The sequence below is a fragment of the Brachypodium distachyon genome, chromosome 5 (genome assembly GCF_000005505.3).
Source record: "Brachypodium distachyon strain Bd21 chromosome 5, Brachypodium_distachyon_v3.0, whole genome shotgun sequence".
Lineage (NCBI taxonomy): Eukaryota > Viridiplantae > Streptophyta > Magnoliopsida > Poales > Poaceae > Brachypodium > Brachypodium distachyon.
In genome coordinates, this window is record NC_016135.3 from 21,766,973 (window position 1) to 21,909,204 (window position 142,232).

The 142,232-nt window shown below is 47.7% G+C and overlaps 8 protein-coding genes, 1 long non-coding RNA gene and 1 other non-coding gene across 12 annotated transcripts; 5 read left to right on the plus strand and 5 right to left on the minus strand.

The window, feature by feature from the left end:
• Window positions 1-17,036: 17,036 nt before the first annotated feature.
• LOC104581413 lies at window positions 17,037-18,297 on the minus strand. Its single transcript, XM_010228924.1, has 2 exons — window positions 18,290-18,297; window positions 17,037-17,898 (listed from the first exon to the last, which is right to left on the minus strand). Exons 1-2 carry the CDS (start codon window positions 18,295-18,297, stop codon window positions 17,037-17,039), a joined length of 870 nt encoding a protein of 289 aa, XP_010227226.1.
• A 25,481-nt stretch (window positions 18,298-43,778) lies between these two features.
• On the plus strand, window positions 43,779-47,423 carry LOC100827236. The gene is made up of 6 exons (XM_010241970.3): window positions 43,779-44,295; window positions 44,701-44,777; window positions 44,900-44,942; window positions 45,425-45,509; window positions 45,624-45,849; window positions 46,825-47,423. The coding sequence occupies exons 1-6, from the start codon at window positions 44,172-44,174 to the stop codon at window positions 47,143-47,145; spliced, it is 876 nt and encodes a 291-aa protein (XP_010240272.1). The 5' UTR covers window positions 43,779-44,171; the 3' UTR covers window positions 47,146-47,423.
• A 4,115-nt stretch (window positions 47,424-51,538) lies between these two features.
• LOC100835079 (mitochondrial import inner membrane translocase subunit TIM23-2) lies at window positions 51,539-52,523 on the minus strand. The gene has a single exon (XM_003581488.4). The coding sequence runs from the start codon at window positions 52,429-52,431 to the stop codon at window positions 51,838-51,840; it is 594 nt and encodes a 197-aa protein (XP_003581536.1). The 5' UTR covers window positions 52,432-52,523; the 3' UTR covers window positions 51,539-51,837.
• Window positions 52,524-56,115: 3,592 nt separating this feature from the next.
• MIR171F (microRNA MIR171f) lies at window positions 56,116-56,206 on the plus strand. Its single transcript, NR_127114.1, has one exon. It is a non-coding gene; the product is annotated as a microRNA MIR171f (primary transcript).
• A 2,518-nt stretch (window positions 56,207-58,724) lies between these two features.
• On the minus strand, window positions 58,725-68,469 carry LOC100827543. Of its 2 annotated transcripts, XM_003580293.4 has the most exons (14): window positions 68,309-68,469; window positions 67,299-67,982; window positions 66,155-66,358; window positions 65,656-65,967; window positions 65,384-65,502; window positions 64,201-65,235; window positions 63,687-63,828; window positions 63,436-63,595; window positions 63,172-63,335; window positions 62,775-62,854; window positions 61,754-61,853; window positions 61,294-61,355; window positions 60,460-60,616; window positions 58,725-59,708 (listed from the first exon to the last, which is right to left on the minus strand). In XM_003580293.4, the coding sequence occupies exons 1-14, from the start codon at window positions 68,327-68,329 to the stop codon at window positions 59,535-59,537; spliced, it is 3,414 nt and encodes a 1,137-aa protein (XP_003580341.2). In that variant the 5' UTR covers window positions 68,330-68,469; the 3' UTR covers window positions 58,725-59,534. The 2 variants fall into 2 exon arrangements, 1 of the variants encoding a protein (XP_003580341.2); XR_002960961.1 differs by lacking the exon at window positions 58,725-59,708 and having other exon boundaries at window positions 60,536-60,616; window positions 62,779-62,854.
• Window positions 68,470-78,946: 10,477 nt separating this feature from the next.
• On the minus strand, window positions 78,947-81,150 carry LOC100827845 (aluminum-activated malate transporter 10). Its single transcript, XM_003580294.3, has 3 exons — window positions 80,603-81,150; window positions 80,338-80,478; window positions 78,947-80,207 (listed from the first exon to the last, which is right to left on the minus strand). Exons 1-3 carry the CDS (start codon window positions 80,946-80,948, stop codon window positions 79,225-79,227), a joined length of 1,470 nt encoding a protein of 489 aa, XP_003580342.1. The 5' UTR covers window positions 80,949-81,150; the 3' UTR covers window positions 78,947-79,224.
• A 7,678-nt stretch (window positions 81,151-88,828) lies between these two features.
• Window positions 88,829-93,064, plus strand: LOC100828453 (ORM1-like protein 2). The gene is made up of 3 exons (XM_003580296.4): window positions 88,829-89,345; window positions 90,668-90,816; window positions 92,653-93,064. Exons 1-3 carry the CDS (start codon window positions 89,160-89,162, stop codon window positions 92,789-92,791), a joined length of 474 nt encoding a protein of 157 aa, XP_003580344.1. The 5' UTR covers window positions 88,829-89,159; the 3' UTR covers window positions 92,792-93,064.
• An 8,664-nt stretch (window positions 93,065-101,728) lies between these two features.
• Window positions 101,729-104,773, minus strand: LOC100828153 (dof zinc finger protein 1). The gene is made up of 2 exons (XM_003580295.4): window positions 104,417-104,773; window positions 101,729-103,543 (listed from the first exon to the last, which is right to left on the minus strand). The coding sequence occupies exons 1-2, from the start codon at window positions 104,438-104,440 to the stop codon at window positions 102,428-102,430; spliced, it is 1,140 nt and encodes a 379-aa protein (XP_003580343.1). The 5' UTR covers window positions 104,441-104,773; the 3' UTR covers window positions 101,729-102,427.
• LOC104585403 lies at window positions 103,519-105,237 on the plus strand. The gene is made up of 2 exons (XR_733206.3): window positions 103,519-104,546; window positions 104,773-105,237. It is a non-coding gene; the product is annotated as an uncharacterized LOC104585403 (long non-coding RNA).
• A 30,824-nt stretch (window positions 105,238-136,061) lies between these two features.
• On the plus strand, window positions 136,062-139,965 carry LOC100828955 (WD repeat-containing protein 44). Of its 2 annotated transcripts, none has more exons than XM_014903417.2 (8): window positions 136,062-136,258; window positions 136,733-137,805; window positions 137,905-137,995; window positions 138,086-138,243; window positions 138,371-138,422; window positions 138,543-138,622; window positions 138,725-138,818; window positions 138,929-139,965. In XM_014903417.2, exons 2-8 carry the CDS (start codon window positions 136,771-136,773, stop codon window positions 139,546-139,548), a joined length of 2,130 nt encoding a protein of 709 aa, XP_014758903.1. In that variant the 5' UTR covers window positions 136,062-136,258; window positions 136,733-136,770; the 3' UTR covers window positions 139,549-139,965. The 2 variants fall into 2 exon arrangements, with proteins under 2 accessions (XP_014758903.1, XP_003580346.1); XM_003580298.4 differs by having other exon boundaries at window positions 136,748-137,805.
• Window positions 139,966-142,232: the final 2,267 nt, after the last annotated feature.

A 142,232-nucleotide genomic window follows, 5' to 3' on the forward strand; every position in this document is an offset into this window, starting at 1 on the left:
CTCGCCGGCGTCATCTCCGGTGACGCCCGACGCCTGCAGAAGGTAGGGGAGGCCGCCCGTTCGGTCCCCATCATACGAAGGAAGAAGACGGCTAGGGGCCGTCCGATCTAGGGCGTCCTCTCGCCCGTGGCCGTCGGATCCGGTCACTTGATCCCGAACCGGCATCGGGTCCTGTTGGGCCGCGGCCCAACTATGGCCCAAGAAATCGGCCTACAAAAAAAAGGGGGTCGGGAGGCAGCCTGGGCGCCGGCCCAGCTATCGGGCCACCTCGCGCGTCGGCGACCCAGTTGGCCCACGCGGCCGGCGGGATTCGTTTCTTTTGCAGGAAAGCCCAAGATTTTGGGAAAATTTTCAATAAGACCTCGGAAATTTCGGGGAGACCCTCAGGGTCCCTGATTTTTGCAAATAGTCCTTCGGGACATCGGTTTTCTCGCAGAGAGACCCCTAGGGTCCTGGTTTTTTGCTAAAATACTCCCCGAAGTCCGATTTCTCGCAAAGAAGACCGCCGAAGGCATGGAATTACTCCAAAAACGCCACCACGGCTCCTTTTTTGCAGGAAAGCCACCAAAATATCTCTTCCTCTCGCGAAAGGAAAATCTCAGAAGTCTTGCATCGAAGATTGACCCAAAGGCATTCTCAATGCCTCCAACTCAAGGGGGCTACTGTTGTAGTAAAATAAAACCCCTATATGGGCCGGGCCGTAAATCCTACGTGGCGACGACTGGGTCAACATTTCCCAAGCACGAGTCAAGACGCCCACATGGCATGGTCAATTCTACGTGGCAAAGGAAGACAAGTCAACAAGTCAAGCCTCTCATGCCATGGTCAAAGGGTCAAATGAGCTAAATTAGGGGGCAAGAAAGGTGTGAGGAGGGGGCTCTTAGTCCATGATGGACCATGGACCAAGCCCACTTTTCCCACATGGTGCACACAAAAGCTATGGACCAAGGAACCACTTTTACCATTTTGCCCCCACTTTTCTCTCTCCCCCAAGGGTAGCCATGGTCTTTTGTCATGGAACCCTAGGCTATAAATACCCCCCCATGGGGGCATGTACCATTCACTCTCACTTGAATAAACTCAAGGGGAGAGGGCTAGAGAGCCTCTTTGAGAGGAGCTCTAGTTTCGGGATCTCGGGAAGCCTCGTTCGGCCCGAGCCCGAAGGAGAGGGAATCGGGTTAGAGTCTTAAGGGTATCTCGACCTCGCTACTTGGAAAGCCTCGTTCGGCCCAAGTACGAGGTGGCCCCTTTCGACCTCTCGCTAAGTGATTCGGGGAGCTTCGATCGACCCGAACGCTTTGGCTAACGACCCCCTCGAAGCCTCTCCTAACATAGGACTAAGTCGCACCCGCAGGGTCGACCGAACCTATTCAAAAATATCGACGTGTCAACTTGTCCAAGTGTACGGTGACCTTCGCTATAAGGCCGGCGTACACGCCCTACTTTTATACTTGTACTTGTGCCACCGAGATTTGGCACCCCTTACTCTAATTGTTGTCGAGAACAACAACAGTTCCTTTGCACTATATTGATTTTATGGATAGGGGCAATACTCATTGCTGAGGTCATATGCAAACCTACACTACTACTTAAGATATCACACTTAGTAAGAGAGAATTCAAATCTTTATTCACTATCACAATTTTGATACAACACTCATCTTACTGTGGCCACCCTACAACTATCATATCTCTAATTTTTCTCATGGTAACTTACTCTACTCTTGGTGCGGTGATAGTTGTACTCCTCATGCTCATGGGGCGATCACACCTATTTATACTTGTATATGACCATGAAATGTATGACATGTGTCATCATCATAAACATCCTAGTACAAATATTTATTCTCTAAAATACTCCACACGCGTATCTTATTTCTAGAGAACTCTTGCTTACTCATGAAGCTTTCCCTAGGAGTTTCCATGGTAAATTTCTTTTCCAAGCATACTTCAAATATATTTACAATATTTCTATCTTTGTCATGGTTTTCTTGCTCTAGGAGCTTGAATGAAAAATATAGGATTTTCATGAAGCTTTCCTTAGGATTTTCCATGGTGAATTTCTTTTTCCAAGCATACTCCAATTTTTTTTAGAATATTTCTATCTTTGCCATGGTTGTCTTGCTCTAGGAGCTTAAATGACAAATATATCAAACTTTTATGCAACTTCTTAAGTCTTCTAAAATATGTCAATCTTCTCATATTCACTAGCAGGCTTACTTTCCAATTATCCAAAGTATTTTCGAATCTTTTCAAGTACACATTGCTAATTCTTAACATGCGTGTAACTTATGCTCAATTGTTAACATACACGTGTACATTTCCATAGTACTCGCAAGTTAAAAATAAATATCATAGATAGAAACATATGTGTCATGTAATTGTTTTTCACGAGAAACAAATCGTTATGTATCAATTTTTCCATATACGTCTTTAGCACATCACTCAAGGTACGACGGTTTATATGGACATCGAGTAAAGAACAATTATGGCTGAAAATATTGATTATACTACACATTTTCGATGACAAATTAATGTAACAAAATATGATGTTGCTAACAAACCGAGCCCATTGGCCAACAAGTGGCATCACACAATGCTAGCTCATTTCTTTTCGTGTCTGTATCTTATTCGTTCAATCTTTTGCTTCAGACCTTTACGAAATGCTGGATGCAGATCAACCTTGGCACGCTAGTTTCGGCACACACGCTTGAGACGCGTGAGGTCACGACACGGCGACATGATTGCAAGGGCTACGCGCAGGGCCTTCATGGAGGCCGAGAAGAAAATGATATCATCGTGCGGTCATCCCGGGGAGGCGATGATATCCTCATAGAGAGTGGCTCGATGCTGACCAAAGGCGTTGTCATGGACATGGTGGGGAGCCGGCAAGCAATTGCCAGTGGGGCGAAACTCCACTCGCCTGGTCGTTGCCGTGCACAGAGAGGACGCCCCTGCCACCGCAACCTGGCGTGAACAAGATGCGCTGACCTTTATCGGTGGTGGCAACCAGAATTGCACAACACATGGATCGAACGACCTCCCGTGGTGCAGTGCATAGGTCGATGCGGCAATGCAAGTCCCACGTCCCCGACTCGTGCTCCTACAGCAACCATACGTCATGGTATCGCCGGTTGTTGACCTCCACAATGTGAGTGTAGAGGCAGAGGTGCCCATCGAGCTCCGTCAGCCGGTACGCTCCGAGGTGGTCGACGCGAGGCGGCAAACGGCACGACACCGAACGTCTCGTCAGCGAGGGAGAAGGAGACGATGAGCCCTTTCCACGTCACCCTCCAGGGCGGGCTCTTCTTGGGCTCCCGCTTCTGCGCCATCCAGTGCACGTGGCCCATCGCGTAGACGCTCGGCTTGTACGAGCTCACCCACCCCGCCAGAACCTTTGCTCCCGCTCCCCCGCGCACCGCGGGTGCCCGCTAGAACCCGGCGTGTTGTCATTCACGACGTAGACCTCGCAGATGATCGAGACGAGCATTTGCATTTGGTTACCGCCTGCGAACATTCCGGAGGGAACCTGCGGTAATAACGCGAACCACCTTGTGCTTCTGGCTGCGACCGTCGTAGCCGAGCCCGAAGGCCTCGTAGACCGTGGTGCGGTAGCCCTCTGTCCAGGGACGGAGCCAGGAATTAGACATGAGGGGGGCGAGTTGGGATTAGGGGGGGTGAAATTAAAGACTTTACCTATTTTAAGTGATTTTTAATGAAATGATTAGTAAGTACCAAGTAAAATATAATTTATTGGGGGGGGGGGGGGAAAAGCCCCCCGGCGCCCCCCTGTCTCCGTCCCTGCCTCCGTCCACGACTTTGACCAGCAGCGCGCCGTTAAGTGGTGGCACGGTAGCGGCGCCAGCTGCCAGGTGGAGGGGTTATACACGCAGGAGGACTTGCTACCGTCCCGGATCTCAATGAGGACGAGCCCGTGGCATGGCTGGGAGCGTTATGGTCCGTTCTTGAGTAACACACTGAGCAGAGGCTCCTCCTCGTTGTTGTTGGGATGACTGAGAGAACACTTGTACACTGTGCACGTGGCAGTGCAAGTGGCCCAGATGTTGAGGAAGAAGAAGCTGTCACACCCGTGGCACCCGGGGTACTACCGCTGCATGACACGTGGACCGCATCGCTGGGTTCCCGGAAGGATCTCACCCCGGGCGGCAGCATGCAGGCCGCCTGGCAAGCTCCCAGCCCGACAGGGCTAGCGGGGCTTCGGGGAATAGTCCTTCCCGGGCACCTCCCGGAAAGGCGCTTGCCGGGAAGAGACGTTTCCGGGCACAGGTTTCCGCCGCGAGGGCAGGGCCGAGCGAACAGGGCAGCGGCGCCACGTGGGGGCGCGACAGGCGCCCGGGGCGCGACAGGCGCCCGGTGTGCAGGATCGTCAGGACAAGGAGTGAGGCGCACGGCGCATTTAATGAGCCGACAAGAGGGGCGTTATCCGTCTAGTCGGACGAACAATGGCTGCCCAGGGTTAGTCTTTAGGCCTTAGACCCCTAGCCGTGGGGTTGGCGCTCGTGCATGCAGGCCAGCGCACCGAGGAGGAGCTGCCCAAGCTCCTTGCTCGCCACTTGTAAACCATGCACCGTGGCACCTGTGGTATCCCCTTGGCTATAAAAGAAGGACCCCGCCGACGGTCAAAGGGTTGGTCCCTTTTCGGTTGCTTCTTTTTCGGTTGGTTTTCTATTTAGCTCAATCTCTGCTCGGTTCATTCAACCAACAAGCAGTTCACCACTAGCAGTAGCTAAAAGTAGCAAGGAGCACTTAGCCGAAAAGAGGTTCCCTGGGGATCCTTCCCCGGCAACTTGTAAACGCTCGATCTTACGATAATACAAGCTCAGACAAGCAGGACGTAGGGTTTTACACCGCAAGGTGGCCCGAACCTGGATAAAAAGCATGTGCATGCGTTCTTGGTGCAGTCTTACGCTTCGCATTGGCCCCGCCGGCGATCGCTGGAGCGATCCCCGTAGCCCACTGCCGAACCTAAAAAGGGGGTGCCCGCGCATCCCCGGTGTCGGAGCCCCGTGCGACGACATCTGGCACCAGGTAGGGGCCGCGTGAGGAGAGCTCGCCGGTGACCGCCGGCGGTAGCGTCTACACCAACATTGGCCTCGTCTTCCTCGACGACGGAGCCAACCGCCATGCCTCCCAAGCGGGCTGGTGACCCTCGGATCGACCCACGTGAAGCCCCAGCGGCACACACGCAGTCCCACAACACGCAACCCGCGTCGCGGGGTCAGGAAAATTCTGAACCCTCACGAGCGCAGCAATTGCAGCTTCCGCCCCCACATCCTCGGCCGTCGGCGGATAACCGGCTGAGGGGGCCGGCGGCCCCCAGTGCTGGGGCCAGCCGTGCGAGCAGACATGGTGCCGCCCGCGCCGTCCAGCGAGTGGAATCGCGGGCTACAGGCGTGCAACGTCAACTGCGCCACGAGCATACTGCGTCACGAGCGACGCCGGCGGGGTCGCACCCCGTGCACCAGGGTGCATCTAGGGATAGAGCGGAGGGCAACCGCTCGGGAAACCGGCTGCCTCCCGCGCGAACCCTGGCGGAGGCCATCATCGCGGCGCGGGTCATGGTGCGGTACGAGCCGCAGCAGGGCACGTCGGCGCACAAGACATGGGGCGAGGAGTTTGACGCACTCCTCGCGCTCGCCGCCCAATGGCCGCGGGCAGAACCCGGAGCTCGGAGACGCGCCCCGCGCCTCACGACAAGGAGAAAACCCTCTCCCGAAGGGAGGCCAGGGAGACGGGGACCTGGAGGGGTCCTCGGACTCGTCACCCACCGCCGCGCAAGGTGACGCACGTGGCATTTTGAATTCCCGCCAGCAAGAGGATCTGCGTTAGCGCCAAGAGAGCCGGCGTCGGCGCGAGGTAGAGCGCCAACGCCCGCACGAGCAAGAAGATGCTCCTATGGGCCCCGAGGACGGCTACACTGCATTCACACGCGAGCTGCGGCGGGTGACATGGCCCTGCAAGTTCTGAGCGCCCGCGCTCGGTGCGTACGATGGGACCGTGAATCCGAAGGATTTCCTCCTGATCAACACGTTAAGGATGCATGCCATCGGCGCCGCCGGCAACGTCAGAGCCAACTGGTTCCCGATGGTGCTGAAAGGATCAGCGAGAACCTGGTTGCTCAACCTGGCCGCTGGGTCCATCGCCACTTGGGCGGACCTGCGCGAGCAGTTTGTGAGCACATTCCAGGTTGTTAGAAGCGCCCGGAGACCATGGCGGAGCTGCACACTGTCGTGCAGAAGCCGGGAGAGACGATGTGGAGCTTCGTCAACCGCTTCTCCAGTCTCTCCTACTTCATCCCGGAGGCGGTGGCAGCCGCCATCGTCAACACCTTCGCCATCAACGTCCGCGACCCCAAGATGCGCGAGAAGTTGAGCACGCATCGGATCCGGACGATGCAGGATCTGTACGCCCAAACTTGCAGCTAAAGCTGCTGCGAGCCCAGGAGAGGGTTCGCAGAAGAAGGCTTCCCGCAAGCGCAGCGGGAAGCAAGTCCTCGCTGCGGAGTCGGGGGCTGCTGCTGCGAGGCCTACAAAGAAGGCCTTGCCCAGTGGCGGGTCTGGTGGCAAGCAGAGCGACGCACCCCGCTGCCCCATCCACGCCAATTCCACCCACGACGTGCAGGACTGCCGCATCCTACAGGGAATCAAGCAGCGGCGTGAACAGCGCCACAAGGAGCGCCGAGCAACCGGTGCCTGCTTCAACTGCGGTGACATTGGGCATATCTCCCGAGATTGCCCGAACGACCCCGGAACGGGGCCAAGGCCTGCCGGCGGCGGCGTCGGCAGGGAGGAAGCCCAGGGAGGACGCGGCCAGGCCCGCACTGCCAGGGAGCGCCCTCCCCGGGGACGGGACAGGGCTCGTGCTGAGGAGCAGCACAAGTTTGACTGCACTGGCGGCGATGAGCCGGGCTTCCAGGAGCCCCGCGACGTCGCCTGCATCCATGGGGGAGCTTACGCTCTCCCATATCATGCCGCGGTGAAGCGCCTCACCCGCGACGTGTGCGCGCTGGTACCGGACGCGGAGCCGCAGCAGCCACTGAGGTGGTCGCACGTGCCGATCACCTTCAGCGCCGACGATCACCCAGCACAGCAGCTGGGTTCGGGGGTCATACCCTTCGTGGTCTCACCGATCATTAGAAACATGACAGTGACCAAGGTGCTGGTGGACAACGGAGCGGGGCTAAACCTCCTGTCCGCCAGGTTGGTGGAGAAACTCCAGTTGCCGATGGAGTAGCTGAAACCCACTGACCCGTTCCGGGGAGTAAACCTCGGGATCGTGCGCTCCCTGGGGCGCATCACGTTGCCGGTGACCTTCGGGTCCCGGGAAGCGTTCAGGATCGAGCACATAGTGTTCGACGCGGCACACACCCCGTTGCTTTACAACGGGATCCTTGGTCGGCCGGCGCAGATCAAGTTCATGGCGGCGACACATTGCGCCTACGGCGTGATGAAGATGCCGTCCGTGTACGGAGTCTTCTCCATCAGGTGCGACCTCATGGACGCGGCTTGGTGCGTGGGCGAGGTCGTCAGGGCCGCCGCCGGAGCCGATGCCGGTGACGAGGACGTTGCCGGAGACGAAGGCTCGCCGGGTGATGGCCCGGCAACGAAGAAGGCCTGCGCTGCCCCGCAAGGGCTTGCCGGGGGAAGCGCAGGCTCGAGCTCGTGCCCCGGCAAGGCCAGAAGCTCCGGGAGGAGGCCACCAAGGTGAAGAAGCTGCCCCTCCAAGTCGGCAACAAGGAGCGCACCGTCACCATCGGTGCAAACTTTACTGCCGAATAGGAAAGCACCCTCGTCACTTTCCTTCGGGAGAATGCCGATGTGTTCGCTTGGGAGCCGTTGGAGCTTCCCGGAGTCCCTAGGGAGGTGATTGAGCATCGACTCGCGGTGCGCCCAGGCGCCCGCCCCGTCAAGCAGAAGATTCGACGGCAAGCGGAGGAGCGCAAAGATTTCATCGAGCAAGAGGTGGACAAGCTCAAGGCTGCCGGGGCTATCAGGGAAGTTCTGTACCCCACTTGGTTAGCTAACCCTGTAGTAGTGCCCAAGGCGGGGAATAAGCTTCGCATGTGTGTAGATTTTACTGATCTAAACCGTGCATGTCCCAAGGATCCTTTCCCTGTACCCCGTATCGATCAAATAGTTGATTCCACTGCTGGTTGTGACTTGCTAAGCTTTCTAGACGCTTTTTCCGGCTACCATCAAATTAAGATGGCGGTCGAAGACGAGGAGAAAACGGCATTCATCACCCCGGTGGGCTGCTACTATTACAAGTGCATGCCTTTCGGGTTGAAGAACGCGGGCTCAACATTCCAGCGCGCGTTGCGCGAGTGTTTGGGACCCCAGCTAGGCCGGAACGTGGAGGCCTACATGGACAATATCGTCATAAGTCGCAGCGCGGGGACTCGGGTCAGCTTCTGGGTTTCTTGGTTTCGCACAGGGGGATACAAGCCAACCCACAGAAGATAGAAGCTATCGAGAAGATGGAGGCTCCCCGCAAGGTGAAGGATGTCTAGTGCCGCAACGGTTGCGTTGCCGCGCTGGGCCGCTTCATCTCAAGGTGGGGCGAACGCGCCCTGCCTTTCTTCAATGTGATGAAGAAGAAGGGCCCAATAGAGTGGACCGCCGAGGCCGAGGTGGCGTTCTAGGATCTCAAACAATACCTTAAGTCGCTGCCCGCCCTCGTCACCCCCAAGACAGGCGAGCCGCTGCTACTCTACCTAGCAGCGACTGACCAGGTGGTCAGCTCGGTGCTGGTTGCCGAGAGGGAGGAAGACGTTTCGGGGACTGAGGCTGCGGGGCAGGGGGCTGAACGGCCCCCGGCAACCACCTCGGACCTGGGGACCACCCCCGAGCTGGCAACTTCAACACCGCGCAAGCGGCTCGGGCAACACCCAGTGTACTTCGTCAACACGGTGCTACGCGACGCCCGTACGAGGTACCCGCAGGTGCAGAAGCTCCTCCTAGGGATTCTGCTCATGTCCCGCAAGCCGCGCCACTACTTCTAGGCGCACCGCGTCACGGTGGTATCGGGGTTCTGCCTCGAGCGAGCCCTCACCAACCATGAAGCCACCGGTAGGGTGGCCGAGTGGAGCATGGAGCTGTCAGAGTTCGATCTGTACTTCACCAAATCGAAGAGCATCAAGAGTGCGACCCTGGCGGACTTCGTCGCCGAGTGGACGTCGACGAGTGTAGAAGAGGAGGCGCCGGAGACCAGCATGCCAGGCAAGCTAGACGAAGGCCACTAGGTCCTCTACTTCGACGGCGCGTTCAGTCTCCAGGGAGCCGGCACTAGGGTCGTCATCGAGTCACCGACGGGGAATCAGTTGAGGTTCGCTGTCCAACTCGATTTCCCGAACTCCACCAACAACACGGCAGAGTACGAAGGTTTGCTCGCCGGGTTGTGGGCAGCAATTGCCCTGGACATCAAGCGCCTGGTCGTTCACGGGGACTCCCAGCTCGTGATCAACCAGGTTAACAAGGAGTACGACTGCTCGCAGATGGCACCGTACGTGGAGGAAGTCCGTAAGGAGGCGATGATGTCGTTCAGCCCTTGAACGCCGGCATGGAGGGAGATAACCCCCGGTGGGAACCCCGGAGCAGGAACGTCCTCGCCGAAGATCCCCTTCACCCACACCTGGAGAAATTCTCGGTCCACGCCCTCGCGATGGAGGCGTGTCTTGTCCCCGGACCCCGTGTACATCCACGCGGGCCGGGAGCGCAATTGGAGCGGCGCGACGCACCGGCTGATGAAGGTGCGCGCCACGTAAACATCGGTGAGCCCTGACAGCCGCGATGGGGAGGAGATCGGCGTCGCGGTGGTATCGGTCCCGCCAGCCGCCGTGGGGTTGCGGCAGCTCGGTGGGCGAGAGGATGAACTCCTCGGGGTCTTCTACCTAGACCCAGCACCAGTCGTCCTGCCATTCCTTCTCGATCTTCTTTTCCGACCGGACGATGAACTCGGACTTCATCCGGTCGCAGGCGCGAAACACCACCCCCGGCGACATCGCATTCGCGTTATCGATCCGGGGGTAGAAGTAGTGCCGGAACAGTGCCACCGACGGCATTACCCCGACGAACGCTTCACAGAGGAACTGGAAGGTGGCGAGGAGATAGAGGGACGTGGGGTGGAGCTATGCCACCCGCAGCTGGTACAACTCCATAAGCGCGTGGAGGAACAGGGAGAACGGCGGCACCAGTCCGGTGAGGATGAAGCGCCCGAACACCCGGAAGTCGTTGTCCTGGTGGTCGGCGCCGACGGGGAAGATCAGGGTCTCCCCATGCTCGTTGAACCTGGAGGCAACGGCGTGCTGGATCTTGGCCAGCGCCTCGCCGTTGTAGCCGGGCCGGTAGAAGGCGAGCGTGGCCCTCATCGCCCGCTTCTTCTGATTCTTGTCGGCGGCGGCCTTGGCGGCCGCCTCGCTTTTGCTGGCCGCTGATTTCTTTGGGGCCTTCCCTTCCTTTCCCTTCCTGGTGGTGGGGGGCGCCATGGGAGCGGCGGCTAGCAAAGCTCTTGAGCGCAAGATGCGAAAAAGTTGGAAGACGAAGGCTAGGGGGCTAAGTGTTTTCCCCTCAGTGCAGCAGTAAAAGCTTTATAACACCCCGCCGTTTGGTAACGGCCGATTCCGCACCCTACGCGTGTGCTGCGATAATTGCTAATCAAAAGGGATAATGCGAAGGGTGGCCTTAACTTCCCTGTTTAAGGGGGAGGTTACGGCGGGAATCACGCATCCACTACTCCGTCCATAACGGCGGAATACTTGGGACGGCGGGGAGACGCGAGCCCGAGGCGAGTCGGGAATGACGCGTCGGTTGGGGCGTACCTCGGCAACCGACCGAGGAAAGGTTCGTCCGGGAACAGGTGTTACCGGCCCACGCCCGGGGGCTACTGTTGCACCAGTGGCACCCAGGATACCACCGCTGCACGAGGCGTGGGTCGCATCATTGGGTTCCCAAAAGGATCTTACCCCGGGCGGCAGCGTGCAGGCAGTCCTTCCCGGGCACCTACCGGAAAGGCGCTTGCCGGGAAGAGACGTTCCCGGGCACATGTTTCCGCCGCGAGGGCAGGGCCGAGCGAACAGGGCAGTGGCGCCACGTGGGGGCACGACAGGCGCCCGGTGTGCAGGATCGTCAGGACAAGGAGTAAGGCGCATGGCGCATTTAATGAGCCGACAAGAGCGGCATTATCCGTCTAGTCGGACGAACAGTGGGTGCTCAGGGTTAGTCTTTAGGCCTTAGACCTCTAGTCGCGGGGTTGGCGCTCGTGCATGCATGCCAGCGCACCGAGGAGGAGCTGCCCAATCTCCTTGCTCGTCACTTGTAAACCATGCACCGTGACATCTGTGGTATCCCCTTGGTTATAAAAGGAGGACCCCGCCGACCGTCAAATGATTGGTCCCTTTTCGGTTGCTTCTTTTTTGGTTGGTTTTCTAGTTAGCTCAATCTCTGCTCGGTTCATTCAACCAACAAGCAGTTCACCACTAGCAGTAGCTAAAAGTAGCAAGGAGCACTTAGCCGAAAAGAGAGTCCCCGGGGATCCTTGCCCGGCAACTTGTAAACGCTCGATGTTACGATAATACAAGCTCAGACAAGCAGGACGTAGGATTTTACACTGCAAGGTGGCCCAAACCTGGGTAAAAAACGTGTGCATGCGTTCTTGGTGCATTCTTACGCTTCGCATTGGCCCCACCGACGATCGCCGGATCGATCCCCGTAGCCCACTGCCGAACCTAAAAAGAGGGTGCCCGCGCATCCCGGTATCAGAGCCCCGTGCGACGACAAGAAGCGGAGGTTGTTGTTGTTAGCGGCGGTGGTAGGAGAGAGGACGAAGTCGGCGGAGGCCCAGGTGCGGGAGAGGCAGCGGCAGCGGGCGGCCGACTTGGGCGGCAGCCGCGTGAAGATGTTCTCCAGGACGTTGTATATATATGCCCGACACGTTTGTTTGAGTTGGCCGGGTCTCAATTGTAATACGGAGTAGTATAAATAGGCAGAGAATCAGTACGTGGCGGCTACGAAAGCTAAGTCTGATCCAAACAAGTCCGATCCAAGATCGATTAGGATTTGATTGGTTGATTGATCCGTCGTCACGCTCGGCCATCTTCAATATACAACGCCGTATGTGTTCACCGTCTCGCTAATTAACGTGTCCTGCTCACCGTCAGGCACGATCCTCCACCGTTGATCGATCCTAGTTTACGATCGAGATTACTGGACCGCACGATAACTGACAAAACGTTAATTCTTTGTTGTAATGCTTTCTTCAGTTAACAAACTGCTCGATCGGATCCTGATGGTGCAGTGCAGAGGACCTTTGAGGTCGCATCGCCGCCATCCGGACGTAGGTACACGTACTGCACGTACGCATGCGCCTGCATGGATCTGCATGCATGCATGTGGGTCATCATTTTTTAGATCAATAATAATTCAGTATTGTAATTCAATCTAGGATTGTCATGCCAATAAAACTTTCACCATGAATTAATTAGACCCATGATTACCTCAGGAATTCCTCCTTTATTATTATTTCCGTGACTTAATGATTATTGCAGTAGTTTCTAGCATTGGAAGTGAAAGAGTGGTGCTTTTAATGTACTCCCTCCGTCCAACAAAAGATGTCTCAACTTAATTTGAATTCATCTATACATTAAGTTATGTCTAGATACATCCAAATTTTGACAAATTTGAGACATCCTTTGTTCGACGGAGAGAGTAACTTATTTTCCGTACATACAATTTTTTGTTCGAACATGTTAACTCCGTTGACCGGTTAATGTTTATGCAACATTATATATGATACGTAGTTTTGCTGGTAAACAATCTGCTACAAACAAGTATATTGTCAAAAAACCTCTTTTCTAATGCAAACAATTAAATCTATTTGTTCTGCTATAAGTTGATAGCGGAACCCGCCATATTTTGGTCGAATGGGAGAAAAAACGAAAAGGTAAACCTATTGCAAAAGATTGACACGTGGATAATGTTTGTCACCAAAATTGAAATTACATGGACAGTGCCGCTAAAATGTAATAGTGATTTTAGTCTAATTTGTTTTATCCATAGCAACGCATGTGTATTTAGCTAGTTTCTTTAAAATTGCAGAGTGCTCAAAATAATTTTCGGTGTTCCTACGTTAGTATCTCATTGAAATTTTCATATATATTTTTAATCGTATAGGAAATTTTTCATATATATTGGTCACCGATTGAAACAGTACTGCTTCGCTGATCGCCGGTTGAAACATCAATGTCTCACTGCAAATTTCAATGGAATTGGAGGAAAAATGTATGAACGATGTAGCAATGAAACTCATTGATAATAAAATTATATCGGGGACCATTAGTGTCTCAATGAAACTTTCATATATAGTTCAAATTCACCCAACACTTTTCAACATGACATGACACTTTGATTTAGATGCAGGCCTCAGCTATTTGATAAGATTTGACTTCTATGATATAGTCAGTAACACACTTAACCAGCTCTTCTTCAATGCATATGTGAGGGGTTTCTTTGCGCAACATGATATTGATCTCTCCGAGCAATCAATGAATCAATTGGCTACATCTATCTATGTTGATGTGGTTCTTTTATCTAATGCTGCATCTAGCAAGCTCAGCATCAGTATTGGTCCATCTACCTTGAACAATGCATTCCTTGATAGGATTCTGAATAGCCTTGAGGTTATTAAGCTGGGTATGCCTCAGGTTTTGCTTTTATTGTTGGATCATCTAGTTCAAAGAAAAACTTGTCTCTGATTATTGATCCAGTCCTTGCGGTTATTGCACTTTTGGTAACTATCCTTGTTCTAGTACAGCTTTGCTAGAGGAAAAAGACTGACAAGCAACACTCCAATTCTTACGGTACCACTCTCACATCAGGTCTGAATGAAGCTATGGATATCGCTTTGAAAATTATTGAAGCAGAGACCAATATAAAGGCTTCATTTCCGAATGAAAAAAAGTCTAAAATAAGAGGAGTAAGCGAAGAAGATAAATTTGATAAGGACTGTGGACACAAGAGCAAGCTACGGGCAGAAAAATCCCCATACTTGTAATCAATTAGAGAGAGAGGAGAGATTGAGAGTAACTGAATCGGGAAAATAAGGATAGGGGGCATTTGCCCCCCCTCTCTCCACACACACGGGGAAAATGCCCCCCCCCCATCTCCACACAAAGCTTAAATCCTGCCCAGCTTAATATAGTATGTTGCGTGTTAGGTCCAAGAGCCATACATATCCCCATGCTCCCGCTGTGATTTGAACGACCCGATATTTGAGGTAAAACACTCGCTTGCCTGAACTTTCGATTAATGGAAAAACACTCTAGCCTAAGAAGTTGATGGTTTTTACTTTTTTTTACTTGAATAGGCATGCCTGAGACATTGATTTATGGTTGGTGGTGCTCAATATTAATTAGCTATTTTTCATTCAGACTTGACTACGCGGCGGCGCACCCATGTTGCACGTGTTCGAGTTCAAGTTATTGGAAGAATCCGATCCGCTAGCTGTACCTAGCTCGCTCTGCGCAAACTCCCACTCGACCATCACTCGTTAGTCTCTGCTCCTCATCAGCGCTAGCTACCGAGATATATTCCTGTGATTATGACCTAGCTTAATTGAGGGGTAGACACGGTCATCTGAGACGCCCCATCGACGGCGAAGTTTCTCTCGCTGACCGTCATGCCCTTAGTAGAGCCACAGTCAACAAGGTAGCTGCCGGTGGGTCTGAATTGATCCAATTGTGCTTTGCAGATGATCCCAGCAGACGAGCAGCAACAGCAAATGAGTAAGGTTGCGACTTGCAACTTTCTTCAAGATGGCAATTGATACTCAGAAAGTGGATATCCATATATAAGTCGCCTGACAACTCGAAGTCGATTTCTCAGTCATTTAACATGGTTGGTGTTTTAAGATTCGGAACAAAAGATGAAAAGACAAAGTGAAATAGCATCCGGATACTAATATAACTGATTGGATACGTTGACCGAGATTTAAGCATTATTTTGCTTAAAATTAGCCGTCCAATATGTAGCCACACCTATCAATTATTGTAACAATAATGTAATCTAAATATACATATGTAATTTAGTGAAAGTATATTTTTAATTATGCAACATTTACCAATTTTAGGGCCACCTCTTACGTTTCGCACCATGGCCTCGGATTCGTAGATACGGTATTGCCTGGCTCCTTCTCTGAAGATCATATGCCGCCTGAAGATGTTCCCCAGGACGTCATAGGGGAGGACGACCGGCTCCACGTATATATGCCGGCAACGGCAAGGTTGCAGATCCAAGAGGCGGTACACGGCAGGATCGACACGTTTAATTTGTTCGAGTTGGGCATCAATTGTAATCGGTTCTGGTATAATACAGGCAGAGTCACAGAGAATCAGTGGCGCGGCTACGAAAGCTTCAGTCCGAGATCCAAGATCGATAGGATCGATTGTGATTGATCCGTCGCTTGGCTACTCCTGTTTACCGTCTTCAGGGCCGTACCTCGAATTTTGAGACCCCCGTGCAAAATCCAAAATGAGGCCCTAAAATTTGATTCTTGGAAGAAAATTGAACTTTTTTCACGAGATATCTATGAAGGGCACCCTTTTGAGCCTGAGGCTAGGCTTTGAGCGTGAGAGAAAAGACAAAGTGTGCTCGATTGTTGTCGACCATGCAATCGATCGAAGAATCAGACGTGGTTCGTACGGGCTTCTTTTCCTTCTGCTCGTACTTCATAGTAACATGGATGGTAATTAACAGGCGATTAGTTTTAATTAAGTAAATAAACTTTGGGGGGCCTGAAAAAATGGGGGGGAGGGGGGGGGGCTATTCCGTCGTCCACTGTACGGGCCTGCCGTCTTGTTGCAAATGTACGGCACGATCCTCCACCGTTCATCTTGGTTGTTGGTTCCTTGGGGCAGGGGTCACCAATTAGCTATTGGCATGTGTAGGCTTTGTTCTTGGTATCAAAACAACACCATTCAATTGGATATCCAAAAATAGAACTTGTGATAATGTTGTTCATGTGATTTTTACTAGTGCTATACTAGGATTCTTTCTTCTTAAAAAAATATAGTGAAAACCAACCCGGTACGTTTTTTTTGGTTAATTTTAAAAATCAAGTATCCAAGATATACCCGTACAAACATTGCTACCTGAAAAAAGAACATGCATAAATGACCGCATGCATGCATGCATGGTCCGTACAGAGATGCAGTACGTCCTGCTTGCTGCATGCATGCGCGTACGGACGGACGGCGGCGATGCGATGCGATGGTCATCTGGACCGTCCATCAGGATGCGATCAAGTAGTTTGTTAACTGAAACAAACCCTGATACTCATCTCTTGTCGTGTTTGTATCTTCTCCGCCCAATTTGTTGCTTCACAGATTCACGGAACGCTGGTTGCAGATCGACCATGGCACGCTAGCTTCGGCACACAAGCCTGAGACGAGCGAGGTCACGCGGCGATACCCTCGCAAGGGCTACCCGCAAGGCCTTCATGGACGCCGAAGAGAAGATGGTCTCGTTGTGCGGCCGTCCCGGGGAGGCGATGCTGTCCTCATAGAGCGTGCTCCAATCGTGAGCATTTGTGTTGTTGTTGTGGCTGTGGTAATAAGTGAGCAAGCCTTTGCAAGAGGGATGGTACTCCATGCTGCCGGTCGCCGGCGTGTACACACAGAGGAGGTGCTTGCCATCTCAGCCCGGCGTGAACAAGATGCGCCGGCCTCCGCCGACGGTGGCGAGGGGGTTGACACAACACATGGATCGAACTACCTCTCGTGGCAAACTGCATAGGTCGATGTGGCAACGCAGGTCCCACGTCCCCGCCTCGTGGTCCTTTAGCAACCATATGTCATGGTATCGCCGGTTGGTGATCTCCACGATGTGAGGGTAGAGGCAGAGGTGCCCCCTCGAGCGCCGTCAGCCGGTACGCGGCCAGGTGGCCGACTCGGGGCGGCAGCGGCACGACGCCGAACGCCTCGTCGGCGAGGGAGAAGGAGACGGTGAGCTCTTTCCGCGTCACCCTCTAGGGCGGGTGCCTCTTTGGCTTCTGCTTCTGAGCCGGCCAGTGCACGTGGCCCTGTGCGTAGACGCTCGGCTCGTAAGAGCTCACCCACCCTGCTGGAACCTTTGCCCCGGCTCCACCACGCGCTGCCGGTACCCGCCAGAACCCGGCCATGGAGTCGTTCACCATGTAGATTTCGCAGACGATCGGGAGCAAGCCTTTGCGTTCTTTCATCATCTCTGAATCCGGTGGCAACCCGCGGTAATGGACCCGCACCACCTCGTACTTTTGGCTGCGGGCATCGTAGCCGAGCCTGAGGGTCTCATAGATCGTGAAGCGATAGTTATCCGTCCATGAATTTGACCAACGGCGCCCCGTTAAGCAGCGGTCCGGGAGCGGCACCAGCTGGCAGGTAGAGGGGTTGTGCACGCAATAGTACACCTGGCGGTAATTCTCGTCCCGGATCTCGACGACGACGAGCCCGTGGCATGGACGGGTGACGCAGCCCCGTCCCGAGATGGCCCAGTTCTTGGGTAGGACCCCGAGCAGCGGCAACGCCTCGTCATCGCCGGGACGCCTGAAGGACCAAGCGTATGCCGTGCACGTGGTGGTCCAAACGGCCCTGCAGATTACTACTGTTCTGTTCGGGAGGAAGAAGAAGCAGGGCCCGCCGTCGTCATTGGCGAGGTGACGGTAGGCATGGACAAAGTCGGCGGAGGCCCACGAGCGGGAGAGGCAGCGGCAGTGGGCGGCCGACTTTACTGGCAGCCGCGTGAAGATGTTCTCCAGGACATCATAGGGTAGGTTGTCGACGAGGGTGTGTTGGAGGGCCGTCGATGGTACACACAGACATGTACGTTTGCCCGGGGCACAATGTTGGTTCCTGGTAATAGATTACCAGGCAGAGAATCAGTCAGTATCAGTGGCGGCTACGACCAGGGCAGCCTGCCAGCCATATCGATCGACCGAGCAGTTAGGGCTAATTTGGTTGCAAGGGATAGAAAATCCAGGGAAACTTTCCCCCTGGAGGGGATTTTTAGGTGCACATGGGATCCCCCTCCCACCATGGAGAATTTCCCCATCTGCAACGAGCAATTTGGCAGCAAGGCTAGAAATTTTTCAGAGGAGAAAGGATTCCATGGGAATTGGGATGCTGCTTGCTTCACCCAATCGATTCGTCCTTTGTGCTCATCTTCCTCGCACAAGCACCTACAAGCGGCTGATCTCAAATTTACGAGCAGAAATCGAGAAGGAACGATGGAAGAGAGAAAGACCTCGCCATGGCAGGGGTTTGGACTTGGAAGTTGAGTCACGACTTATAGTTAGAAAAAATAAAATATGAAAATGGTTATTTCTCAGTCGCCTGAAATTGAGCAATAAATCTTAAATCTGAGTTTGTTGACGTATCAAAGTCCATTCGATTAAGATATAGTGATCATCCTCACTTTCTTTTATCGTTTGAGATTAAGAGCCGACGACCAAACACGCCGACGGATCTATAACTAAAAAACAATCAAGTCGACTTGTTAATATCAAAGTCGATAATATAGTGGTGTTACATGTAGAAGGCCGGAAATGTATGGCTCTGGTTCTACCCGTAGAAAATATGATGTGGCACTAGACCAGACGGGGCGAGGTGCCGAGGATTGGCACAGTGCCTGGACCAGCGGTGCTAGAATTGCTACTCAAAAGGGCACCGAGCTTTTCTTGCTTCTAGTAGGAGGAGACAGCTCCTCTGACGTACGTTCCATGCCGTGAGGGTGGCTGACATGTGGGCCCGGACCCATGGGTCTGCCACAGCAGCCATACGTCAGGGAATCCTCTTCCCTAGTAAGAGCCTCGCAAGGCCATGGTGGGCACGCAGCAAAGTCGGAACGAGACGAAACGAAGAAGAAAACAGATGGGACACAATGATGAAGCGCGATCAGAAGATCAGGGCACTGATTTTGCACGGGAAGATGCACGGTGGAACAAAACGAATAACAAACCTCTCTCCTGCATGCTGAATGCCTCGTGCAAAATCAGTGCATTGTGCTCTTTGCATTGCCCTATATGTTTTGATGGTGACCAGAGTACCAGACTTCACCTTAATTACCAGATTTTTGGTCATTCATAAAGATTTGACACTTGTTTGCATGAAAGCACGAAATCTAGTTTATTTTTTGACCAAAATTAACCAACTCATAGGACAGCAAAACCCAAACCAATATTTTTGGCAACCAGATTTTTATCAGAACATTGTAGCATCAAACCAAACAGCCCCTAAATTATAATGGGCTCATCCATGCTTCTCGCCGGCAAATACTTTGACACCGTGACAACGCCCCACCTCCACAGGTACGGCAACTGATTGGGCCCGCTAACCTAGATTGCATGCTGGGCCTGAAGGTGTCCAAGTGCAATGATGGTGCACGATTTCGTGTTTGCGTGCACCGATACTGGTTTTCTTGATTTACTGGAGTGTGACGATACATAATTTCTAGACTTTATAGCAAAAGTACATGACGGGTCAATCAGACCCGTAGAAAATTCCTATAAAAAGAAAAATATCTGACCGTTAATTATGTGGACCCCCTTTGTTCGGTTAACTAGCTTAACTGTGGTAAAAAGAAAACATCTGACCGTTAACCGAACAAAACATCTGACCGTTAATTATTAATTATTTCTTTCGGTTTTGTTCGGTTAACTAGCTTAACTGTGGTAACAATTGTGTCCATTGAATCTAGTGGCACATCCTTTCGTCCCAAATGTTGACATGATCGTTCGAAAAAATCTCAATGATTTTGTCCAAATTGTTGACATGATCTGTAAAACAAAATCGTGATAATTAAATTGAAGTGAGTCTCATATTTGTCCTCTTGCTTGTACGTTGTATGAGAAAGATGAGAAAAGATGATGTAAGATGATGTATGCGACTACTCCATCCATTCTGGTTTATAGGTCAGATAGCACAATTCGCATAGTTTCAATTTGCCGGGCGATCTCCTCTTTCCCCCGGTTTTTGTTTTCCCAGATCTCCTCGTTTCCTGCCATAATTGCGGACAATTAATTATTCGTTCCCATAATCTCTAGGCTCGTGCCAAACAATCGGTCTCACACGCTAGCAACCAAGAAGCCGAATACTCATCATGCATCACTCCTCCTCTGAGCTAGCGATTTTGATTTCCCAACGAAGAAGCAAACCCAACCTCGGAAAGCCAGCATACACGCCGACATGGCCAACTAATAAAACCTACACCGCAACCTAAATTGTGCTCACAGCTGCCCACATTGCCACAAAAAGACGCCAAAAAAAACCACGCAGACACAACCTAAATTGTGCTCACAGCTGCCCACATTGCCACAAAAAGACGCCAACAAAAACCACGCAGACAGACTGCCCACAACCACTGGTCCCCCGGCCGGTCCCACTTCCGAAAGCGAACCCGGCGCACAAAACACACCATCACCACATCCAAGATCGGATCTGAGGTTTCCGCCGGATCTAGGCCGGCGAGGAGAGAGAGGAGAGGAAGAAATGGAACCATTACAGAGAAGCGCAGAAGAGACCGTCAAGAAGCCGAAGATCTTGCCGGTGGCCTCCCTCGGTGATGATCCCCTTGGTGAGATCCTTCTCCGCCTTCCTGACATGGCGTCACTCGCCAGCGCCGCCCTCGTCTGCAAGAGCTGGGGCCAATTGGCTTGCCTCCCAGCCATCTTTCGCCGCTTTCTCTCCTTGCGAAAGCCCCCACTCGTCGGTTTCATTCTCACCAACCGCAGCGACAAGCCCCACCACTGCCCCGACTACAGTTTCATCTCCGCCAAATCCGGTAACCCCAATCTGACCTCCGCCACCGCTGACGGCGATTTCTTGTTCCATGACCTAGATCTAGCTGACGCCGACGAGGGATACTACGACGACGGCTGGCGCTTGCGCGGCTGCAACGGCGGCCTACTCTTGCTCTCCCGTGGCAGTGACGCACTAGACCTCGCCGTCTACGACCCTATTGCGCGCACCGCCGTCTTCTTCCATGCCCCCCTGCGCTTGTTTTCCCACCTGGTCCGTTACGCCATCATCGTAGACGAGGCCGATGCCTCGTTCCGGGTCATCGCCATAGACACCTGGATGAACTCACCCTCTGCATTATTCTCCTCCCGCACCCACAAATGGGTCATAGTTTACTCCTATGTGCTTCATGCCTTTTATCCATGCCGGACTGATGGCATGGCCGCCGGCCGGTTTGTGTACTGGCGATCAGACACAAAGAAGTCCCCTTATGACAGTAAGGAAGAGAAAATCTTGATGCTCGACATGGAAACCACTGTATGGTCGGTTATCAAAGCACCAGTCCCTCCAGGTGAATCATATTGCATCGCAGATATGGCAGAGCACGGTGGGTTGTGCATCGTGTCCAGCAAGGAACAACGCATAAAGCTCTGGGTTCGTAACAACAACGACGAGTGGAGGATCAAGAAAGAGGTATTGTTGATGAGAGAGTTTGGGCACTTGAAGGATCTTCATCGTGACGAGTGGATGAAGAGAGTGCGCATCCTGGCAATGAAGGCTGGCTATGTTTACATGGAGTTTTGGTCCAAAAGGAAGCCTCATTCCTATTTTCTTGTGCTCAATCTGAACACCATGAAGCTGGAAATGTTTCACAATAGCTTGAGTAGGCCTTTTAGAGGCCCTAGGTTTCCATTCTTCATGCTATTGTCACCTCTCCCGGCTCCAGAGGATGACAAGGAACTTCAGACTGCCTGAAAGGATGGAGTAGGTAATCTCTTATTTGATATGTTCGTTATAGTTACTAGCTTAATGCTCGTGTGTTGCTATGGATAAATAAGTTAGATTGTCATAACATGTCTAGCATATTATTATTGTGCCTCATGCCTCATGTTTGAAATATATGCCAAACTTTTGATATGCATTCACATGCAAGGAACGGAGATGGTGGACACATCATCGCCACAGATTGATATTTCCATAATAGTAAGTTTTTTCATATTTTTCTATTTAATTACTGTCGCACCAGTGGCACCCGGGGTACCACCGTTGCCTAACGCGTGGGTCGCCTCACTTGCTCCCTGCAAGGACGGCACCCCGGGCAGCGCGGTGCGAGCTACCCGGGAAGCCACCAGCCCAGCAGGACTAGCCGGGCTGCGGGGGTTGCCCCGGATGGCAGCGTGAAGGTTCCCGTCAGGGCGCCCCCCGAGAATGCCACTTGCCGGGGAGGGTGTTCCCTGGCGCAGGCGCTTACAACAAGGCCGGCGCCCAATGCAAGCAGAGTATTGGCGCCACTTGGCCGCCCGGCAAGCTCCTCTTGTGCAGGGCTGGTCAGGGCGTGGAGTATGGCACAAGCAAGCATTAAATGTTCCCCGTCTAGTCAGCCCACAGTGAGTGGCTCGCGGTGAATCTAAGACACGTACCGCCCTAGCTACAGCACTTGGCACCATGCATGCATGCCAACGCAGCAAGGGCAAGCTGTCTAGGGTCTTTGCTCGACACTTGTCCCCCATGCACCAAGGCACCTGTGGTATCCCCTTGAGTATAACAAGAGGACCATCGCCATCGGTCTGGGGGTTGGGGGTTCTTTCTAGGTTACACTCCAGTAGAGTTGGAAGGGGAATCTTTAGCCCAGAAGTAGCAAGTAGCCACTTAGCAGAAAGGGAAGAGAACACCCGGGGGCTCCCCCGGCAACCTGTAAACACATGTTCATTGGCTAATATAAACTCAGAAGCAGGACGTAGGGTTTTACACCTCCGGGTGGCCCGAACCTGGGTAAACAGGCTTGTGCATTGTACGCTCGTCATTGGCCTCGCCGGCGATCGCCGGAGCGATCCCCAACGCCCACTGCCGAACCAAAAAGGGGGTGCCTCACATCCCTGCTGTCTAAGCCCCGGGCTACGACATATGGCACGGCAGGTAGGGGGCTGCGTGCGGAGAGCTCGCCGGTGACCGCCGGCGCCAACGTCTGTAGCTACATCAGCTTCGTCTCCTCCGACGGCAGAACCCATCGCTATGCTTCCCAAGCAGGCTGGCGACCCTTGGATCGACCCGCGTGGTGCCCCAGCGGCGCACAGGCGATCACACGACGTGCCGCCCACGTCGCAAGGCCAAGAGCACCCTGAGCCCTCCCGGGTGCAGCAACAGTCGCAGCTACCTCCTCTGCCTCCTCATCCGTTGGCGGACAACCAGCTGAGGGGGCCAGCGGCTCCCAGCACCGGAGCCAGTCGCGCGCGGCCACGACGCTGCCCGCACCGGCCAGCAACCACTCGCTGCCCAAGGACGCGCAGCGGCAGCTGCGCCACGAGCACACCGCGTCGCGTGCGACGCCGTCGGGATCCCGCCATACTCACCCGGGGGCACCGGGGGACAGGGCGGAGGGCAGCCGGTCAAAGAATCGGCAGCCTCCCGCCCAAAACCCCGGCGGAGGCTATCATAGCCACACATGTCATGGTGCGCTACGAGCCACCGCAAGGCACGCCGGCGCATGAGGCGTGGAGTGCGGAGCTGGACGCGCTCCTTGCACTCGCCACCCAGCAGCCGCAAGGCGAGGGCGCCCCTGCTGGTTCAGGCTGCGGGCAGAACCCGGGACGCGGAGACGCGCCCCGTGTCTCGGGGCAAGGAGAAAACCCTCCCCCGCAGGGAGGGCAAGGAGGCGAGGATCCTGAGGGGTCCTCGGATTCGTCACCGAGCGTTACACGGGGTGACGCGTGGGGTATCCTGAACGCCCGCCAGCAAGAAGACTTCCGCCAGTGCCTCGAGCGCCGGCGCCGGCGTGAGGTAGAACGCCAACACCCAGAGAAACAGGAGGATGCTCCCATGGGCGCCGAGGACGGCTACACCGCGTTCACCCGCGAGCTGTGCCAGGTGACATGGCCCTGCAAGTTCCGAGCACCGGCGCTTGGGACGTACGACGGGACCGTGAACCCCAAGGATTTCCTCCTGACCTACACGTTGGGGAATCATGCCATCGGTGTGATGACAAGGTCAGGGCCAACTGGTTCCCGATGATCCTCAAAGGATCGGTGAGGACCTGGTGGCTCAACCTGCCCGCCGGGTCCATAGCCTCTTGGGCTGACCTGCACGAGCAGTTTGGGAGCGCATTCCAGGGCGGCTACAAGCGCTCGGGAACCATGGAGGAGCTGCACACCATGGTGCAGAAGCCAGGGGAGACATTGCGGAGCTTCGTCAACCGCTTCTCCAATCTCTCCTACTCCATTCCAGAGGCGGAGGCTGTCGCCATCATCAACACCTTCGCCATCAACGTCCGTGACCCCAAGATGCGTGAGAAACTGAGCACGCACCGGATCCAGACAACGCAAGAGCTCTACGCCTGAACATGGCCGAGGAAGGACGTTTGGTGCCTGAACTTGCAGCTAAGGCTGCCGCGACTCCCGCTGAGGGCTCGCAGAAGAAGGGCTCCTGGAAGCGCAGCGGGAAGCAAGTCCTTGCCGCGGAACTGGGGGCTACCTCAAGGCCTACGAAAAAGGCCTCGTCCGCCGCGGGTCTGGTGGCAAGCCGGGCGACGCGCCCCGCTGCCCCATCCACGCCAACGCCACCCATGACGCGCAGGATTGCCGCATCCTGCAGGGCATCAAGCAGAGGCGCGAGCAGCACCACGAGGAGCGCCGAGCAGCCAGCTCCTGCTTCAACTGCGGAGACATCGGGCATCTCTCCCACGACAGCCCGAATGACCCCAGAGCTAGAGCGAAGCCGGCCGGCGGGGATGCCTGCAGAGTAGAAGCTCAGGGGGGTCGAGCCCAAGCTCGCGACGGCAGGGAGCGGCCTCCCCGGTGACGAGACAAGACTCGTGCTGAGGAGCAGCGCGGGTCCGACTACAGTGAGGGTGACGAGCATGGCTTCCAAGAGCCCCGTGGTGTCGCCTGCATCCATGGGGGAGCTTATGCTCTCTCATCCCATAGTGCGATGAAGCGCCTCACCCGGGAGGTGTGTGCGCTATTGCCAGACATGGAGCCGTAGCAGCCGTTGAAGTGGTCGCACGTGCCAATCACTTTCAACTCTGACGATCACCCAGCCCGGCAGCTGGGGTCAGGGGTTCTTCCCTTCGTGGTCTCACCGATCATCAACAACATGACGGTGACCAAGGTGCTGGTGGACAACGGAGCAGGGTTAAACCTCCTGTCCGCCAGGTTAGTGGAGAAGTTTCAGCTGCCGCTGGAGCAGATGAAGCCCACCAACCCGTTCCGGGGAGTAAACCCTGGGATCGTGCGCCCCCTGGGGCGCATCACACTGCCGGTTACCTTCGGGACCCGGGAAGCGTTCAGAACTGAGCACCTCGTGTTCGATGTGGCTCACACCCCGCTGCCGTACAACGGGATCCTTGGTCGGCCAGCGCTGATCAAGTTCGTCGCGGCAACCCATTGCGCCTATGGTGTGATGAAGATGCCGTCCACGTATGGAATCCTCTCCATCAAGTGCAATCTTAAGGACGCGTCTTGGTGTGTTGGCGAGGTCGTTAAGGCTGCCGCCGCAGCCGATTCCGGTGACGAAGGCGTCGCAAGAAGCGAAGGCTCGCTGCCGGGCGACTGCCCCACAGCGAAGATGGCTCGTGTTACCCCGCAGCAGCTCGCCGGGGGAAGCACAGGCTCGAGCTCGTGCCCCGGCAAGGGCCAGAAGCTCAAGGAGGAGGCCGCCAAGGTGAAGAAGCTACCCCTCCAGGCCGGCAACGAGGAGCGCACTGTCACCATCGGTGCGAACCTCGATGCCAAATAGGAAAACGCCCTCATCACCTTCCTCCGGAAGAATGCCAACGTGTTCGCTTGGTAACCATCGGATCTTCCCGGAGTCCCTAGGGAGGTGATCGAGCATCAACTTGAGGTGCATCCAGACGCCCGCCCCGTCAAGCAAAAGATCCGCCGGCAAGCACAGGAGTGCAAGAACTTCATCAAGCAAGAAGTGGACAAGCTGAAGGCTGCGGGGCTATCAGGAAAGTACTGTAGCTCACTTGGTTAGCGAATCCAGTTGTAGTACCCAAGGGGGAAAATAAATTACGCATGTGTGTAGACTTTACTGATCTTAATCATGCGTGTCCCGAAGACCCTTTCCCTGTACCCCGCATTGATTAGGTAGTAGATTCCACTGCCGGTTGCGATTTGTTGTGTTTTTTGAATGCTTTTTCCGGCTACCATCAAATCAAAATGGCAATCCAGGACGAGGAGAAAACGGCGTTCATCACCCCGGTTGGCTGCTACTTCTACACGTGCATGCCTTTCGGGTTGAAGAACGCGGGCTCAACATTCCAACGTGCACTGCACGAGTGTTTGGGACCCCAGCTAGGCCAAAACGTTGAGGCCTACATGGATGATATCGTCGTCAAGTCAAAGCGCGGGGACTCGCTTATTGATGACTTGCGGGAGACGTTTGATAACCTCCGCAGGATCAAGCTCAAGTTGAACCCTGAGAAATGCATTTTTGGTGTAGACTCGGGCAGCTTCTGGGCTTCTTGGTTTCACACAGGGGGATTCAGGCCAACCCAAAGAAGATAGAAGCTATCGAGAAGATGGAGGCTCCCCGCAAGGTGAAGGACGTCTAGCGCCTCAACGGCTGCATTGCCATGCTGGGCGCTTCATCTCAAGGCTGGACGAACGTGCCCTGCCTTTGTTCAAGGTAATGAAGAAAAAGGGCCCAATCGATTGGACCCTTAAGGCTGAGGCGGCGTTCCGGGACCTGAAGCGGTACCTGAAGTCGCCCCAATCCTCGTCGCCCCAAGCCGGGCGAGCCACTGATGCTCTACCTAGCGGCGACTAACCAAGTGGTCAGCTCGGTACTTGTTGCCGAGAGAGAAGGAGATCTCCCGGGGGCTGAGCCTGTGGTGCTGGGGGCTAAGTCAGCCCCGGCAACCACCTCGGACCCGGGAACAGCCATCGGGTCGGCGGCGTCGACGCCACGCAAGCGACTCGTGCAGCACCCTGTGTACTTCGTCAGCATGGTGTTGCGCGATGCCCGCGTACGGTACCCGCAAGTGCAGAAGCTCTTGCTGGGGATTCTGCTTGCATCACGCAAGCTGGTGTCAGGATTCTGCCTCGAACGGGCCCTCACCAACCATGAAGCCACCCGGAGAGTGGCCGAGTGGAGGATGGAGTTGTCGGAGTTTGATCTACACTTCACAAACACCAAGAGTATCAAGAGTGCCGCTCGGGCTGATTTCGTTGCAGAGTGGACCTCGACAAGCATAGAAGAAGAGGAGCCGGAGATCAGCCTGCGCGGCAAGCTAGACGAGGGCCACTGGATCATGTACTTCGACGGCGCGTTCAGCCTGCAGGGGGCTGGCGCAGGAGTCATCATCGAGTCACCTACGGGCGACCAGTTGAAATTCGCTATCCAACTCGACTTCCCCAACTCCACCAACAACACGGCTGAGTACGAGGGGTTGCTCGCCGGGTTGCGGGCGGCCATCGCCCTCGATATTAAACGCCTGGTTGTTCGCGGGGATTCCCAACTTGTGATCAACCAGGTTAACAAGGACTACGACTGCCCGCAGATGGCAGCGTACGTGGATGAAGTCCGCAAGCTGGAACGCAAGTTCAAGGGTTTGCGATTCGAGCACATCAAGCGCAAGGATAACTTCACGGCTGATGAACTGTCCAAGTGGGCAGCGGAGCGCCAGAAAGCCCCGGCGAGAGTGTCTAGCACAGGCAGATTGCACCTTCAGTCACTCCCAAGCCGGCTGCCGGGGAAGCCCCCCCCCCCCCCCCGCCCCCCAAAGGAAACCCCGCAACAGCGGAGGTCCATCCCGTCGATGTGGCGGCATGCATGAGTAGGGAAACCCCGCCTTGCGCAGTGGACATCGCCTGCTACCTCAAGGAGGGAGCCCTCCCTGAAGGCGACGTTGCCGCGGAGCGCGTAGTCTGGCAAGCCAAGATGTACGCTCTGGTAGACGGGGATCTCTACTGGAGACGTGCAAATGGAGTAAAGCTCCTCTGCATGCCCCAAGACGAAGGGCGCGCGCTTCTGGAAGACATACACCGAGGCACATGCTCGCACCATGTGGCCGCCCAGGCTTTGGCAGGCAAGGCTTTTCGGCACGGCTTCTACTGGCCAACAGCATTAGCTGATGCCGAGCGACTGGTCAAGACATGCGAGGCGTGCCAGTTCCATGCAAAGAATAGTAATCAGCCGGCACAAGCCCTGCAAGTCATTCCATCCTCCTGGCCGTTCGCGGTCTGAGGGCTGGACATCGTCGGCAAGTTGCCGAGAGCGGTTGGCGGTTACGAGTATTTGCTCGTGGCCATCGACAAGTTCTCCAAGTGGGTGGAGGTGGAACCAGTGCGGAAGGTGACCGCTCAGGCGGCCATCAAGTTCTTCAAGGGTATTGTGTGCCGGTTTGGTGTGCCTAACGGCATCATCACCGATAATGGCAAACAATTTACGAGCGCCGTGTTCCAAGCTTACTGCGAGAACATAGGCACCAAGATCCACTTCGCCTCTGTTGCTCACCCAAGGAGCAACGGACAGGCGGAGCGAGCCAACGCGGAGGTGCTGCGGGGGCTCAAGACGAGAACCTTTGACAAGCTCAAAGGCCACGGGAAGCACTGGGTTGAAGAACTCCAGCCCGTGCTGTGGTCGATCAGGACCACACCTAGCCGGGCAACGGGTGAAACTCCTTTCACCCTTGTCTACAGGGCAGAAGCGGTGCTGCCCCTCGAGCTCAAGCATGGATCCCCTCGAGTACGTGCGTACGGCAAGCATAGCCAACACGAGCAGAGGGTTGACGATCTTAACTTCATCGAAGAACTTTGATGCCGAGCTGCTGTGCGAGATGCGCGCTATCAGTAGGGACTCTGCCGTTATCATGACAGGCGGGTCCGTCCCCGGGAGCTCGAGGTCGGAGACCTTGTCCTGCGCCGGATACAAGGAACGAAGGCCGGGAACAAGTTGGCTCCGAAATGGGAGGGGCCCTTCCGGGTAGTGCAGATGATCAGGCCGGGGGCTGTCCGACTGGAAACCGAAGAAGGCTTGCCGGTGCAAAACAGTTGGAATCTTAAGCACTTGCGCAAGTTCTACCCGTGAAGCGGCGGAGCCTGGCCCACGGGTGATGCTGCTGCAGCATGCCTCTCGAACTAGTTTAGCCAGGCAACCCCCGATTGTAATCCGCTAGTTTTTATGAATAAAGATAAGTGATTTCCTCTGAATTTCAAGTTGACTCGATTGTTGCATGTGCTTTCTTCTATCTCCTGCTCTAGGTGCACAAAAGTCTCTTTCCATCCTTGGCTGTGAGCAGGGGCTGCCGGAGTCTCAAAAACAGAAATCCCGTTGCCAGATCACTCCGACACGGGGTCGTGTCGTTGCCGGGTCCCCAAGTTTGGTATCGACCCTTCTGTGCCCGGGGGCTAGGAGCCAGGAGGGCTGAGGGCTGTCTGTGCTATACCGTTTTTTGTGCATTTCGGAAAAAAAAAATTGCAGCATCTCGGGCTTGGTAAGAATCTGACATGCAGGATAAGGATAGGGATTGGACACACTGTGATGCTCGTGGAGTACTCACGGACCGTGTCGACTAGTGGGGAGCCACTGGTGCATGGCGACCGCTTCAAGGTTCTTACCGTAGGAGCGTGTCGCCACGTGTGCCGTGGTGGCTCGGCGCGCACAGTGGCATGATTCTTCACCGTGCCTACAAAAGGGCATGGCGGCCACGGAGCAACTCAGAGCAAAGCTAAGGAGATGGCTACAAAGGCGAGGGAGGCCGCAGAGACACGGTGGGGGTGCATGCCATCAGTGCTCAGTGCCGATGGGTGCACTGCCACCGTGCCCTTGCCGCATCCCTCTTGCAGGCGATGCCAAGGCGAGGGGTGCCGCGGAGACGCTGTGGTGGTGCATGCCATCAGTGCTCAGCGCCGATGGGTGCACTGCCACAACGTCCTTGCCGCGCCCCTCCAGCAGGCGTTCCAAGTGCAGAACTGATACGTTCGACATGAGAACGGACAGCTAAGTGCATTATCCTAGGCACCTAGCTTTCTAATACTCAACGCGGGCTCGTTGGTGTGGGTCGGGTCTGGCGTGTGGCTGGAGTGTTAGAAGGACGTTTGCGGGGGGAGTGCGCTCCTCATGCGGCTTGCGGGTCCGTCCCGTGGGCGCATGCTTGGGAGTAGCTAACCTGCAAGCGGAGTGGTTTGCCGCTATTGCTTGGCCCCAGGTTGGCACCGCGGGTCCGTCAGCGTGCGAGTCCCCGGCAAAACAAAGCGCAACACACGAGGACAGGAAGATCCACCCCACGAGTCAACTCCAGGAGCAAGTGCCAAATAGAATCAGAAAACAAGATTTCTAAAAGTAGCAAATGATTACATGGACTAATAAAACCATAATTGTTCAACGGCGCCAAGCGCCACTTGCAGGAAACAAAAGGAAAAACGGCGTGGTGTGGGAGGGCCGTCCTCGCTGTCCGACCACGCGTCCAGCAGCGTCTCGAAGGGGAAGTCGGGGTGGTGGTAGTGCAACCGGGGGAGGATCATCTCGGCGATCTCCCTGGTGCACGACGCTATCTTCCTGTCGCAGAACTTGGAGATCCACATGTCCAGCGCCCCGAGCTTCCCCACCATGTCGGAGAAGAATGGGATCAGGGTGCTGACGTCCGTGCCGTCCACCTTCGCGGCCTGCAGCTCGAACCTCGGCAGCAGCTCGCGTACGGCCTGGGCGATCTCGTGCAGCTTCTCGGTCTCCCTCCGCCGCTGCTCCGCTAACTTGTTGTGGTTGCCGCGCGCCATCGCCACCGCATGCTTGGCCTTGCGGAGGAGTTCCGTGACCCTCACGATCTCCTTGGCCTTCGCCACATTGTCCTCGCCCATCTTGACGAGTTAGCCCTGGGCGGTGGCCAATGTGGACTCGAGATGGGCGCTCATTTCCTTGGCGGAATTGAGCTCCTTCTCCCGCCGTGCCAACACCGCTGCCGCGTCCTCCGTGGCCTTGGCCTGCTTCTCCAGCTTCGTGCGCAACACCTGGAGCTGGGAGGAGTAGCTGCTGACCAGCTCGCTCTTCTCGTTGAGGCGAGCTTGGGTTGTTGCAAGCACCTCCTCGTGCTCCTTGTTGGCCTTCTCCCGCTCCGCGGCCAGAGAGTCCAGTACTTGCTGGTGCTCGGCGCATTGGGCCTCCAGCTGCCGGTGGAGCTCTGCCTCGAGGACGACCGGCGTTGCGGCCTCATCCCTGGCCTGCCGAGCCAGGTGGATCTCCTCTCTCAGCCGAGAGAGCTCCTACCGCTCCCTCTCGACATCCCGCCGCACTTCGCCCAACTGACCCTTCGCGAGCTCGTGGTGCTCCCTCACCTTGTTGAATGAGATGACGAACGCTAGTTGCTGCTCCTTGATGGCGTCGAGGAACTGGTGCCCCTGATCAAAGATACTTGGGTCCCAGGTGATTGGGTCCCAAGTCGCCCCGGCAAGGATGCCGAGGTCCGGGCTGGAAGTAGCGGCAGACAAGGGCGAGACCCCCGCTGCCCGGGTCTGGCTGGGGGGGCCATCGTCTCCTTGCAGGGGAGGCGCCTGCTGCTCCCCAACCACGTCTTCCTCCACACCGGCGCCAGCGGGTTGCCGGTCTGGTGGGGGGGCCACGCCCCCGACAGGAGTCGCCTCCTGCTGAGCAGCTGCGGGGTCCGTGCTGTCGAGCCCCACTCCGGTAGTGCTGGTGGGTGCCACCACCGTCGTATCTGGGGCGGCAGGGCTTGGCATGGGAGCCGCCTCCGGCTCGTCCCTCAGCTCTGCATCCTCGACGTCGGAGGTGAGGTCGATCACCGTATCGTCCGCCCCCGTGGCGGGCGCATTGGGATCTACGGCACGGGCAAAATAAGTACTTCAAATCAAATTGAGGTACCCGGCAACGAGCGCAAAGGAGTTCCGGGCAAGTACCTTGCGGAGCTGCCACGCTTGCGGGGGGAGATTTGTCCCCCTCTGTCCCAGCTTCTGCTGCTGGGCTGTCCGCTGCAGGCCGGGTTCCGCCTACAAGCCAAGGTAATTACACGATCACGGGTCAACGTGCAGGAGGAGCGCGCACAATGGAATCAGGAGAGGGGTCTGTACCTGCTGCGGGCTCCTCCTCCTCCTCTGGGACCGGGTCGGCGACAGGCGTAGTGGCGGCGCCGTTGGCCCACGTGCTGGACTGGCTGGCACTAACACTGGCCCGGGTGCGCGGCCTCTTGCTAGGCGCGGCGGGCATAGCGTCGGTTCTCTCCCTCTTGCCGGCTCTGGCCGTAGCACTGTCCCTGCAAGGCGTCAATGGAGAGGCGAAGGAATCAAGGCAAGCACAAATTTGTAAGTAAAGGGGGAGGAAAGACGTCAGCTTACCTTGGGGGGTTGAGCTTCAAAGAGTAGCCGGTGAAGATTCCCCGCTTGGGCGGGACCGCGGACCCTCGTCGAGTTGCCACAGCCCCGGTTGCTGCAGAAGCCATCGAGGCGCCTGCGGCCGTTGCAGAGGTGGCCGCTGCTACTGGCGTTCTTGGTCGCCGCACCAGCGGCACGTTGTCCTCGTCCTCACCCTCCGCCTCAAGAAGGACCGCCCGGGCTCCGGCAACGCCGCCAGCCTCGTCGCCGGGCCAGCTGGAATCAAATCCCCCCTCGCTTTCCCCAACCACTTGCTTCCCACGGGCTGCGGGTGGCGGAGGCTTCGGGGCTGGGACCGGGGGATCGGACATCAGCCCCCACTCGTTGCAGGGTGGGTAGCTGCTAATGATGTCGTGAAGGCCCTCGACGCCGGCGTGAAGGGATGGAGCCCACGGGGGCAGTTCCGTGAATGGAACGTCCTCGCAGGTGATTCCCTTCACCCACTCCTGGATCACCTCCGGTGTCACACCCACGCTTTGCAGGCACGTGGTGTCGCCGGGCCCCGTGTACATCCACGCGGGGTGGGATCGCAGCTGCAGCGGCGCGATGCGCCGGCTGATGTAGGTGCGTGCCACATGCATCCAGGTCGGTGAGCCCCGCTAGCCGCAGGGCCTTGATCTTCTGGATGATGGGAAGGAGTTCCGCGTCATGGCTGTAGCGGTCCCGCCAGCTGTCGTTACTCGCCGGCAGCTCGGTGGGCGCATGAATGAACTTGTCGGGCTCATCCACGCGAACCCAACACCAGCTCCCACGCCACTCCTTCTCGATCTTCTTCTCGCTCCGCATGATGAACTCCGACTTCATCTGGTCGCGGGCGCGAAATGAGACCCCCGACAACATCGCTCCCGACTGCTCGACGCGCGGGTAGAAGTAATGGCGGAACAACGCCACCGATGGCATCACCCCGACGAACCCCTCACAGAGGAATTGGAAGACGGCGAGAAGGAAGAGGGAAGTGGGGTGGAGCTGCGCAACCAAGGCACTTGTGGTATCCCCTTGAGTATAACAAGAGGACCATCGCCATCAGTCTGGGGGTTGGGGGTTCTTTCTAGGTTACACTCCAGTAGAGTTGGAAGGGGAATCTTTAGCCCAGAAGTAGCAAGTAGCCACTTAGCAGAAAGGGAAGAGAACACCCAGGGGCTCCCCCGGCAACCTGTAAACACATGTTCATTGGCTAATATAAACTCAGAAGCAGGACGTAGGGTTTTACACCTCCGGGTGGCCCGAACCTGGGTAAACAGGCTTGTGCATTGTACGCTCGTCATTGGCCTCGCCGGCGATCGCCGGAGCGATCCCCAACGCCCACTGCCGAACCAAAAAGGGGGTGCCTCGCATCCCTGGTGTCTAAGCCCCGGGCTACGACATCTGGACTCCGGGAAGATCCGATGGTTCCCAAGCGAACACGTCGGCATTCTCCCGGAATTACTGGTGTAGATTGCACCCAAATCATGATTTTGTGCCTAATGGAGCCAGTGTCCATTTCCTAAGAGTGCAACATAATATTTTGTTAGTTTTTTTTTTCTAAAAACACAGCTCCCTTGAATACCAACAAATTTTGGTAGAACTCTAGAACCACTTTCTTCGTTTGTGACTTGCTTACATAGATTTGATCAAGCTGTAGCTCTTGCTTGTTTAGTTGGATATTGGTATACAATTTGTAAGTTTAAAAAACAACGGCAACTAAGATTAGCTCTACTTTCTTCAATTTTAACTTGCTTGGCAAGATTTGAGCCACTAGTAATCACTGCAGTTTGGTGTGATACTACATACTGTCTCAACCACACCAAGAGAAAATGAGTACTTTTTAAATAGAAAATATTAGGAACTATGGCAACTGAGTGGTTTCTCTTCCTAGTTTTCACTTATTGTTTTAATAATCACTTGAAACTTCACTTTATGGTCTACAATTAGCAGCTAAGTTCTTGCACAATGTTGGTTGGCAAACTTAAATTCCATCATTTTTGCCAAACCAAATAATTTTGCAGAACACATAGAATATTTGATTACTTTTAAAAATGATGCATTTCTCTATGATTGTTATATTTTGCGGTGGCTTTTGGTTTGTACTTTCTAAAGGTATTTCAGTAATGCATAGAAATCTCTATGTTTTGAATGGTTGCCCTGTAAAATGTATCACTTCACATGATGTCACATATAATAAATTTAGTTTGCATTTCAGGTCAAGTTGTTACTTCCAGATTTGCTTAGAAGAAGACAGAAGTTATGTTAATTGCAGCATCAGATGAGAGCATCATCCACACAACTATTTGAATTGGAGTTGCAGAGGATGATTAGATCGCCATCTTTTTACTGTAATCTGAATTCAGTCATTGTCATGGCACTATTTGCTGTAAGTTTTAATCAACCTTCCTATGAGAACTGAATTGGTTAATTTTGCTTCAGTCGTGTTGTCATGTTGCACCCGCGTGTGACTGCTTAAATGATTACCGTAGTGGAGTAGGCTATGCCTTTTGTTACTTTCAGTAGCTTCCAAGGGTATTTGTTACAAGGAACTTCGGGACCATGCTCTATTTTTTGGTTGGATCTTGTAGTCCAAAAAATTCCATACCATGACGTATCCGGGATAGTAGTCATTAGTGGAAAAAAACTATAGTTATACAAATGAGTGAAGTGAACCCATCTCCAATAGTCCAATAATTCTTATATTTTGACCATTCTGAACCATTTACAAACATTATCCCTAGGGAAGATGATCAAGCTGGCCCTTGCGAATAACTTGATGCACTATCTCCCTTCAACCATTTGAGCGAAATGTAGCAAATCCATGGACCGACCCCATTGTCTCCACCCTGTAGGAACTACGAGATCACCCCAAGGACATTTCCTATTGTGATTGTGTGTATTGCCGTGCCCATCATTTCGAATAATGGAATGAAAAAAACGATGCAAATATAGAGACATGGAATGCAAAAGTTAACATTATATGAAGCAGTTATCTAATTGTTATAGTAATCCACTGGAAATTGTGGGATCCGAAAAATCCGGATCGAAACCACCTCGCCTGCTCGCACTTTCCTGCTCCCTCGCCGCCGCCGGATCACGCCGCCGGGCAAAGCCCGTGTGGCCGCGGCGGCAGGGCCCTGGTCCTGTGCGCGGCGGCTCCCGTGGCGGCGCGATCTCCCGACGGCGGCGCGGGCTAGGCCGTGATGGCAGCTCCTGGTCGGCCTACAATCCCTGGAAGCGGCGGAGGCGCCCATGGCCGCGTCTTGGCAGCGGCGCCGGGCTGCGCTAGCCACATCGGCGGCGGTGGCTGCCATGCCCGTGGTTGTCCTGGAAGCAGCGAAAGACGTCCTTGGCAGCGTCGGCTGCAGTGGCGGCTCTGCCCACGGCGGTCCTGGCGGCAGCGGCCGGCAGGCGCGATGCTCGTAACCCAGATATCGTCAGCGACGTTCGGACCCCACGCACACGCTCCCCTGTCCGTTATCCCATTGCTGCGAAGAAGGTGGCCACCGACCACTGCCTTGGACGCGCTCGGTCGCGGTGGCTTGGGAGCCCCGAATCTGCCATGGGCTTGCGAGATCCGGTGTGTGGCTACGGCGGACGGCCTGATCTGACGGTGTCGGCGCCTCTGAGATGGCCTGGTAATTGATGCGGGCATGGTTGGTCGCGCAAAGATGTCCAAGTCTGGATTGTGCTGATGATCATCAACCTCCCGCCACGACCGCCATGGATAGGATTGGACTTTCCTGATCCTTTGTTCATGGCTTGTACGTGTTCCTCTTGGGTGTTAGTGTTTTGCAATAGTGACTTCTTCTCCTGGTCTGTTCTTCGGATGTTCATATGGCTTCATCGACTCGACCTTTATTTGGCTTGGTGAACGGACCTTCGAACTTCAAATATCCCAATCACTCGCATGTGTCATGTGGATCTCGTGCATGGATCATTGCGAGTGGTTCCCGGAAAGACATGCTTGATAGAATTTGGGTTCTTCGTTCGTGTTCGACACTGTCAATGCCAGGTGCCATGGCTGCATTGAGCCTCCCATTGTCCAGCAGATGCATTGGTGGTGGTTGTAGTTGCTGTTGCGTGTCGTCGTTCGCTTCGGCCTTTCCTTTTCTTTTTTTCCTTTTTTTGGCTGTGTGCATCCTCGATGTCTCGATTGTTCTTGACATTGTGTTGTTGCAGAGGCTGGGTGTACTTGATATCTTCTTGATATTTATAATACTACCCTTTACCGAAAAATCTATTATATACTAAAAGCAATATGAGGGGTACCAAAGGGAGGCTCCACGTTGATCCACGTCACCCCAATTATTCTGGCCGTTAGATCTCATGTCTGATGGTTAAGATTTAATGTGTGGACTTATTCATCTAATGGGCTACGGAGTAAGTACTAAACGGTTTGAAGCCTGTGTAGGCCCAATCATAATTGATTAGTCTGTGGTTAACGTATCTTCCGTACTTCTGTTGGCTAGATAGAGTTTAATTTTTAGTTATCAAAAACTAATTAATGTCACATGTTTTGACGTGCCATGGTTTTTAGAGAATCGTTACTCCGTATGTTTTTTAGGGGAAACCGTGTGTCACGTTCAGACGAAGCCCAACATATACAGAATTGTGTCGACCGCATGCATGTATGTATTTGCGGTAGAGTAAAATACATCACAAGTTCTATAACTACGCTACGTGTGTGTCGGCTGGGTCCGAATTGTATTAAACTGGATATTTGGACCCTAATTCATTCATAGTTGTCCACCGGTGGTCCTAAGTGCGCCTGAGAAGGTGCTGGCTGTCCAGGAGACGCGTTGAATGACGCCACGTCAGCACGAGTCCTTAGCCAAGAGATTTCCCGCCGATCATGTGGTGTGAAAAATTGCAAATCAAACCCTTATAAAAACTGGAGCCTCTCACTCATGCTCTGCATCACATCTCGCTGCTGCCAATCGCCCCTAGCTTCTGCCGCCAATTTGTCGGCCGTGTCGCCTTTACTCAGTGTGGGGGAAATTAGGGGAAGGTCCATAGAATGAGCAATGTAACAATTTTGGGTCTATTTGCATATTCAAATGACCAGGCAGTCAGCCAACATGCCAGTCAACATATCATTTGGCCGGTCAGCACCTTCTCAGGAGCCGGCACATTTAGGACCACGCGTATACAACTTTAAAATAATCAGGATCCAAATATGCATTTTAATACAATAACATGACTCACATAATTGGACTCGCCGTGCATTTTACTCCATGCAGCACATGAGTAATTTTGCAACCAAAGTCATAGGATAAAAAACGCCCTTGCGTTCTCCAAATATTTAGAAAAAAGACACGTTGAAGCTTCTATTATGTGTTTGGTCAATTTGAATTATGTTGATTCATATTTACTGCGTGATCCACAGAGTATTTGGTGACAAAAATGCATCCAGTAGACATTTAGTGACCAATCTTATGACCTAATATGCGCTTGAATTCTTCAGAAGAAAATCAATAGGGAATCCTACGGTTCCTAAAAGTCCGATGTAAAAGTTTATCGACCAACCTACACGTGATCTAACCTTTGTTTTTGGACTTTGATATAAATCACATACAAAGAAAATATTATCTCATGTTTAAAACATGATTTGACTCAATATTCTTCATTTCGAAATATACTATGTTTGGTTAATTTTGTCTTGGTAACGACCTATATATTGTGTAAACAATGTCACAACACATATATATATCTACTATAAAATAAAAATAACTAAAATGTTTCCCGCGCAACACCATGCTAGTTGTTATAGTAATATAAGAGGTGAATGTGTTCATTTTGTGGCAGAGGTGAATATTTGTTAATAGCAGCGGATGTTTATTTAAATGTTCTGAAAATATTTTGAGCGTTGTCTGAGTACTGTGTGGGCTTTTCATGGACTAGATGGTGTGTGGGTCATATTTCATGCTTAGCTCAACAGCCGTGGGCAGCTCGCTAAATGGGTTTCAGGTTTTCCGTATGAGAATGGTCCAATCAACTGTAGCCACTGAATGTTTTACGGCCTAGCAAAGAGTATGGTGTTTAATGGATTTCAGGTTTCAAGTGGGAGAAATATCCAATCAACTTCCGTCTATTGAAATTTTTTTCGCAAAAAATAAATCAATCTATTGAATTTTCTGTGAGAACTAGTAAGTGCACACGTGCAAGCACCTTCCTAAATTTTAAAGGGAAAACATGTTTTTCAAATCTCATTTCTTTTTAAGTTTTTTATTATAGTTATCATTGTCTGTGAATCCCCATCAAGAAAAAAGCACCCGAGAACTTATCTTCTGATTGATTTGAACTTCCGAAGGTAGCATATGTATAGAAAAGACAACTTGTACAATCAACTATACTAAAACACTATCATGTGCATCCATGATCAAGATCCCGAAATAGAAAAGGTAATTAATATTGCACATTATGAATTTTGGAAGACAAATGCAGGCTTTGCCCCGGAGAAAGATTTTTGAGTCCTCGTAACACAAGATATTAAAAAATATGATCATGTTCTGCATAAGCCAGCCTATTGGAGAAAAATGAAAAGAAAGTTACAAGCCGAGGATTTCTTAGGTGACATTCAGAAGTCACCCTTCTGTATTATCAGTTTACCACCCAGCTCTTTCCTTAGCAGTTAGCACAGGGACGGCCTCTTGAACGAGAGTGGTAGCCACGCAATGTGTCAAATAAAACGGAGTTTAAGTCGTTTAATTACACAGTGGCGTACAATCAAACAAGCAATTCATTTTGCAACTCTGCGCAAGCTTCCTTTATAGCTACAAATGGAAGCCAGCTACGAGGCTGCAAATTCTCTCCTCTGGGCAGGCAGGCAGGCAGGCAGAGGCGAGGCATCATGGATGCACTCCAGACTCCAGAGACATCTGCAAGATGCCGGTGCCGGAGCCCGAGACGGTATACAGCAAGGTGAGAGGATCGCTGTGATCCAGCGAGTTGTTGCCGCTGCCATGCAGCACAAGCACACACGGCTACCATCGACATGCCTCGATCTCTACTGCAACATCAGCCTCTTAGGGTAGCCTGGTATACTGCTGCCACCAGTACTACTCGAACAAGACAGGGAAGCTGCTATAGCCGCAGCTGCAGCATGCAGTACTGCTATTCCGATCCTCTACGACTCTACGTACGCGCCTGTTGTGCATGCACAGGAAGTAAAGCGCTACGACTAGCTAGCTGCTTATCCATCCTATCCGAAAAGACGTGATATGCTGCGTATACTTAAAGGAGGGTATAGCTAGTTCCTGTACTACGTGCTGGATCCTAGCTAGCCTGCTACTCCTACATGGCCGGCTACGCAGGAGGACTACGAGTCTACGTTGCTTGCAAGTACGTACGCCGTGTTGGCGAGTTATGTTTCTGTATATTGTTGTGGGCATATATGTATGCACCGAGACAGGACAGGGGGCAAGAAGGGTGATGACGCAGAGCTTAGCTAGGGGCGGCCGCACAGAGAGCCATGTCATGTTTACATACATGCTTGAGACTTGCGAGCACTGCTTGCATCACGAGTTTAAAGGAAGAGTTATGAAGACAGCGATGCGCGGATACGATTCTGCAGGAGGAACCGAGTGGAGATACGCCCGTCAGAGTTTCTGCAGCCGCTGCTTGCTCACCCAGAGTCCACAGAGGTACAGACTACAGAGGGAGAGGGAGAGGGAGAGAATGAATGAGAGATAGAGAGAATTCTTTTTTTACTTTTGGTAAAAGAAAAGAGAGACTTTTTTTTTACTTTCTGCCTGATGAGTACACCACTTTTTACTACGTTCTACTTCACTGCACCTACTAGTTACTTCACTGGAGCTCGAGTACTACGAGTACTCTATCTGTATGCAGGTGAGGGTTAATCTAGCACGATTTGATGAAATCTCTGCAAGATTTGGACCTAGCTGACGGCAGATATACAGATAATTTTGTAAACATCAATGGTTGGAAGCTAGGGAGTGTACACCCAGACTGCAAGTACGATAATTTTCCCGCTGCATCATATTGAACCCCGTTTCACTTCTGATTGCAGGCATTCATACACTGAACCCAGTTACCTCGTTATCTAAATCTACATTCATAAAGTCATAATCCACAAATCTACGATATCTGCAGACGCAAAATGTATTGCTATATATAGATCGCTCGCAATTTTTCGTGGGAGTGTATTTGACACTGAATTGTTTTTCAGTTGACCAACAGTGGAAATTTATCAGCACTTAGCAATATACTCCAATAAAAAAACAATGCAAAAATTACAATAAAGAATATATGTCAGGAAGTTACAACCAAGACAGACAAAATCACTGCAACACATTACTGTAAGTTTCAAAATATATTTTATATGTATAAAATATCACAAACCTTTAAAGATATGTTCTATTGGTTGTTTTTCAAAACCTTGATTGTTGTCGAAATAAAAATATCGACTATACTCTGATTTTTTAAACATAGTCAGTTACATAGAAGGGTGTCGGGCATCAACGTGTCCCACGTCGTTAGCTACAAAGCAAAGGGACGAGACCTTGTCGGAGTGGTTAAGATCATGAGGCAGAGTCGTGGCCGCTGCGGAAGTGTGGAGCTGGGAGAGGATACCTCATCGGAGTCAGGGCTAGGGTTGATACTCCACACTTGGGGTGAGTGCGTCGTCGCGTGCTCGTTGATGATGGGAGGGAACCTTCATCTGATAGCCAAAAAATAGTTATAAAATATAACTCTATCTTCATTTTTACACATAAAATTTGAGTTGATGGTCGTCCGTTCACCTTATTGACGAGGGTCCTTTCTTGGTTACTAGGCGATCATTTGACTGCCACCTATTCAATATGGTATTTACATGTATTGTGATCTTTGGATAATGTAGTTGATTGGTTTACTTACATTTTTGTGATAATTGTTTTCTTAAATAAATATTTTAAAATAATTCTTATTTAGCATAAAATTGAAAAATATGAGCATATAAATATTTTAAAAATCCATGCAAGTAATATATATATTTTGATTCTGTATCCATGCGCGTGAATTTATCTAGTATACATACAATTAATATTTGAATTCGATCACACGAACTAACATTCAAATCTCTAACTCCAGTCCTTTTTTTACATCACTCTAACTCCAGTCCTAGTGTAAGCAGTAACAAAAAAAATGGAACTAAAAGTAAACAAGAAAGATCTTGATTACTCGGTGGGAGTCCAAGCATCACGCTACGGTGGCAGCCAACTTTTCTATTCTCGCTACACAACTTTAATGGCAACTTTGCTTGTGCTAGTAGGCAAACCAGGAAAGGGAGCAAGCAGAGGGCAGGGCAGGTAAGTAAAACTGAGCAGGCTAGCTAGCTAGGCTTCGGTGATCAGTGCCCCAGCTGCCTGCTTCTTTGAGTTCACACTGCTGCGCTCCTCCGGAGTCCAGAGGATGTATTCCGCTTCCTTGTTTAAAGTTTAGGCAGCCTGCCGGCCTGCTAGGCTGTCCTTCTGTGCCATGAAAGCCAATGCTAGGAGAATTTTGCAGCGGCAACGAAATCTTGCTGCTCAGAGCCTCGTGAATCTTGTGGTGGTAGTCCTTTTGGTCTTTTCTCCTTTTGAACTTCCTTTGGAGAACATAGAAAGTGGAACTTTTGAAAGTGTCACTGTTCTTTAGCCTGCTTCACATTTTACCGGAAGTAACCATAAAAAAGAAACGCATTGGCTGCCTTAAAATTCTTCTTCACATTCTGAAGGCGATGCGTGAAAAGGACGGTAGAAAATAACAGTTTTTGTTGTCATCTAATTAGACCCTTGCATGGGGAAAATTCCTTGTTCCCTGGATTGCAACGAAGACTCCAAAACCGCAAAATGAATTCCTTTTGTTTCCTTGTGCTTCCTGGTTGACAAAATGGGGACACAGACGTGAGGCCTTCATTCTAGCTTGCCCATCTGTGTGAGGATTGGTGTGAGGAGGCCATCTACTCTGCCAGCACTATTTTTTCTACTGGGTGCAAGAGATTTTATTCCCATTCTTCAACGGTAAATTTACTGCTACTAACACCGTCGACTGATTTGACGTGAGTATGACCAACCCATCCCTGTAGCCTAGCCTCTAGTCTAATCTACCCGATTTGGTCTGGGGTGGAGTAGTTTACACTGCTCCAAGGATAGAGCTCTGAGCTCTGCCGTAGCAGCGGCAGCGCTGCATGCAAAGCAACTGGGAGGCACTCGCGTTAAGTTGAGTTACGTGAGCCGTCAATGCTCACCTGCCTAGCCTCCATTTTTTTAGCTGTCTCGCGCCTGCAAAGTAATTCTCAGGAAAAAAAAATCCGATGGTTTCAATTCATGCAAATCAACCATACTCCTCTAAATTTCATAAGAATAGAATCCTCTGAATTTGTATGATTTTTTTGAATCGAACAAGCCCTTGATGGTTCTGCGCAGAGAGCACTGAATTGACCCGGCCACTCGCATATATAAATCCACCCGTTGCATCGGTAGTCCGCGTTGCGTACAGGCTAGCTGCTACTCGTACGTAGAGTCGTAGAGTACAGAGCGTCGCAGTCGGTCGGTAGCCAGCCATATATGCAGTGAAGGCCCTCTGCCTGCGTGCCCAAACAAGGAAAAGAAAAGGAGAGCTTGATCGAGGGGGGAGTAGGCGTGCGTGACATGATTTGGCAAGGGAATCCTGCGCTCCAGAGATACGTACTCCTCCTACCACTGTGGCCGGTTTCCTCACGCCCACTGCTCTCCCGTACGGTACGATGCGTGCGTACATACATGCTCCGTACATACTCTCGCACTGTTGCTGTCACTCCGATCCACGCACGTCGCTGTCTCCGGTGGCGGAGTCAAAGGCTTTCTTTGGCCGGAGGAGGGAAGGAGCTTGCTTGCTGCTGCTGCCGCGGCTTTGGACAGCGGAAAAGCCGGTGGAGAGGATGAGGATTTGGGATTTGCGGCCTGTGTGATCTGCCGCGGCTTTGTGATCTGGAGTACTGTGCTGTATTTATTTTTGGTTCAGGTGTCTCTCGTGGCGCGGCGGGGCATGGGTTGGATCGATCTGAGACTGAGAGAGGTGGCTGGACCAGTCCGTCCGGTTTGTCCCCTTCCATTTGTTCGCTCGCATGCATATATACTTGCAGCAGCAGCACTTCAGTGAACTGTTGTTCTCATCTCAAGGCGATTCGCCTCCTCCATGCTGGAACGAAAGAAAATACAACAACTCTTTGCGTGATTTTGCATAAGCAGAAAACAGCAATGTGCGATTAAACTGAGGTGTTCGCCTTAACAGAGATGCCTGAGGAGTCCGTAGAGTATGCTGCGTACTCCGTACAACTCCAGCTAGTAGTGAGAGCCTGGGGTATCGTCTTCTCGGTCGTAAAGAAACTGTGCAAAGCATGGCAGGGTCTTCCCTCTCTCATCTCTCTGTGGTACTCCTCTGAACTGCTTAAATCCAGGTAATGATGGCCGTATCTCGTGAGCCAAAGGTCACTCGACCAGTGCTCCTGGTAATCTTACATGGACCCAACGATATTTAGACAGCCCGTACGTACATCAGTCAGGCAGCCATACAAGAGAGACCCGAGGCGCAGCCTCGCAACGCAACCAAGAAACCAAGGGGAAACCAAGGGGTGGAGTAGAGCGGCTCCAAGACCAACAACACCAGGCAAGTTTCCCAAGTAGTATAAAACCTACAGCCTCTCTTGTCTTTTGTCATTCCAAGATCGAGACTTGAGAGCGGTCAGGCCAGCTTCTCGCGACAAGGTTTTGCATACGTCTTTCCGTGAGAGAGATTGCTTGGTGGCGTCGCTGTAGGCTTTACATAAGTCACAGAGGGAGGCGGAAGAGGAAGAGGAGAGGGCGAGAAAAAGTGATTGAAATTAAGGATCAAGCTGAAGCAGCGAGTTCCCTTGCTCCAGCGATGGGCGGGGGCAAGAAGGAAGCTGTGAGGCAGTACGTCAGATCCAAGGTGCCCAGGATGAAATGGACCGCCGAGCTCCATGGCCGCTTCCTGAAGGCCATCGAGTGGCTCGGTGGACAAGACTGTGCGTTTCTTCTTCTCCTTTCTTCCTTGCTTTCCCAAGTGTTTGTGTTCATGCATGTGGGTGTTCTATATATATGTCAATCAATTTGTTGTTAACTTTACATGTTTTTCCGCTTGACTACGCAATAGCTATCTGATTCCGGAGATTTCTCTTGTCGTTCTTCTTTTAGTCTCGTGTTTTACTAGCACAGACAACATACGCAGTTCCTTTTCTTCCTTTGCCACAAGTTGTCTGTGTGTTTGTAATCTGCTACTGTGCTACCTGTGCCATGATCAAGCTTGTTTCTTGGCATGCTTGTCCTGCTATTTCTTTTGTTCTTGCCTGAAGTTTTTTAACCTGATGGGTTGTTCATTTTCTTTCAATCTTTTCAAATCCTAAGTACATCCTTGTTGGTGTTAATTGCAGATGCTACCCCTAAGCTGGTTCTTCAGCTCATGGGTGTGAATGGGCTTACCATCTCTCACGTCAAGAGCCATCTCCAGGTTCTTTTCTTCAGTCACCTGCACCTATAGTCTACTAATTATGCAGTTTTTTCTTCTGCCGGAGTAGTTTGCAAATCAATACAAGACTTTGACTCCTCCCCCATTTGCTCTTTTTTGGACAGATGCTTAGACTTACTTGCGCGAGGACCGGCACGGGAATGAAAGGTGAGAGATGAGACAAGCACAAGCCCTCAGCATTTTATTTTCCCTGCATCAGTCTCTACTTCATCAACCTTGATCAGAAGTCATAGGTTTTGCCCGCTTGTTTCAATTATTTTATAACCTTGTCTTTTCAACGCCTTTTCTAGTTATTTACATTATTTATCATCTTCAGAAGCAAAGCTCACGTCGGCAGCAGTAGAATGGCATGCAAATAGTTGAGTTCCCATGAGTATTTGTTTTTTTTTTCATCAAACATTGCCTTGTAGTTTAAGGGAAGCATGATAAGCTAGCTACCTGCATCTGTCACATGCTTATCGCACTTGGCAACTAACCACTTATCCCTCCCCATGAATATCTCTTCATCATGCAAATGCTCTGTTCATAAAGCTAGGAAGAAAGTTAAATGCATGGGGGGAAAGATCTGCCCACACTTTACATGTTGCTAATGGAAAGCTAAACCCCTTTCTTTCATGGTACCATATCAGAGATCCAACCACAGCTGCAAAGGAAGCACTCATGTGGTGCTGATGAGAAAGGCCCCAAGGCGTTCATGTGCCCCCCTCTGGAAAGGTATTTGCTGCTACTTTTCTAACTTTGAACTGTGTTCAAGTTTAAAGACAAGCTTTTTGAGGCCTAATCTTGACAAGATAGTACCTTTTCCCATTGGGGTCTTTGAATAAACAGGACCAGGACGGGGACAGAAGCCACATCCAAAGGCATGCAAGGAAGCCAGGGAATCAGTGAGATGAGGACTCCTGGCACCCAGTACTGCATTGATGATTACATGCCTGCCTTGGCCATGGAGAGGAGAATAAAGGAGGAGGGCCTCAGGTGGCAGAGGGACACTGCGACGGCTGCTTCCAGCCTCCAAACCGTGGGATGTTTGGAGCAAGGATCTGGCGACTTTAAGGTACATCAGCTTAAAAAACTAAAAGTTAAATGAAACATCGGGAAGAGCTGATCTGAAGAAGAAATATCTTCTTTTGTCTTAAGTGGGTTCAGACCCTTGATCTTTCAACATCAGATTTTTTTTTACCATTCCTTATTAGTTGCGGAGAAATAAATTAATGTTTAATTGTTTTTCTAGTCCATTTCTCATTTGTCGATTTTCATACTGTATTTCCCACGTGGCACTCCTTGTGGGCGCCACTTCATATCCTTAGTACTACTAGTTTTTCATTTGGTTGCATGGTTCAATGTCATGACCATATCTGCTCCAAGTGTAGTAGGTTGTCTGGTTGTGTGAGGGAGATGAAATGTCCTATTTTTAAATTACATGATTCACCAATGCACAATCCTGATCATTCTGTAGGACTGCGGTGCTACTGTAGCATGTTCTGTAGAAAATACTTCATTTATTGATTTGATGGTACATATATGGATGCCCCCAGACAATAGGCTCATGAATACCCGTATTTTCAGAACGACAAGATAACAGCAGTGCCAAAATAGTTCTTGAGATTCCTGTTCTTAACATCAGAATGTTTCAGGCATTTGCCCCACCTTGCACTTGCACTAGTGATTTATAGTCGCAGCGTTTAATTGGTAGCGTCTACTCCTAAATATTTGCACGGTTTCTTCCACCAAATGACATTCATGAGGATAACAGTGCAAAGAATTAGTACTACCTCATTAAAGCTTTCTGGTGGTTTGCTCTGACTAGAAATTCAGAAAACTGGGCATGAAACACATAAATAGCCGTGTAGATGCCGCACCCAGTGTACGGATCCTTGTGACCTTGTGTTAGATTTCTAGCAGGGTGAAATATGATGGTAGTGTTGCATGACAAGGAAATAAATTTGAGAGTTACTCCAGGAGTACTTATCTCATTAGGCCGTAGTGGCTAGTTGCTTCTCTGACTGTAACCTGCACTTGTTTTGAGCAGATAATCAAACCAGAAGCACGTCATCCTGGTCCTCCTGTGGTGACGAAGCAAGGCCACAAGGCGAACAATGTCAACGGGTGCTTCCTCTTCAGCAGTGCAGCGTCGACGGACGATCAGGACGGAACTCCGGAGCAATGCTCGCTGTCACTGTCCCTTGGCCAGTACCCGAAATGCTTCCGCTCCGTCTCTTCGTCGCCGAGCGAAGGCAGCTGCATCATCTCATCATCGCCGAGGAGCTCCGGCGACTGCTACGGCCACTCTGCCTGTTCCAATGCTCCGGGCGTTAACTTGGAACTCTCCTTGTCTATCTGTGGATCTTAGATCAAATTTTGTAGTACATCGATCAGCCACTCGTTTGGTGAATGCTGATCTCCCTGCACCTTGTGGATACCCCTGGAATAATGTTAGTAAGTTAGCTGATGGCTCATGCTGTTAGGTTAGGGCCGTATGAAGTGCAGTGATCTTAGGATTGACATGTTTACGTACGTGTACAAGTGGCAAATTTATGTGGCTCCTTTCAAAGCATCACGGCCCTACTGCTGCTTTCAAGCTTCTGCACCAAAGAACAGGAAAAAGGCGAGATTCTTGCCTCAACTATCTGTTGCCTTTGCCTCCTATGGTTTGATCGTGTCAAAAGATAAAAACTTTCCGGAATAGGGATCAACAAATTGGCAGGACCAGTATTTTCTGTGGATCATGTAGGAGGCCTTTCCCTCCTGCTCCTAATGCTGTTCCGCCCTCCTACTACTGAGTACTGACTATGACAGCTCCTGCATGCCGATGCAAGAATACACCCAAAGAAAGGAGATTCTCTTTTCCCAAAAATTGCTACTGCATTTCTCCTCCCCAGGGAGCATCCAAAGAATTTAGGTGTATGGTTTTTGGGGAGGCTACAGGCTACAGCACCTCTGCTTGCTGCTGGCCAGCCGCAAACAGTAGGTGGAGAGCATGCTTCGTGCGAGCCGGTCTCCAACAGGAAATGCCATGATCACTCCTGCAACCAAACATGCACGGCAAAGGCATTAGGCACAGGTGCAGGAATGATGGACACAATTGGACCAGGCTTCACGGGACACCTCGGAGGACCCTTTTTTCTCAGATCGAAAGAGAAGGGAGGAAAACCAAATTATCTATAGTAGCAACATGGTTAAAGAACGAAACTCAAAAACATATACTTCCTCCGTTTCATAATTTTTGTCGAAATTTTACATATATCTAGACACTTTTTAGCAGTATATACATTCATTTTTGGGTAAATTGGAGACAAGAAATCATGGAACGGAGGGAGTACGTACCTTGGTTCGTTCAGTACTGAAGAATGACCGCGTGTGCAGTGTGGGTGACCGTAGAGAGAAAGATGTTCCAACAAACGCCGCTAGCTTGTCATATGGACCACCGATTATCTAGTCAAAAGAGTAGATAATGTTGACATATGGGTACATAGTGTAGACAAAAGATAGATGGACTATAAAGTTAAGGGTACTACCGAGTAGTTAATAGCATACTAATCATCATTTCGTCGAAGCTGAAAACCATTTCAACTTCTATAAGAGTGTGAAAAGGACAGCCCAAGTACGAATTATCGCCATGATGAAACCGGCCCCTGTACGCTGCATCGCAGATGAGGGGCGGAAGGAAGTACGATGGGCGAACCAAAAGCCACCACAGGCCTCTGCTGCCTCTCGAGCATCAGTATCATGGATGCTTTGTGAAACGGGTCATTATGAGATAAAGTTCTGGGTACAGTAGCAAGGCCATCATATCCCACAAGCTTTTTTCTGAGTTTTGACATTGAAGGGCACTGAAAAGGTGACAAGGAGCTAAACTCCAAGAACAGGGAAAATTCTGGGTTTTCGACACTGACCTTCGCAAAGGGATCTGTTTCATTGTCTGTCTGTGGGCATAATGGTCGAGCCATCATAACAGCTAGGAGTATTTGTCTTTCAGTTAATCATTCCTTGATAATAGAAGCCTCAGAGTTGATGAAAGAAGTCACCATATGCTCCCCAAAATATGCTCCCTAAACCCAAACTGTACAACACAAGAAAAATGTTATTTCGTACTCCTCCGTCCTATATTAAGTGACTTAAATTTGCTCAAATATGAATGTATCTATGTCTAAAAAAGTCTAGATGCATGTAATAATTCGATACTTAATATGGGATGGAGGGAGTAGTATATTGCAGGTAACTTTTGTACGCAGAATACAGCAGCAACAATTCACCTGGCTGTTGCTTCTGTATCTGACATAAAACTATGCAGTATTTTAGAAATCTGTATGCGGACATAAAACGTTCAATATGCTGAGAGCTGCAGTGTATGACAGAATGCACTAAGTGGTACCATCTGAATATCCGATCAAACTTCCATCAGTTGTCATCACGATGGAATGGAAAGACAGAGCCTCAACTCTGCACTTGGACATTGACGCAATTTGTTGTTTTGTCCCGTGGAGGTTTCTGCCTCCTCTGTCTGCCCTCACCACTCACTCAACCTGCAAAACGTTTCAACTCTTGAACGATCGATTGCAGAACTGAAGCAAGGCAGGCTTGTTGAAGTTTCTTACATGGCACGACTGAATTTCTCACTTGTATAGTAGTCAGACCAAGTGGCCAAGCCGAACAGCTGCAACAGCAGACATGGAAAGGCCGCTGAAGCACCAAATTTCGGCAGGGGCAACACATGAACGCCGAGTGTTGCTGCACATCCGCGCACCGAAACTGCGCCTCCTTCAGAATCACGTCCGTGTGCGCGGTGCGCTGGAAGCCTGGAAAGGGCTGCCGATGTTCCTTCCCTAATAACTCATGCAGCAGAGGATGCACCGGATAAAATCACTTGGGGTTGGGACGCGGTGAGATCAACTTGTTTTCCCTTTCTCTTCGAACGGAGCACGCACGCACCCGCTGATCAACCGATGGACGGGACGGGCTTGATGACGACGACGGGATTGAAGCGTGGGCCGTACGTAGCAGGCCGGGTCGCATCGCGCCGGGGCGTGCCGCGGCGGTGATGATCATGATATGTCGCCTGTAGGTTTTGGATCGCGCATGGCGAAACGGCCAAAGCGTATCTGGGAGGTGTCCGCCGTAGACCCGTAACCTGCTGCCAGTTGTTGCGCAAACCGACTTGCAAGACGGACACAAGACATACGTGCGCCGTCGGGTACGAAGGAACGCGCCCAGAACTCAGAAGAGGCAGGGAACAGGTGAACTACTAAAAAGTTTCCTGTTACCATGTCCACATAAAAAACAAACCACAAAGAGACACGACCTTGTTTACGATGCGTACTCGATCTCTGTTCGTCGGTAAGATGGCAGCTAAAGTGTTTTCCTAACTCACATGGTAGACCATGTACAGCAAGCTCAGTTCTGCATTAGCAAACACGTGGTCCAGGCATTCTCAATTGTTCGAACTTTTGCATGATAAGGAGGTCCATTGACGTGAAGCCTCGACGAATAGCACCGGAGGAACAATGGGCACTTGGGCAGCAGTGCAAGATGCTAGCCTTTCTGTTACTCTCAAAGATATCTTGCCCATACCATTCTAGAAATGCTACAGAATTTCAAAATGTCAATGACTGCTCAGATGAGCATGGGAAGGGGGTGCCAGTTTTTATAAGATTCTTAAAGGCAATAACAAGTGAGTTGACATCAAGTCATCAAGTGTTTTCCTGCATAGCCCAGAACGTAAAAAACCTACAACCAAGCTGTACTAGCTTGCTAGAATCACAGTCAAAACCGAGATGATGCATCATACCAGAAAATCTCCCTCTCCTAACTTTTAGAAAGGCCACTATTTCAGCCCTGCTCTATAGACATGGTCACATGGATGAGTTTCATGTTGGGAAAACCAGCTTAAAAAGTAGCAAAACCAAGCCACAAACTTGCTGGATACAACAAAAGCTACCAGTCCTTTATGGTTATATCTTTGAACAAAATGAGTCGGAGAGTGTGGGAGATGATTAGCAACATCGCTTCCGCCTAGAGAAAAATTAAGCCTAACATCTGCATCCAGAACTACTGATCTTCTAACAATCTTACTGACAAGGACAAGCAGGCCCCAGCAACTCACCACTTTTTGTAGAATATGTAACATTCGCTTCAAAATTTAAAGTTCTTGCTCTGATTCAGTATTGAAACATCATATGTCGTGTACTCTCTCCGTTCCATAATTCTTGTCGAAATATTACATGTATCTACACGCTTTTTAGGAATAGATACATCTATTTTTTGACAAATTTGAGACAAGAATTATGGAACGGAGGTAGTATATGTTAGTATCATGTTAACATGTCCATTGCTGTAAAATTATCAAAGTGCTAGATCTAACAGAAACCCATAATGCAGACTCAACATTCATGCTTGCCTACAAACTTTGAGATTGACTGCTAGTCCTAATACCGCAAAATTGGAGCATTTCGGTATGTCTCGCCTAGTCGCTTGGACATTGATGGTTTGATGAAGCTACTGCCCAATCAAAAGTAAATTTGGATTTGCAACATGCCACAAACAGTTCATGTTCAGACAACTTATCCACACAAGAAGGAATAATGGCACATATGTTTACTTGCAAAAGAAATATTGGACTGAAACAAATGTTACACCTTTACAATTATGCTCGCTTTCAATACTAATAATCGCACAAATCCAGCACTACCGAGGCAACCAAAATGCACCACATTTGAAGACAACAAACAATGGAGCAACAGCACATATTCCGCATCACAGACACCGCATTGCATTAACCCATGATATATATAGGAACATACCAAATAGCACTATCAATCACCATGACAACCTCGAGTTTGAAGATTTTTAAACAAAATGCAGGAACTTTATGTCATTCTTCATACGCATAAACCAGCATTTCCAAGATGAGCTAATTCGACAGATTGCGCTCCAGTACTCTTCCCACAAACAAAGTTGTTAATATACCCACATAGAGCTAATGTATGTACTTCACCGAACCCAGTAGATACATACTTGCATACTTACTAATGTTGCGCATTCCGATTTAGAAGGCCAGGTTAGGATGGCGTCTCTTCAGCACCTGCTTCCCTGCGACGGCAGCACCAGCCATGAGGCCCCCGACCGCGGCACCAACGACGGCAGATCGCGGACCCTTAGGTGAACGGTAGAGCAGGCCGGCTCCGAGCCCTGCGGCGACGGTGTTGCGCCAATCGTCAGCGTCGCGGCGCGCAGCAACGCCGCTCTCGACCCCCGCGAAGAGCATCCCGATCACGGCGAGCTGGTTGCCGTACCCGCGCCCCACGGAGCCGACGTTGTTGAGCACGCGGTTGGTGCGAAGCTTGAACGAGTCCCCGCGCTCCGCCTCCTCGACCCCACGTTTGAACCCCGTGGCCATCCCCGCCGCCCCGCCGACGAGGAAACCGCAGCCGGCGTAGAACGTGAGGTTCTCGCCCCAGGAGCGTCGGTCGAGGAGCTCCTCCGCGAAGAGGCACTCCGGCGAGGTTGGCAGGTCGTAGAGCGCGCGGAGCGAGGGGCGGTTTAGGTCGAAGCCCTCCAGATGGTATGGCGTGTAGATGCGCCGGGTGCCGCCCTGCGGCAGACGTTCGCCGTACTGGGACTGGTTGGCGGCGTCAGCCATGGCGGCGAGCGACGGCGGGTCGGGGTTTGGGGTTTTGGCGTGGAGGCGGCAGGCTTCGCTGATTCGCTCGGGGGATCAATTCCCCTTTGGCTTGATCGGGGGACAGGGAGGAAGTGGAGTATCGGAAGACTGAAAGGGTGAGATGGGCCTGTTTTAGTGTTTTTGGGCCCAGCGAGCCTTTTTGCATCCTATAAAATTCTCCAAAATAACAAAAGGAGAGTAGACGTATTTGGCCCTTTATTGTCATTTTGGGCCCAACAAAAAGAAACCTTTGCTCGTTTTTCTTTTCTAACGTAAAACCCGTTCATCTTTTTTTTCGTAGATTGGAAAGTAGTCAAAACATCTGATATGCTCAAGGGAAAGAAATGATAGCTCAGGCTCGGAGATTAACACACACGAACACAGTGAACACACAAAGCTTTCTCGGCAACACATCTCTGCCTTTATTCTCTTGTGTACTACTTCTCAGCTGGTTACAAGTGCTTTTATACTGAACAAGCGCACGCACACTACCGGCCAGGCCACACCTACCTGATCCGGTTTTCACTCATCCACTGCTAACCACTTCCTAGCATGCACATGCACACGGTCAAGCCACCAACGGCTTGGAGCCTCTAATCACTCAACTAGCTAATTACCGGTCACGCACTGACTCGGCCAAAGGCTATCCATGCACGCACTTATCTCCTTGACTAATTTTAGTGAATGCAAGTACTTAACTAATGGCTGCAGTCTGGCCTCTTGCACTGCACTCTATCTCTCTTAGTGCTGTGCTCTCTTGCCGATCATGCCTCTGTCATGTTTATGCATACAACTAGCTTAAGCTTAGCCGGCTACAACATCATGCAATTAGAAATAAACATGAGACTAAACCTAACCTATGCAACAAGGTTAGCTCCGACGAGAAACATTTCATATGCTCGATCGGACCCAAAAAAGAGGTTGCGGTGGCAATATTTTGTAAAGCGTCTCTATTCATTGTGATGGTTTCCCGGCCCGATGATGGATATCGGAGATTCGGTGGGGTTCTTTAATAAAAACAACGAAAAAGCTGTCTTATGTCGCAAAGCCAAAATAACAACAGTCTGGTACAGCGTCGAAGTCTTAGCTATATACAGTACAACAACTGTATCTAAGCTCTCCCTCTCTCTGTTTAAACATATGTTGTTAGGTCAGGTCTAGAATGCATATTAATTTTAAACCACGCCGGCCGGCCTAAGAAATCTCAACAGCAAAGACTTTAGCGCGTAGAGACTCCAATTATCAGCAGCGCTAACATTACACTAACCCAGAACCCGAAAAGTCTATACATGCACCATGAGGCCACTCCTCGTGCCGCATTCTTAATCCATCCTTGTGTACTATAATAACGCGACCAGATCACAGAAGAAACACAATTCGTTGGGAGGGATCTTAACAAACGCGGCAAGGATTTGTTGAGAGGACGACCTTTTGCCTGGCCATTGGCCCAAACAGAACCTCGCGTAGCCACCGTGCCGTATATGCGTGGGTATATACAAGCTTTTCTACTCGATCACTAGCTAGCAACAGCTAATGGTGTGTATATATTTTTGGTTGATTTTTAACTCGATTGGTCTACGCACGCAGGACGCAGCACTGCAGCCGTGTCTTTGCAAGTGAAGATCCGAGTACGCTTTGGGCGGATTGGGGTTCGGCTAATTGGCGAAGAAAGATTCGGTGACTGAAGCGCATCTCGCGCTGATAGCCTGGGAAGGTTGGTGAGGAGATATCGCAGATGGATTGGCCGTTGAAGTGTACAACGAGAGGAAACTCGGCGATACCTTATTAGGTACGTACTGCTCCTCACATATTCTCCCAAAATCTAACTATAAATAAAGTCATCATGGTACTAGTCCAATAGATCGATAAAAAATAGAAAATCATGGTACTATTATACTCATAAATGCGAACGAGGTTTTGGTGTAATGGTTAAGGAATGACTCTAGTAGCGCTCCTCATGTCTTGAGTACGACTCCCCGTGGGAGCGAATTTCAGGATAGGTTTAAAAAATCCTCTTGTCTGTCCCACGCCTTAAGCACGGACCTAACGCCCGCCCGCTCTCACACGGGTTTCGGTGACGCTGTGTATGGTGTGGGGCAGGAGTTCGGGGTTTTCTCAACCTGCGTGAGAATGTCTTCTTCTTAACAATGCAAATGTCTCGGGGTGGCTTACCCCTTTGCATGTCGAGTTTTTTTTTATTATACTCTTAAACAAACTGTGTGTATCGTCCCTGGATTTTTGCTGATTTTGCGTTCACATTGTCGTGTGCACATTGTCGCGTGGCACTCGTAAACAAATTGGCATGTACTCCTATCCTAGTGGTGCCAAAAGAGCCAAAAGATTGGCATATTATTTTGGCACTTGTTTGGTTTGTCCAAAATTTTGATTGTCAACCCACGTTCTTATCAAATACTCCGTAGTTGACAAAGTAATGGTTGAGTGTCCCTTGTTACAAAGTTCGCAAGCCAATTTTTACCCTCATTTGACAGGACTTCATGTGGCATGAAGGAAACACACCCTATATACTGGTATCAGCTAGAGCTCTTGTTTAATTGTTTTCATTAATGACTGCCAGAATATGCACGCAACTGGAGGACGCTACGTTTGCTAGCTGCGCATAGTGTAAGCTTCGATCCGACCGACTGCGGAAGGAAGCCCATGTGGACTTGCGGCATTGACCATTTGTCATATATCCATCTCAAAATCCTGATGTGTACCAGTAGTGCATATGAATATGTTAGAAGTTGTGAACACAAATCATCCAAGGTCTTGACGAAATGCAGAGAATCCTCCTTCTCATTGCTAGTACTATGTACGTGACAAGGAAAGAAATTTGACTTCTCATAACGAACAAGAAATAGCGACAGGAGTTGGTGTTGAGGCATGGAAACCCAATGTGAAATCAACCAAAGGAACTCAAATCGGCGTTGACCTGTGAAGTAACCTGCCACTAACCGAATCAATGGTAGTTGGTGTGGCCTACACGAACAATGATATGGGGCAATTTTGTTCGTAGAAGCAATCTTCAGGAACTAGACAGCATTGCGTGGCTCTATCCCGTTTGCCTGAAACCCAGGAGCTCTGTGACAGACAGGAGGGATATAACAGTAAGGCCAGAAAAACATATCCACAAAAACGGATCTCGAATCACGCTTTTGCAGATTTACTTATCAATAATATGCTCACCTAGTTAGTTAGGTCATTTTAAATTAGTGCCAGAAGGCTACTTGTATTCTGTATTGTAGATCTCTGTAAAGGCGGTGCACCTACGTACATAGGGCGACCACCCTAATTGTAGCCTAAAGGAATAAATATAGTCAAAGAACACAACACAATTGGAGAGTTGGATCACAGCGTCAGTAAACCAACCTTACCATTGGTCCATGGGGCGATTAGGTTAGCATATCCATGAGCAAGTTGCAATCTTGTACTACCAATATAGAAGCTCCAACGGAAAGGGTAGGCGGCTAAAACTTCTCATACGTGGCTCCCTCCACCATGGAATTAACTACCAAGCACCAGCACACTCTCTATTAAAGGGACATGCTATGGAAGCTTAGCCATGGGAAAACAAGACACAGTTTTGAGATGACGCAGAGCATGTAGCTGCTGCCTAGCTAGGCAACGAGAGACGGGGATTAAGATGGAGAAAGGTCGAAGAAGACGACATGGCATGGTATTGTTTCGGCTCATGTCCTTCTCGAGCTGATGGTCGGATGAGATGTGAGCCGAACCAATATCACCCATGTATTCTTCCTTCAGACAAGTCCTATCTGAAGATCTGTCTAGCAGAGGAAGAGGTAAACATTTTTAGGCATGGAAAGTGTGTTCAATCTTTCTTTGCTGGTTGAATCCTTGAAGCGGAGTGTTCGCTAAATTGACAAGAAGTATTGTTTCCATATAACGAACTATTTAGATCCTAGCCCAAGCTTATTGATCTGTTCGACCTGTATTTGTTCCATTCTGTACAATTTGAACGGTTGGAGCTATTCACATTTCTTTTTCATATCCAATCTCTCTTTTGTCGCCAGACAGACATATGAACTATTTTTACCTCCTTGTAAGCTAAGATAACTAACGAGAGGTCTAGGATTTATACCAAGTAATAGTTTTCATACTACTCTATTTACTGAAAGCTATTACTACATACATTTGTTTATTGACGTGATTATCCAGAATTTGGCAGATTTACTGTTTTCTTAAGGTCTACCTACTGCACGTAAAAGGTTTTGCGGTTAGAAACTAACTAATTAAGAGCTAGCTAAGCATTTGCAGTTATATCTTTCTTCGATTAGGAAGTAACAATGGTCATTTGCGGTTAGAAAGAGAATGATACAAGCTGTAGACGAATCTGCGGAAAAGATATCATTGCTGTTGTAACCGAACTATCAATACATCTCATATTATATGTTCACAGGTTCTTGACACCAGATCTTAGAAAGGATCTGTTAACCTATTTCTCATACTGATTATTCTTCATATGACATTTAAAATGCATTTTGTATGCTTAGATTGGTCTGTGGTTGTTAACTGATAAGCATCCCTGTCCTGTTCAAAACATTAATATGCTAATTTTTATGTGATTTCAAAGATCTTAACTTCAATTGGTTTAATATATCTTTAAAGAAAAACAGTTCTGTAATTGTTCAGACTTGATGATTTTTGTTGCTAGCTCCAAGAGACAGGAAAGGTTCTATAGTCTATCTATGTACATAGCATACATCAGGTCATCTTGGCATAACTGAGATCTCTCTCTTTGTATACCCTAATTTTTCTGGATTTAAATCATGACTGGGAATTCTCTTCCAAGACTTGGTTGCCAACCTCTTTAATTTGAGATGATACCCAATCAACCAAAACTGTACATATATTCCTGCTCAGTTGATGCGTATCTAGCAAATAATTAAGTTCATTTCTGCAGTATACATTTGCTGTCCCTCTGCTCTGATCCAACGACACATTGTCAAGCTACTACCTGGGATGCCTTTTTGGAGCGTAGTGGCTGTCAATCTCCTTAACAAAAATGCCCGTGCAGCGCAACAGCTAGCTTAATCTAATTAACAATTTGCTAACATATAGCTGGATAAGTTACCTTTTTTTTCAAGCTGGATAGGCTATAGCTACCTACAAAAAACGCATTTTTCACGCAGATTTGCATGTGCGATGCATCCCTTTGTGTCGTCATCAGTTTGTTTTGTTCGTCCGACAGGGACACCGGGTGCATGCATGCGCCGGTGATTAAAAATGGTTAGGCTACGTACACTCTTTAATCGTCTCACAGCCAAGCTTTATGTTAGTCGTCTATCTATCCGTACACGCAATTGTTTTGCGTAATAAGGTGGTAGGAATGCAGATCGGTGTTTGTGCATCTGTCAGATTATATAAGTATTTTCTCTGTGATCTCCGTATGAGTTCTGAAAGGGATTCCAGACAGATGTGTAGCTTTCAGGCGCTTACAATATCAGGCGTGATCGGACCCTATTTACACGCCTTTGTGCTGATCTCGACGTATATGATGATACATTTGCTCTCGCCTGAAATAGATTGGTAAAGGGGCACTCGTGTCGTACGATACCAGACTGGTTCACTTCGGAAGTTTGCGAATTTTTTTTTTATATTAGATAATGGATGATAAGCTCTCCGCTCTATGCATCCGAAGATCCATGCATCCGGGAAAGTTTGAGAGACTTGACATCTTCTTTGCGCTAACAGACAACTGATGATCCAGATGGCAGATGGCTGCACAACTTCGATTATATTTCGGCTATATGTTCAAGTGTGTCTCATGGGGCTTAATTTATGAATTAATTCTTTTGCATGCCAAATTTGTAAACAAAAATATCAAGAAGGCCTCTACCTAGTCTGACGGCGCATCACAACACCACTTGGGCACATTATCCTATGAACATCCTTGGCTTATGTCAATCCTAGGAACATCCTTGTGTCAGTGTTATCCTTGGAGCTATATCTGCAACTATCAGCTTCGGGAACTGACAGACATGTATGAGCTTCTTGAGTCTGTAGGAGTAGCTTGCGTCTTAAATTCACCAACTTTCAATACAGAATTTTCATCCGATATGCAAATTTTCAACCACCAAAACTTTAGGTTGAACAAAATTTACAACTACCAACCTAATAGTTCTGAACGGTAAAGAAGACTCGACTTTCAACAGGAGAGCGACAACTTTCAAAGCAACTTAGAATCTTCAACAGCGAGAAACAAGTAGATAGTGTTAGTACTAGAGAAAACCCTTGTGGTTTGTGGGGGCCAGTGAAAACTGTATTTGGCTAGCATTTTATCAAACACGGGGCACAACGTCACATACCAAATGTACATGATTTTAAGTAGTGTACGAACAGTGATGTCTTTACAGGTAGTTTTCAAAGTGCGGTGTCCCATAACCAATCTGTTCTGGTGGCCAAGTTAGTAGCGCATCTTCTTGAGATCACTATGAAAGTATGAGGGACATGAGGTAACCCTCTGCAAAGCCAGAAACCGGAAAACCTAACACCACCTACAGCATCACTATGCTTCTGCGGCAGGAGGCCAGAGAGCAGAAGATCACCTTCATTGTGAAAGTAAAATATTGGCAGAGTTACCAAGTCAAGTAACTTCTTCCCTTCCACTGAAAATTTAAAATGCATTCCTACTAACCGATCCATCTTCAAGTATGAAAGCTCCATAACATCCTCAATACCATAGCTCAGATCTCTTCAGAGAAAGGAATATAAAAGAACTGTAGATCTTAACAGTATACATATAATGCCCAATGGAGAAGCACTTCATGTACATTCTGCCTTTTCTTTTCGTTCTGCTTTCACAGTAATATACATATACAGTAAGCCTCAGGCCCTCAGCACCACGTTCCTCTCGTGCTGCAGATGCAAAGAGACCTCATAACCAGCACACAATCACACGTGTTAGCTTCTGTCACCAACAGCTGCAAAGGGTGAATTGATTCCAGATGACGGAGGACATGGGTTGCACCTCTTTTCACCATAAGGCAATCAAATGCACATAATGCCATCACCAGTGCCTGCAAAACACGGACTAGAAAAAAACTTGGACTTTGCATGACTCCCTATAAAAAGTAGAAGCAGCCCACATCTTTGCTAATTTTTAAGGAATGATACTCATTGTAGTTCAGATACCCCCAGAAACGGGAAAGACCAAGCTCTTCATACTTTGATGACTTTGAATGCAAAATATATAAATCTTTGATGTTACTCTCAAACTTCATTCGGATAACCTCCACCTGTGTGGAAAGGCAAATAGCGATTAAAAAAATGTATATAGAACCTATTAGCAGATGCTACGTAGAGCTAAGATTTGGAAGAAACAAAAAGCAACATTAGTACTTCAACAAGTACAAGTGCAGAACAACAAATATTTAGCAGATCTCAGCAACTACTGATAGAACAAACCAGCCAATCTGTTATCTGTTACCACCTGTTCAAGAGTCTGGCAAAACACCCCTTTAGTGTCAGTCTTCCTCCTAAAGTCTTTGGTTCACGCACAATTAAAGATTTGGGCTCAAAAAAAAAGGAAAAACAAGAGACGCACAGCATATTACCCAATGAAGGCCTATTTAAACTATAGATAACTTGTCCCCGGAATGAACATATGGAACATATCAATATACTAGGAAATTAATCAAAGATGATAATTAGATCAGCAGGAGTAGACATTTATTTGCATGCTGGCAGTTGAAAGGATAAAGCCAGGAGGCACGATAGATAACTTACTGGATCTAGATCAGGATTTTAAGGATAGTGGACAGGGAGCTAAAGACGGGCCTATTTAAACTATAGATAACTTGTCCCCAGAATGACCATATGACACATATCAATATACTAGGGAAATTAATCAAAGATGATAGTTAGATCAGCAAAAGTAGATATGTATTTGCATGCTGGGGGTTGAAAGGATAAACCCAGGAGGTATGATGCAATACTTTTTGCCAAATGAAACTACCTTGTGCTTGCGCACGTGAAATAAGAGAATACCTGAGAGAAGTTTATAAGAGAATGCAGATTAAGTTGATTCACTGTTGATTCCGAAAGGTCGTCGAGACTCTTAAAACATGATCGAAACTCCAAAGCTTGTTGGAGGATGCTTCTGATTATGGTAGCAACCGGTTTTGTCTCACTGGATAAGAAACATCTGAAACAGACAACTATGAGTTAGAAGCTGACACAACTAAAAATCAAACAATAATAAGCACTCAATTAGCTAAACTATGATCCTTGAAAGGCACAGACACTAAGTAAATAGGATTAACCGGTCTCTCTTGGCAGCTAAAAGACCATGTTAGAAGCATCAGATTTCCCTAGCTGCCTATCCTACTTGAAAGAATTAGATAATCAGAACAGACAAATGTGAACTTGTGACAGCATGAAATAGAAATAATCTAATAAATCATCTGATGTGTTCATTGCAATACACTGTTACAGGCATGAACCACAATTAAATAAACAGCAGCTGTGTACATCGTCTTTCCTCCCTTTGCACACACACTCAAGATATCTATAAGACATAACCAATATAGTAAACTACAACCTCCGTTCCTAAATATAAGAAGTCCCAGCTTTGTCCGAAGTCAAACTTCTTAAAGTCTGACCAAGTTTATAGAAAAATGTATCAACATCTAGAATATAAAATAAGTATGCTATGAAAATATATATCATAATGGATTTAGGAAAACTAATTTAGATGTTGGTAATTTTTTCTATAAACTTGGACAAAGTTTAAGAAGTTTGACTTAGGACAAAGCTAGGACTTCTAACATTCAGAATTGAGGGGGTCAAGATTAATTTTAGTTCTCTGGGGAAAGATCTTACATGTGAAGTGCATCCGTAACATAACACATATGCACATACTCGACATCCAGCATATCTTTCACCTACACAGAATTACAGATCAGCATACACTCACCCAACCATTAAAGTTCGATTCAAGTAAAATTATAATCTCAGAAGAGGTACTCCCTCCGTCCACTTTTTTGGGGTGCGCATGCATTTCACAGTTCAAGTTTAACCATCAATTAGATCAATAATATGTACTTTATGTGCGACAAAAACTATACTGTTGAATTTGTATTCAAAAAAGTTCCAAATGGTATAGTTTCTATGCCATGGAACTTACACGTTATTGGTCTAGTTGATGGTCAAAGTTAAATCTCAAAATGTGTGCAGTGTGCATACCCCCTGAAGTGGATGAAGGGAGTAGTGTGCTAAGAAATTGAAAATCCATCTCCTCTTTAACGAAAGTAACATGACTATCACACCAACTGAAATATACCTGATGTTTAAGGGAATGTTGAAAACGACGCCATGATATATCAGACAAATTGCAATGGTGGTACTGCTGTAGCGTCGATAGAAAATGATAAACTTGATGTCTAAATAAAAGAAAGGATAGCTATTGTCAAGAAACAAACTAATGAAATAAAGATGCATATTGCAAAGATACTACTCCCTCCGTTCCGAATTAACTGTCGTGGATTTGTATAAGAATTTATACAAATCCACGACAGTTAATTTGGGACGGAGGGAGTATACAGAAAGATAACACTTAATAATAAGAATAAAAGTTACTCCTACGCATAGTAGAAGTAACAAAACATGAGACCATGGAGAAGATTCATCATGATTCCACAAAAAGGCAAAAACAAATTGGAAATTATATCATGGTGCTGTTTTCAACAAAACAAAGAGAGGCAAAATCAAATATATGGTGTTGGTTTATGCAATTGCATATGAATAACTAAACCATCCAAAAGAGCAATATTTTTTCTAAGGACATTCAAAGGTAAAAACAGGTTATTTTAGGAAATGATGTTATTTGAACATGTATTGACGATTCTACTTTTAGGAAGTGTTGTGTGGTAGAAATAGGTCATTTTTGCAGTGGCCGAACTCGAGAAGGGTAAGACACCCAAAGGGACTGCCGTATGACTGAGCTGTGTAAAGAAGATAGAGTTCATGACTTCGTTTTGATAAAATATGGCAATTACAAATGTCACATTTGTAGCAGTTTGAAGGAACTACTTTCCAGGACTGAGCAGTAACCACAATCTATTTGGCTACAGTTATCCAATATTATCCAATACATATTGCATTTCAAGATTTTTGTTTTACAAACAGCAAGATTTTACAGCGATTAAACAATCGAAGACTTCAAGTTGAAGTGTAGAACTCTCGAAAAAAAAAAGACTAAAGGAAACAAGCATTGTGTTCTTAACACTTCAATGGCAGTGCCAAACTGTTAAGAGGAATACATCGTTGAATGCCATAAATATAAATGTTTTGCATGTGTGTACCTAACTTTCATTACAGAGTTTAGTTCCTTCAATATATCTGGTCTACTGTGTCTCGAGCGACTGATTAACTGTGTTAACTCCTGCAATAAATTCACAGCCACATAGAGAACAAATAAGGCTCACTTTACTGCAGTTATGGTAATTCATACATGTAAATGTGTTGGACTGTTGGTGCTTGGTACAATAGTACATATATTGGCAGAACTAGAATCAAAATATAATTTTCCCATAATTACTCTTCAAATAAATTTAGTTAAAATCACTAGAAAGTAGTATTGTGTGTGAACAATAGACACTCCATAAACTTACTCAGTTTCGAAGAAATAACAACAGAAGTTTCCATGGAATGTACATCTGAATGAATTACTTTAGTTAAAGCATCAATGAAAAATATTACCTTTAGAAACCGCCATACTTCAGTTAGTGAGAAGACCGCAAACCTGACTTGAACAAGATAACAGAATATTTCAGCATATTTTCCAAGTACTTCCTCTGTAATGACAATATTCACTGGCCAATCGACTCTATAACCCAACAAGATGTCATCCAGCATATCAAGACCTGGAAGACAAAATTGAGCAGTTTATAATTTGAGAAGCAAAACACCTAGCTATCAAGCCCCAAAATTGTAGCTAGGGACAGTCCAAGATCAAATCATTACCACATTCAGAGCCAGCAAAAGAAATGCCTGCTTGTTCTTTCATGTATATGAACAGTCTTTCCTTATAAGGGTCAGTATCACATGAAGACCTCTGCAAGGCCAAGTCAAGAAGCCTTTTGATCTCTGCTCTTCTCTGCTCAGACTTAACAAAGAACCATTTCTGCATGGGGGGAGATCAGAGTTGCAAGGATTAGTGCAGATAAACATAAGTAGATAACCTATGGGCTAAAACAAGATATATAGAGAGTTACCTTATGATAAATGGAAACAATAAAAGAATCTGCCCAGTCGGCTTGTTCCATAAAATGGTATCGTCGCAGTGCTAATAGATGTCCACAAAGATCAAAACCCTCCTCAAGCAACTTCATTGTGAGGCTGCTGACATATTCATATCTTCTACAGTTAAGGAAGAAGGGGTAGAAACAAAAATACCAAGCTACCACAATTTTACTGGTTTAACATCTAGAATCATATAACCTGTAGATCATTTTTTTCTCAAACAAGATAACTCAGGCCACAGTAAATTTACCATGAGCTCCATCATATGTAATTTTTCAGTGGCAGAACCAGTTGTTGAACAAGACTAGTGATAAAGCAATAAGTAGATATACTGGTTGCTTAATACATCACAGATGGACTAAATTAGATAACAAAGACCATTTAGAAGACAGTACAGTGAGCAAGAGGCATAATGATCAGAACTCTGAAGACATCATCAACAGCAATCAACCAAACTTGTACAATTCTATGTACCAATAAGGATACTGAAGCAGAACTTCTTGTATAATGCACTTGTCAATAGCTATGTCAAGTGGCATATCAGATGCTGCATTGCTATCTCTAACAATTTTTTCTGTTGTTTTAGCAGTATATTCTAACAATTTCTCCCATAATGCTCCACCGCAAACATTTTCCTGAATATTATCTCTTGCTGCCATTTCTCCTGTCAAAGCAAGGTATCCCTGACTTCCTGTTTTAGCTTCAAGAAGCTTGCTAGAACAATCTGTCTCTTCATAAAACTGAGCAGCGGTCTGCACACCTTTTGTAGCTCCGTCTTCACACTCAACTAGGCAGGATGTGCTCCTTCCACAGTATACTTCACATGGATTTGTGACTGATTCAAAAACAAAGCTGGTAAGTGCTCGGTTCTTCCTTTTCCCTTGCAAGTCACTCTCCATCTGATGACTAGCTGCATTCTTCAGTATGGGGTTGGTGCTGAGATTGTAAGGAACACTAGTATTCCATGACCGATTTATCTTCCAGGAGTTCTCGTTGTGTGATGGATAAACTACATCATGTGATACTTGCTCTACTGCACTTTCATTGTCAGTATATAGGAACTCGTCAACCAAACACATTTTTCCAGGGCAACTTTTAAATGTGTTCTTCGGAAGTTTGCCAAATGGCCAAAATTTACTATACTGGTAATCTAGTTCCAGAGTATCAGGCATCACATTATGTTCCATATTCTGTGAGATCATGGGGACATTGTTGCAACTCAAATCGCCATTTCTGTGGTAATCATTGTTAGGGCTTGAAGTATTTCTGTCATTGTGAAAAGAGCTACTTTGATATGAACACATATATTTTGTTTCTGAGGAGAAATTTGCTTCGCCTGTACTCGCATGGTATGATGAGAGCATGGAACTAGACAAATTACCACAAGCGATGCCACTCTCAACTTCAATTTCGTCCATAGAACTATAAGAAGAAGAGCAATCTGAAGATTCCAGTGGATCCAGTTTATCTGAAGATTCTTGTGATGTTGAAGAAGCATCATTCTCTTTGTCATCTCCAGCCCTAGTGTAAGAAAGGACAGATCAGACTATAATCTGATGCGATGAAGACTTATGATGTACACTGTTCACATGAGTAAACATATAGCATACACAAAAACATACAGACGAAATAAATGGAAGTATTGCAACAAGATAGATCTAGGACATACATATTGCAAGTTGGCAGAGCATGGGTGTCGATGTGTAATAGCTCCATATCTGAAACTGCTCTATCGAGAGGGCTTTTGCTTGTATATAGGGAGTTTGACGCAGGACCAAAAGGAATTATCTGAAATATAACTTCATGTCACACAGTATGATTCAAAAGAATAGTTGACCCAACAAAGTAGTATTGTTGAGGAAGCAACTATTCTTGCCTTTGCTAGAGCACGAAACATATAAGTAATAACCGCTGGAACTGAAAGGAGAGTGCTAATCAGACCTCAACATTTGAGAAAAAATGATGGAGCTTCTCTACCATTGACTTGTACATGGCATCTCTTTGACATATTACTGCTTCTGCCCTGCTTTTTGAGAAAGTAAATGAATTCACTGAGGAGTCAATGGGCGTATCGAACCAAGGGAGAATTTCTTCTAGATGAATGGTTTTACTAGAGGCCTGAGCATCTCCTTCAGTAGTACAAAGATTGCATGATTTTACGAGCTTCATGAGCACTTGAAGCTGCTGCCCAGTGCGCAAAAGAGGATTGCATATATCTTGCAGAAAACATGGAACAGATACATGATTCATTCCCTGTTGACAGCAGTACATGATAACACTAGTTTAGGTCCATTGTAAGAGGAGTAGGATTATTCATGGTTCAAATGTTTGGATTTATGTACATGGTCATATATCTGGATTTCTGGTTTTAAGAATAAATAAATTAGGAAACAGATGAAAGCTCATCCTTGAAGCTTCACAAAGATAAGTACTGTTTTACCTTGAAGGACAATACAGTGAAATCATCTAGTGCGCCAGAAGAACATCCTTGAATTTGCTTATTCTCAGTTTGTGTTATGAGATATTCCTCATAAGGGTCCTCAACACTAGCTCGGTAAATCCATAACTTAATGAAATTACAGTATGGTTCACAGGAACGAGTGAAAAGATATTTCAAAAGAGCATAGTGAACTGGATCAGCATCCTACAATTAATGTGAAATAGAGTCAGTAAAATAATTCAACATTTCAAATAGCAAGCCATACTTAGAACATGAACAGCAGGATATGTCTGAGCAAAAACTTTGCAACAAAGCAGCGCAGCAGTATTGTGCCATACTTAGGTAAAGAAAAACTATCACGATCCTATTATAGTTTGGAATCAACAAAAATGTGGGGCTAATTGCCCTTTTTTTTGCGGCTAATTGCCATGTTACAAAGAAATGTAAAAGAAACTAACTCAACTCAGCAGAGACCAATTAAGCAATGGCGCACCCATAGGAAGCATAATAGAAATCAGAAGCTCAGCTACATAGAATACAAAAATAAACATAGCAAAAGGCTCAGAGCCCTATACACCCATGCAATTAAATGTATTATTACTAGAGAATATCAATGACGTAATAAACAAAGCCGTATATCCCACACTTTCATGGCATTATATAAAGTAAATATGAGAGGATCTATCAAACACACCATCTTAAATCTTGGATTGCTTTCTCAAATGAAAGAAACAACTGCCAGCACCACTGCAAGCTACTTCTAGAACAATGAGTGTGAGAGATCGGGAACACATCCAATCAATATTACCAAAAGACATAAAGAAACAGTGTCGAAGAGTAACTCAAGAGAAATTTCATTTGAAAACGTTTCCAAACGTGATAGACTGCCTCTAAAAAAACCTTGATAGTTTCAAAAAATATGCCCTACAAACTCATAGTCATTTCAAACAAGGCATCAATCAGTCTGAAATGTTCAGTGTACCTATCGTATGCAAATCTAATAGCTTGTTATTAAGGCAACCATACCAAAGACATTGGCAAAATATAGATATAAAGTAGCAAACATTCAAGAAATCAGTTTAGAAGTTGGTTAAATGAGATCAAAGCAAAGCAGTAGCGTTTAAACAGTTATAAGATTGCTTACACGGAGGCGGACATACAAATAAGAAAGCAAATCAGTGCCCCTTGGGAAGTTCTCAAACTCCAAGTTAGCATCAGTAGTCAAACCCTCCTGGCATAATGTAAGACCTGCAAACTTAGGAAAACAAATATTTCCGAGGGACTTAATATGCCTTCTTAACTCCTCGGTGTGGAGATAAACTTCCAGAAGAGTGGCTTCAGAACTAGATTTATGACTAGTTCTGTCTGGGATGATGGAAGGTCTATCAGGTTGTCCCTCTGAACGCCTCAGCTTAATTGAAGGTGGTAAAGTATTCAAGGAACAGAAATAGCCTTCTAGAACTTTTTCAACTGCTGCAGCAAATGCTTGGTTCACTAGACTATAAGGAGGAGGAGGATCGGTGTCTTTGTCATTACAAACATCAAGTCCACACCTTTCTCTACTTCCGCAATTTGTTTCTCGACTTTGGAAAAGATAAAAGTGCACAAACTTGCACAGGAAGTAAACCGCAAGACCTGAAGAACATATAGAATTGAGAATATGCGCTACAGAAGCAGTGCTGGATGAACGTGACCACACATTTGCAACACGATGAGAAGTCCTGTCTGCCGGAGCTAAGGAGAACAGCACGGAAAGCTCCTTGATCTCATCTAACGATGATTTGACACCATGCAGTGCATGCAGAGCCAGACGAACCAAATCAGCATCCTGCAGGATAAAGATGATCCTCGAACCCATCAGCAATATACTAATACGAAATAAAGCGGTACTGCTCCGTACTAAGGTAGGGCGCCTGTGCCTCAACCTTGATTATACTCCAGCTATAATTGTTTCCCAAAAATTATACTCCATACTCCATCCAGTTCCAAGGGCGGGGGACCCGGTAGGGCGGCCGCCCTACCTTGATTTTTGCCTCAGTTACGAATTGGGGAAGCTTAAGGAGATGAAACGGGAAGCTAAAGGGCGGGATCTGTTCGTGGGGTGACGGGAGGAGAAACGGTCGGGAGCGAGAGAATCGAAGGGGAGATAGATACCTGCGGTGGAGGCGCTAGCATGAGGAGGAAGACGAGCGACGGAGCGAGCGGGCTGGGGCGCTGCTCGGCAGCGGGAGGGGGAGGGAGGGGTGGCGCCGCTCGCTCGAAGGGGAGGGAAGGTTTCCGAGGAAGAAAAAAAAGCGAGAGATGGCCAGGGGGCCAGGTGAGGGAAGGTTTCCGAGGGAAGGTGCCTCAACCTCAGGCCCTCGGGCCGGCGTGCACGACCTGATTCTTTTTTATGTTTTAGATTTCTTTCATTTATCCCATCAACTCTTAAAAGTCTGGCTCAACCCAACATATTTTTACATTTGGCCCATTATCTCAACTAGTTTTTGGCCCATCAACTGAACAGTTTTGGCCCATATCCATTGTCATGTTGGTTACAATGTCTTTTTTATTTCTAAATGTATCAGTGAACTAAACCTATCTCAGGTGGTCTGTTTTCTCGTGGTGGAACCAGCCCACCCAGGTTCAAGTCTTAAACTTGACATGGATGTCACATTTACCTTGATTATTTCAGGATTTAACTTGTACGCTCAAATATGTGCGTCAGTCTTTCGGAAGTGCTCATAGGGGTAGGGGGTGAGTGTACGCTCAAATATGTGGTCTGGTTCCTTATGGTGGAACCAGCCCACCCAAGTTTAAGTCCTAGACTTGACATGGATGTCACATTTCCCTTGATTATTTCAGGATTTAACCGGCGTGACTTCGTCAATCTCTCAAGATCTGTCGGCCAATCTTTCGGAGGTGCTCATAAGGGTAGGGGGTGAGTGTACGCTCAAATATGTGCGTCATCAAGGGACGAGAGGATGTCGCATGTGGCCAGAGGGTGCCCAAATGACGATCGGGGCAGTGACGTCGGGTTCCGGTCGTGAATGCTCTTCATCGGGCCGTTTGACAACCGCCACTGCATTTTGGATTTTAATAAATAGGGTGTTGGTTCCATAGATTTGGAGAAGTGGAGAGAAATTCAAACGAATTCCCTAAAAAAAATAGAAATTGGGAACATGATAGGAAACCTGCCTAACAACGGTTTAGAGCATTTTTAGTGAATGGTAGCAGCTTTTAGATTATGAATGGGTTTAGGGAACCTGTTGATTATTCTCTTATGCCAAGGCAAGGGATTGGTTACATTTTTTTTGCGGGTAAGTGATTGGTCACTAATATCAACATAGACCAGGAACAAAATACTCCCTCCGTCGCATAATTCTTGTCTAAAATTTGCCCAAAAATGGATGTATCTATTTCTAAAAAATGTTAGATACATGTAATATTTCGATAAAAATTATGTGACGGAGGGAGTACTAAGCGCAAACAGAGAAATTGGACACATAAAGCATGTTCAGAATTAATGCGGTTATATTGTGCTATAAGCCAGACCCATACTTCTGTTTCATCACACAAGGCAAAAAAACTCAACTGCTACCAAGACTAAACTAGAAAAGCGTATGAAACCTTCACTTGTACGTTGGAGGTGGGGCTTCATTTGGAGTTCTTTGGAGCAAAAAACACACTCACAAAAAACTTGCCATACTCAAGGATCGAGTCATCGGGAGAAGTAACGGCTCCAACACATTCATCCTGAAAAGTCCACTGAAACAATGATTCGTCCACTCTTAGGAGGAAGACATCCAAATTCCAAATTTGCATTTTTCTTCACCGCGACAATATGCTGGAGCAGTTTCTCATTCCCAAATAATTTGTCATCAAACAGCACAATCTCATCATCATAGGGAGTGCTTGAAGCAGTGAACCTCACACGATGAGGATGGTCAACCTTTGCATATGCTTTTATTACAGCCTCAACATTTCTTGTAAGGAGCTTGGATGCCAAGTCCAACTTGCAATCATCTCAGCATATGCAGAAAGTATACGCTTGTCAGCAGTTCCGTCACCTTCCTTTTTTATCCAGAGATCAACTTCTAGTAATGCCAGATTCAGTACATAAATTCCTCGACAAGGGCTACATAGAGGCAAGACAAAGGAATTGTAGAGAATTCAAGGTGGACCTAACACACTACGAGAGGGCCTATTCACCTATACCAACTACTTTGGTGTAGTTGATTAGTCCCTTTTTATTTCTACTTACTTAGTGCAAGCTTCCGGGCGGCAGAGCCACTCACGTTAAAGCAAGTCTTGAATCCGGGCGGCTATGCCACTCACGTTGAAACAAGACCGTTGTGATTCCGGGCGAATCCGCTCACGTTAAATCACAACTTATATGCACTAAGTACTTAGAAATAACAAGGCCTAACCGGGAGACTTATATGAACAAAGTAGTACAATATTGCTTTAGGAATATTAGTACAAGAGAGAGCATACACACCTTACACTTGCTCACACCTTGTTCTCCACCTTCTTCACTTCCTTATTCTCTACTACACAAGGTGTGAGGCAAAGGCCTCTATTTATAGGACTACATGGCCATTGGATCTTTGACATGTGTCAAAATCTTAGCCATTGATACAAACTATCTAAAGCCTTCCACACACTTCTACATAAATATCTAGATACTAGAAGGTTTCCTATTTATCTATTTTAAACTCCTATTCTAGAGTATTCCAAAGTAATGTCTTCTTTCTTGTAATATTGAGAACACTCTAGAAGCTTGCATTGTATTCTCCAACACTCCCCCTCAATGCAAAGCTTCTTTGGTGACCATGCCAAGAGCTTCTCGAAACTTCTCGAACTTTGATTTGTTGAGACTCTTGGTGAGGATATCTGCAGTCTGGTCTTCTGTCTTTGTTGGCACCATCTCAATTTCCCCCTTAAGGACCTTTTCTCTGATGTAGTGGTAGTGCACCTCTATGTGCTTTGTCCTTGCATGGAAGACAGGATTTTCTGCTAGCCTTATGGTGGATAAGTTATCACAGAAAATCCATACCTGATCTTTTGGAGTTTGATGAAGGTCTTCCATCAATTGTTTAAGCCAGGTGCTTTCTTGTGCTGCCGCTGCCGCTGATCGATATTCAGCTTCAGTACTTGACAGTGCCACTGTAGGTTGCCTTTTGCTGCACCATGTTATGGCTCCCGATCCAAGACTGAAGAGATATCCAGTGGTTGATCTCCGTGTATCACAATCTCCGGCATAGTCAGCGTCGCAGTAACCAATAACCTGGCATTCTTTTGTTTTCTTATATAGGATGCCATAATTTAAGGTGCCTTTGACATACCTGAGTATTCGCCTTATTGCATCAAGGTGAGGCTTCTTTGGTGTGCTCATGTATCGGCTTGCCACTCCAACGGCATAGGAAATATCTGGCCGACTAAGTGTCAGATAGATAAGACTCCCGACCAGTTGCCGATACATGGTTGCATCCTCCAAGTTCTTTCCTTTGTCTTCTTGAAGTCTTGTGTTAGGATCCATAGGAGTGGAAATAGGTTTGCAGTCAAGCATCCCATACCTCTTAAGAAGGTCCTTCGCATACTTTTGTTGGCCTAAGAATATCCCATTCTTAGTGTGCTCCACCTCAAGTCCAAGGAAGTGTCTTAACTCACCAAGTTCCTTCATTTGAAATCTCACGGAGAGATTTTCCCTTGTCCTTTCTATCTCCTCGGAGTAATCTCCCGTGATGATCAAGTCATCAACATAGACTAGAACTATTGCTAGTCTTCCTTCCTTGGCCATCACAAATAAACTAGAGTCTGATGGAGCAACTTTAAAGCCATTGTGTACTAGGAACTCACCGATCTTTCCGTACCATGCTCTTGGTGCTTGCTTTAGCCCGTAGAGTGCCTTCTTTAGTTTGCAGACATGCTCGGGGTATTTCTTGCTCTCAAACCCCTTTGGCTGCTCCATGTAAATCTCCTTGTCAAGTTCTCCATGCAGAAAGGCATTCTTGACATCCATCTGCCACAACTCCCAAGACTTGCTGGCAGCCAATGCAAGCAAGACTCGAACTGTTGTGATTTTTGCCACCGGACTGAATGTTTCTTCGTAATCCAGTCCATACTCCTGCGAGAAACCTCGTGCCACAAGTCGAGCTTTATACCTTTCAATTGAGCCATCTGTTCGGGTTTTCACTTTGTAGACCCATTTGCAGGATATTGGCTTCACGTCCTTTGGCTTTGGCACTAAGTCCCATGTTTGGTTTTCCTTTAGTGCCTTAATCTCTTCTTCCATCGCCTTCTGCCACTCAGGGCCTCGTGCTGCTTCTTCATAGGAAGATGGCTCAATAGGTAAAGACTCATCGGCAAGAGCAGCATTAGCGTATCTTGGATTGGGCTTCCTAGGTCTTGTTGATCTTCGAAGTTCTTGATCATGCTCCTCGGTTTGTGGCTCTTCAGGTTGGTGTATGCCAGTCTTCCACGGACTCTTGGTCTTACTTGGTGAGCTCCTTTCTCCTTCACTTGGGGTTTCTAACTTCTGATCTCTTTCTTCTTCTATAACCTCCTCCACGTCAGGTGATTCAGGAATCTCTTCTTTCTTAGGGGACCACCATGAAGAAGCTTCATCGAACACAATGTTCCTTGAGGTGTGACATTTACCTGTGGTTGGATCACAACACCTCCATCCTTTTCGAGCATCATCGTAACCAACAAAGATGCACCTCTTCGCCTTCTTTTCAAACTTGGTTCTTAGGTGATCTGGCACAAAGATATAGCATACGCAACCAAATACCTTGAGGTGGCTGATGGCTGGTTTCATCCTCCAAAGCTTCTCATGTGGTGATTTGAACCCCAACCTTACTTGTGGTAGCTTATTAATCACATGAGCTGCAGTCCTCATACACTCAGCCCAGAATCTTCCAGGAACATTTTTGGCATGCAACATACTCCGACAAGTTTCCGCAAGGTGACGATTCTTGCGCTCCGCTACTCCATTTTGTTGTGGAGTATTAGGGCAAGTTAACTGCCTTTTTATCTTTTTTTTCTTGAGATAGATGGTGAACTCATTGGATAAATATTCTCTCCCATTGTCAGTGCGTAGGCACCGTATCTTATACTCGAGTTCACCTTCTATCATATCCTTAAATTCCTTAAATTTTATAAAGGTCTCAGACTTCTCCTTCATAAAGTATACCCAAACGTACCTTGAAAAGTCGTCGATGAAGGTCACCATGTATCTCATGCCTCCAAGTGATATTTGCTTGACTGGGCCAAAGACATCTGAGTGTATGAGCTCTAGAGGTACCTTTGACTGATGCTGCGACTCCTTGTATGGCAATTGGTGGGCCTTGCCATACTGACATCCAGCACAAACCATGTCTGTACGGATATCAAGATCAGGAAGCCCCTTCACTACATGCTTCTCCATCATCTCCTTCAACTTGTGGTAGCTGACGTGTCCAAGCCGCGCATGCCAAAGATCAGCCGTCTCATTCTTCCGAGTCTTGTCTACGTATGCTGACTCAGCAGAGAGCACAAAGAGTGAGTCTCTTTTTTTTCCTTCCATGATGGGTGTGCCGATCACCTTGAGCCTTCTGAAGATTGCTACTTCTTGTGGACCAAACAGAACATACTTCCCTTCTGCTGTCAGTTGAGGTACTGACAACAGATTCTTTTTCAAGCCTGGGACGTGATAAACTCTCTCAAGTTGGAGTTGTTGAGTACCATACCTTGGAACGACTGTCTTTCCAACATGGGAAATCGATAGCTTGGAGTTGTTAGCTGTCAGCACCATTTTTCCTCCCTTGTACTCGGTCATATCTTGCAGCTTGTTGTCATCATTAGTCATATGGTTGGAGCACCCAGAATCAACGATCCAATCATCTTTATAGTTGATTTTTGGATCCTTGATTGCTGCAAGGGCTGGCGCCTCCATGTCCTCCTCCAACTCTTCTTCATCCGTTGCAAAGACTGGTGGCTTCATGTCTTCCTCCAACTCTTCTTCATCCATCGCAAAGGCTGGTGCCTCCATATCTTCCTCCAAGTCTTTTATGTCAACCTCTTGAGAGTATCCAGCTTCGGCGTCCCATTCTTCTTCGCTCATGGATGCTTCTAGAGTGATCTCCTCTTTCTCTTTTGTGGTGGCCACATTCCCTTCATAACGCCTTCTTGGATATCGACATTCTCGAGTAAGGTGACCTTTCTTACCACAATTGGAGCATCCATCATTTGACCTCCTTGGAAATCGGCATTCTCGAGCAAAGTGACCTGCCTTGCCACAATTGAAGCATCCATCACTTGGTCTCCTTGCATTCTTCTCATACCATTTTGGTCCTTGTCTTTCTCGTTGGTCTCCCCCTGAAGAGTTTCTTCTCTCCTTTGGATGTTCTTTCCCACCTTCTGTCCACTTAGGCTTGGGCTTCCATTGTTTTTGGTGTGGGCTCTTCTTCTTAGTGAAAAGTGCCTCCTCTTCTTCCTTTATGGTTATGCTCCCCATCTTCTTAGCTAACTCCTCTTGATTTACCAATAAATTCTCCAACTCCACTACTGAAGGTGGAGTAGGCCATCCCATCACCGCAGCCATAAACCCATTGTATTCGGGTCTAAGACCGTGGATGATGATTCTCTTCATCCGAGTCTCGCTTACCTTCTCATCCGGGGCAAGTTGGGATATCTCACGGCAAATAAACTTCACCTTCGAAAAATATTGACTGATGGATAGATTGCCTTGTGAGATACCTGCGAGCTCATTTTCCAAGAGCTGGAGCCGTGCTTCATTTTTCCTTGAGAATAGCTTCGCCAAAGTCTCCCATGCCTCCTTAGGTGTCTTCTCATCACGGATGTGCTCCAATAGGTCCTCTTCGATGGTCGTCTTCAATACAAACATGGCCTTCCCTGACTTGATCTTCCATTTCCGCAAGGCATCAGCATCCTCTGGAGGAAATGCTTCGGTGCCCGCAACGACCTCCCATAGGTCCTGACCTTGTAGGTAGGACTCCATACAGGTCTGCCAATAGCCATAGTTGTGGCTATTAAGCTTCCTGATCCCGCTGCCTGAGCTAGCAAGATCCGCCATGGTGACTTGCGCCCAGCGTCAAGTAAGCTTTGGTCCCGGACCAGCTTCACAGTCCTAGACTGTGCACCAGCAGAGTCTCCCCTCAGCGCCCTCTTGTTGCACCGAACAAAGCAAGCACCCCGTGCTTACAACTCTTCCTCCAAATGACGGTCCCGGACCGCCTGCTCTGATACCAACTGTAGAGAATTCAAGGTGGACCTAACACACTACGAGAGGGCCTATTCACCTATACCAACTACTTTGGTGTAGTTGATTAGTCCCTTTTTATTTCTACTTACTTAGTGCAAGCTTCCGGGCGGCAGAGCCACTCACGTTAAAGCAAGTCTTGAATCCGGGCGGCTATGCCACTCACGTTGAAACAAGACCGTTGTGATTCCGGGCGAATCCGCTCACGTTAAATCACAACTTATATGCACTAAGTACTTAGAAATAACAAGGCCTAACCGGGAGACTTATATGAACAAAGTAGTACAATATTGCTTTAGGAATATTAGTACAAGAGAGAGCATACACACCTTACACTTGCTCACACCTTGTTCTCCACCTTCTTCACTTCCTTATTCTCTACTACACAAGGTGTGAGGCAAAGGCCTCTATTTATAGGACTACATGGCCATTGGATCTTTGACATGTGTCAAAATCTTAGCCATTGATACAAACTATCTAAAGCCTTCCACACACTTCTACATAAATATCTAGATACTAGAAGGTTTCCTATTTATCTATTTTAAACTCCTATTCTAGAGTATTCCAAAGTAATGTCTTCTTTCTTGTAATATTGAGAACACTCTAGAAGCTTGTATTGTATTCTCCAACAGGAATCCTGGAATTTGAAATCCTATTAGAACTGAACAAGCCATAACCACTTCCAAATACATACATTAGTTATGTATCAACAGAATTACTCCCTCCGTTCCTTGAAAGAGGACATATTAGTTTTCATTAAGACAAGACTTTGACCACAAATTATCATGTTAAGATGTCATTTATATGCCATGAAATTAGTATCGTTAGATTCATTATCAAAAGTATTTTATAATACTTGTGGTTTCATATCTTACAAACCACATATTAATAGAGTTTTTTTTTGTCAAAGCCTTCTCTTAATGAAAGCTAAATATGCTCTCTTTCAAGGAATGGAGGGAGTAACTCAATTAAGATATGCTCATGTCTAAATCTCACTTCCTTATTGGGTGAAACTCAGTCTGCCTTTCTTTCACACTTGTTTTGGTAGTATATATGGAAGACTAGCATGCGACTTCAATGTAATTTTGTCCTTTGCAACCTACTATCTTTTTTTATACGAAAATCAGCAAAGGATTGGTGGTCGCTGGTCAATATATTAAGTAAAAGGAATGTGTAGAGAGTTATATCTTAGAGAGGTTAGAGGTTTATGGCGGGTGCCATTGACTTCTAAAGAATTCTGCCTTAATACGAAAACACCAAATGGCAATAAGCAAGATTACAACCATGATAGAAGGAACATCAGAGAAGTTAGCCAACTTCCAGCAACACTAGACCCCTACTATCTCGCTGGTTGAAGTTATAACCATCTTACAGCCCACACGCAGTCGGCATATGACAGAAAAAAAGGACGAAGTGCTAATATTAAAATATATTAACGAGGTGACCATTTTGCATGTTCGTGGTAAAAGTGCTATCTGATCTGATGGCATATTGGTATGATCATCAAATGCTTTCAACAACATAAAAGGCTTACCATCGAAGATGGAGAAATAAATAAATGCAGGAGACCTCACACACCTTTTATGGACCCAAGCAAAGAAGAAACAGATCAAAAACAAATCAACAAAGATTACTGGGATAATTATCATAGTGTTGAATATCATCGGTCAACAGCCAACGATTTTGTAACATAGCAAGCCTTATTTACCTGCTCCCCAATCCCGACAGCAGCGTATCTCGGACACTTGAGGACATAATTCCGACGCTGGTCCAAGTCATCCTGAACAGCAACCATTCCATATACACTAATGGCATATGAGGGCTCAAAGCTTGATAAACACATAGAAAAGAACCGTAGCATCTCTTGTTGTTGGAAATATGCCCTAGAGGCAATAATAAATATGTTATTATCATATTTTCTTGTTCTTGATAAATATTTATTATCCATGCTATAATTGTATTAACAGGAAACTAGATACATGTGTGGATAAATAAACAAATACCGTGTCCCTAATACGCCTCTATTAGATTAGCTCGTTGATTAAAAGATGGTTAAGGTTTCCTAACCATAGACATGTGTTGTCATTTAATAATGAGGTCATATCATTAGGAGAATGATGTGATGGACAGACCCAAAACTAAGCATAGCTTTTGATCGTGTCACTTAAGTTTAAATTGCTAATGCTTTTATTATGTCAAGTATCAATTCCTTAGACCATGAGATCATGCCACTCCCTTGTACCAGAAGAATACTTTGTGGACATCAACCGTCATCTCATAATTGGGTGATCATAAAGGTGTTCTTCAGGTATCTCAGAAGGTACTTGTTGGGTTGTATGGATCAAAACTGGGATTTGTCACTACATGTGACGGAGAGATATCTCTGGGCCCTCTCGGTAATATAACATCCTAATGAGCTTGCAAGCATGTGACTAATGTGTTTAGTCACGGGGATATTATATTGCAGTACGAGTAAAGAGAACTTGGCGGTAACGAGATTGAACTAGGTATGGTGATACCACGATCAAATCTCGGGCAAGTAATATACAAAGGGAATTGGATATCAGATTAATTGAATCCTCGACATAGTGGATCAACTGATGAGATCTTCGTGGAATATGTGGGAGCCATTATGGACATTCATGCCACGCTATTGGTTATTGATCAAAGAGGTGTCTCGGTCATGTCCACATGTTCTCGGATATTAAGTGTGGCAGTTTTGTCTAAATACGCATATGCCTACACACGAAAATGCATCTAGATACATACATATCTAGACAAAGTTGTGACACTTAATATGAGACGGAAGTAGTATATTTGTTTGATATCATTAATGTTTCATTTTTCTATAAATTTGGTCAAACTTCTTAAAATTTGACTTCTTAAAGTTTGACTTAGAATAAAAGTATAGTAACTTCTTACGTTTAGGAACGGAACTAGTGCTCCGTAATTATTACTACTCGTATTATTTAACGAAATGTGGCGGCACTGCTTCTCATTTCCTAAGGAGAGGAAAAACAGAGTTATATACAAACAAACCAGCTCACAAATGGACCGGAGGCTAAAAACTAGATAGAAAGAGCTTCGGGCGGCCTAGACGCATGGAACCACTGCTTAATTATCAAACTGCAAATTAAAGTGCCTTTGCAGCCACAAGTATTTAATTCATGCTGACAGCACGAGACGTGGCAGCCACGTGACACACACAAAATCTATTCGCCGTCCCAGCGCTACCGGTGCTTCGCATTGCTGTAGTGCAACATGCATGCGAGTGCTATTGAAAAGCATACCGAGAAATCTTGGTAAACTTGATTAGAAATATACGTGCATGACATATATACACTGGTCACTTGCTTCTTGATTTGGTTGTTGGTATCAAAGGCCGGGCAGTGTGCTAATCACTCGCCAAATAACTTAGTGTGCTGATCATGAAAGCCACAATGTCGTATATTAGTGAATTCATGCTGATATGGCTTTTGTTCTCTCATGACCACCCTGGTGGTATGGTGTACATGTGCAATTGAACTTTCCTACGTGCTCCAGTAGTATTGTAAATATTCAAGGACTTGGGCCCAAGGATTCACTTTTTCTTATTCACCGCTCTAATACAACTCGGCCACTGTGGGTATCTGTTGTGTGCTTGTTGCTCCGCTGAATTGACATGACAGACCGGGAGCAGTAACCCGGTAAAGAATATGACTGAATATGAACTCGGTCGATCCGAACATGCCAGCATCGCCATCGTGGAACCAGTTTAATCTGCCGGCTCGACTCATCTGGCTGGTCACTGCATGCAGGGATCGATTAAACTCCGATCTGAATCCGATCAAACCTGCACGTAATCTTGCACCTTGGCATCCATTCCATCCGAAGCTTCAGCCTTCACGTCTAGCGATCTGAAGCCCGCGAGGCAGGCAAGCGTTTCGACCGCCTCCACGACGCCCTCGACCCTGGCGGACACCTCGATCAGCAACGAAGTGACCGTGAAGAGCTGCACCGCGTCCATCACCGCCGACTCCTCTTCCTCCTTCCCCTCAGCCGCCAGCTTAGACGGGAGCGCCCTCAGGTCGCACTGCAGCTCCTGCACGGCAGCGTTCATCTCGGCCACGGCGAGCTCCATGCCGATCCGGGAGATCTCCATCGCGCCCACGGACCCCGCGGCTTCCCTCATCACCCTCGCGCACTGCTGCGCCACGCTCGTGCACGCGCCCGCGAGATGCCGCTTCACCGCGTGCTGATCATCATCCTCTGGCGCCTGCGTCGATTCTTCCGAGTAGCCGGATGAGCGGACGCACCCGCGGAGGGCCTCCACGCAGTATGCGCAGCGGCGCATCGCGGCGCCCACGCTCTTGTACTGCTCGTAGGGGTGCCGGAAGCCGAACCTCCCGTGCGCGGGCTCCCAACGCGCCAGGTTCGCCTGCGCGTCCTCGGACGCCTTGGACCCCAGCACGCACTTGTAACCTTCCGCCTTCGCCGCGGAGGAAGAGTGTTGTTTGTATTGATCCGTTCCTTCCGCGAAGTAGTCCTCGACGCAGGCCTCGACGGCGCCCGCGAGGTTGCTCATGTTGCGCGCGGTGAGGCCGTGCAGCTCCTGTCCTGCCCAGACCGGGCAGACGAACGTAGCGACCGAGAGGCACATGGAGATCCCGATGCCGACGGTGCACACCCGCTGCTGCGCCATCGCCAGGACCGTGCTCACGCGGTAGCCGGATACCGCCACCAGGCTGTAGGTCAGGATGAAGATGGTCACGCCGTAGTCGAACCGCGCCTTCACCGTCGGGATGAACCGCGAGAACGTCGCCAAGGAAGCTGCACGAATGGATGGACCACGGGTCAGCGACATTCATCAGGTGTGGTATGCCGGCATGCACCGAAGAAGCACGTAGACGCGATACGCACAATGCGCGTGTTAAATTGGGGGCACACCGTTGATACGTACCGAGCAGAAAAACTGAGCCGCTGCGGATGAAGGGCTCGAACGTGTGGCCGGCGTGGCTCGCGATCCAGTGCACACCCAGCGCAATGGCCCCGGCGCTGACTGTCGCGGCGGCTCGGTTGAACCCCTTGTACACACAACCGCCTGCAAGGCGCAAAATCCAGACCGACGACATCAGACCATGCATGTCCAGGCAACATCTGGTCGATCCATGACTGCAACATTAACTAATTCATTCATGTCCAGAGCATGCGATCGATGGACTCACCAACGGTGTACTCGAAGATGACGACGACGGTCATGATGGCCCACATAGCAGCGCCACCAACGCCGTCGTACAAGGGCCTGGTGTAGTAGAACACGGAGACCAGCGCGAGCGCGAGGCCCACCTTGAGTCCGTGCACCGCCCGCCTCGGGTCGTCGGCGCCGATCTTCCAGACCCGCTCGCCCAAGCCACAAACCTTGGCGCCCAGCATGGCCACGCAGGATGCCAGCCACGCCCACGCCCGTGCGGCCAGGCAGGCCTCGTGCTCCACCGTCACCGACGCCCCCTCTGGCACCGTCACCCGCCATTCCTGCCCGCCGCCGCCGTTCTTGGCCCCGGTCATCTCCATGATCGATCGACCAGCCTAAAACTGCGAGGATGGGCTCTGAAGAATTTAACTGAACCCGGCCGGCTCTGAAGAATTTCCCTGCTGTGTGTTGCGGCCAGGTAAGAGGATGGGCAGGGAGGAGCTAAAGCTAGAAGTAGTGAGGGTCGACTTCCAAGAGTGGAATGCGAGAAAGGTTTGTAATTAAGCTGGTGGGCTCTCTGCTCCTGTCTTGGGATGCAACAATAATGTGGACATGTCAGTTATATATATAGAGGGAGGGGGAAAGGATCCATAGAAGATTATTTTGGCTGGGAACTGGGGCCAGATGTTGTTATGAGGCCACCCTTTGTATCAGGGTGGACATCAAAGCTGACCGACTTTGCGCACAAGAGTTCCATGCAAAATGCTGCGGCCTCCACGTACGTATATGCTATCGCCTTGTGAAAACAAGAGCGCGTGCAATTATTATGTATTTTTGTCGGCAAAAAAGGCAGCCCTTCTTATGCATCCTATATATAGCGAAGAAGGCAAAATACGGGTACAAGTTACAGGGTAGCTAGAGACCCGGTCGAGCAGGACGCGGGAAAGAAGCTACTGAAAACAGCTTGGATACACCAAACGGCATATATAGGCAACGACAATAACTCGTGCCAAATTCAACGTTGGTGATGCATGCCCGCTTGAAACAAAAGCGGCAAGCTAGGCTGATTTCCCTTTAAAGAAAACGTGTCTAATACATGTATGTTCCTTCCGTAGATTCCATGCATGCACACGCTTGCCGGCGGCGTGCATGAATACACGTCATACATATGGATGGTGACGTCCTCCCATGTCACGCTTCGAATGTCCAGTCTGGAAGCAACGGCAGCTCGATCGGCGTCTTGGTCTTTGAGGGCAGCGACCAGCTACGAACCAAAAAAATTCTTGCCAAAGAGCAGAGCGGCGCACCATTGAACATCGTGAAGCCAACCGCCAACTGCTAGCTAGCTAACGCGCAACTGGGGCAACCGCGTAGCCTGCCCGCCGTGATCGAGCTCTCGGCCACCGTTGCTGAGCGTGAAACCACATGCAGAATTCACATTTCCCTTCCCTTCCATCTTTGACTCGTATCATTGTTCATTCAGATCACCTGCTCGATCGACGAACACACGGAACTGGCTAGCAATGTATCGATCGGCGGCTGCCAAGGTGCCATGTGAAAGAAAAAGAGAATGCAGTTGAATTAATGTGAGAACACAAAATAAGGCGATGTACAACAAATTGCGATCCTGTATTTCAATTTTGTTCAAAGAAGGCGAGTTCCTTGTTTTAGCTTTTCTAGCACGCACGGTGCTCTGATTTAGGCTACGTCTGGCATTGCGGTGGATTATCATAATCCATCTTTTCTAACTAGCTTTTGCCTATTTTCGTGATTGGCTGACCTATTTTTTCATGCTTTCGTGTGTACTTTTCAACAGCAGATTATAAAATAAGTCCATCACATCACAGTTCAGCAATGCCAAACTTTCATAGCCCATAGGAAATACTTTCTCCACCGAGGCCTTTTTTTCCATTTTACTAATATAGGAAATAGTTTCTAAAAAATAAGAACCGTCAGATTAGTATCGACTTCTCCTCAGTAGATTTAATTTTCTACCCAGTCGTGGGATTCGGACGGTCCGAAGGGGGAAGAGGGCTCAACATGGCCAATCTCTTCTTGAGAGTCCATACACCGGTTATCACTGTACAGCTATCTCTCTTGAGACAGGCTGAGTCTGTCCTCAATGGGAAAATGGAACACCTAACAACTCATTTTCAATCTAAAAAAAACTCATTTTCATATGCCAAGAACGAGAGATCACCCCTTTCATGCTGGGGTGATCGAGGGATCGTACCATTCGAGCCTTCTTCCTCTCTAAACCTCATCCCTATTTTCACTCCTCCATCTTTTGGTCCAAATCTTAAAACACAAACTATATTTGATGACTAAGCAGTCTACTTATCCCGGCCTAATTAAAAATCAAATGAATTTGGCATAGCAAAAACCGAAAAATCAATTGACGTAAGGAATAATCGTATATATACACACAAACACATTAAAATAGATGACTAAGATGAGTGATTATGGATTGACATCAGAAATTCGGTGGCCAGAGAGTGAACAGGCCGCGCTCAAGGTCAGTTAGTACCGTGTGCATTTTACTTGACGAAGAAGATGCAACTGTGACGTAGCAGGAGCGGGCCTCTGGTGGATCAGTACCTTTAGGCTTTAGCTAGCCATGCATGGGCCAATGACACGTTGGATTCATGAGGCCAACAACGAACAGACACGTTGGATTCATCAACGACAAAACTATCCGAGCTGGTGGACCGATCGAGTGGGTCCGCTAGGCGCACGTATTCGATCGGGGATGTGGGGAAATCTTTCACTGTCTGCCTCTCGTGTCAACAATCAGATGAATCAGTCCAGTACTGATCCAGTGTAGTAGAGTTGATTTGCTAACAAAAAGGGGTCAGGCCACAAAAGGTGTTCCTAAAATGGAAATACTAATATCTGTGGAACTTATCACATCTTATACATGCATATAAGCATGCTCCTTCGGGAGCTAACTTTCCCACTAAAAATAATAATACTAATTGAAATGGTTTATCTGGACCGGGGGATCACATTTCTTATTCCTTTTTTGTGTTGGAGTTGATCTAGAAGCAGTGCCGCTGCAATCCGACCGATCATGGCGAAGCAGCAGACTTAATGGTTTATGATGAAGCTAGTAATCCTGTCAGGATCACACGTTGAATGTGAGAACGTCGGAGAAATGCAATAAACTACGTGATCTCCTTACCCGTTTCATTATCTGTCTCTGGATGGCCGAATGGGCCAGGTATCGGACACGATCTACAAAGGAAATGGATTTAATTAGGCTTTCCAGTTTATCCGAGAATTAAAACCGGGGGGAAAAATCGCGTAGAAGATTAGGTCATATTTTAACTGGTGATATTAAACATGTTTCAGCCTAATTTTATTTTTCCATTTCTAATAAAACCGTGCGTGTTTTTTCTGAAAAAGGGACATGGCTTCGGTCTCTGTCGATCGATGCACACAACAATGATAAACGATGCTTCTATATTTGATGATCAGTAAAGTTAGCCAAATGTCATGCATTTCCTTGGAAATAAATAAATTCTGTCGGCACGATTAGGATGCACGCCGATGGTATGGTTATGTCTTGTGTGGCTGCACAGCTAGCTGCGTAAGAGCACTGAGCAACACATTGAACTATCAGCATCCTAGCAAAATTATCACGTCTCGCCCTGACACCTGACAGGCTGACCTAATTAAGCACCATATATCTTGACTGATTAATTAATAATTAAACGAGCAAAAGCATCGATCCAATCAATTCAGTGAATTCACACTGCCGTAGCATACATGCAGAGGTTATATATCCATGCTCGAAGACAATGTGATCTTACCTGATATCTGGTCCCAGGTGATGTGATCCTCTGACTTGCGTCTTCTTAATCAAAAGAGGCGACGTGTGTCACGAGCTGAATTGCAATAAGTAAAGCATACTGATGTATGTACAGAATATCGTCAATCGTCTTAAAATGCGTGCCCATATATCATATGCAACAAAATGAAAAGGAAAAAAGTTTGTGGCGTCGTGCGATGAGCTTCTAAAAATGCAGGCCTCTTTTAGGTTCGCGGATTACGCTAACTAATTATGTTCGGTCAGCGCACAAGCTAGCTTTTCCGCGGACCTACAGGAAAGAAGACCCACTAATGCTGTGTTTTAGCTATCTAGGTAAGGTGGTAAGCTTATCCTCTTTACTAAATCAATCCTCATATCTTATGCCCCTAACCTACAGGTGCACCAGGAAATCAGGAAGACATATACGGATATACCTATGGCAAGCTGAGCTGACACGTGTCACCGTGCTGTGACTTCTCGACGCTTACCTGGAACCAGACATGAGATGATCGATTGACAAGTCACGCGCCACGTCATACCCCTGGCGTGCGTGGCCTCGTACATCCGTAAAATCAAAACGCGTCGATCTCCTGACTAATAAAGCTTCAGCCCACTTCGTAGTATTTTAGCCCTACTGTCTGACAGTGATTACGTCAAGTTTGGTAGACGCACAAGCCAGAAAAGGAAAGAACTCTAAGGGGCTGTTTGGTTAGAGGTCTGAGCCACGTGCCTGACAAAATGTGATGCCTGAAGGATGCCTGAGAATTTGATTTTTTTGCCTGGCCAGGCACGTATGAAAATTGTTGTTTGGTTTGAATGATTCCAAAGCTTATGCCTGACTGAGGATACTAGTAGACTCTCAGGCATGGATACTTGAAAACAACAGCCACACTCAGGCCTGGGTTTTTGGTGGCCTGAGCCAGGCATCTTCTCAGGGTGCTATACAAACAACGTTCAGGCAGTTCACAGGCTTTCTTCAGGCCAGGCACATGAGCTCAGGACAGCAACCAAACAGCCTAGACTCTCGATCACCGGTCTTATTGGCTTTCTAGTTAAAGGAAGCGGAGGATAAGCAAGCTGTAAATGGACTAACAAGTGTCTGGCATCGTAATTGCTGGCTACTACTTCCCATTTTAATTTTTTGTCGTAATTTGAACTAAAACAATAATAAGAATTTGGAATCGGAGTGAGTATTAGCTAGTATATGATGCTTTACTATTTCATATCCATCGTAATTGCATTAGTACCGTCGTACCTCTTGTACTTGGAATCTTTCTAGATGTCACGCTAGTAGATAAGCAGTGGTTTGAGTGGTACTACACGCCAATCTTTTCATTTTGAGTTTCATTGTTACACTGGATATAGCTCTACCCCCACTCGCCCTTACTTAATTTATGTGCTGATTTTGGTTCCACGAGGACTTGCGTGGTCAATATATGTAGTTTTACTAAAGTTATTTTTTTGTTTGACAAAAGAGGTTATCCATTTACATCAAGGGAACAAGATATTGTAATGGCCGGACGCCCGCCTTTCCTGTCAAAATTAAATTAAATTGCAACGCTCAATTTAGTACTACCACTTGAGCCTTTCTTTAACACTGATTTAGTGTAAAAATAGGTAATGCATGGCTAGCAGTAGATGAGAAAGCAAAGTAGTGATGAAAACCTAACAATCAAGTAATTAACCACATGTTAGTTGGCTACTTGCACAGCTTTGGAAAATATCCAGACATCACAGACAGATGCACTCCAGGGACTGAACATCTGGCATTGCTGGACGTACTAAATTCAGTCTCATCGGTCGGCTCTGTGCATATACAGGACGCACTCAAGTCCGGGCTGATAACGATGGAAAACAAAATTAAAAGGTTCGTCAATCTCTGTTACGTGCTGTATATACTACCGGTCCGGAAACCGGAGCCGGGGGCAGTGGACACGATCTTCTTCGATCCGCTCTGCTTGCCCATGGTGCTTGGTTGTGCGTTTGCCACGGCGGAAGTCGCTCTGTTTTCTCAAACAGTAGAACATACTAGAATTAGGTCGATACCAGACTCCAATGTGTACGACTTTGCGAGAGAGAAAGTAAAGCCAAGCTCTGTCTGCAATCCGCACAGCCCGGAGCGTCTAAAGTAAACGGAGGTTGAGGATATGCGTGGTGCGAGGGCACGTCTTTGTCGCAGTGCAATCTGACGTTAGCATGTTAGGGCCGCAGGTAGCACCACTGAAACGCAGAGCTGCCTATCTGCCCGTTTGAAGAGACTCTCCGGCCACAGAGGAGAGAGAGAGAGATGTTTTTTTAGGAGAGAGAAAGAGGGGTCTGAGTAGTGTCGGCCTGCTCTCCAGAAAAGAAGCCTCACTATGGGTCTGGCCTGTTGGGCCGGTAAAGGCAACTGCAGTCCACCCTAGAGGATCATTATGGGCTTGACTTGGGAGCCAGAAAAAAAGAAATCCATATTTCACTCTCAAATGTATTTCTGTAGCCGTATATCCCCTGAACCCAAAAACCTTCTAATTTGGACACTAAAATCTGTAATACCAGATAAATCACACCCCTTAGCAGTTTTGGGGCTGACGTGCCACATTTGGGGCGGTTTAGAGGCGAAGTAGGCAAAATTGGCTCTTATTTGACCGATGACGTAGCCCAGCAGGATCTCCATCGTCGTGAGCTTTGGTTAATGTCTTGACCCCGATGGCGCCCATCCTGACCATGGCCACCGGGAACCGGCGCTCCCAGAGCACACTCACCCATGCGTTCTCCAGCACCATCCTGTTGTCCCATCCGACGCCATGAGCGCCGCATCGGAACCAAACAACACCTCGCGCCCCAGCACGTTCTCGTAGTACCACGCATCGAGCTCGTCAGGGTCCTAAAATCCTCCATCACCATGGACTCCCCGCTCCCGTTGCACTGCGCCCGCAAAGATCTCGCGAGCTCCGGGTACATGTCCGTGGCGGACGCCGGCTCAGAAGTGATGGGCGCGGCGAGGCGGGCGGAGAAGGAGGAGCAGCGTCCGCGACCCCCCACCCCATTCCTCCTCAAAATTTTGACCAGCGGCGACCAAATCCCGATCCCGACGCCTCGTGCTTCCACTTGCCACAAGGAGATCTGCGCCGCCGCCGAGCGCGAAGCCGTCCTCGCCTAGTGCTCCAGCGCACTGGAGCGACCCCGCAACGGAGCCTTCGTCGCCGGCGGGACCTCGTCATGGCCAGCCTCCTCCTCGCGCCGGGTTTCCATCTCCGATGCCATGCTCCTCGGTGTCCCTGCCTTTGGGTTGACCGCTGCTCTGTGATTCGTTGCTTCCGCCATCTCGCGGTTTCACATGTGCGCTGCGTTGCGCACAACAGAACAACGTCTCAAACTCTCGATCAGAGACACAAATATTTGCAATTTTGATTAGCAAATTGTCAGAACAATTTTTGAATACCCACAGTCAGAATGTTGGGCCGCCTGCAGTGGTTCACGGCTAGTACGCCCGTTCAGAATTCTGTTGATTGTTACTCTTTCTGTTCCTAAATACTTGTCGTGGTTTCAGTGCAAGACAAGTATTTAGGAACAGAGAATACATGAAACGGGTTTGCTATGTCTAACTCCTTTTGACGGAACTTGGCCATGGTGCTGCTCTGTTTGCTCTACGAGCGCACACGTTTCCCGCACCACCATCCATGCCTACGCGCAAGAAATCGATCATCATATTGTCCGGACGAGCTGGAGGACATCCAACGCACAGGAAATAAAACGCGTGCCTATCCACCGTCATGATTCATGGCGAAGGGAATGCAACTGCCGAGGATCTTTGGTTGGGCAGCACACACATGATAGGGATGCTAAAATTCGCAATTAACAAATACTCCCCAAGTTTATTTATGCTCGTTGGTTACACATACGGTCCACGCGGGCAGTTTAAAATTTTAATTTGTGAAAACGCGGAAAGCTCGTATTCCCGGCCTCATCATAGATTCATAGACATGCAGACTCAATTTGTAACTGACGAGCATCTCATGATTAGAGAGACAACAGCTCGAACAGTCCCCTGTTCCCATGAGCAGTTTACTGCGGTGGTACGGAAGAGGAAAATTTCCTCGCCGTCTCCTTCATCGTGATGGGGACATATGGTAGATCAGCCGTTGAAAAGATAGTTTGTCACAACTAACCTGCTATCAAGAATCCCTAAAAAAGAACCTATCACGAATCCAGCGAGAACATCCCAAAAAAGAAAACAGAACAAAATCCAACCAGAACATCCCGGAAAAAGAAAACAAATTCAAGGAGAGAGCGCATTGGCTAAACTACTAAAAAGCAAGAGCAAATCGACAGCAAAGAATAATCGGCCAGGCCCAAGTCCCGTCCAGAGGCGAGGCCCACAGCCCGCCTTGTCGTCCCCAATTGACCCGATCGCGATCTTTTTGACCCGCAGTGCATAATCCTACGGTCTGCGTCGTCTCGTCCCCGTCGTGGCTCCTCCTCTCCCAGCCCAGGCTCTCTCTCTCTCACGGTCTCACCCGTTCTTCGTCCATCCCCTCGGCCTCCTCCCGCAATACTCTTGCGCCCCCATCTTTGAACCTTCCTCCTCCTCCGCGCTGACCTACCGGCAACCAGCCCCCCCTCCCTCCTATATAGCCACAATCCATTCCGACCGAGCCCCTCAGAGCCCGCCCGCCGCAGCAGCATACGGGGCTGCAGCTTCCCGCGACGCCGACCCGGACGGACGGAGCCAGCCAGCCCCACGCAGCGCGCGCGCGCGAGCGAGGGGGGTTCGGGGGGGAATTCCTGGGATCGATCGATGGCGAAGCTGTACGTGCAGGCGGTGCCGCCGCCGGATCTGAACAAGAACACGGAGTGGTTCATGTACCCGGGGGTCTGGACCACCTACATCTTCATCCTCTTCGTCTCCTGGCTCCTCGTCCTCTCCGTCTTCGGGTGCACGCCCGGCATGGCCTGGACGCTCGTCAACCTCGGCCACTTCGCGGTACGGCCCTCCTTTCTCTATCTCTCTCGTACATCTATGGTTGATTAGGATTGGTATTAGGAATTGGTTGCTTGCGCTGGTGCGCACCCCGTGGATCTGAAGCCTTGCTGCTCGAGTTAGGTTACCTCGATTTTTCGGTTCACTAGGTCAGGAATTTGGATGGATTGCTGCATCCGCCTACGTGTACCGCCCTCCTCTTGCTACAAATTGCTCTGTTGCATTCGCTAATTCCGCTAGCTAATATTCGGTGCTAGTATTGGCTTCCCCATCCTAACTGACACGCTTTCCTACTCGAACACTGGTCATTCCCGCACCAGCTAGTATTATCCATGGCTTGAGACGAATGGAATTCCAAACCTCATTGAGTCAATGTTAGCCTGCATTTCAGTCCATGCACCCGGGCGTTTTAGGATTTCTAATCCTCTGAGCTTTAAGGTTTCAACTCAACATCATGTCGTTGCTGTTACATTTGGCATGCTATGGCATTATGCTTATGCAGACACGATAAGTACCACTAATGACTTATTGAGGATCCATGTATGTAGGCTTCTATCCGCAAAACTTCAAAATATTAAGACATAAATAGGCCCCAGCTTGGTGAATTGGTAAATACCAGAGTACATTGAAGGAAGAGGGTAGTCCTCCAGGTCTGAGTGCTGTCATAGGGGTTGTGTGGAACTTGCATACATATTAAATTATTAATAAGGGATCAAGTGTGTACTAAGATTCTTTCTGCTAATACATTTGCAAAGATTTCTTGATCCAGATAGTTATGCATCATTTCCTCCATTATGTTCTTTTGTGTGGACTATCCCTTGCTGTATACTATTCATGCATTTGATACTACTGGCTACTTACTGGGGAGAGTTAACCACTATGTGTCATATTTCCAAGCTTAATATATTGTCTTCAATGCACCCCAAGTGAGTATGTATACCCATAGCATTTCCCTGGTCACTGTGGAGTAGGGGCATTTTCTAAAGTTGAATAGAATAAGTTCAACCCAGGGCATTGACATGGAGATTAACCTTCCCCTGAAGTGTACTCTGGTTCAACTCTCTCTGTTACATACTAGATAAGCAAGAACCTTGCATTTAGTCTTTTTTCAGTCCTCCAAATATAAAAGCATGGTGGCAAATGAATGCATGATAGTTTCCTAGTTTGTGAAGACAGTCAATATTGTAGTTTATTTTTCCTAGCCCTCATTTCTGGAAGTTAAAAGATATTGCCAATCCTCTCACATGACTTTAGTGTCATGCATACTTTAGCCAGAACTTGTTTTTTCTATTATCACTGCCTGCCTAATTGAATCTTAATTTCAGATTACATACCACTTTTTTCACTGGAAGAAGGGAACTCCATTTGCTGATGACCAAGGGATGTATAACAGATTGACTTGGTGGGAGCAAATGGACAACGGCAAGCAACTTACTCGCAACCGAAAATTTCTGGCTGTGGTTCCTGTGGTCCTGTAAGTGTTGATTTGTTGCAGTTTTTTTTTTCATTTTCTAACACAGTTTATGGGAAACAATATGGACTGACATATGCAGAAAGTTTGACTCTGGCTAGTCAGAAAATGCCACCTCGTTTCAGTAATTAGTGTATTCACACTATGATACATTTAGGTCTAATTAGCGTAACTAGCATATTCACACCATTATACATTTGTACGGACCGGTCATTACTCTCTTTCTCCGAAGTATGAAAATGATAACTTAGTACAAGCGACATTTAATCAATCTAGGAACTATAGTTCGTCAACATTAGTTCTTAAATATTTCAAAAAACTTGACATGGATCTCGCATGGTTTTTTTATATGGGTTATCCTGTGTACTTCAGTGCTTGGATTAATACATACGCCTTAATTTCTTATGGCCTTATCGTCAGCATAAATGTTTTTGTCGTAAATAAATTTCATATTATTGACTTCATTGTCTTCGCTAATGGATCCCCTCATCCACATCTATTGAGTGGTGGGAGTGGCTAAACTTGGCGGCAAACTGGTTAAGTATTTGTGTGTGACTTCTCAGTGCCCCGCTTACGGTTGACTCTTATGGCAAACATAATCAGAACTGGTCACAACTGATTATGCCGGTTTTACAGCTTGTAGAATCGCTAGAATGGGTCACCTGCAATCTGAGAACATAGTTAAGGACCTTGGTTACTCTGTTTTGTTAAACTGATTCTTCTTAGATTTTTCTTTATGAGTGGATGGAACGGTCTAAATGAATCATGGTGGACAAATCAACAACTTGTATACTGCAATCGTTTTGGTCAACGGATACGAAGTGTATACAAATTAGTAGTTAGTCCGCTTTCAATATGCATGACACATTTGAATTTGGAAGACAGAAACCCGCATTCTTGCCATGCACAAGGAAATCTTTTTCTGGCTGTAGTTCAGAACATTAAAATATGGGATAACATGCGCAAGAAATCTTCATTTCCATCACATGAGACACCACATGGGATTTGGTTAGATTTTGGCCATGACTTGTGTCATTTCTGTGTGTCACGTGTTATTATTGCAGGACTAGATTGGTCTTTCCATGCCGATTCTTTATTCTGTTGTCAAACTTATTACCTAATTGAACTTTTGCATGAATATTACTCCCTCCGTTTTGAAACTTACTACATTTGAGTTTGTTCTAAGTCAAACTTTGTCAACTTTGACCGAGTATCATTAGGACTATTATGAACTATATATTTTCATATTGCATTTGTTTTGTGTTACATATGTTCCTTTTTTTCCTACTAAGACAGTCAATGTTGGCAAAGTTTGATCTAGTACGACCCCAAATGTACAGACCTAAACGGAGGGAGTAATGTACTGCCTCAGGTTGTGCAACATGCTTCTCTGATGTTTAGAACAGGCATACTAGGTTGTACCTGTTCATAAAGAAACATGTAAGCTTGAGATGTGGGCCATGTAGCGTTATTTTTACATACCAGTGAAAAGTTAACACAAAATCGTGCTCTTATATCCATTATATGTTACTGGAATTAAACTCAGATATTGTATGTTAAGCTGATAGTTTGCCATCAAACTATTAGGTTATAAAAAACTTCTGTGTTGCTTGGCATGCTTCTAATTCTTCGTATACTTGGAACACTATGACTAAATTTTTGTATGAAAATTTGTTTACTTTAGGACTGGGTGTTCCCTTTAATTAGCACTGTATGAATGTATACTCATAGTTATCTCATATATTCATAACCTCCTCCTGAGTTGTCTGTTTTTTTGTTCCATCTTTTATATGTCTGAGTGCCATCATTATTTATGGGCATGTCTCTGTTCCCTTGCAGGTACTTGATAGCTTCCCACACTACGGACTATCAACATCCAATGCTCTTTTTCAACACAATTGCAGTCACTGTACTGGTTGTCGCCAAACTACCGAACATGCACAAGGTCCGGATTTTTGGAATCAATGCCGGTAACTAAGCGGCAGCATTCCAGGGTAGAGAGCAACCAATATCATGTTTCATTTGAATGGCTGGATGTGTTGCACCTAGTTCTGGACTCACTCATCGGAGTACCAGCGTGTAGTGTTTGAGAGCTTTTAGTAGATGACATGTGATCATTGTACAGAGAAACGCTTAAAGGCCTGGAAATGATGCTGTTTTGGAACTTACGAACACAACTACTGTAGACTCTTGATGCTGCTATATGTTCTGTTGCAAGTATTTGTCAATCGATACGTGTACAGTTTATTTCTGGAGCTTTCTTTTCTAATCCCCACAATGTGAAGTAGGGTGATGGAGTTGCATGTGTTCTTTGAAGTGTCAATTGATACGTGTCACAGGCATTCTTTGAAGTGTTCTTTTCATCCCTGCAACTTCTTTGGAGCGCGGAAGCACCCTTGAAATAATAATGTTTAATGTGTGGCAACATCAGAATCAAGGGTACATCTAACCCTGTGTTTCATCTAACGTGTCTGAAGAGCTTGATCACTTGACATGTCTGTTTGGTCTGTCATTTTTGTTCTTCAGGTCTGGTGAAGGTACTTTATGTTTCGACGAACTTTTGCAGTGCCATTACTGATTTAGCCATACACAGCAAAAGAAAGCAAACCCAGCGCTTGCCACTGCAGATGACTTGGTCCGTGGAAGTCATAACGAGCAGACAGGAAGTATAGAACTGAAGCCCTCCAACAGGCAGTTGGCGACTACACATGCCCTTCATTCCAGGGCAAATGTTTTGTGTCACGGAATGTAATCCATGTCGGCAGCCATAACAATCAGCATCGTTTGGCGGGGCCTGCATAGCTTCGAGATGAAGAAAAGTGGCGACGCAAGGAGACAAGCACTCGGTCGATAGCCGAGAACAGTGACAGTTCTAGCGGCACCGTCCATCTGATCTTGATCCTGGGTTACTGTTTTGGCATTCAACACCACCTAGAGTTGTTCCATTCTGGTGTATCAGACAATCAGACTCAGCTGCGAAGCAACCTTTCGGCAAATTTTGTCCGCCTCCACAAAGGTACGGCCGGTTCATAACCACCGCGATCGTCAAACTCTAGTGGCCAGAGAATTTTGGTACAGTGACCTGCATGCTATCGAGTTAGTTAAACACGGTAGGAAAGCATCCATCTTGGAAGTCAATGGCTTAGTTGACCAGTAACGACAATTCCACGCGAGAATTTCACCATGACGCGAGCGTCGTGGTCTCCGTGTCAGCAAGTGCAGCATTGATCCGTTGCGGCGCCGACCCAGGTGAATGGGGCGGCAAATTTGTGGCCTGGGTCCTCCCAGAGATCCTCGGCCAGTGACATGAGCATAACGATCCACAGATAGATACGGTACGCATGCAGAAGATCAAGAAAAGCGAGTTGAAAATATTGCCCCCCAAGATTTTCGCGGGAGAATTCATCGGATCGGCACATGTCTGCTGTAGTGCCTGCTACTGCTGTAGCCTCTAGATGGCCCATGATTCGGTTCGGGATTCGTCTCGCATGGTCCTTTCGGGTGAGCTTTCGAACAGCCGACTGCCGACCCCGCACAGGCAGCCATCAGCTTCGGCAGTGTTAGTCGTACCAAAGTCAACCTCCGGGGATATTCGGATCGGCAAGCAGTGAGATAGAACTTCCCATCACAGCCCAGCCAACATGCATTGTACCCTTGTAAATTGGTTCCCGTTCCTGATAAAGAAAGCAAGTGCCTTTCTCCACGGTATACTTGGAGCTGTAATACTGTCCCTGCAACTGGAATTACTCGTTCAGATCTTTCTGGCGGAGACAGAAATCCTGGACAACGAGGGGAATAGTTGCACTTCAAACGCTCCAAGAGAATGTTACTATTGAGTCCCTGCAAGAAGAGTTCCATGTTGTTTCGGACAGCGTGAGCTAGCAGCAGATTGCACGAAGCAGGAGAATAATTGTGTTGAAGTATAAGTGGATTGCCCTAATCTTTTTCATCAGATCGGTCTTTTGGTTGCGTTGACGCATGAAACTTTTCATGGTATCAGAGCCAAAAGGATTCGAGTTCCAGAGGAAAGCTCTCCAAACTGAAGCCACTGAAACTAGAGCATTTTCTGCTCTGAACCGCACGCACTTTCGCTGCGACTATTCCTCCTAGAGCGTTTCGTTGTTGTTGCTCGCAGTCACAGGCGAGCATTGATGAGACCGATCGCCAATGGGCACATCAAATCGTAACAATCGTACTACTACTTCATTTAATTTGACTAGCTGACAATGCCAGGAACATTCTTCCCTTTGATCTTACTCCATGGGAAATAAATTCTGCTGCTGCCCCGACCTAGCTATAGCTAGTCTATGGTTGTAGTTGTTGTGCAAATTGATGGTTCGTCATAGTATACTGTACAGTATTGATCAGCAACAGTCCGCATAGGCCATGTAGCTACTGCTCTATAACATAGCCGCATGCCAAAAATGCATCTGGTCGTACTGATGTTAATTAGCTGCCCCCAAGCGATGGATCTCATTGACAGATAGGTTTGGTTTGGGGAGTTCTTTTCGGCTGGGTGTGGAGTTGTGGACGTCTGCTGCTGGTGTTGCCATGTGGCCGGAGAACACATCCGGATGGCGCTCTTCCGGCGTAGTGCCGTAGTGCTTGGCGCGCTTCCGGCTGCTATAGGCTCGCTCGCAAACAAAGGAAAAGAGAGGCACCTACAGCCGCAGCAGCAGGGCGCATGTGGCATGCCGCACCACATCCATGCTAGCCAGTGTCTGTTCTCCAAAGGGTCTACGGGAGGAGTACTCCGGCTTAAGCTTCTTCTCTGACACGACCTGTGCCTCGTCTTCTCTTTTTGTAATTCTTCGGGCCTATTTTGTGGAGTACTGTAGTAGCCAAAGCGTCGTACTACTCCGTATAGACACACACGCTGACATGCGTCCGGCCACGTACGTCTGCCGAGTCGTCACTCGCGACTCGTCACCGTCGATTAAATCGGTGCAATCGGGAAAGGAAATACGGGATCGACGGGGGAGGAAATTGCACAAAACACTCGCTATTGTGAAGTTTGTTGCGCAAAACACCCACTATTCATACTTTTTGCGCAAAACATCTACTATTTGTCTAATCCGTTGCACATAAGTCATAATCCCAGTTTCAGCGTGATAAACACGTTTCTGACAGGTGGGGCCCACCCGTCAGTGCCAACGTCGCGTCTCGACCTTGCCAGCGTGAATTGGGTCGGGCCCAAGAGTACCTTGGGACGATGAGGCGTGGTGCGGGCGCGTCGGGCGGACGGCATGGCACGACGCGGGCAAGCATGCGTCGCGGCGCAGGCGCGCGGACGGCGCGGCGGTGTGGCATGGCGCGGCTCAGGCACGCGGGGGGCACCGCATGACACGGCTCAGGGGCGCGGCTTAGGCACACGGGCAGACGGGCGGCTTGCGGCACGGCACGACGCGGCTTAGGTGTGGGCGGCGTGGCAGGGAGTGGCTCACACGTGGGCGAATGGGCGGCGTCATCGATTACGTCGTCCGCGCCCAGCTCTGTCATCGCCGCCTACGGCTCTTTGGGAATTCGGCGGCGGCGGTCCTTTGTCTTCGTGGCAGCATCAGTGCCGGCGGCCACCCTGTACTCGGCGAGGTGAAACAAGCTCCAGCTCTGGCCGTCAAGAGGAGCCGTCGTCCCGGACGCTGGTGGAGGCGCGCACCTCGTCCGTCCGCATCATGGGAGCGTCCAGCGTGACCGCGCTACCCGTCCGCCCGCATTGAACTGCACTGCAGCGCCGCGCCCGCGCCGCCCCGAAGTCCTCTTCGGCCCGACCTAATCCTCGCTGGCAAGGCCGAGATGCCACGTTGGCATTGACAGGTGGGCCCACCGGTCAGAAACGTGTTTATCGCACTGAAACTAGGATTAGGACTTATGTGCAACGGATTAGATGAATAGTAGTTGTTTTGCGCAAAAGGTACGAATAATAGGTGTTTTGTGCAAGAAGACTCACGGTAATTTGTTTCTGCGATTTCCTCTGGAGAGCTACAGCTGCGTCCTCTACTTCTGACGTGGAAAAGAGGACGCAGGTGTACACGTGGCTACCTTGGACTAGCACGTAGGCAGCCATAGCTACAGTGCCACCCGGCCGACCGGCCTCCCTCTGCTGCTCAATCCCCATCGCGCCGACCGGTGGTTGACGCATTTCTTTGTAAGGCGTGGTCACGCACGCGCCCCCAAACGGCTAACTTTAGACATCACACCAGCAGAAATTATACGTGCCAATGATATATACGACGTGGTTCACGTACGTGTCGCCCCTGCGTGCGTGGAACTTTACCGTACGTATCTATCGATCCATCAGTACGCGGAGTTATGTTGATGTATGCAAAGCTGAGAACTGTGAATATATATTGCACGGAACAGCCGGTCGATGATCGAATCCAAGTGGGTTAAGTGTTGCATTATCTATGTGTGTGCGTTTGACTTCTGTTTCATGGTTTCGTTTCTTGCATTCTACGTACGCGGTTTTCACCCCGGCCGTAATCTGTTGTTGACTTATGGAGCGACAGGGATGGTTCCTGCTACCTGATCTTGTTGTGTTTCATCTTTTTTCAAAGGACGGGGCCGGCGTGGATCTTCGTAAGGTTGGCCCGTGCGCGCAATCAACCCTGCGTAATGTTATAGTTTGGCCGTCAATTAGGTGGTGCGAAATGAAGGCGGGTAGTACTGCAGTAATAGTAGAAATGAAGGCTCATTATTTCTTTCCTGCATGCACGATCATTTTCTCCGATCCGTGTTCTCTCTGAGACTCTGATGTATGCTAGCTACATCCATTTGTCAAGTTGACTACAGTACTGATATATTATGCATGTATGCCATCTTGGCATGTATAGTCACTTCAGTGGATAACAATGCGTGTGGAGAACTAAACTCTTACCGCCGCCCCTCTGACCTCCTTTTAGCTCATTGTCACTCTTGCTGCCGGTTTCCACATGTCCGCACTAGACGGATGTTAGGTCTTTTGGTGCGGGTGACCGCTGGGCATCTCTCTATGTGAAACTACTAGGTTTTGCACCGCGTGCCCTGTGCACGATACGCATCTATGCGGCCTTTGGTCTCGACTTCAGCATCCTCTTCTGTTGTCGAGGCCTCGTGCCAACATGCCACTCTTCCCGACGCAAAGGTTACTCCCTGCGCTCGACGGTCCTATCAGGCAGAAGTAAGCCAAGGATGCCAGCATGAGGCAACAAGGACGCCCGCATGAGACACCAAGGAGCGCCCTCCATCGATACCAATAGCTGAGTGTCTACCAAGGTCACACATGGCAGAGTCTGGAGCCTCCACTAACACCGAGGAGCTTAGGCAGCCAGGCTGCCAATCGAGTCTCTCCACCTTGGAGGAAAGCGACTTGAGGCGACACCGACATCGACCAAAGGGATCGATAAAATTCACGAACTTGCAATCCTCTTTCGAGAAGGATAAAAGAAACCCTTTTCCGGACAAGTTCAAACTACCAGCGAAAGGGCCCTTTTGACAAATAAATCAACCCATTGCAGGTCTTGGATGTTTCCGGGGGCAGCCCGACAGAGATGTGATTTTACAACCTTCAGTATGTGGAACTCCATTGATTAATTCTTGGAAACGCTTTCAAGGAAACTTCAAGCAACCGCCGCAGTCACACAAGTTTGTATGTTGTGAAGCCAAAGCATGGAGAATTGCTACGTGGCTTCGACCATCGCTTCACCAAGATGCGGAGCCAAGTCTCCAATGATTCGGCAATAACAGTAATCAACGCATGCATGTAAGGCCTCCTCCGAGGAGAGGTGAACCGGGCCTTCGTGGGCAAAAATCGGCCAAGGAGCACCGAAGAACCATCCATGCATATTCTTTGTTGGATATATCTATAGTAGTGGTACGTGGCACGTGTCCGCTTCACGAAGGTGTTTTTTGAGTGTTATTCTTTTTATCAAGTCCAATATTGTTTAGATGTCATTACTGTTTGTAAGCATGTTGTTGCACTAGCGGTGGTGTGGGTTTATCCATTGTGGCATCCCGTGCTATTTTGTAAGTAAGCGGATCTCTCCATAGCATGTCGCTTACAAAAACACGAAACCTCTTTGCATACGATGGTTTAAGTCTGATTTGGATACGTACGACACTATCTGTGAGCCATAGATGAAATTTTTTATCTAATCCATGCTTTGTCATACACAGAGCACTTTGAATAAAAAAAAGTTGTATGTGCTTGCATCGCATGGTACAGACTACAAAGACTGTAGGAGGATAACCTCAGCATTATCCAAAAACTATGTCACCTTGGAATGAACTCAAAGGTGGTGCATGCTAATTAATCAACATTAGTTGTGTAATTAGCTTCATGTTCTTCACTATAATATCAACCTATCCTTGGATACACATCTCCCTGCATAGACTAATGCGAGTAGTGTACAACAGGAACACGCTAGCAGACTATGTTGCCAGATTTGTGCAGATAACTATTAGTGGGCGGGGCAAGGTGGTGACACTTTGATCTAAAAAAAGAAGTTGTGGCGATACTCTCATTAGTATTGCCGTGGTGAAAAGTGCGTGGGTACATTTGCATTTAAATAGCATCCCTGCTACCGGAAAGATATCATGGTACTCTTACAACTTTACACCTCAAGAACATTTCCCCAATGTGCAAAGCTAGCCAACCATTTCAAGAACCCTGCACTCTTCACTCTAGAAAGTACGTGCAAGCAGACGTAACCTAAATATATGGATATGTGCATGCATCGATCATGGGACCGATGAAAGCAGTACCACTCGTGAAAGGGCATTCCGAAAGAGAAGTGAGATGAAAAATCAAGGAAAGCACTTGCTGCTACTCTCTTTGTTTCATAATTCTTGTCGAAATATTACATGTATCTAGACGTTTTTTAGAAATAGATACATCTATTTTTGGGCAAATTTGAGACAAAAATTATGGAACGCACTACATCATGGTAGATAACCGGACGCGTTCCAAAGTGCGTCAATTTAGCTTTAAAGTGCATCAAATTTATATTCGTGGCATTTTAAAAGTGTTGAATATACTCGTGTTGGCAAAAGTATTTGACGCATTTTTATTGACAAAATCTGCGGTTGAAGTGCTAAAAGTGTGGTTAAAAAACAAAATTAACTATATTTGAGCAAAATGCGGCTAACATAGTGCGAGCAAACGTCTGGCGTGAGCCGTGAGGCAGCGACGGAGGGAGTAGTATACACTTGCATATGCTCTCCTAGCAGGCTAGCAGCTTCACCTCCCTCCCATAAATGAATAGGTGCAAAGAGCTGCAAGTTTTAGGTAGCGGTTGCTATAAAGCAGTTTGAAAGACCAGGCCCTGGACATCCCCAACCAAATCCATGCAAATGCAGCATAGGTGAAGAGATTTATACACGCTGAAAGGAAGCCATTGCACCACCATTAATGGCATGCAGAAGCTAGGCGCTCTATGCAAGTAATAATAACCTACCATGGCACTAACAATCCTTCAAATGGCAAGAATGGAGCTAGCGAGGCAAGGACAGCAAGCAGACAAAGCAGAAGACGTAGCACGAAAGTGGAGAAGAAAACAAGCTTGAGTTGGATGGGGAAATGAGAAGGGCTTACAGATCATCAATCAAGCGACATGCATGAGAAATGGACTTGGACCCAACTCCAGTACTAGTTTAGAAATATGAGAACTTTTCTCATACAGGGTACTGTATGAAGCAATGATTTGAATCACTGGAACAACAGCATGCATGCATGCATATTTATAATCCTCCCCCCACACCCACATATCCTTAGGCTGATACTACTATTATCAAGGAGATAACAACAATACACTAGTACTCTTCTACACAGAGGTATGACACTACAATAAGGTTACTGGGTGATTGCAGTCCATGGGTAGTTTGTTTAATTAATAGAGTGGCCAATGCATCAGCAACGCGATCAAGAAATATTCCTTCCATGCCCACATCCCTAGGGGAATGTTTTTGGGCCCCTTTCAAGACTTCTCCGGTCTCCAAGATAAGGCTGCCATCATGCATGTGAAGAGTTTGTGTGCCATTGCATTATAAAATGGAGGGATTATACACTGTCTACAGGCCATGCATGTACATACAAGGAAACGGTGCAGAATGGTTGGAAGAGCAGAATCATTAGGGTGATAACTTTCCGGTGTGGGCAGGTGAACTGGCCTAATGAACGCCTAACTAGAAACAAAAACAAATGAGTAAAAAGTTGCATTCTTACCCACTTGACATGAAAGAAAGAGGAGGGGGCAGAGAGATCAGAGATGCGAGGCGCATGATATGGTGGGATAGAGAGGGCATAGCAGTGTGTACCTTTTGATTTACAAAAATTATATTGAAAGGTGGTACAAATGGCCTGCTCAAGGACCTACAGATGGCCAAACATATGATATAATAATACCATGTGAGGAGAGAGAAGTAAAGTTTCTTTTAGAGAGTGGGGTGTTTGTCATACGTACATATTCCCTTGCTCCCATGCCCTTCACTTCTTCTAGCTCTTCTGATCTTCTCCTCTCTCCCTCCCTCGCTAGTGCTTTTCATGGCTGGAAGATTCTTGGTTTCAGGGCGATGGTGAGACATGACATCTCAGAGCTAGCCTGCTATACAAGAAAAAGAGAGGGCAGAGAGAGGTGACAGATAAAAAGACATTCTTATGAAAGTAGACAAACGAGCGGCAAGATATCTATACATCAGTTCAACTATAAATGACAATCCCCTCAGGGGGTCTTTGCCTTAAAATATCATACCATATATTTCCTCCGTCTCATAATTCTTGTCACTGTTTTATTTCAAATTTGTATTAAAACATCGACAAGAATTACGGACTGAGTGAGTAATATCAATGAACTATACATACTACATGCGCTAAATGTATACCTTGTTCTGAAAAACAGTACATGAGTCTATGCATAGCAACCGAGAAAATCATCGGGAAAAATAAGATGGTACTAAGCTTGTAACTCTTTAGATAAAATAATATGGTTACAGATTACAAACTTGGACCATTAATCACCTCACGTAAAGCTAGGTACAAATTACTTGGAAGTCGCGCATATATAAGATCTGCATCTACACACACAAAGCTGAAACCACTGCATGCATTGTCGTTGTTACCAAACGAACTGTAGCTCAGTGTCCTCTCTCCCCACTGCTACAAGTCTCCTAAAGTTGGCCCTGCAAAACCAAATAAACCACGCCACATGACCCATGTACTAGGTATGTACCGGGGCCAAACTCCAAGCCTGCCTAAAAAGAAGCTTCACGAAGGAGGCTCCAGTACTACTACGCTGACGCAGCTAGCTAGCATATGCATGCGGCATGGCACAGAGATCAAGAGATTAATTGTGTGTACTCTGATGTGTTTGTTGTTAGAGCTAGTCCCCCAAGTCTACGGATCACCAAACACAACACACAGCAAGAGGAAGGAGGAAGGAGAAGAAAAACACCAGAGAGGAAGAGAGATCAAACACCATGTAGTAACAATGATCACCACCAATGCCGGCCACCATGGATCTTATATTAGACCTATGTGCCTAGCTCCTATCTCCAGTCGCTTAATTAGATTGCATGAGCCATGCATGCATGCATGCTTGGACGCGCGCCACCGTGCATGCACCGCCGGCCATGCACATATATATTACCAGGAAGTGCCACCGCCGATCATGCCGTTCCAGAACCCCGGCGCCGTGTCGTGCCCAGCGTGGCTGCCCGTGCCGCCATCGCCTTGCTCCTTCCCAGCTTGCTCGTACTGATGTCGGCCGCCGTTCTCCACACCGGCGCCAGAGCCTGCGCCGCTGGCATCCGTCGGCTTCAAGTCCTCGAACGGGAACAGCATCCTGCCCGCTCTGTCCTGCGGCATCCCTTGCATCCCCACGGTACCGCCGTGATGCGCGTCCAGCGAGAAGCCGAGCAAGCTCTGCGACGACTGCGACTGCGCCGGGCCGGGCGCCGCGCGGAACTCGCCCAGCGAGAACCCCTGCACGGCCGCGGCGCCGTACTCCCCGGGCGCGGCCGGCGGCATCTGCATCGGCACGTGCAGCGACGGCATGTAGCACCCTGTGCTCCGGAGCAGCTCCATGGCCGACAGCGGGCCCGCGCCGGGGCCATGCCGGCCGTTGTTGCCGCTCGCCATCGCGCCGCCTATGCTGCTGCTCTCCAGGCTCGGGAACGCCATGTACTGATCCGCTGCCTGCTGCTGCATCCCGCCGTGGAGTCCGTGGTGCGGGAACGAGAGGTTCAGGTCGTGCTGCGCGCCGCCGCCCTCGTGATGATGAGCCAGCTTCGGGTTCTTGGACGCCATGGACGTCGAGCTCGCCATGATTGATGTCGAGGCGGAGACTCCGGAGGCCGCGTTGGCGGAGGAAGAAGAGGAGGAGCGCTTGTTCTTGCGGGAGCCGCCGCCGACGGGGACGTTGCGGAGGGAGCCGCCCTCGGTCCAGTAGCGGCGGCAAGTCTTGCAGAAGTAGCGCGGCTGCTGGAGGCTGTAGTTGTTGTAGTAGCAGAACTTGGTGTTTGTGGAGTTGCACCGCGGGCAGTTGAGCGCCTTCTCCTTCTGCGGCCGCGCCTTCCGTTCACTGCTGCCAACCCCCGCAACAACCGCGCCTGCAACCAAGCCCATGGCACCGCCGCCAGCCCCCGGTGCCGGAGAAGACGACGGCGGCGGTGGAATTAGATTCGGGTTCGACCCTTGGACCTGCTGCTGGTTCGTCGTCCCCATCAGCATCTCCTCCATTGGCTTCAGCAGCCCTAGCCCCTGAGGACACACATACACACACCATGGTGCAGCACAACTTGGTTAATCCGACTAGCAAGCGCAGACGATCGGTCAACAGACGTACACACGCCAAGCTTAACAGCTAGAGCAACCGAGCAAGCAGCAAGAACGAACAAGAGAGAACAAAAACAACATGTGGGCGCGTGTGCAACAAATGGGGGCGTGGTGTGGGGTGTGTTAAGAATCTCTACGGTGCAACAAAGAACCAAGCAAAAGGATACAAAGGACCGGCGATTAAGAGGAAGGAGAAAAGGCAATTAAAGCAGGAGGAAAGGAAAAGGTAAAGATGAAAGAGAAACACACACCACCACCACCACCACCGCACAAAACACAACTTTGCTCGTTTGCTGTTGTAGGGTTGTGTACTACTTCTGCTGCTGCTGCTTGCTGCCACACATCACCAGGACATGGCTACTCTTTTGATGCAAGGAGAGAGAGAAGAAAAGCTGATTGAGAAAAGAAGGCGAGGGGATAAAAAGGATGATAGAGAGGAAAGGGGGATTAGAAAGAAGGGAAAAGAAAGGTGATGGTCTGTGTGTTTGCTGCTTTCATGGATCAAAAGGGGACGGCAGCAGGGGGATTAAAGCTCACAGAGGCCTCACCTTAAAGCCTATGGAGGAGAGGGCCGTGCTGATTATGATGCAGATGCATAGATCTACACAACATATAAAGGAAGAACAAGCCCCAAGAGGAAACCAAAGAGAGATCATGGTCACATGATCAAAGAAGTCGTGCACCCAGAACCAAGGCACGAAGAGAGGAACATGGACAGCTAGCAGCAAGATCAAGGAGAACAAAATCCAAATTCCGACAAGTGTGCTGCAGAAAACTGATCTTTGCAAAGAGATTTACCTGGTGCCAGTGGGCTGCATCCATGCAAGGACGACTCCAATTTGCTTCCCAACAATTCTTGCTCGATCCAGATGTCTAAATACGAGGAGAAGGGCGGCCGGAAGAAGAAGAGGAGCTCCTGCTACTTCAGGTAGATTTCTTGAGCCAGGGGGAGAGGGGAAGAACGCTCGCCCCAGCGGTTGGCCAGTGAGTGGAATTGTGTACCTCAGCTAGCTCTGGCCTGCCTCTCTCTTCCCACATACGTTTTGCTCAAATAGCTAAGCTAGTAGTGGAGCTTTTTTTTTTTAATATTTCGGTATGCCTCTATGCTAAGGGGGGCTTGTCTTGTAATTGTTGTTGTGAAATTAAATCTGCAGGAGAACTGCTCGTCCTTCACACGCATGAGACCGGAGGCTACGAGTGGTCAACCGGCCGGGATTCCTTACGGAGGCGAAGGGGAGGAAGCCCAGGGAATGGCGGTTTGTGGGGCCTCGAAACGTGCTTAGGACGGCGCGGCACGTGCCGGACACGGCGTTTCTTAATCCCCCGGGCGTCACTGTTTGGTGCAACCTTTCGCGTTTCTTTTCCTTTTTCTTTTTCTTTTCTCGTTATATATGCGACATGGCACCTGCCTGTTTGTTTCAAGTGTACAGTAATTTTCTTTTGGACGCCGAAGCACCAACAATTGAACTACCAAAGTCATGTTCCGTAAACAAAAATATATCTAGGTCATTGTATCGCCAAATTGAGCTAGGAGATTTATATATGGCTTCAAGGTGTGTTTGTGTAAAGTTCACAAAATACCATTACAAAGGAAATGGATGAGCATATATGTGTCAGAAGATTTGCATTGTCAAAAATATCGAGGGGTACAAAAAATACATATGCAACATAAGTTTTTGTCTTTGATTTAAATTTTTCGCACAACGAGCATCCCTCACATTACGATGCCCTTTCCCAATAACTGCCCGGACGTCCCATCTTTTTATTTGGCCTATCTAGTTTGCTAACGACACCTACAATGATAGAGAAGATCGTCTTCTCATATATATATGTGCTCCACGTCATTTAAAAACAAAATGGAGCATCTTAAAAAATAGGTTATTTAATAGCGTCATATCTTGCAATTAATACACAGGCAAGTAAAATCAGTTTTAAAAATGAGGCGAAAACATGGATCTACTACAATGGGAAAAAACTATGTTGTTTTCTCAAAAAAAAAACATCTCTTAGTCAAGAGAAAACATGTACATTTTTTCTCTATTTCACATAAGGTTTTATCCTACGTGGGATTGTTAAGAAAAACCAAAAGGCTAAGATCACCTCATTGTCCATGTCCTACGATCTCGTTGACTTTTTACGACTCAATTTTTGTATGTCATGTTTTTTTATCTAGAGTTTATTATTCGAAAAATGCTCACGTTTACATTTATGTGACCGATCAAATAAGCTAATGACCGAATTTCCTACCGATTGATATTTAAATTTTGGTACCCACCAAAAATTCGAGAATTTTGGAAACTATTTTGGATTTCGGTGTTTGAAGTTACACCAAAAAAATTGGCCAATTATTTCCCCAGCTGTAGCAGAACTACTATTTTGCGTTGGGCTGGAACTGTAGTCAGATCGACATCTTTTACCGAAAGGCGAAAATGTTGAGGCCCACCCAAATTACCGCAATTAAAAACCTTGCCTTCCTACCACTTTCTAAAACCAAACCTTGGCAGGGTTCATATTCGGTGTATGGTTTCACGGTACGTATGGGTGTCGCCTCTTTGCACGGTGGTCCGTGGATCCGAAACAGCTTACCCTCAAATTAATCCGGTTCCTAACTAATCAGATGGCTGAATCCAAACAACGTGCTACACGTAGTCACGTACACATTCAAACTTCTAGCTGAATCCACCGCAGGCTGGCGGATCGGTCATGATGCATGGCACAGGAGATCGACGACAGTCAGATGATCGGCATGTCCCAATTAAGAGTTACATACAAGCTACTCCAGCTTGCTCACCAATGATGGCCACGCTCAGCTCGCGCGCCGCGTTTGTGCGCCTGTAGCACACAGCTGAACAGGCGTGGATGGCAAGTGAGGAGTCACGGCTCAGGCACAGTAGCAGCTGCCTGCCGGTTAGTAGCTAGTGGAGTCCCTGACCCACCGCGTTCCATACGCTCGCTGCCACGACGCCGGCGCTGAAATATGTAAAAACCGAACAAAACCCAGTGAGCTTAATTAGCAAGCTAGGGCCCTCCCGCGCCGACAAGGGCAGGCACGCCGCGCTGCTGCCCGGCCCCGCCCGGCCGGCACCCTCGATCTCTAGCTTCAGTGCGCCGGCCGGCCGGGTGCAAATTTTTGGTTTTTGGACGCCCCGCGCGCCGCGCTCGTTTCGGATGAACGGCTGCCATGCATACATGGTGATTGATGAGTACTATGGCATTATGGTGTCGCTGGCTCGCCGGCCGTTGAGCGAACCGTCGCGTGCCCCGCTGCCCCACACGGCCACACACCTTGCATCCATCCATCATGGAATTGAGTTTCGCAGCGGCATCCGCGCGCGCCCAGGAGCTCCTTAATTTGCGTTCCCTGATCCCCGCCGTTTCGGAAAACGGCTCGTACGTTCGCCCGGCCGGGCTTTCGACCGTGGAGGAGTGACCAGGGAAAGTGAAAAGGGAAGGAGGAAGTATTGATTGCACCGCGCGGCGGCCGGAGGAGCGCAGGAGGGGAAAGGAAACGAGGTTCAATCTTTGCGCTGTTCGATCTGTCTCATTCGGGCCTTCCTTTTCTGCACTTTTGCAAAGACCAAACCGTGGATTGTTCTCGGAAGATCGGCGCTTCTTGGAGTTTTCCGTCTGAGCACGGCCGGATCGGGTTTTCAGGGCGACTACGTGACGTAGACAGCGAGCGTCGTCGTCGTCGGTGCGTGGGAAAAGAATGTCGTGAGCCGTGGATTTTTGTGTTCTTCAAAACAAAAAGGTTTAAAACTGAACCTGAACCTGAACCGTGGGTTTCTTCCGCCTTGCAGCTAACTACTACAGTGCGTACATCAGTCTGACGACAATTTGATAAACTTTTTTTTGTGACAGGGTTCGTCCTCTGGCACCAAGTAAAAGTGTCGGTCCGTAACGATTACATAAGCCCAGGTTTTTTTTCCTAGTACTCTTACTTGAAAGGCAGAAGACGAGGAAAAAAAGGACTTTCTTGGAGCCACCATGTTTTCCTGGAGACTTTAGTGCCTGCTCGTGCAGGGGTTTAGTCTTAAAGGTGGTAAAAAGTCTGAAGAGAATACGAATAAAGTTGCAGCCGATTACTCGCTGCCTTTAATTAGGACCCATTCAGGCCCAAGGGATTGACCCGCTCCCTGCCACTATAGCTGTCGTCAGTATTCATCTAGTTTTCCTCCTCGTCTTGCCTAAGCATGGAATTAGTTGGGTCAAGCAATCATTACTAAATCTGTTCAGAATTGCTTTATGGGACCCGTGCAATTTTTTAGGTTATATCTGCAAACTCACCTCAAAGTTCAGCAGCTGGAAGCACTGCAAATACAATACTTCTCTACTGAAGTCTCTGAGCAGTATTTCTGTTTTTCTCTACTATTGCAGTTTGCGGGTTTGCAACAACCTAACTACCTCAGGGACTTGCAAGTGAACACATCAATGCCAGATCTTGGTTGCTGGTGACCACAAGCACTTGGTTCAAATTTATGATCATGAGAGTAACATAGTGCTGAGATTGGAAGTTGCATCTCTTCCGGGTAACAAGGAAGAGAGGGCCCTGCCTTCCACTTTGCAGATTGATGAAGCCTGTCCTCTCCTTGTCTCTCCTCCCAGCAGAATGCTTTTTTGCTAGGGCGGCTTTCTTGAGTCCCATCCACCACACTGCAGCTCCACGGCTAGTGCCCACTGTGCTACTCTCTCGGCTAGAGTACCTCATGTCTACATGCTTCTGTATCCACTGCAGCCGGAAGGCCACAAGACTACAAGAGCTCCTACAGGCATCATTTCGTCCTTATTAATTAGCACACAATTTACTGCGTATAAGTATGGAGTTACCATAGACATATGTCATACTGTAACCATATAAGAGCAGCTGGTCAGTAGGAGTACCAATGCTGGAAAGAACAGTGCGAAAGAATTCTGCTTTGGCGCATCCAATAATTGGCAAGTGTGGATTGATTGAAGCTATGGCTTCAATGCAGTGGAACAAATGTTTGTCTAGGGTGGGACAGAGGGACTGCGAAGTAGCCGCCCGGTCCAATCGCATGTCCTTGCCCCTCCAGGTTGTATTCGTATGATGACTGAGATACAGCCATCTCAACCATGAATTGGACAGCAGGCATACCTACCTATCCTGGGCTGGTGCTGTCTGTCCTAATTATTTGCCATAATGCAGCACCTAATGGCGTGTACATCAGTTACATCAGTGGGGACGGGTCAGGTACACTAAGTTTGTTTACGGTTGGACTATCTGATGATCTTGGATCTCACTGTACCGAACTTGGTAGCCTGGTACTCCTACTTTGCATTGACCTTTTTCTTCAGAAGATACATGCTGGCGGCATGCAACGTGCTGCATTGCATGTATCTTAATCTGACCTTTGCAATTTGAACTTTCTGTTTAACAAGCAACCATGGGATCGCTGCAGTCTACTCAACTAACAGCCTAACAGGTGGATATCGATTTTTCAAAGCTCTTCAGGAGCTGGCCCGGTGCAATATCTTCAGATCAACACAGTATATTATACGGAGACAGTTAGACAGCTAGCTAGTGCCACCAAGAACTTTGGCAAAAGGAGGATGGAAATCCACGCAGATCAAACTCCAGCGTCCGGTGGCCAATCCGCCGACTGAGAATCCATCACATATCTTCAACATACCCCCGTCCCGTGTTGCTCCCACGGGCGGCAGCGGGGCGAAACCCTAGCCGCCGCCGCTCGGGCCCCTCCTCACCTCCATCTCGCCGCCGCTGCTGCCGGCCTCCTCTGCCGCGGTGGCGGCGGGCCTCACTCCCCGAAGGGCAGTGGGGGTTTCTGTGCGGCGGAAGCGCCCTCGGGCGGACGGGAGCGTGGAGGTCGGGGGGGCGGCCCCAGGCGGCTTGATGGCGGTGTCCCCGGCGGTGTGGGCTCCGGAAGGCGGAGGTGACGGCGGGATCTGGCGCTAGCGTGCGTGCTTGCCAGGCGCGGCGGCAGGAGCGAGGATCCGGCGGTGACCGGTGCGGTGGTCGTGCCGCTTCTGCTGCTGGCCGGCGGTGGCAAGGCTTCGTTGCCGGCGGCCAGCCTGGTCGGCCTTGATGGCGGACGCCGGGGGTTTCCGGGGAGGCGTCTCCGGCTGCTGATCTGGTGCAGTCGGGGGCGTCTGCCTGCCCCGTGCGAGGCGAGGCGTCGGCATGTGGGCCTCTAGCCGGCGTGGTTGTCGCGGTGGATGCCAGGACGACGGTTCTGAGAAGTGGCCATGGTTTTTCGGGCAGTGGATCTGGCGTGCTGGGCGCGGATTTTGCTTTGGCAAGCGATGGCGGAGTAGGAAGTCGAGGCGGCGGCCTCGGAAGGTGGTGAAGACGGTCTGCTGCACGGGGCGTAGTTGGGTTCTGGACGCCGGGACGGCGGCCCCGGGCAGCGACGGTCCTCGGTTTGTCAGAAGCGTTGGAAACGTCGGGCTCTTGAGGCGCGCCTCACCTCCTCCTGTGTCGAGGCGGCCCAAATCTGCTCTTCCCATAGCGGTTTCCGTTTCTCACCCCTTCGACGGGCGGCGGTGCGTGCAGTGTGGTGGTGCGGTGCTCTGTCGATACTTCTTCTGTGCTCCTTGGAGCCTGTCGAGGTCCTACTGCCCCTCCCTGGTGGGTCACGCCGGATCTGGCTTGCTCAGTGGAGAGCGTTATGTTTTTCGATGCGGCTGGTTCTTCTTCGGTTGCTCCGTTTGTGGGTTGGCGTGTAGGTGGTGCGTTTGTCTTTTGGTTTGGTCCTTCCGTTGATCGTGAGGGGTTTCGTTCCCTTTGTATCTTGTTTTTGCCCGGTTTTTTCTAATAAACTGGACGATTCTATTTTTTCTGTAATGAAATGCAGGAACTCCCTGTCCCTTTGAGGTGTCCTGAAAAAAAAGAATCGATCACATTGCGGGACTATTTCACGACAGGCAGTACACCGTGCATGTGTTGCATGCATGCAGATCACCTCCTTGTTCTTGGCCTTTTCCGATCAGATCACGGCTGCCTTCTCATGGGACACACGGCCAGATAAGGCCAGATAATTAGGCTCCTGGCTTGTCGCACAGGGATTTAACTGATTGGCCGATATATGATATATATCCACACAAACACAGGAGACAGGAGTTCCAAGGCACGTACGCGGCACTGCACGCAGCATTGCAGCAAGCAACCACATGCACTCCACAGTTTGTCCTCCTAAGCTCCAGCCTCTACTATGACCTTGCTTAATTACTTCGCGCCAGCGCGGTAATTAACCCCGGGCCCTGTGAGAAACAAGATGAAATTAACTTAGTGGATACACAGACGTACAGAACTAACCAGGGAAGAGCAGCGAGGAGGTCCCCGTCTGATGTCAAGTCCACGCGGCAACCAGACGTGGACCGCACGCCCCGATCGAGTGGATGCCTGCGTCGCAAGAATCCAACGATCTCTGATCCGCGGAAAAGGAATTTTGGAATTCCACGAACCCACCTTTCGGTTCCAGGCAGGCCAACGGCTGCAGCTTTGAAGCCCCGTCCCTAGTTTACACAGCATGTCGCTTGCATCTCGCAAGCAGAAACCCCCTCTACAAGTGTTATATACTAGCACTATCGATCGGCCATTCGCATGTCTTCTCACCCATAGCTTTCGTCTTGTTTCCCGTTTCTGATCTCGCTTTACCTGAACTTGTCTGTAGCTGGTTGGCACGTTGTGGCTGCAGGAGAATATTGGGTTTGCGGAACCAAGTTGCAGAAGGAGCGAACTAGAAACGAGACTATAAAACTGGCGTTTGGTCATGCGTGATGGTCAAGCCGCAGGTCAAGGCGATTTTGAAGATCAATATTGTTTCAGAGGAGCTTTCAGACGAGTTCAGAAGAAAAGATCCAGGCGTAGCAGCCGCCAAAAGCCTTCGTAGGCATGCATGTGTGGGGCCGACGGAAATAGTATACTCCTCCCATTTCACGAAGGTCGCATATTTTGTTTCGTTAAGACAAGTTTTTGACCAATAAAAACTCTATTGATTGGTGTGTTTTCATACATGAAATTTATATTAATGGATTCATTTTTAAAAGTTCTTGCTAATGATCATGGTTTCGTATCATATAACTTGCATATTAATAAAGTAATTCTTGATCAAATGATTGTCTTAACGAAACGAAATACGTCGACCTTTGTGAAATGGAAGGAGTATCATATACTACTCCATAGAGATTAGAGAGTGTGTAGCATGCTGACATTGATATACATGCATGCTTCTCGTGGATTATGGAAATTGGAAAACCATCAACTATCACAACCTCTGCAGAATTAAAGCGTAAAACTTCTGTGCGGCGCCCATCAATAAGCTAGCTTGGTTTGTCAAACATGCGAAGGGAAGGGTCCATACTGTCGTGGCACTATGACAACCGATCAGGTGCGTCATGGCAAGGAGAATGTTCCGAAAAAGACCCTTGCCCTGGATGGATTTCCTCCGTTCGTCAGACTGTCCTGCGGAAAGGAAGAGATGCGGGGAAAATGCTAGGACTGGCTTTTCAACAGACGAAATGTGTTCTTCGTGGAAAGTGGATTTGATATGACTCGTGCGTACTGCGAGGGACTAAATGGCCCGCGCGCTTACAAATTGGTCAACAGGATGAAGCTTATAATTAACTGGGGCATAACTTCGCACTCAGATTCCATTAACACATCTACTCCGAGCATACGTGTCCCCGTTTCCATCTTCTTTTCGGGAGATCGAATACATCTTATTTGCTGTAACTGACCGATATCTCTCGAGGAATCGAATCAGATATCCACAAATATGGTGGAGGATATATATTTTTGGTTACCATTAACATCTCAGTGGATTCGCCATCAGGCTAGGAGAAAACCAGTTCTTACGTTTGGTAATTGATCTGGTCCGAAGACCGGACAAGTTAACCGCCCGACAGCATGCTCCAAATTTCAACTCCGGGCCACACCGTGTCTTCAACTGTCACCTTCGTGACTTCACTCCCTCACCATCTCCACTTCCGCAATACTCTCGTATATATATATTTTTTGATCTGTCGATCGGTCACAAGTCACAGCCCAGAAGAATAACGGGGAAAAACATGCTGCTATAATCCGAGAAAAAGGAAAATAAATAAATGCTGCTATAGGTCAAATCGAATCGTCCGCATATCCAACGACTCAACCCTCGTCTGCTCGCGTTCTTTGACGAAGCAAACCGTCGCATTACCAGGGACTTCACTCCTAGAGGGCCGGGGGTGGGTGCCTCTGAAGTCTGAAGATATGCCACACCTAGCAAATCTGTTGTCGCGCGCGCTGCCTTTTTTACGCTCCTTACTCTTGCGCAGACTGAAATTCGTCTGGGGACACGCCCGCACGCGCCGGCAGAAGGGATTGACTTTCAGAAACGAATGGCTTTTCCTGCACGGCTGCACCCTGCGCGTGCCACACACGCACCTATACTTCATCGTGTCAAGTGGACAGTGTGGACCAACCACGCGCTCCACCCTCACAGGCGCATATATAGCCGCATAGGCCATATATATACCTGGTGTGGCCAGCCGCGCGACCGGAGAGGGTTTGCGGACGCGCCGGCGCGACGACGACGACGGTGTTTCACGACCCGGAGCACTGACCTTGTCCGATTCTTCACGACGGAGTGGGCGTCGTTTTCTGCTGCCTGCTGGAGGTCGACGCGTCCCTCTATCCCGCGCGTCCAGGCGCCTGCTAATGCGCTCTGGGGCCCCCGCGTGATGGCTCTTCGCCGCCGCTCTCCACTAGATCCTGCCTGCTGCCTGATTCCGATTCCGGTTGTCGATCTGCGTCCTGTTTTTTTCATTTTCTATCGCGAGCCGCCGGCGATACAACGGTCACCGGACCGCGCGTGGACGTGCAGGTCCCGGTTTTTTTTTAGCAGTCCCGATTTTATTTTTTACTGGAGAGCATGGACGATGGCTGTTGATCCAGTTCGTCCGTTCGGTGTCACGTGCGGATTAGTCTGTACGTGGGACGGAATCACGGAAGGTTTACGTATGGGCTCGCTGCAGGGTCAGGCAAAACAGCAAAACCTTGGGACCCACCGTAGCCGAAGCAATTTGCTGTTGCAATCCCAAATTCTAGTGGCTTCACTGGGCCCTTTCTGCTCAAGGGCCTGTATGAATGCCCCGGCCCGCATCAGTCCATCAAGGTAGCACGTATCATGGACCCAATAGATATCCCAAGTATCCGCAGGAAAGACGAGGCCCAGGCCAAAATATGACATAGACCCAATTTACATGGCAAGTTCATTCGATTACCTGCCCAGGCCAAAATATGACAAGACGAGGCCCAGGCCAAAATATTGCCGTGTCTTACGAGGCGGATCACACACACACAAAAAAAACCGAAGGGTGTTTCTCTCTGCCAATTCAATGTGTACCATTTTGCGAAATTTGGCCGGGCTAGTGCCCTAGCTGAATCATTCAACAAATCTTATAAGTTTTATTAGCGTTTTGGTGCTTTGATCTTTTGTGACTTTGGAGACCTCGTTAGTGAATATATATCCCATGGTTTGACTACCCGCACTTTCCATTTTTTGGAAAGGTTGGCTTAAAGAGGTTTTCGGAAACCTTTACCTTTGAAGGTAGTTAAGTTCATGCATGTGTTCGCATGACAGGTGTCGCTGCTCCTATCTCATTGCAGTCTCTTTAAAGAAGCCTTGCAATACTTCGTTGAAAAGAATGAGATCACGAAAAACATTTTCCTAATTACTAGAGATTAATTTCGTTGTAATTCTTAATTATAGCTTATAGTGTTCTATGTTATTGTCCAAAACACTGTATATGTAATGGATATCGAGTTTGAACAAAGCTACAGGTGATTGTCAAAATAAAATATCCTAGATTATTTACATGCGCACTACTATTAAAAGAACGAGCCATGACAGATCTAAAAAAAAATTCTTAATCATCTATATAACGACTAAATCCAACTTCTCGCATGATGTATAAAATGCTTTAGTTACTTGCCAGTGCACTAGTATACCCAACCACCTTGAGCAATCAATTATCAAAACTCAACTAATTGCAATCAATCACATAAATTCCACATCGCTACAGTATTATACATTAATCAGAAAATAAAATAAAATATAGAGGGGGCTAGCTGAAAAATGGAGTGAACAAAAGTTGTCTTAAAAGTGAGCCCGTTTTGTCAGATTCGCTGTCAAACAGACTAATCGGCCAGATTTAGGCAAAGTGGAAATAATTACCCTTAGAATAGTAGTAACTGATATGAACCCTTGTAGTGGTAGCTCCGTGAAACCCTATCCCAAAAATAGTGGTTTTGTGAAATTTACTCAAAAGCTTTCAATCAGTTATAGAATCCTCATTTAATTACAAACAAATATGACTAGTTTAAAACCACTACAATGCCACGGAAGTTTTCAGGTAGATTATTATTCGATGAAACTAAAATATCTCATATATTGTGTTGGTGTTGTAAATTGACCATGCACAAAGGTTTAACATCAGATGCAACAACATATAAAAGCAATGAATAGACTTTTAAGGTTGTACTCCTACTATAATTTACCCAAACACCATCTCATGGTAGACATTTGTCCGCGCTATGCTAGCCGCACTTTGTTCAAATGTAGTTAATTTTGATTTTTAACTGCACTTTTAGCACTTCAACCGCAGATTTTGCCAATACAAATGTGTTAAATACTTTTGCCAACACGAGTATATTCAACATTTTTAAAATGCCATGAATATAAATTTGACGCACTTTGAAACCAAAGTGACGCACTTTGAAAAGCGTCCGGTAGTCTACCGTGACGTGGCGAAAGTCACCTGTGTTCTCGGTTATCTTGTACTACTACATCATAAGATTCTAGCTCCATATGCATAGTCGGTACTCCTTTGTCGTTATCAAAACAATAACAAATCGCGATCTCATATCACGCAATATGTGGAAGCATGTCACCAGCGACCTTGCATGCAACGACCAAAGCTTGCCAAGACAAATGCTCAGCTATCGTTTGGGGCCCCGAAACGGCGGAGGAAGCTGGATGCATCCAAACTAATCCCCACAAGTATGGATCACGCTATATGCTTAGGCAGCATGCCTATGCACAAGCAAAGCCAAGGCCGCAGCGCGCGCAGGGCGATCGATAAGGACGGGCTCGCCACCGAAAAATAGAGAAGACAAAAGAAAGATAAGGACGGGATCGCCAGACGCCAGCCCGGCCTGGCACCTGACGACGACGATTGATATCGATCGGTGCCATAATAAACCGCGCCGATCAGCTTATGCAAGCACGCGTGTGCTTGCGTAAATAGATTATAGATTTATTATCATCCATGTGTGCGTAGTGGCAGTGAATATTCAGGATCTCTTTGGATTGAAAGAACTTCAGAAGATTTTGTAGGACTTTAGCCCATAGCAATTTTTCTTATATATAGGCTCTTTGGTTTAAAGAAATGGACCCTCAAAAATTCTATGGATTGCTTTCCCACATCCCAATCCCCGTGGATTTTTTTTTTTGCCTATGTAATCTTTATGTAAAATTTCTGCGTGCATTTCTCATGTGCTGCAACCCCAAAAAAAATCCTTACGATTTCTATGCCAGTTCCTGTACGTAGGATTCACTATGTCATAGAATCATATTCTTGTACTTTTCCTCTTCCTATGTTTTTTTGCCTCTTGTGGTCCAAAGAGGCCCTTAAGGGATATTTGATTGAAAGAATTTCCAAAAGATTTTTGGACGATTTTAATTCTCTAGGATCTTTCCTAAGCGCTTCATTTGATTCATAGAATTGCAAACAACATTTTTTTACTAGCATTCATTTGCACTAGATTTCGTAGAATTGTTTTCATCCATCCCAACTCGTTCCAAAGAATCCTATGTTTTTTCTACGCACAATCAAACATCATTGGAATCCTATAGTATTCAAGATGGCATGGAAGTTTTATCTTGCATATTTCTATTCTTCAATTTTGAGAATCTATGAATCAAAGAGGACCTAAGACTATGTAACTTACTACTAAGAGCCTCTTTGATTCAAAGGGATTTTATAGGAATTTTGAACGATTCTAGTAGCAATGGAAAATTTATATATAACTCGTCTGATTTGCATAATTTGAAACCATATAATTTTTTGATATGGACTATCGGGTAGACTATCTTCATGCAGTTTAAAAAGAAAATTTACATGATGGCCAACCTCATGGAAAATTTGCTCTCTTTTTTCTACGACAACTATGGGTAGCACATATTCTTGCATTTTTTTCACGTGGTTCGATCAAACAACTTCCGTTACATATTCCTGTGCTTTGAATTCATATATGATTCAACATGTCATGACAATCAATTCCTAAGTTTTCCCCATTTCCGTGTTTTCGAAACCCCATGAATCAAAGATATGCCCTAAGAGTCCCCTCTATTATCTTATTACTACACACATCACAAGCACACAGCTCAATAAGATCATCTTTGCACCTTCCTAAGGGATTATTTCTATGTAACTCGTTTGATTTGTAGGATTTGAAACCATAGTAATTTTTTCTTTGGGCTACTTTGCAAGCAATTCCAGGGGAAAATTTCTGTGAGGTTCAACTTTATGGAAAATTGCTTTGCGTTCATGACGACAACTATGACTGCACATGTTCCTTCAAATAAATATCTTTTTTTCCTCCGTGTTGCAATCAAATAGCTTCTATTAAAATATTGCCATGATTTAAATTCATTTAGGAATTAACGTGGCATGACATTCAATTTCTTCATGTTTATTATTCCCGTGTTTTTACAAGCCAGGGAATCAAATTAAGAGGCCCTAAGGATTTCTGTAGTCAATTTATTTATTTATTTTGTTGTTGTCGTCGTCACAAGAAGACAACAAATCACTATCTCAGATCAAGCTGCTGATAGGATGCATGTCGCCAGCGACCTTGCATGCAACGACCAAAGCTAGCCAAAACAAATGCTCAGCTAACGTTTGGGCCCTGATATACATACGTACGCAGGACAAAAGCTGGTTGCATCCCCACAAAATAAGTGTGGGTCACGCTATATGCTTAGGTAGCTTGCTAGCCCAGCGATGCACGAGCAAATTAAGCCAAGCCGCGCGGCACCGCAGGCAAGAGGCGACCGATAAGGACGGGCCGGCCGGGCTCGCCAACCTGGGCATGCACCCGGCGACCACGATTGATATCGATCGGTGCCATAAAAACCGATGGAAACGCGCCGGCCGTTCGGGTCATACAAGCAAGCATAAATAGATCCATCATCATTCATCCATATGAGCGCAGCGGCAATTAACCTGGCGGATCGATGTCGATCTCGTCCACGTCTCCCTCGGTGCCCTCGTGCGATGCGGTCCTCCTGTCCTTTGGTTGGATTTATGAAGATCGATCACCTCGGCGGCAGGCGGAGCCAAAACTAGTGAAATTTCTGTATAGGTTGGTCTTGGATAGATACGTGGCCTCGAGTACCGATCGATCGATGCGTTGCCAAAGTACGGAAAGCTCAATGTGTGGCCTCGTCTGGCCTGGAGATTGATGGTGCTCGTTTCCTTTTCCTGGGGGCCGCCATAGAGATGGGCAGACTTCTTGTTGTTTGCTTTCTTCTCGCACGCGCGCTGGTGTTCGGCCATTGTGAAGAGTCCTGGGTCCTGACTGGCTTTAGCTTACAAGAAAGTATAGCTTTTTCCCTTGGTCGTTGAGGTAGACGAACTTGGCGAGTAATATTGTTAAGTTCTTCCTCTGCTTTTTTTATTCTTCCTCTGCTTTGTCTTTTGCTATATCATATTAAAACCGAAGTTAAATGTAATGGACGCAGGTAAGGCCGTTGGATCCAGTGCCATCCAAAGAAAGTAGCATCACCTTTTTAACTTCATCTCCTCCGTCTCTTAAGACATTCAGTTATAGAGTCCAAATCATCCAGAACGAGACAGAGCTGAGCGGCGCCAAGAATTTTGTTCGCATTTTCTCCAGGTTACGCATTAACTCTCTCTCTCTCTGGCTGTCCCACGTGCATTTGGTTACGTATCGTCGCTGTCTGAAGGCTACGAGACATTGGTTTTCCTCTTCTCGAATTATGATCTTCTCCCAATTTGTTTCCTACCGACCTACCGAACGGACGACGACAGAGCCAAACTACGGAAAGCTCCACGGAATTGGACCTGGCTGGATGGGTGCATGGGCTCAACCGATCCGTTGCATTGCACCTTATGATTGGGCTGTCATGAAGATTGACGTGCGACGTTTCCTTGCTGGGGGCCCGCACAAGGGAAAGCCCGAGCTTCGCGTTTGTTTGCATTCTCGCTCGCATGGCGTTTTCGGTACGCCTGGCCCACGCAAAGACAAAACAGGCCCGCCTGAATTGGATTACTCTGAAGTAAAGCTGGTGCTCTGTACTGCTCTAGCAATTCCCCTCGAAAAAATGCGGCTCTAGCAATCTGGCTTGTCGGAAAATAGTCGAGCTTATCTCTCGGTATTTTCTCAATGATCTCGGAAAATACTCTCTTTTAACTTTCCCATGATTTGCTACTTTGTCTACATCTCAACGTCTACAACAGAAAACAGTACTGTATTATTTTTTCGAATTGGCATCTCTTCTCTACCATATGCATCCGCTAAAAAGAAGTTTACTACTCACTCTTCCAAAATACACCTCATATAAATTTATGCACTTGGATCAAGACAGCTCTCGTTTCTAGTGCCTGACCACTTATATCTATTATATACTAAAAGCAATACGAGGGGTACCGATGGGAGGCACCACGTTGATTCACGTCATCCCAATTATTTTAACCGTTAGATCTAATATTTGACGATTAGGATTTAATTAGGTACACATGGGGCTCCGCACGACCTTCCTCCCAGCCTCCACCGAATTTTGAAGGGCCCCTACCCATAGGTACACACGCTGATGGGCTGGCCCAAAGAAACTTTCTAACTTGATGATCGATCTGATCGTTTTCTCGCCATCAGTCATCCGCCCAGTTCTGTTCTGCTGACTGCTATCCTGCAGTCATCGCCTCGCGTGACCGAAGCGACGCAGCAGAAGAACAGATTGATCCATGGATCAATTACCAATTTGAAATTGATGCGTACGTGCTGCACTACTGCTCTGTCTTTTTTTTTTATTGAGAACCACTACTCCTCTGCTCATCCAGGGCTATTATCGATATTTTGTCATATTAATTTTGTTTGCTCGGGTGTCCCCAAAAGGGACATATTTTGGTCAATGAGATTGATACATTTATTACCGGGCCCTGCAATCTCTGGACCAAGCCATTTTAATTTGAAAGCACGGTTAATTTCTCAAATAATCAAATAGTTTAATGCAAACATTGATCAACCAACAGGTTCATGTTGTGGACTTAAATTAGGGACTACGATAAACCGCATAGAAATAAAAAAGTTGTGTCACCTACTTCTAGGTAGGTGTAATGTGATTTAAGAGCACGGAATTACACCTGCTAGATCTGCAAAGCACATATCTAAGCGACGTCTCGGTATCCTTAGAAAAAAACTCTTGTTGCAGTCACGTGCTTATTGCTCTATCGATCGGGCCTGCTCTATCTCCCGCGTACGCCGCCGCCTAGCTCCGTCTCCCACCTCTCCTCTTCGATATTCTGTCATATCCTAGGCAACACAGATGTACTTACTATATCGGCTGCGGCACCATATGATCGGGCGTCCTATCATATAATGACACTGCCGCATCCGCTCCACTGTAGGTACTGATCTCTGTATGTATCTATCGCTGATCTATTTGCTCCATCGTGGAATTGGTATACATGATGAATCGGTATATACACAACAAGCAATTGATCTGGCAAAACTAATTGGTCTTTGGACTAAAATTAAAGTTAGATTTATCCATCCCTGATTTAATTGGAACCACGTTAAGGAAAACAACAAAACACTACTCCTTCCGTCCTAAATGTAAGGAGTTCTAACTTTGTATTAAGTTGTTAAACTTCTTAAAACAAACAATCAATCAGATTCAAAAGTTGATCAGTCATTTAACACATTCAGCCGAAATAATAGCTACCGACAATTTGGGTACCCGACATTTCGGGTTCGGGGTTGGGTTTTTCCCGATTTGCCCGAGCTGCTGCACAAGAGAAGGTCAAGCCAGCACCGCACGGCTGGCGACCAGCGAGATACTAGCCGGCGGGATACAAGGAAGGCATCCTGCACGGCACGGTGCTGCTCCACTCCACGTCGTCCATGGTTATGGCCTCGCTAGGGACAAGAGGAGCCGAGGGAGGTGGGAACAAACCATCAAAGATCTTTAGCACTGTCTTTATAGAGACCAATTGTGTTGATGATCTGAACTTTATTTGACAGTATATGTGCAGTGGCGTTTATTAATTATGTGTTTCTAAGAAACAGTCGTGCCGATGATCTGTATCCCAAGTTTTAATTTCTTCTTTATACTATTCTAATAACACACACAAATGATACACACCTTCATTTATTAAATGCTTTTAAAATAATGCAAACAATATAGCGATATGAATAATAAAGATCGTATAAAGATGTTTTCCGCGCATTTGCGCGGGGCACCATGCTAGTTGGGTTAATAATAAATAAATGTGATTAGTTATTGATCGTGTGCGGATACAAAAAAAAATGACATGAGAAAAATGTATACACGTGTTATACCGTGGAATGGAAGGAGTACCGGTCAGGAGGTCGCTCTTTCCTTTTCCGGGGCTTCGCGTCAAACGCATAGACGTGGACACAGTACTGAACTTGCACGATGTCGGTACACAAAACTGATTCACCCGAGAGACCACCCAACCAACTCAAACTACGACAGGTGAATGCATCCAGTGCAGATCCCCGGATACTTGGAGAGAGAGAGAGAGACGCGTATATACTAATGTAATGTTGTCATGCTGGCATCTGACTCTGACATCGTACCACGCATTTCTTAAATTGCCGCGTCTGCCTGGCCGACCCGGCCAGATCAGTGTCAAATTCACGGATTGTGTGCGCATGCATGCACGAAAGGCCGGAGTCGCCGACTCCGTCTCGGCGGACAGAAACGACGAAACTCCGTATACGCTCGAAGCATGCATCGATCGTGCATGTGCATGCGCCTCAAGTATGTACATCCCGCCACGTACTCTGTATGCCTAAAAATTTTATACAGCCAAAACACGACAAGGCTATGCATATGTGCACATACCAGGCGCAGACCTTTCATATATATAGTAGATGTGCTAGCGGACGTGCCCATGCATGCATGTGTCTTCCTCGATATACTCACTTGACGCGGTTTTTAAGTAGCTCTGGCAGAAAACCATGTTGATCTTGATGTAACGGAGTAGGAGTACTTCATTTCTCAGACATAATTTCTCAGCAATGGTCCTAGCCTGGCTGTCTTCCTTCATTTTTGTATGAGTTCTCCGTTGTTGGCACATTGCTCGCCGCCGTGCCCGTGCCGCCGTGCGTGGTTAGGCGCCGTGGCGGGGGGTGGGTTGAGTAATGCGTCGTTTGTTTATGCCCACGCCGGGCGCCAAGTAGCTTCGTGTTGTGTACCTGTGTTGATTTCTTATGTGCAGCCCAAGCATGTGTAGTGGGTGTACGTGTCCTTCTCGCTTTCCTCGGCAGAGAATCGCGCTGAGGCGACTTCCGCACCGACAAATTGTTTCCCGGGGTAACTGCGTGCACGGATACATGTCATGTCGATAACTCCGGATGTTGGCGGCATTCTCTTTGTCGTTTCCTCTTGTTATCAGCCGAATCGCTGTCGCTGGCAGTAAAGTGCATGCCCACGTGTTTGATCAAGGCGATCAAATGGCCCTCACGAAGTTTGGGAGCCAACAGCCAAGGCCGTGCGTTTGTGAATTTTATACATGCTGTTCTTTCATGAACTGATTAATACAAGCTATCCGTGTTTGTATTTTGTTATTTCTTTAGGGAACGAGAAATAGCTATTTCTAACTCGATTACTCGAGTTAAACGAGTGAATTCCATATTTTACTTTTTTTTGTAAGTTTGTGACGGTGTTTATCAAATTTCATACAGTATCACATTTATCCTATGTAAAATTGTGATGGTGTTTACCGATTGGACAGACAAGAGGTATGAGTGGGGAGCGGATGTGGCCTAACTTGTTTTTTTAGAAACAACGGTCGGTTCCGTCAGTTTCGTCGGTTCGATTAGGGGAAAGAATTATCCCAGTTTGTAAGGAAAACCGTGCGGCCAAACTTTTGAGAGCATGTGATGGGCTGGCAAGCGCATCGTGGGGAGTTAAGTGGGTCGATCGGTATAGCTGAGACAGAAAACGTCTAACGAATATCTTTCAATTTTGCATCTGGTCACATCATTCGGCAGGTTGGTCCATGTCAGAACCGGACAAATTAATTAAATGGGGTCAACGGTGTTACAAGTTTACAAACAAAAGGGGTAAACGTGTGGCATGAAATTTAAAATGAGATAAACACCATCACAAATTTAAAAACATGGGTAAAATATAAAATTCACTGAACAAAATGATCTTGTTCAAAATATGAATCTATTTACGCCCGCTAGTTGATTTCCATACATGTCCAGGCCAGACTTCTTTGGTTGGTACTCCATGTCGGGTCGCCTTCATATGCAGAAGCTGGTTTACCAATTACTCCCTCCGTTTCATAATTCTTGTCTCAAATTTGTCTAAAAATGATGTATCTATTTTTAAAAAACGTCTAGATACATGAAATATTTCGACAAGAATTATGAAACGGAGGAAGTACTCTGTTTCTTTGCACTGCCATCCGTCTAGAACAAGACAACAATAAAATAAGGTTTATTAAAAAAAAGAGAGAAAGACGAAAGCGAACAGTAAAAAACTCCGCAGATGGTTTCTTACGGAAGCTGCAGATCATGTTCCTCTCTCACAGTTTCGTGCATGCATGACCGAGGCAGTTTTAACCCTTTCCCCGGCCCTTTGACAATCGGGAAACATGTAGTTATAAAATTGGGCGACTTATGTACGTGCAAGTCAGCCGGGCACTCCTACAGTACAGTGCACGCAGCGTGTTTGCGATGACGAGGTGCATCGCATGTAACATAGGAATTGACGACGCAGTTCCTAGGACTCAACCTATACTTAACTCTCTTCAATTTCAGCATTACGAGGTACAGTTTGTGGCTTGATATCTGCGAGGATCAAGGGTTCATGGGATTTGCTGTCCGGAGTGTCGACACTGTCCGAACCCATGCACGCAATTCTGCAATGCGTCCACCCATGCATGCATCTCTTCCTTTATAAAAAGCACAAGTTTGAATTGGTTATCAGTGAGGATGAGATGGAGATAGCTTTGTTTATTTATATTATGCGCATATCAACCACTGCTTAACGAACGCAAAGCGCAGCATCTTTCTACATTTGGCTTCCTTGAGCGCACACCTAGTTCGTCATGGCCGTATGTGCCAATTATATAATTCTAAGACTTGTGCTTTGCTTCCGAAGGGTGTTAAGCTACTAAGTCAGTCAACTGAACCAGCATGAGAAATAGCGTTGCCTCGCCTAGCTACATCCACTAGAGTAGCATTTATGTATCTTTTGAAGGAACACTGCACCTACAGTAGTATTTGAAACCACAAGACAAACTGAATCCAGACCTAATTCGACAACTCAAGTCTACGGACACCGAGTTCATCCTGCCACTAGTGGAGTAGCCAGGCGGGATGTCTGTGAAACAGAGTGTGCCGCTGTAGCCTGTAGCAGACATGCATCCAAACTGCGCAGCACGGCACAGAACAAAAAGGCTATCCCTGGTTCGGTCGATCGGTTTTTGCTGGCAGTGCAACGGCCGGCACGGCACGTTGGATCTTGCAAAGCTTTGTGCCCCAGGCACACAGTGCTCCGGCTGCAAACCTACCACGCGGCAGCCGCCCGACTGTCCCTACTCCCTACGACAACACTGCATCAGGCGTGGCATTGCTTGCCTTTATTTTACTGATTAAACCGTTGGGTCATTTCACTCATTCGTCCTTCTGCTTCGCCTGATCGGCCGGATCGGAGGGGCACAACACAAAGGGTCAGGTCCTTTTGTTTTTTCCCCCTCTCTCTCTCCCATGCAGGGCGGCGTCGTGTCGCACGCTTGTCGTCTCTCCTATAACGTGGCGCCGGCCCAGGCGTGCAGTTCGTACCTTTGTCTCCGACCGCCGGCCTGACACGCGCCGCAGGACAGGATTGAGCCCGCGGCCGCGTGCGCCGTCGGTGGCGCCACAGTCGGCTGCCGATATCAAGCAAACATTTGCAAATGCATAAGGGCGCCTGTCCTGAACTTTGACAGTAGGAGCATCCATCGCCGCCAGTAGTACTAGCTACGGCCGATCTGATCCAGTATGTATGCATATACCTACAGGGGAGGGACAGTGAGTATCGATTTCTGGAGCAGTGGTACCTCTTGCTACGGTTGGAGGCGACACGTTGGGATACGTGGCAGGGCTAGAGATTAGCTCACTGATGGCGAGTTGTCACCAGCTGTATGGACGGCAGTGTGTAAATTTGAGGCCTGCCGAAAATTTGACAGAGACCCCCGGCGCAGGCACCTGTTCCTTTGGGATGCGTACACGGCCGCCACGCCTTGCTCGAAGACTAAACCCTGCACATCACGAAAGAACCGTGTTCCGTGAAAATGACGACAGTAATGCTGCTCGCTAATCGGAGCATGGCAGCTTAGGATGGCCGGCCAACTGACCGACCTCTGGGTAAGAGAGATCGTGACTTGGAATTTTTTTGATTCTAGCCATTTGCTTACACGGCAGTGTACCGTGCGGTTGATGCAAGGTGAAGAATTCCCTTGATTGACATAAACCAAGTCTGCTGCGCGGGTTTTACTAAGGAAAAAAAAGGAAAAATCAACACTTGCATGGTTTCTGACTGAAACAAGACGCGCCGGAGGTCTTCATCGAGACTTAGTCAAATGACAAGGTAATGAATTTTCTAAATTTTCTGCGTTCAGTGTCAACGCGCACGACTCAGATTCTGTACCAGTTGCAAGCACCGGCCAACCTCTCTTTCAGAAAGGAACAGATACCGGCAACGTACGCTTGCGCTGACTTGGAATTTCGTCGATCGCCGACACGGCACAGACTTATTATACGTTTACCCTGTCAAAAAAAGAGAGATTACCATGGAAACATCATGCAGTTAAGCTGCATGATCAGCTGCGTGCATGAGTAGAATATTTTCAGGACATATAATAAGGGGTTTTAAAAAAGGAAAAATAATAATCAGCCTGACCCCGTCCCGTGTCGCTCCCGCGGGCGGCAGCGGGGCGAAAACCCTAGCCGCTGCCGCCCCTCGGGCCCCTCCTCACCTCCATCTCGCCGCCGCTGCCACCGGCCTCCTCTGCCGCGGTGGCGGCGGGCCCCACTCCCCGAAGGGCAGTGGGGGTTCTCTGCGGTGGAGGCGCGCTCGGGCGGACGGGAGCACGGAGGTCGGGGCGGCGGCCCCGGGCGGCTTGATGGTGGCGTCCCCGGCGGCGCGTGCTCCGGAAGGCGGAGGCGACGGCGGGATCTGGCGTTGGCATGCGTGCGGGCCAGGCACGGTGGCAGGAGCGGGGATCCGGTGGTGGCCGGAGCGGCGGCCGCGGGGATTCGGCGGTGACCGGCGTGGCGATCGTGCCGCTTCTGCTGCTGGCCGGCGGTGGCGAGGCTTCGTTGCCGGCGGCCAGCCTAGTCGGCCTTGATGGCGGACGCCGGGGGTTTCCGGGGAGGCGTCTCCGGCTGCTGATCTGATGCAGTCGGGGCGTCTGCCTGCCCCGTGTGAGGCAAGGCGTCGGTAGGCGGCCCTCTGGTCGGCGTGGCTGTCGCGGTGGATGCCGGGACGGCGGTTCCGGGAAGTGGCCATGGTTATCCGAGCAGTGGATCTGGCGTGCTGGGCACGGATTTTGCTTTGGCAAGCGATGGCGGAGCAGGAAGTCGAGGCGGCGGCCTCAGAAGGGGGTGAAGGCGGTCTGCTGCGCAGGGCGTAGTTGGGTTCAGGACGCCGGGGCGGCGGCCCCGGGCAGCGACGGTCCTCGGTTTGTCTGAAGCGTTTGAAACATCGGGCTCTTGAGGCGCGCCTCACCTCCTCGTGTGTCGGGGCGGCCCAAATCTGCTCTTCTCATAGCGGTTTCGGTTTCTCACCCCTTCGGCGGGCGGCGGTGCGTGCGGTGTGGTGGTGCGGTGCTCTGTCGATGCTTCTTCCATGCTCCTTAGAGCCTGTCGAGGTCCTACCACCCCTCCCTGGTGGGTCACGCCGGATCTGGCTTGATCAGTGGAGAGCGTTGTGATTTTTTATGTGGCGGGGTTCTTCTTTAGTTGCTCAGTTGGCGGGTTGGCGTGTAGGCGGTGCGTTTGTCTTTTGGTTTGGTCTTTCCGTTGATCGTCAGGGGCTTCGTTCCCTTTGTATCTGGTTTTGCCCGATTTTTCCTAATTAACTGTGCGATTCTATTTATTTTATAATGAAATGCAGGAACCCCATGTCCTTTTGAGATGTCTAAAAAAAACGTTTGTTGTAGAACGACAATGACACTTCTCTGAAACTCGCCCGTTCCAACTGAAAGCTGAACAACAGCTACGCGCGAACAATTCCAGCCTTAAATCTGATGGAACGATGCATCCAGAGCGCCTTCTTCCTCATTTTTGACGGAAACATCATCGCCTTCTTTCCCGGGCCTTTCCCTCGCGCTGCGGCGCGTACGTACGTACGAGCTCTTTACAGCGGGCAGGCATCCTATGATCGGCACTCAATATCCTTTGGTCCCTTCACGCAGCAATCACGTTCCATCGGTACGCTCAATTCTTCTCCAAGGACAGAGGCTAGGCACATCGATCCGATCTCGCACAAACCAGGGGTAATTTGTCGCGTGTGGTACCACGTCCGTGCTAGCTAGAAAGAAAAGAAGAAGCAAGCAAGCAAGAAGCATCCATGGATGCATGGAGAATTTTCCTTCTTTTCACTTTGCACCGATTGCTGCTGTGGCCTGCCCGGTCGGCCATGAGCCCCATGCTGCGTTTATGTGCCGTGCAAGTTGGCATGGCATGTGAGGACAATGATTGTGTACTACTCCATCACTTAAAGAAAAGCGCCTGCCAAATCTTGCAAGTCCTATGAACAGTGGTAGATCCGTCTCGTATTCTCGTCCTAGTAGGAGTGTTCCTTTTTTTCGTCCCCTTTTTACCAGCAGTTGCCCTCCTCCAAAGAGAAAAAGGCTGGTTTCCTTGGTTTATCCATCCATCATCCAAATTGGAGTGGTAAGTATCTGATGCCCCTCTTTTTGGCTACTTTCTTCTGGTGGGTGGTGATGCCACTCGCCCAATTTTAGCTGCACACCTCACGGAACAGTAACTAATAGCAGTCACATGCTTCCTATGGCGGTATGGCCTATGGAATCCAGGGATCCTTCCATGAATATGACCTTTGCATCTTACTCCTGAGTAGTGTACTTATGTTATTATATGTACCAGCGACAGCTAAGCCTATCTTAGGTGGCCATCAAGGTATACGTCATTATCCCAAAGCTGCCTGCAAGCCGTACCTGCACGAGACACCAACTTCAGAGTGTAACTAAAAAACTTCCTGGGCTCTGCTGCCGCCATCCGGCGGATCTCCCATTTGTTGTTTTTATCTTAAGTCTCTGTTACTTCTTTTCTGTTATAGTTACCAAACGGCGATATCAGGTGGTGTCCACAACCCAATGTCGTTTTGCAAGTGTCATTCGGAATGATCTAATTTCTGCTGCCGAGTGATTTTGCTTTGGTGATATCTATTCCTAGATCTGTAAGTTCAACGTGGAGACGGTGGTAAAGACAAAGGAACAACATGGAGAATTTTCTTTTCACCATACCACTGTCCATGAGCAGTGCTACTATTTAGTAACTGATACAGCAGTAAACTATAGTGCTCGCAGCCACTCAGAGAGCACCGAGAGGATAGACACCATCTAGCAATTGATGCTAGAATCGAACAAAATATCAGATTATCCAGAAAAAGTTGTAGGAGTACTATTATTTAGGTCTGCTGTCATGTTCCAGTAACAGGATACAACATAATAATCAGCAGAGATCGAGGTAACTGTCAGTCATTTTATTTCCCATCTTTTTCAGGGGCCATGGACTTGAGCTGGATGCATTACCGGCAAACTCTGACAGATCAGCACTGCGAGGCTTAATGACGCCACGCCTAATTAACATTCCGAAGGAAACTGCGTGCATCGTGATATATAATTATAATTAGTTTGAATAATAATGTAGTACTGTATTAATTTGGTAAACAAGTTGCTACAAACACATTTCGCCGGCAGACAACCAAGCGAAAGGTAAAACTAGTTTGAAAAAAGAGTTTTTAGCAGTTAAAGTACTTAATCACCTTGCTGTAGTACTGTACTCCGACGAATCACGCTGCTTCGTTTTGGGGAGCAACATCGAATAAACCTTTCTATATAGGTCAGTGCCTTTCAATAAAGAAAAACCTACTGTAGGAACCTAGCTAATCATTCGGACTTAGTACATGACAGCGAGCAACTGTGATTTTAATTAATCCAGTGGACTAGCATGTAGTAGCACCGGACCTCTTCTCCCTAGCATGATCAAAATCAAATAATGTACTGCTCCCTCTGCCCAACAAAAGATGCCTTAATTTAACTAAATTTGAATGCATCTATACAGTAAGTCACATCTAGATACAATCAAATTTTGACCAACTTAAAACATCTTTTGTTGGACGGACGGACCAGCATTAATTTCGATGTTACTGTGTTCTGGTGCTAGTAGCAAATGGAAGTAAATCATGATCGATTTGCAAATCGATTTTCTACTCAAATGATGTGTGGGCCCGGCCTGTCATAATTTGAGGGAAATTGAGAAAAATATTATATGGGGTAATCCGTGCCACAAGTTTGCGTAGATGGGGTAAGTTGATAGAAATTTAGTTAAATGGGTAGATCGTGTCAAAAAGTGAAAGCAAGTACTCTAACTTAAATGAATAGAGGGACAGACACTATGTTCTATCTTAATGCATGATATAAAATGTTTAGATACAAATTTCCCAACTCATCATATCTTAAAGTATTGTATCTTAACTTCTTCTTCTTTTACGTGAATGTGAGCTTGGGCTCCAGTGAGCCCAATTTTTTTAAAGCTGAAAATAGTTTTTTTTATTTTAGAATATGTTTTGATAAAAGTTGCATGTGTGTATTAGATGTGATCTAACTTTGACTAAATAATTTAACACCTGAGCTATAGAAAAAAAAGATTAAATTTGTGGGTTACATATATAGGAGTAACAAACAATACACCTGCTCTTCTCTTTCTTGATGTATATCGATCATGCCCTTAGTTGCATAGGAGCAGATTTTATGCCGCTACACTGTGCTTGCAGCCTTGCAGCTGCTGCCATGGAAATCTCATATCCAAGTCGAGGTAGATCCGTAGATGCATGCTAGTAGTACTAATTTAACTATCGGGCAATATCCCAAAAGGTAGTTTCTTCCATCCAGATCGCTTTGCACGAGTCCTGCGGATACAAACACGTAAGCCAGTTGCAAACAGGGAGACACGTCACACAGGTATCGATCGGCGGTTGTTGCCGCTGGCCCTCGATTTTGCCAATTGCATGCCATCTTTGCCCAACTCGCAGATCAACTTTAAGCGATCGGTAGTTGGGTTAGCTGGATATGGATTGGCTACATATACCTGCTCGTGCATATCGATTTGGGTATACGGTTTCTTTTTCTTCCTGTGATCATCGATGGGCCACGCATGCAAATCACAGAGCTGCTGGTCATTTGGCTTCATGCGTTACATTACTTGATATATGCATGCCGCATCGATTTTATAACGTTTATATTTTTATAAGGAGACAATATTCCTCTTGTCATTCACGGTTTAGTCAACTGTATTGTGCGCTGTCCTTGTTTAATTTTAAAAACATCTCGAACTAGCTAGTTGCACGGTTGATGACACGTCGACGCTTTAAGACGGTGCTCCGGACGGCGAAGAATAACAGAGAAGAGGGGGGCGGCAAACCCCAGCTGACTGCATGACCCAGGCGAAGTGAGATTTTTTCTTTCTTCTGACAGCTTTTTTTTTTGACAGCCAATGTGTTGACATGTTCTTGTCTGATTAGGTAAAACTGTACATGTCCAAGTTGACCAAAAGGTGAGGGATCTGATTTTACTAGTTAATGGAACAAAGCAGTACATAAGGAGAAAATCGTATTAACAGTCCATTAAGCCGGCAGATGGAACATTTTAGTCCACAAACTTGAAAATCGTTTGGTTTTCTAGTAGTCCTAAACTTGGTCTATCTCGTCATTTTAGGTTCAAAACACCTTGGAGAGCATAATTCCGAGAGTAAATTTCAAAAAATCACAGTTCTTGAGGAAAGTTTCTTATGTAACCACACTTTTTTGTAATTTGTTCACAAAACCTCACATCTTGGGGTTAATTGTCTCAACTTACTCAAAACTGATGTTTAAGCAGTTTTGACAGTTTTTCTTACATGTGGGGCTTGCTGCAACGGCGGAGCTAGGAATTTGTCACACCACGGGCGAACAACAAAGGGCAAAAAAAATTCATCTAAAATTACCCCAGTTCTAAGGCATAACAGAATACTAATTTAAGCACTTTATTTAATGGTGTTTCAACAATTGAACTCACAACTTAAGATATAATAAAAGACAATATGTAGCACACATGAAACAAAACTACAAAAGATGGTACCAAATCAATGATCAGCTTGTCCTGAGCCTCCCATGACTTCATCTTCGATAGTAGAAGAAGCTAGCCCTTCAAATATAAAATGTTGATCACTGATCAGTACATACACAAGCAACAAGTAAGATAGTTCATAATGGATGCAATATATGAAAACTTACTTTTAGGACGAGGTAAAAGGCCTTTGCGAGAGCAATATCCTTGAAATCGCTCTATGATCTTTGACTCTTCAATACTAACAAATACATCTCGCTCAATATAACAGACCATTCTATGATTCATCCAATCATCACCCATCTTGTTCCTCAACCCAGTCTTGATGATGCTCATTGCTGAAAAGGCCCTTTCCACTGTTGCAGTTGCAACTGGTAAAATCAATGCTAACTCAACAAGGCGGTAAACCAAGGGGAAAGATGTGTGCATATCAGCTAGAACCATCTTCATGGCAAGATGACCAAGGTCATTACAGTTCATCATATGAGAATCGGTTCTTGCTTCATGGATGAATGAGTCCAATTGGTTTCTAAGGACAAAAGCAACTTCATATGTAGAGAAGTCAGCAACATACATATTAGCAAGCTCAACTAGTTTGTCTTCATCATAATTGGCAAATGAATTTCTGGGATCAAGACAAGCTATGCATCTCAACAACTGAATAGATCTTTCAGCAAAGCGGTTGTTTAACTCAACAATAATTTGATCATTACATTGAATATTTCATTTCTGAAATAATGATAGTAAGTTACCAATTGGCCACCCCAAGTCCTTGAACGACCATTGGATGTCCTTGTATCTTCCATATTTGGCACTACAATGTTGTATTTGAGACAGAAGTCTGTTACCTCTTTAAGAAGCTCATCCCAACCGTCCTGCTTTATCTCTTGAATTTTATCCAATGTGGATTTGATCAATCCAACAGCACGCACAATGTTCTGATTCTTCTTTTGCAAGCAATATGAGAGATCGTTAGTCCTGCCCAATAATCTAATCATAATATGCAATATGAGAACAAATTCAAATGTCTCCAAGTGCTTTATCAACCCCCCAGCTGTGATTTTTTGTGCAACATTCTCTGCATCAAGGAATAGATTTTCTAATACCTTCAGAACAGGTTTCCACATCAACATAAGGCGGCATAAGGTTCTATGATGTGATCCCCATCGTGTATCACCAGGTCTTGCAAGATTAGTTAACTGGTTTTTTCCCTTCCCAGTAGCAAGTTCCCCTTCCTCCAACTGGCGCACAATTTCATCATGTTGCTCTTGGGCCAATTGGTCACGTCTTTTACATGAAGCATTAACAATGTTGACAACCATGCTAGTGTACTCAAAAAAATCCCTTACCGATGAACAACACTTTGCAACAGCAACAACAACTAATTGCAACTGATGTGCAAAGCAGTGTATATAATGAGCATATGGATTTTCATCCAAGATCAACCTTTGCAACCCACGAAATTCTCCTCTCATATTTGAAGCCCCATCATAACCCTGCCCTCTCAAATTAGACATAGATAAGCCATTAGTAGCAAACATACCATCCAAAGCTGCCTTGAGTGAAGCTGCTCTAGTATCAAGAACATGCTCAATTGCAATAAATCTCTCAATCACCTCTCCTCTTTTGTTGACATACCTACATAAGAAAAAATGAGCATCGTCAATACTTTGCAACCATGAGAAAATATATGTGCAAGAAATAGACATACAATGCAAGACAAGGCTACTACCTCAAACACATAGCCATTTGCTCCTTAATGGATGCATCTTTGGACTCATCAACAAGTAAGGAAAATTTACTATCTCCAATATCCTGAATAATGGCTTTGGTGGTCTCTTTTGCACAAGCCTTGCACAAGTCCAATTGAATACCATGTGAAGTCAGCTTGTGGTTCTCCCCGGCTTCCCCAATCAATTTTTCTGCCGTTGGATCTTTCTTTGTGTACCATTCAAGCAGCTCCTTAAAATTACCCTTATTCTTCGAGGTACTAGACTCATCGTGACCACGAAAAGCAAGACCTTGTAGAAGCAAGAACTTGACAACACCCAACATAATCAAGAGACGAGCTTTGTATTTTTCTTGGTCACTATTAGTACCCCGAACAATCACATGTGGAATATTTTGCCTCTGATTTTTGAAAGCCAAATAATGTAGTCTAGCCTTATTATGAGCACTATCATGTTTACCAACATGGCGAGCAAGAACACTAGGCCCATCCTCCCATGTTTTAAACCCATTCTTGGTAAATGCTTCAATACCATAGTTTTCAGCTCTTGGTTGCTTAAACAGAAAACAGAAAAAGCAAAAGGCAACCTCTTTAGCAACACTATACTCCAACCAGCTACGGTGATCATCGTACCAATAGTCATGAAAGCTTCTGTAGCCACTTCCTACCCATTTTCGTTCATATGTATGATTAGTTGGTTGGCATGGACCCCTACTAACATACTCCCTTCTAGCAAGATCTCTAATATCTGGATCCAACTGCACAATTGGTTTTCTCAAACCAGGATCTGATTCAATATCACCAGGCCCAAGTGCTATAACACGAGGAATATTAACACTTGCTTGAGTTGAAGAGCCCGATTCTGTGGTTTGCAATGGAAAAAAGCTATCAATTCTGTTTCTTTTGTTCATCTTGTCCTCCTGTAAAATATAATTTATAACTAAATTAACTAAAACAATTAAGGGAAGAGGGCAGACCTAACTAAAGGGGAAATCTAGACAATCTAACTGTAAGACGAATTTAGGGCAGAGAAAACAAGGGGAAAAGGGGAAAACCTAGCTGGGAGGCGGCGAGCCGGCGACGTGAGGCTTCCGGGAGGCAGGATTCTGGAGGTGCGCGCGGATCCGCGGAGGCCGGAGCCCGGAGAAGGCACGGACAGCGGCGGCCGCGGTGCTGGAGCTGGAGGCCTGGAGGCGGTGCGTGGGCGTCGTCTGGCTCGTGTCCGTGTTCTGTCGCTCGCCTGGGCCAGAACCTGAGGAGAGGAAGGCCAGCCCTAGCTGGGCTGGGCTGGGCTGTACCCCGGGCCAAATCCTAGATGTAAGCCAGGAATTTTTTTCACGCCCCAGGCCGTGGCCCGTGTAGCCTGGGGCTCAAATCCGCCTTTGGCTTGCTGTGGCATGTCTTTTGTAAGACTTACTTGATTTTTTAAGCTTGTTTGTAACTTATTTTTTTCTTTCAATGCCCCACCCAACCTTCTCCTCTCTCTCTCTCATGCCCAATAGTACCACATCGCAGTACGTATTTTCACAAAATGCTCCCTTCTATTTATCATACCCTGACTCCGTATCTTCCCAAGAAGACGACCTTGAGCCGAACAATGGGAACAAGGTCATCAGCGGGGAGCAGATCTTATCGCAGGGGAAATCACGGTCAAAACTCATCTTCAGGGTGGTAGATTTTTTTGTATTGCCGGAGTAGAGGCGTTGGGATAGCCGGAGTAAGGGCAGCAGTGGAGGTAGAAATCACGACAGCAAGGCGAATCATCATATAAGGGGATCGACGGGCGGCGGAGGCAGATACTGGAACTACAGGCGACAATTAATCAGAGTTGGAGGTTAATCCATTATCGAAGTAATGGGTGAGGGGAGCGACGCCGGCGGCCGGAGTTGAATGGCGAGAAGCACGATCGATCAACCCGACACTCAAATTCACCAGAGGTGAGTTGACAGGAGGACCATTTTTTGGTGTGGCCTCCAAGTATCTGCCACAACGATGTTATTAGTGAGATCAAAATTTGATTCTTGGGAAAATAACCTTCAGGCCTGTTTAAATCACAAAACTAAAAAACATCGTATAGAGGCGAGGTAAAGGCGAAATAAAAATCAAATTGGATAATTTTTCTTTTTTTGAACAGAAATTGGATAAAATTTCGACAGTTCGCAACTCATGAAGTCCAGTGTATATTCCCTCCGTCACATATTAAATGACTCAATTTTTTCCAAATATGTACTATGGTAAAAAGCCGTTTAACTTCATGTGATAAAAAATCATTTAATATGAGACGGAGTGAGTACTGCTCCTACATTGTTTATACAGAAATGCAGTGTCTCCTGAGAGAAATGTTTATCGAAAGCTTCAAATGCCAAACGAGTCATGGCGCGGGCAAGTCTGTGAGTTTTGTTACCGTTTACAGATTTACCGGTGCCATTCCAATGGTGAAAAAGAAAATGCAACTCCTGTCAACTCACGCATATAGCAAGGAAAAGATCTGCGTCATGTAAGGATTACACGAGCAAATCGGTGTGATGCAGCAGCGACAACCTCGTTGCAGGAGAGCCAAGGGCCTATAGACCCAGGCCTACGAGTAGAAGAGTTATTGCTCCTGCAGATGGCTACCCAGAATACGTTCACTTTTTTTTTTGAAAGGAGAATACGTTCACTTTTTTTGAAAGACAAAGATACTACAACGAAAATGAAAAAAAGACGAAAATGAAAAAGTGAAAGAGAAAAAGAAGAGTGGCATGCGCACTAGACCAGCGTCAGAAACGTCCAGACTACGGAGAAAAAATGCCCGAGAAAAACTTGCAATAAATCAGCAGAGAAAAGCAAATTCGCGACATCAGAACTGATGCTAATATATCTCATCCAATAAAAAACTGTATATTTTAAACAAAGTATACTCAGTTGAGTACAGCATAATTGTTTTTTTCTCTTTGTAGCAGTGCGTTACCGGGTAAATAATAAGTTTAAATCCATTTTTTTTTTGCTGGTTCCAAATCTGGCGATGGTGATGGGGACGGACGGGGACCCCCGCGCCCCCGACTCCACGTCCTAATAAATCGCTCCCATCTCCAATTCGTCCACCTTTCTCTTTAATCTTTCCGCCTTCTCGTCGATTCCAATCCTCGAACAATACTCCCCATTTGCGCCATGCTACCGGGCTTGTTCTTGCGCCCGGCGACCACGAACCAAGAACACGCGCGTCGCTGAAAACCGATACCTTCCTTGGATTCCAATTCCCCGAGCGTGCGCGCGAGTTTTCCCTGCCCCAGGTGAGCTTCCACCGCCAGAAATTTCCCTTTTCCTATTCCCCTGCCGTCAAATCCTTTCGAGATATGTGTTGTTGAATTCGCCGTTTCTCGGAGAAGAAAAAAGTTGTTGTTTTTTCCCTTCCGGGCAACGCTTCTTGGCCTGGCCGTCTTTCTGCTTTAACAATGGCCGCGCGGTTGGTTCGCTGCTGCGGAGGCCAGATGCATTGCTTGGGGGTGATTTGGCCACGCTAGGTGCGGGATTTGATGGGAGATACGGGGAATTGAATAGTTCGGATTTGGTGCTAATTTCTTTAGACCGATTAATCGCGCCAGTAAAATTTTTCCTCTCCTGTGCGTCCTACCCCCGCGTTCTCGTCCCCCGTATGCCAGTTGCCGCCGAGGCAATTCAGCGCCCTCTGCCGCTTTACTTACTGTTATATAAGCGCCTGTCCGGACGCCGCTCTGAGATGTGTTTCCCCACTGTTTCTTATCTAGAACTACTCTTTGCAGCGCCGTGCCTGTCCCAACGATCCATGGAGTCGTGCCAATTAGTAGCGAGCTCTAGTAGGATGGAGGCGGAGGAGGAAGCCTTCTTTGACACGCGTGAGGAGTTGCTGGCGTCGCCGGCGCGCAGCCCGGCCCCGGCATTGCCGTGGTCAGGTCGCCTCGACAGTGTGCAGGAGAGGAAGGAGCGGTTCTTGAGAAGCATGGGTCTGGAGTGCAGCCCGAGCCCCAGGCAGGCGGATCCTGTGTGCACTGCGGGAGATGTCGAGAAGGAGGAGGAGCGGGGGATCGTGCCGGAGATTGGGAGATTGTCGTCCCAGTCAGAAGAGAACGACTGCTCCATGTCGAGTTGGTCGACGGAGGAGACGACGAGCTGCGAGGACGGCGTGTCGGATGACAATTCCGTCAGTGGATCCAGCAAGGATGATGGCTGCAAGGTGGGCAGGAGTTTCAGTTCATTGTCCTTCATCCGGAGGCTTATGAGTCGAAATGGTAAGCGTTCTGCTGCTCCCACGACAGTGGAGAGGAGGAGGAATGGATGGTTTGAGAGGCTGGGTGTAGCGGCTTGTGTTGTGGATTATGGAGATGATGAAGCTAGCACCAGCACCTCCGACAGCGAGCAGATTCGGGGCGGAAGGTATGAGAGAATTAAAGTCCGTTCATACCGGAAGCGGTCGAAGGAATTGTCTGCACTGTATCAAGGCCAAGTGATCAAGGCACATGATGGTGCTATCCTGACGATGAAGTTCAGTCCTGACGGGCAGTTTCTTGCGACCGGCGGCGAAGATGGAGTTATCAGGATTTGGGGTGTTTCACAGTCTGATGACTGTAAAATTCCTCTGGATGATCCCTCTTGTATCTACCTCAAAGCACGGCGCAAGTATGGGTTGGCGCCAGTGAATATTGACAACGAGAAGAGATCGAAAGTCAAGGGCATGAAGAAAACTGGAGAGTCTGCCTGCATTGTGATTCCAACAATGGTTTTCCAGATCTCTGAGGAACCATTGCATGAGTTCCATGGGCACGCCGGTGATGTACTGGACCTGTCATGGTCAAACAACAAGGTCAGTTGAAGAAATGTATTTTTTCCAATATAAGGGGATTGATTCTTTGTTTCTCTTATACCTTTTTATTTATGATGATTAAAAATTGACACCTTGCAGCATCTACTGTCGGCTTCAACAGACAAAACTGTTTGCTTGTGGAAAATTGGATCTGCAAACTGCCTCAGAGTTTTCCGGCATGGCAACTTTGGTAGGCTCATAAATTCTGATTTTTTTTGTTTTTAAATGTTATGACTTACTTATGGATTGAAGCTGACAGTTCGCTCTCCTTGTTCTGCAGTGACTTGTGTCCAATTTAATCCAACTAATGACAATTGCTTCATCACTGGGTCCATTGATGGCAAAGTTCGTGTATGGGACATTTCAAGATGCAGTGTTGTGGATTGGGTTGATGTTAGAGACATAGTTACAGCAGTTTGTTACAGACCTGATGGAAAGGTACGATTATTAGTGCCCTACTGAGTTATTATTGTCTAATTTGTTTGTTGACACCTCAATAGTTTGTCAGATAATTCTCTTAATAGTTTGTGAGATTGATCTCCCTTTTTTCTTTTGCTTCTTGCAGGGAGCAGTGGTTGGAACGATTACTGGACATTGTCGTTTTTATCATGCATCAGGTAAATAAATAGTAAATGTCTTGCAGCGTTTACATGTTTTTAGTTTGCAACAGTTCTCGCCTAACATTTGTAGTATTTTGATGTATGCAATTGCTAATTAAACTATTCTGCTTTGATCAGACAACCTACTGCGGTTGGAAACTCAGATTGCACTCCATGGCAAGAAGAAATCTTCCTTCAAGAGAATCACAAGTTTTCAGGTAAATATCTAAAAAAAAGAGTGACTGTTGTCGCAATTTTTAACTCTGTTTGTCCTTTTTCATTATGAATGCTTCTTACTATTTCTCTCATTTCCATGGCAGTTCTGTCCAAGCAACCCAAGTAAACTAATGGTAACATCTGCTGACTCAAAGATCAGAATACTGGATGGAACCAATGTGATTCAGAATTACAGTGGTACAACTCAAATACTTGAGCTTTGTGCCTTCCGTCCTATACAATTATTAGCTGTGTAGTCTTTTCCCCTATATGTCATTACCTCTAAACTTGTATTTCTAAACTATCAGGACTCCGAAGTGGTTCTTGCCAGTTGTCGGCATCATTCACTCCAGACGGGGAGCATATAATTTCTGCTAGTGAAGACTCCAACATTTATGTTTGGAACCGTGACAGCCAAGATGAATCTGCATGGCGACAAGCAAAAATCACATACTCCTCAGAGCGTTTCCAATCCAACAATGCAGCCATTGCAATACCATGGAATGGTACGAAACCAAGAAGCCACGTTTCTTTGGCCTGTAAAAGTTTACCATCACAAGGAGGTAGTTTCTGGAGCTTGGGTAAGGCTGTCAAGCACAGTTCAAGTTGCCGCGGAGACTATTCTTCCACTAACAGTCTCACGTCGAGATCTGCTGCTCCTGGTATTTTGAATCTGAACCAGGAGTTGTTCACCGAGCCCCCTTGCAAAGGTGCGACAGCAACTTGGCCGGAGGAAATGCTGCCGTCTTGCTCGATCGGTGCAAATTTGGACGAGTCACAGTACAAGCTCCTGAGGAACTGTTCCCAGAGCACATCAAACTCCTGGGGCCGAGTGATGGTAACCGCGGGATGGGACGGCAGGATTAGGTCGTTCCAGAATTATGGCCTGCCGGTACACACCAGTGACTTGTTCGAGAGCATTTGGTGAAAGTAAACAGCAGCGTTGGCACCTCACATGGCCTTTCCTCAGGGAAAGCACCCGTGCACCCAGCTATGCTGGTCCAGTGTGTGGTTTCTCGGTACAAGACATCACATGCTTGGTGCTCCTGTTGAATTGTGGATGGACCATTGTTGTACATAATCAACCCGGTGGTCCTCTGAGATCTCTACATCAGCGGTTGTTGTTCGTGGCAGGCCCGGTAGCTTGTACCCTTTTTTGTAGAAATCTTTTAGTCTAGATCAGATTTGTTCTTTGGCTCCCCATTTCAATTGCTCTTTGATATGCCACAGAAATGTTAGCCTAAGTGAGTGTAAATCTCCTCCCATTGAATGTGTGGGAGCTTGATGGAACTGTCAGATATATTTGTTCCATCCGAATATACGAAAATTCGTTCATTGTTCGAAACTTGGTGTCTGACTCTTCGCATCTGTTGTTTCCTGATCATGATTCTATCCAAACTCAAATTTGAGTAACTTGTGTGTCCGGTTTGGGACCTAATCTGCTCAAATTATTATTATTGCCCCTCTTATGGGACCTTAAGTTGTTGATCCCTTGATTGATTTGGCATGTTACTTGTACACCTTCATAAATCGACTGGTCCTGAATCTTTTGAGGTCGGACCTGGCGAATGAGCGTCTGATCTTTTTGTGTGTTTGCCTGTTCCCAAAATGCTTGATTTCCTCTGATATGATCTGTTTTTTCCTTTGTGAGTGTGCTCTGAGGTAGGTATTCCTTCTACCACTTTGGAACTTGGAAATTTTGGCCGGTACAGACTAGAGACTGCTTTCCGCTGCTATTTTAGGGCTGAAAGCGTTCTTCCGGGACATGTGGCTCTGATGCTATTCGTCAGGACTTCTTCAGGTTCAACTCACTGAAAACATTTCATATACTCCACATGCTTCGAGGTTAGAAGACTGATAATTGCCTCCAAAAAAATTAGTACTTCAACGGGATTGGTTGAGCCTGTTTGTCAAACATTAGGTTACTCGGACTGGATGATTGACATAAGTATTTTTAAAAGAAAAGAAAAATGCTACTGGTCCTGGCAAGATGTGGAGAAATCTATGTCTCACTGCTTCCAGTAACCTCTGTTCAGTACAGTATTCTTCTACACGATGGCCAGTACAGTGATTGTAAAATTTGTGAAAATACTGCAAGGTTACGCACATGAACTGCTTAAGCGGTCAGTACTAAGTACGAGCAGTTCTTTTTAGCGTTGGAGAAATCTTTACCTCTGCTTCATAACAGGGTGTCTGTACCTAGTTCCGTAATCACATTACGTTAAGGAGATTTATCTAGAGAAAGCATAAACAGTCTGGCGACCATGACAACAACACCTACATCTTCTGTCAGGTAGGTCAGTATCTTGGCAAGATCTTGTAATACTACTATCATTGTGCACTGATTCTTGCCATCGTTGCATCAGGGCATACGTTATGAACCGATGATAGTCAACGTAAGCTTTGCTTAAACCTGACTAACATTGAAACAGTCAAGTTGCTGCCTCGTTGATCTGCGAGCTTTAGCTAGCGGCCATTGACTTGACACCTCTGGTGCGTGCGACTCTGCTTTGGCCATTTCTTTAGCGTTGCAGAGAGTTGTTTTTACCTGGCCTGACGCACACTTGGCTCCGCTGTTGGAGCTTGGGGATCAGCCCAGCCAGAACTGTTGGAAATTTGGGTTCGTGGCGAGGAACAATCTGAAATTAATTTCTGAAAAATCTCAAAACCCCGTTGGGATGAAAAAGTGTGAGTAGTTTCATCTTGCTAGTTTAGGGCGAGTTGGACCAACATATAAGTTATGTTCGTTCTCATCTCTTGAGCAAGTGAGTAAGAGAAATCTCCACGCGCGCTCCTCCTCTTCCGCTAGCCACGCCACGCCACGCCACGTGCTTATCTTTTTGGCAGTCGGAATCCGTTGCGGACGCGTAACAAATCCCGATAATTGCGGAGTCGGTTTTGGTTTCCTAAACCGAACCGAAGTCCGTCTGCGTGTCTATATAATAAGACGGCCGCTCCGGACGTACCACACCATAACCCTAGCCGTCACGCCCACGATCCAATCTCGCTGTTCGCCGCCAACTGCTACTCCATCCCGTCAACTGCGTGCACAGATCGCCAGGAGAGCAGACCTCCGGAACCCCGACCTTCGAGATCCTGCCCGGGAGACGGTCGATAAGGTTTTTGGGGAGCGTTCTCACGCGACTGCTCGCTTCTTCACGTCCCTGTTTCGTCGGCATCTTCATCACCAATGGCCGACGACATCGGAGATCCCGCGGCTCAGGCTGCCGCTCTAGCTCAGCAGCAGCAGGCTGCCCAACTCCAAGCCCCGACAACTGCTGCTGCACAGGCACAAGCGCAGGCGCTGGCCACTGCCCAGGAGGTAGTCAAGGCTGCTGCTGCTGCCGGCGTGAACATCGACGCCGCCGAACTCGTCACCGACCTCAACAAACAAACACAAGAAAAGAGTACAGGACCATACGTAATCTACTCTTTCTTGTTGATTTTTATTAGTAGTTCTATTATTCATGCCGTGAAATTAGATGAGTTTTATTGCTGTGCGTTGCTATTTAATTTGTCTAGTTTGCATGATATAATATGCTACATGTTTTACATAATGTTTTTCTGAATTAAATATTCATCGAAATTACCTAATTATTCAACAATCCAAAA

What these genes read in the sequence shown, in the direction of transcription:
- LOC100827236 (XM_010241970.3), top strand. Translation starts at nt 44,172, where the DNA reads ATGGGCGGGGGCAAGAAGGAAGCTGTGAGGCAGTACGTCAGATCCAAG. An exon ending in GTGGCTCGGTGGACAAGACT is followed by an intron (nt 44,296 to 44,700) that starts GTGCGTTTCTTC and finishes TGTTAATTGCAG; the next exon opens with ATGCTACCCCTAAGCTGGTT. An exon ending in ACGTCAAGAGCCATCTCCAG is followed by an intron (nt 44,778 to 44,899) that starts GTTCTTTTCTTC and finishes TTTTTTGGACAG; the next exon opens with ATGCTTAGACTTACTTGCGC.
- LOC100835079 (XM_003581488.4), bottom strand. Translation starts at nt 52,431, where the DNA reads ATGGCTGACGCCGCCAACCAGTCCCAGTACGGCGAACGTCTGCCGCAG.
- LOC100827543 (XM_003580293.4), bottom strand. Translation starts at nt 68,329, where the DNA reads ATGCTAGCGCCTCCACCGCAG. An exon ending in TCACTGTATTGTCCTTCAAG is followed by an intron (nt 65,968 to 66,154) that starts GTAAAACAGTAC and finishes TGCTGTCAACAG; the next exon opens with GGAATGAATCATGTATCTGT. An exon ending in TTTTGCTGGCTCTGAATGTG is followed by an intron (nt 63,336 to 63,435) that starts GTAATGATTTGA and finishes TTTGTCTTCCAG; the next exon opens with GTCTTGATATGCTGGATGAC.
- LOC100827845 (XM_003580294.3), bottom strand. Translation starts at nt 80,948, where the DNA reads ATGGAGATGACCGGGGCCAAGAACGGCGGCGGCGGGCAGGAATGGCGG. An exon ending in CATCTTCGAGTACACCGTTG is followed by an intron (nt 80,479 to 80,602) that starts GTGAGTCCATCG and finishes TGCGCCTTGCAG; the next exon opens with GCGGTTGTGTGTACAAGGGG. An exon ending in CGGCTCAGTTTTTCTGCTCG is followed by an intron (nt 80,208 to 80,337) that starts GTACGTATCAAC and finishes CCATTCGTGCAG; the next exon opens with CTTCCTTGGCGACGTTCTCG.
- LOC100828453 (XM_003580296.4), top strand. Translation starts at nt 89,160, where the DNA reads ATGGCGAAGCTGTACGTGCAGGCGGTGCCGCCGCCGGATCTGAACAAG. An exon ending in TCAACCTCGGCCACTTCGCG is followed by an intron (nt 89,346 to 90,667) that starts GTACGGCCCTCC and finishes TCTTAATTTCAG; the next exon opens with ATTACATACCACTTTTTTCA. An exon ending in GCTGTGGTTCCTGTGGTCCT is followed by an intron (nt 90,817 to 92,652) that starts GTAAGTGTTGAT and finishes GTTCCCTTGCAG; the next exon opens with GTACTTGATAGCTTCCCACA.
- LOC100828153 (XM_003580295.4), bottom strand. Translation starts at nt 104,440, where the DNA reads ATGGATGCAGCCCACTGGCACCAG. An exon ending in ATGCAGCCCACTGGCACCAG is followed by an intron (nt 103,544 to 104,416) that starts GTAAATCTCTTT and finishes GTGTGTCCTCAG; the next exon opens with GGGCTAGGGCTGCTGAAGCC.
- LOC100828955 (XM_014903417.2), top strand. Translation starts at nt 136,771, where the DNA reads ATGGAGTCGTGCCAATTAGTAGCGAGCTCTAGTAGGATGGAGGCGGAG. An exon ending in TGTCATGGTCAAACAACAAG is followed by an intron (nt 137,806 to 137,904) that starts GTCAGTTGAAGA and finishes GACACCTTGCAG; the next exon opens with CATCTACTGTCGGCTTCAAC. An exon ending in TCGTTTTTATCATGCATCAG is followed by an intron (nt 138,423 to 138,542) that starts GTAAATAAATAG and finishes TGCTTTGATCAG; the next exon opens with ACAACCTACTGCGGTTGGAA.